General features: G+C 36.9%; 1 protein-coding gene and 1 long non-coding RNA gene across 9 annotated transcripts; one reads left to right on the top strand and one right to left on the bottom strand.

Annotated features, from left to right (window-relative positions):
- Nucleotides 1–30,409: 30,409 nt before the first annotated feature.
- Nucleotides 30,410–126,326, bottom strand: Csnk1g3 (casein kinase 1 gamma 3). 8 transcript variants are annotated; one of them, XM_090340085.1, is made up of 14 exons: nucleotides 126,247–126,326; nucleotides 94,128–94,553; nucleotides 87,667–87,707; nucleotides 82,664–82,733; nucleotides 68,376–68,524; nucleotides 66,261–66,495; nucleotides 53,976–54,061; nucleotides 53,772–53,856; nucleotides 51,904–52,052; nucleotides 50,130–50,225; nucleotides 45,151–45,246; nucleotides 37,907–38,013; nucleotides 37,403–37,426; nucleotides 30,410–30,809 (listed from the first exon to the last, which is right to left on the bottom strand). In XM_090340085.1, exons 2-14 carry the CDS (start codon nucleotides 94,303–94,305, stop codon nucleotides 30,755–30,757), a joined length of 1,371 nt encoding a protein of 456 aa, XP_090196211.1. In that variant the 5' UTR covers nucleotides 94,306–94,553; nucleotides 126,247–126,326; the 3' UTR covers nucleotides 30,410–30,754. The 8 variants fall into 8 exon arrangements, with proteins under 8 accessions (XP_090196211.1, XP_090196212.1, XP_090196213.1 ...); XM_090340086.1 differs by having other exon boundaries at nucleotides 51,904–52,049; XM_090340087.1 differs by lacking the exon at nucleotides 37,403–37,426.
- Nucleotides 126,327–126,674: 348 nt separating this feature from the next.
- On the top strand, nucleotides 126,675–133,568 carry LOC150057334 (uncharacterized). The gene is made up of 3 exons (XR_016536817.1): nucleotides 126,675–127,133; nucleotides 127,997–128,104; nucleotides 133,377–133,568. It is a non-coding gene; the product is annotated as an uncharacterized LOC150057334 (long non-coding RNA).
- The last annotated feature ends 10,611 nt before the right edge of the window (nucleotides 133,569–144,179 follow it).

The raw sequence follows: 144,179 nt of genomic DNA, 5'->3' as shown, positions 1-144,179 counted from the left end.
GTGTGTGTGTGTGTGTGTGTGTGTGTGTGTGTGTGTGTGTATGTTTGTACACATGCACGCATGTGCCTGTGCCAATTCTGGGTCTTGAACTCTGAACATGGTCACTACCCTGGAGCTTTTTTGCTCAAGGCTAATTCTCAACCATTTGAGCCACAGCTCTGCTTTGGGCCTTTGGGTGACTCATTGGAGATAAGAGTCTTAGGGATGTTCTCGCCTGAGCTGGCTTCAAATGACAATCCTCAGATCTCAGATCTCATCCATCTGCGAATCAAGGATTACAGGTGTGAGCCACTAATGCCTGGCCATACTTTTTAATTTTATGCTTTTCTGTACTGCTCATTATACATGTGTAATATATACAGATTTTTTTCAGATACTGAAATATCCTTTGTATCCCTGAAAAAAACTCTATGTGGCATATAACATAACATTTTATATATTATGCTATTATATTTAGTAATATATCATTTAAAGCTTTCATGTTCATATTTATGATGAATATCACTGTCATTTTCTATATATATATTGGTCAAATTTTGTTACTTGATAGCTTTTCATTTTATTCTGCTTTTATTTTCCACATTTGTGTTTGCTACATATATATCAAATAAATATGTTGGCTGATATTTGTAGATATATGTGTATGTATATATTGCAATGCATATATAGAAATACATATACTCATGAGCTCAAATGAAATACAGAAACCTTGCCTTACTTAACCTGTTTATTACCTAATTTTCTAAGGTACTTTATTTGTCTACATTTATTTAGAACCATGTCCCACTAAGAAACCATTTTGTGTTCCAATCATCAAGTGTATTCTAGAAAATTCAAGGAAAACCGAAAGAACTTACCCACACCTTTCTGACTGTTTTTTGTTCCTGTCTTTCTCTTTTTGTTTCTCCTTTCTTTTTTTCTTTTATTTTCTTCCTGATGTTCCAGGTTCCTTCTTTCTTTATTTCCTTCGAACTTGTCGTTATGATTCATAACTAAATGGGTTTAATTTCCTGTAGTTTCATCTAGCTTTGTAACCAAGGTTGTAGTAGCTTCAAAATGAATCAGCCTTCCTTCCTTCCTTCCTTTCTTCCTTCCTTCCTTCCTTCCTTCCTTCCTTTCATTTTTTTATTCTTACTTCCTGCTTGCTTGTTTGCATGCGTGCCTGCTTGCCTTTAGTCCAATAGTCTCCTTTCCTAGAGCTTATGCTCCTTTCCCAGGAGCAGACACCTTTTGCAGAGAGTTCATCATTAGGCCCATTTGGTGCAGACAGTAATTAGAACACTAGGCCCATTTGGTGCTGACAGAGAATTAATTGGCCTCCTCCTCTATTTACCTTGAAATGGCGTTCCACTAGGGCAGTTAAAACCACATAGGGTAATAGGACCCCTTAAAGGAACCTTCAGATTTGGCAGCTGCAGACCCCTTATCTACCACTTGGGTAGCAGCCATAAACCCTAGCTCCTACGTGACAGACATACCAGAGTCCCGTCCCCCTCACCTCTGCCCAGTCCCTCTACGTTATGAAGCTCAGCTCAGATATGACCAAGGTTTCTTCTCTCTTGTGAGAAGGGGCCTTGCCACTCCTTTACTGGCAATAAGCCTTTCTTTATTCTATGTGCCTGCATGGTTTTCTAGCAGGGCCTAACACTTGTTCCACCAAGCCTCTCTCTCTTCCTTTCTTTCTTCCTTCCTGTTCCAAGATAGAATCTTGGTACCTGATGCTTGTTTTGGTTCATTGACTGGAGCTCTACCAACTGGGTTGGCCTCCAACCCAACTTTCTTTTCTTTTCTTTTCTTTTCTTTTTTTTTTTTTTTGTTTCCAGTGCTGGGGCTTGAATTCTGGTCCTGGAAGCTATCTCTGATCTCCTTTTTCCCAATAGCTCCACTTCCTATTTCTATTTCTTAGCACAATCGAAATAATATAAACACCTCAGTACTCAACTTTTTGGTAAGATAGTCCTGTGAGGTATTGGGCCTGAGACTTTCCTGAGAAGAAAGGTCTTGAATAATATTGCTGCTTTAGTAAACATTTTTCCCTCCTCAAACTATTTTGGGGGAATTTTCAGAAATCACCCATTTTTATCTACTTTTTATTTTTTACTGTATTTGTGTATTTCCTTTCTTCCTTTTTTTGTCAGTTATGGGGCTCAAACTTGATGTAGGCACTGTCCTTAAGCTCTATCAGCTCAGAGCTAGCACAGCACCACTCCTGGTTTTCTACAGTTAATTGACGATAAGAGTCTCACAACTTTAATGACCAGGCTGGCTTTGAATTGTGAGCCTCAGCTCTCCTAGCCTTCTGAGTAACTAAGATTACAGGCGTGAACCACTAACACCAGGCTGTACTTATGTGTTTCTTACTTATTAGTACCATTTTTATTATCTTAAATCCTATGCTATCTGTACTTACTATTTTTTCTTATCTATTTTCTTCTCTTTCCTAGTCTGACTCAATCCATCTTGCTAGAGGTTTGTCTCTCTGAAGTGTTTTCAAGCCAGCTCTTGATTTTCTTTCCTACTGAATAACTTTAAACACAGAATAATAACGTTGATGTCCTCCAGACATTTTTATTAAAAAAGACATCTCCTAGAGCTATAACTTCAAATGTCATAAATCAAATTGATATGTTTGCATCAACATAGTATTCAAGAGCCAATGAAGCAATACTGTCCTCTCTTTAGCCCTCTTAAGCCTACTTGTATCCTAAATGATATTATGTTTATCATCCACAGTGATGACAGACAAAATACTTGTCAGAATTTGGGTATTGCTTGAGTATGCCCTCCAAAGTTCACATCCTAGAAGCTGGTCCTTCGTGTGGCAATGCTTAAACCTCAAAACACCTATGAGAGGTGTTAAGTTATTGTGAGACTATAGTTCACCCACAATAATGGGTAATAGTGAAAGAACCCTATGTGAATGTCTCTGGCTTTACAGATCACATTTCCTGTCTCCCTCTCTTCCACTACAATGCCAGTCATCCTATGGGGAAGCCACAGGCACACACCAGAAACTAAAGATGTGAGGCCACTGGTGGGTCACACCTGCAGTCTTAGCTGCTCAGGATGCTGAAATGTGAGGATTGCAGTTCAAAGCCAGTTCAAGAAGAAAAGTCCCAGAGATTCTTATCTCCAATTAACAAGCAAAAACTACAACAACAAAAGCCAGAAGTAGAGGGTGTGGCTCAAGCGACAAAATGGTGGCCTTGAGCACAAAAGCTAAGGGAAAGCACTTAGCTTTTACTGAGTTGGAGCCTCAGTACCCGATCACAGACCTTCAGCCTCCCAAATTCCCTTTCTTTCTCCAGGTCCTCTTGAGTTGAGGGGCTTGAACTCTGGGTGTGGGTGCTGTCCCGGCGATTTTCTGCTCAAGCCCAGCATTCTATCACTTTGAAGCACAGCTGTACTTTCAACTCTCTTCCTTTATATATTATCCAACTAAATGCTAAAAGTACTCAAAGTAGTAGTTTCCTATGCAAAATATATGTTGTTGGAATTATCAGATTATGACAAATATCGCTTACCCTTGTGTGAATCATGTTCCTTAAGGAAACAAAAATATTTCTCTACTTCCATTAACAAAATGTATTCCATGAGAGAAGGCCTTATCTTTAGGCGTTCAGATTTTTTTTCTCATTTTTATAAGAAAAGGAAAGCCAAAAGTGAACAATCTAATTTTTTAAATAAGAATAATGAAACTACACATAAGACCACAGGATTGTGTCTAAACTGATCAGAGAAATAGTTTAATTGCCTTCATTTCACAGTTGAGGAATTTGTGGCCTGGAGAATTCACAAATAAGAGATAATGTGATATGTATCAGAATTCTTTCCAGTCACTAATTGTGGCTTCAGAAAGGGTTGATTGTTTTTATTACCTTTTTGGAACAGGCAAGGAAAAAAAGCAAAATTTCCCCAGACTATAGACTTAGTAGGAAGAGAGGATGGAAAATAGGGAACAAAAAAAGGGCAAACAATTTAGAGAAACACCTTATACATCAACCTCACTGAGGGGCCCTTGAATATGAGAACATCAAGAACTGACATTCTTACGCATGCTATTTTTGTAAATCAAAGTCCAAGTAGTTTCCATTTATATTTTATTACTCACTATTAACACAACGGTATGCCAACTTTGAAGTTACATTTGCAATTTTAGAAAATGGGATATAAGAAAGACTGTAAATAGAAAATAGGCATCAACTAGTTAAGGTTTATTTATGCCAGTATTTCCTGTCTACCACATTTGTATTCTAGGAGGGAGCGGGGGAGGGGGGGGAGGAGGAGAAATTAAAGCAATTTAATTTTAACTCAGAGCCTAATCCTCACTGACCTTTAAACTCTGAAACTAGTGTTACTGCCCACATGCCAAAAGCAATTAAAGGATTTGATTTCTTATATGTAGCAAGCACTGAAACTTTTAATTGACACTGATGTATATTTGTAATAACTTCCATAGAAATTAAAAATCAATGCCAATTTCAAATCTCTGGGGTAACGTTTATTGAACACATTAAAATTGCACAGGGGTTCAACCTGTGCACTTGGCAACACAACACACAAAGCACACACAAAAATGTATCTGTCCTTGCACTTGGTTATTCTACATATATAAAGTGTATACACACACACACACACACACACACACACACACACACACACACACACACACATGCAAAGGCTTTTAGGCCACAGAGTTCACAAAGACCACTGAGCCAACTTGCTAGACCCCAATGTTGCTTCGGAATTTAAGATTTCCAAATTGTTATGGTAGCCCTTTACACGTTTCAACTTTCTCTTTGCTCCTCTTCATGAGAAACCACCAGCAAGTCTCCGTTTCCTTGTCTTTTCTGAGACCTTTTCGTTTTGTTGAAAAAATGAGACCCAGCGGAAGAAAATGGAGTGGAGCTTTTTCCACATTCAGACTAGATGCCTAAACCCAGATAACACCCAGCAAAAGGGAGCCCAGACAGAATCCAGATCCAGTAGCCATGGACTCTGTGCGTGAAAACACAGGCATTTGCCCACCTGCACTCTCAACACTGAGCAATTGCTGAAACTACTCCCCTGCCTTACAGTTGGCTTCTGTGTGCCTGAAGTTCATGTGTCTCTCCTCATCGGTGATGGGGGAGTGCCTGGCCCCAGAGGCACTCGACCCAATTTTAAAACACCAAGGAAATTGAAAATAAAGCACTCCAAAAAAGACAGCCAGGTCCCCCTTAGCCTCTTAGTACATTCACTTAAGCGTTTCCTTGCTAAACTGCTGGCTAGAATTTAACAAGACTCCACAGACAGCAAATACTACACACTGGAAGAGCTGTCAGACCTATTATTTCCTTTTCCTTTTCCACATTGATTTCATCTAAGACCGAACATATCAGCAATTATGCCTGTCAAATCTTGACTTAAACTTCCTATACCATTTTGAATAACTCCCTGTTGTCAGCAGGCCTTCTGGGGTGGGGTCCTCTTTATGAATTTCCCAATGGGTACTATCAGACCCAGTGGTTGACAGTGTTAATATTATTTAAAGGTTTGTTTTCTCAGAGGCCAAGCCACTCAGTACTCTTCACAATATGAAATATGAAAATGTGCTGCTGTTAAAGGAAATAACTAGAAGTGGATTATATACAAATAGAAATTCAGTTTGGGTGAAGGGAAAATTTGTGTAAAACTAACACGATTTCCTTTTTGAACTACGTATTTGTATATGCACATTTATACACACCCATACATGCCTATATTAGATATATCTATGTATACAAATAATAAGATACATGCAGATATAAAATTAGAAGAGTGGAGCACATGAGAAAGGGTATCAATGTATGTGAAGTAATGCACCTCCTATCTGGCAAATGTAACCCTTCTATTAATTACAATAAAAAATATATGAAAAAAACCCACTATATGCTTTTGTGTGTGTGTGTCTATGTGTGTTGGTCCTGAAGCTTAATATCAGAGCCTGACATTTTCATTTTTTTTGCTCATGACTATCACTCTACCATTTGAGCCATAGCTGTACCTCCTGGTTTTTGCTGGTTAGAGATAAGAGTCTCCCAGACTTTCCTGCCTTAGCTGGCTCCAGACCATGATCCTCAAATCTCAGCCTCCTGAGGAGTGGCTAAGATTACAGGCGTGATCCAGCAGCACCCAGGTCTGACTCATTATGCTTTTATTTACTTGGACTTTACTCGTGTTTTCTAAGGTTTGTAAAACAATCTTGCAATATTTTTGTTATAAAAATACTTTACAGACTAGCATGAGATGAGTTATAGAAGAGTACATATGGAACATAAATACTCTCACTTAGGCCCAGAATACTCAAGTATTCATAAATAGAAGGAAATATACAACTGGGAGTAAACATACACAATGCTTAGGAAAAGAGTTGAGCCTGTGAAAATAGCAGCAAATGAACTACCTCCCCCAGAATATTTATATATACTCATATATATATATATATATATATATGTGCAGAATCTATGTTACTCTCTTGTCATTTACGCAGCCAAGGTGGCCCCTCAGGGCCTCCTTTCCAGCCCTGACCTTGCTCTGACATACAGCTTCAAATGGTGGTGAATTTATAACATGGAGAATCTTCTCGACTAACATCTCAAAACACAAAAAGTCACCAGACGTGTCCAAATACCATAATTTTTTAAGAGAAATAAGGGCCAGGGGAGAAAAGGAGCTAGTTAAAAAGCAAACAACCTGACTCCCTTCTTTCAAGCTAAAAGCACTAAATCGTAGCTGCCTTGTAAATCTCCACCAATTTGGGCTCCATGTAAATCTCAGCTGGGAGATCTCTGGAGAGCCTGCCCTGAGAAAGTGGTTACCCGGATGTTTATAGAATCATTACAAACCAGTGCGTTTTTCTCTACGGGAAATGCCTCAGCTGTATTCCATTCTTTGGGGGAAATGAAGATTTAGTTCAAGAGGCAGTAATAGTTTTCTTATATTTAAAAAAAATCTTTAGATCATAATTATTGTCTCACAAAGAAACTGAAAAATGGGATTTTCTTTCCTTTTCTCTTTTCAGTAGATCAATGATTTTATGCAAGCAACAGCTCATGAATAAATCTCTTTTTAAGAATAGGAAATATGACACAAGTGTATTATTAAAATACATATTCAAATAACTAAGTCTATAGCTTTAAGGGCAAAACCACTGTGGTTAAGGATTCAGAACCAGAGTTGCATCCTCAATGACAAGTCTTTTTATTTTTTTTAATAATTGGGAAAGTGTGTTTTTTTAAATTAAAGTGAGATCTGTGGGATCACTTTTTTTCTGCAGATCTTTCAACTGTAACAAAATAATGCAACACTAATCTGTAAGACTTTTTCAGTAATAGATGTTTTTCCTCAGTAAATCAATGCAAAGGCTAATTGGGGTGGAAGGTGACTATCTCTCGTGGTTATAAATACATTTGAATTGCTATCAATCTTTTCCACCACCAATGTTAAACAAGACTGAACAACCTAGAGAAAAAAAAAAAAAAAAGTTGCATGTTAGCACATAGTAAATGCTGCCATCAAGTGGCCATTTGAGGAGTTACCCTAACAAAAAAATGAAGTCATAAACCAAAGATCTGTTACTCATGTACAGTGATATACATATATTTTCACAGTAATCAAATGTAATACATGGCCAGTTTCGTGTAGCATGTGGTCTTCATGTTAACATTGTGGCCCACTGAGGTTTAAAAAGTTAAAAATTACAACCACAATCTCATCCCTTTTGCTGTCCCTTGGTTATCTCATATTGTTACAGTATTTCACCTTGTTATCTGATATATTGTATATATGTGTTTTTTTGAAATCGGATAGGGAAGTGGGGAAAACAAGATGAGGGGTGGAGGTGGAGGGAGGGAAATGGGGACCAAGACATGAGAAAGGGTATCAATGTTTGTGAAGTAATGCACCTTCTATCTGGTGAATATAATGTAACCCTTCTATTAATTACAATAAAAATGTATGGAAAAAATACAACCACAAAAAACTAATACAGATGAGCAGTTGCATTGTTGTAGTATTGTTGACCTTGACCTTGACCTTGGCCTATTTAAAAGGTAAGTCATTCAGCTCTATTTTTTTTTTATTATTAAAAATAAATTACTGGGACCAGGAGTGTGGCTTAGTGGTAGAGTGCTTGCCTAGCATGCACGAAGCCCTGGGTTCAATTCCTTGGTACCACAGACACAGAAAAAGGCCAGGAGTGGTGCTATGGCTCAAGTGATAGAGCTCTATCCTTGAGAAAGCCCAGAGACAGTGCTCAGGCACTGAGTTAAAGCCCCAGAACTGGCAAACAAAAAAATAAATGAAAAAATAAACAAATAAATAACTTTCTATAATAGTCTTAGCACATTTAGTGTGTACTTAGCACTTAGTCTGAACACATTTTGTTTGAATAATTCTCATTGTTCATTCCTTAAAACCAATTTTAACCTAATTTTTCAGTCATAAGAAATGGTTTCCCTAGAAAATCCTGTGATGGAGAAAGGCCCGAGTTTCCTCCCTCCTTAAGATCCGCTCATATCTTTATGATTAACCAGACTAGTCGCTTTTTTTCCTTTCTCATAACAGAGCAGAAAAGAATAAGAGAATCATAAAAGTATGTAATTCTTTTCAAGAACAGATTTTTAAATGAAGAAGCAAAGGACTGAGTCTAATTTAGAATGTTTATTCTCAAAGACATTCTAAATGATGCAGGTCACGAAATTAGCTTCTCACTACCCAATGACCACTTTAATAGGCACAGTTTTGGAAGAAGGAACAGGTTCTAGAGTTTCCAGTGCTATAAAGTATTGGAGTAAACAGACCATTTATAATAAAAATCATGTAAGTGTTTTATTTCAAAACTCAGATTCTTAGACCTTCTCCTGTGTCTATTGAGTCAGAATTTCAAGGAGTTTGAACTGCTACAAAAATCATATGGGTTCCCCTTGCTGACCTTAGAGTTTTTTTTAATTACCTGGCTGTAGCAAATAAGTCTGAAATAAACTGAGTTTCTTCAGATTCCGATGAAGAATTCAGCCTTCCTGCCTGCCAGTCCAAACGTCACTATCTATCTTACATTATATAAATATTCCATTTTAGCCCCAAGAGTTTTTACATTGAGAACGCTTGCCTATATTTAGTAAAGGGCACTTTTTAAATTCTTTTTTTTTCATGGAAAAATATCTGTAATTTCAGAAGACTATACTATTTCCATTTTGGTATGAACTTTTCAAATTGACTTTTAGTTTTCAATTACTACACAAAAAGAGCATTCAGTTCTTTTTTTAATATGCATGATCAAGTATCAATAACAAAAGTTTTGACACGAAAATAAGTCTCCATCTTCTTTTCCATCCCCCACTTTTTAAATTCTTACTGACTTTAAAATTATAAGAAAAAATACACGGAGCTATGTCACTTTAAAAAGTGTATCACTAACAATTTCCTATTTTCAACACTATTAAAACTAATACTCGTCTGACTTCTTGTTAGAGGTAGCAATGTAGGATTTGTTCATTCCTGATGCTGCCTGATGATACTAGAGTTTGAACTCAGGTTCTTGCTGAACTTGCTTGGTCAGTGCTCTATCACTTGTGCCCTACCTGAAGCTTCAATTTTTGATAGTGGATGAGATTCTCACGGATATTTTTGCCCAGGCTGACTTCAAACCTTAATCTTCCAGATCTTAGTCTTCTGAGTAGCTTCCATTACAAGTGTGAGCTGCTAGGGTCCAGATTCTCAACAAGGTCAAGAAAGATAAATCGAAAGATGAATTGAAATGGGATAGGCTGGTGACCCAAACAAAGGCACACTAACTCTCCTGTTACTAGATTCCCAACCTTTTACAAGGTGATGGGGCCATCCCTTGAATGGAGACCAGTCCCAGACTGCTTTGAGCAACAGCATGATATAGAAGTAAAGCCAGATGTCTTTCTAGCCTCAACTATCAGCAGCCTGGCAGCCTCCTACTTCCTTCAACACTGAGACACAATGCTATGAAGACGTGGGTAAAGGTGCTATGGAGAGGGGTCCAGACACTACAGCTGTGTCCACCCATTGGAGCCATCCACTGACCACAGCCATGTCAATGAATCCAGGAGATGGCCACAAAACTGCCCAGTCAGCCATTAAAATTGAGCTAAGTAATTCGTTGTAGTTGACTTAAGCAAGGGTGTGGTGACTTAACGATAGCTCATTAATATGCTAAGATATAGTTATATCCCTAAACCACAAGGTATGAAGAAACAACCACCATGCTAAACCACAGCTATTGTTAAGTGCACAGAGAATGATCCGGCGTTGGCAGGCTTTCTCAGAGACAAGCTTTGGCAGGGCTTGAGTCAGGCTGGTTCAGCACTCTAGCTGGGAGACAAAAAAAGAAAAACCATCACCTTCACGGGGAGATGCTGACAACATTTAAGACAGAGGCAGCAGAGCCTATTTTATACCAGACTGGCAGAGGTTGCTAAGCTGAATAAGCAAGCATGAACATACAATCTTCTCAGGACTGTGGCCATGAAGAAATGAAGAGGAAGAAGCCTTAGCAGCGCATCAGTGACAAGCAAATCCACAAAGAAGCAAAGGAAAATCACTACCAAAAAAAAAAAAAGAAAGAAAAATGAAAAGAAATAGAGGGAGAAAATAAACATAAACTTGTGGTTTCCTATATATGTGCCAGAAAGACTTACTGCTAACTCAAAGTCAAATTATATTCCTAGAGTAGAAATACTAGTGAGAATGTGTTCAAACACTCTGGTCTAAACTCAAACTACTCACTTCCATCCCCTTAGCCCTCCATTATACTGTTTGTCATCCAATGAGGGCTTCAGCTGTACATTTAAAGTAAGAGATAACCACACACACAAAAAAGGTACCAAATTGAAATTGAAGCATGCTCAAAGAGAGTGGCAAAAGCCTAAAGGAAAGAATATGCCAACCTAGAAGAAGACAAAAAAGTCTACAAGCTGTAATACAACACAGGGCAAAGAGTTCACACACATGTTAGGCACCAAAAGTAGTATTCTTGATTCAATATTGGTGGCTCACGCCTGTAATCCTAACTATCTAGGAGGCTGAGGCCTGAGGATCAAAGTTCAAAACTAGCCCAACAGGGAAAGCCTGTGAGACTTTTAGCGACACTTAACTAATTACCAAAAAAAATAAAAAAATAAAAAAAAAAAACAGAAATGGAGCTGTGGTTCAAGTAGTAGCCTTGAGCACAAAACCCAGGCCCCGAGTTCAAGTCCAAGGATGAGCACAAAAACAAAATCATTAAATAAAAAGAACATTAAAAAATGATAGTTGGGGCTGGGAGTTTGGCCTAGTGGTTAAAGTGCTTGTCTAGCATGCACAAAGACCCGGGTTCGATTCCTTGGTACCACATACATACAAAAAAGCCGGAAGTGGTGCTGAGGCTCAAGTGGTAGAGCTCTAGCCATGAGAAAGTCCAAGGACAGTGCTCAGGCCCTGAGCTCAAGCCCAGGACTGGCAAAAAAAAAAAAGTGATAGTCACTCTGAAACAAGAATTTAGACAAGAAAGAATAGAACTCAAAGGGAATGATTAAAAAATAACAGTAATCAAAACTGGTATGCTAGAGTCAAAAATACATATTTAAGAAGAAAATCAAAATACCATATAAATGCATGCTACATTAGAGGCATTCAAAGAAAAAAAATAATAAATTACATCTGAAATTACAAAAACTATAAAAGGAGTTTGGCTTAGTGGTAGAGTGCTTATCTAGCATGCACAAAGATGTGGGTTCGATTTCTCGGTACCATGTACATAGAAAAAAGCCCGAAGTGATGCTGTGGCTCAGATGGTAGAGTTCTAGCCTTGAGAAAGTCCAAGGACAGTGCTCAGGCCCTGAGCTCAAGCCCAGAGAGAGAGAGAGAGAGGAAAATATTGTTAAAGTAGTAGAAAAAAATTACTGGGACCAAGGGAAGTCTAACATACATGTAACTGACATTACTAGATAAGAGTAAATATTCAAAGGTAAAAGTGTCCTAAAATAAAAGACTTGCAAATAAGTGAACAAACTGGGAAGACTGTGTGCCAGAAGTTGTGCACAACAACTAGCACACACCTTGAGAAACTCAGCGATTTACACACAGGATGGAAGACAAGACAATGAGCTCAGGCCTTCCCAAAACATTTTTTTAATGTCAATCAAGTCTGCAAGTAAAAAAAAATAGAAACAAAGAAGTTATGAGCCAAACAAGTTCTCATTTCAAATATAAAATAACTAGCTGCTATTAAAGATTACAGTAAGGATTCAGAGGGGAGAGGAAATATGTTGAGGTACTTCCTACACTGCCATAGAACTTTGAATCCCATTAAAGTGATTCAGAAGAGACATAAGGCAATCAGAAAGAGGGGGTGAATTTGATCAAAGTGCATTTATATATGCATGCAAATTCAACAAATGATACCAATAGTAAAACTAATGTATGCTAAGAAAAATAATTGAACAAACAGTCCATTAAGTTCTGATGCTGAGAACTATCATGTTATAAACTTAGAGCTGAATGGACATATAATTGTAAAGGCATTCCCTAATTATAAATAGAGCCAGGCACTGATGGGTATATTTCTATCACTCCAGCTTCTTACGAGGCTGAGGTCTAGAGGATCATGTTTCAAAGCCAGCCAAGGCAGAAAATCCAAGCTCAAAATGGGAGTGACAGCCAAGCATACAAAACCTTGAGTTCAAACTCCAGTACTGGATATGTGGGTGTCTATGTGTTATATGTGTGTGTTACATAACAAAACAAGTGTTAGAGGCCAGAACAATTTAGAAATAATAGTAGAATTCACTTCACGTGAAAGGAGGAAGTATGAAATAGGAAGGAAGGTGACGAGGAAGTATGTGTACCCTATCCCACCTTGCTTTAGTCTCCACAACACTGACTTCGAACTTTTATTTCTCTCTTCCTTTTTTTTTATTGTAAAAGTGATAGACAAAAGAGCTATAGTTATATAAGTCAGGTAGCAAATACATAACACTATCACCTCTTCTCTCATTTTCTCCCCGCTTCTGACTTCAGACTTTTGATGTACAGCAATATAAAATAATAAATCTGTTTTAAGCCACAAATGTCATAGTAATTTGGTTACAGCAGAATAAGAAATTAATGCATATCTCTTCCATATTCAAAGTACTTGAGAAATTACACTGAAATTTTTCTAATAGCTGGAGCAATAGTAGTTTACCTTTCCAATTCAGATTTTAAGAGTTCTACATTTCAGGTTACAAACAGAAGAAACCCGTCTAAAATCATCGTAATTGGAAATATGGGGCTGAGCACTGGTGGCTCATACCTGAAATCCTAGCTATTCAGGATGCTGTGATGTGAGGATCATAGTTTGAAGCCACCCTGGACAAGAAAATCTATGAGACTTTTATTTCCAATTAACAACCAAAAAGCCAAAAGTAGAGCTATGACAGAGTGGTAGTGTGCTAGCCTCTAGTAGAAAAAAAAAGCTAAGAGACAGCACCCAGACCCTAAGTTTAAGTCTCATTTCTGGGACATGCATGTACTTCCTTACACACACACACACACACACACACACACACACACACACACTCTACACATTTCAGGGATTTAAGTAAAGGATTTTAAAGACCTAATTTTTTCCCCAATTATTGTTAGCTCACCTTAGGTAAAGTCAAAATTACATAAATCTCTCCTCCTAAACTATCCCATAAAATCTTCACAGTTTACCTAAGAATAACACATACTAGTTATCTAGAAAAAGTACATACATCATTTTTTCACAACCTCCCTTATTGATAGTGTTTTTAGTCATTAATTTCATATTCAGGAAGGAAAGAGGTAACCATTTGTCATGGTGTTAACAGAAGTCACACATGTTTCTGTTGAATGAAGCACAAGACAATGCCTGTATTCACTCAACTGCAATGCTTTGCCCTCACTACCACATATTTTCTAACTATTACAATAAATCGAGACTATTTTCAACCCAGCAGTTCACCTAGAAGTCTCTTTTAGACAGGCTTGACCTTTATACTATGAATTTCATTTTGCTGCAAGCTCTTAGATTTGTATGACTGTTTAGCATGTATTCTCCAACGAAATCGTCTGTAACAATTCCTAACCCTATTTATTCACGCCAAGCATTCTGTTCAACTACTATCCTAAAATGCAGTACAGGTACCTGAGGGGGAAAATTCCTATTATTTCAGAACTGTGAAGATCAGACGAGTTGCATACAAAGGGAAATGAAGCAGTATGTGTTTTTAGGCTGTGGAGTATAATTGAAGTGCTTTCCTTGCTATTGATGGCAAACGAAGCCCTCTACTGTTTGTCATCTTACTCTTTCCCATTATTCTCTCCTGAGTCTCTTCCATGTCTTTTTAAATCAGCCAAGTTATTTCTAGTGCTCTACAACCTATACATATACAACATGAATAGCCATTGAGAAAGTAAGTTAAAAGCAGCAAGAAAGTTATAGTAATCATGTCACAAACTCCTTTAATCAAGTAATCTCATAGATAAATGAATTATCTGTACTCACACTATACTACATTTTCCCTCTACTCCTTTAAAAAGACAGATGATTCCACTGAGCCTAATTATTCAGTTTTTACTACGTTTATATAGGATGGGAGCTTGATCAGCCCTAGGGTCTTTGCTGTTGAATGGAGCCTTATAGTGTAGTGGCTAAATACTTCTGCTGTAGAGGCAGAAAGAATTTGGTTTGAATTCTCCCAATCATTTGCTGTTAGACAGCCTTCCTAACTTCCTTTGTTCTTCATTCAACAAGCAAATTGAGCAAATACTGTTATATTGCTATAAAATGAATCTAATGTGTTTAAAAGAAGCCAGACACATCATGATGCAGTGAAGAGTGGAAGGAGTTTTATAAAGCCAGTTTGGGCGCATATAATATCAACACACACACACACACACACACACACACACACACACACACACACACACACACCATTCTATAAGTAAAACAGAGAAAATGAGAGAAATGTATAATAAGTGTTGCTGAAAAAGGAAACAACATATGACTGATAGTAGATGTCACTAAGTGATGTGACAGAAGAGTGTTTTCAGACAGGCATAGTGGTTCACACATAAAGGAAACAAAGGCTCTTATCAGAGACAGAGATTGAGAGGATTGCAATTTGAGGCCAGGCAAAAAGGTAGCAAGACATCATCTTAACAAATAAACTGACCATGATGGCATGTGTCTGTGGGCCCAGATACCTGGGAAGCAAGTCAGAGGACTTCAGTCCAGGAGAGCCACAGGTAATAAACACAAGATGTAAAACATAACCTAAAGCTGGGGTGTAGCTAAAGTGGCAGAGCACTTTTCTGGTATAAAGTATAAATGCATGCTATGAAAATTTTAGCTTCCAGGGTGCACTTAAGCAATTCATAAGGTCCAGGAGGCAAAAGGATAATGTAAGTATCTTATTCCCAGCCATGTTATTTTTCACAAATAACAGAAAATTACACAAATTCTTAAACTGGAGAGTAGTCAGCAACAGTTAAAAAATAATAGCTAACAAAAACCCTGGTAAAAAATATATTGATCACTCAAATATAAAAGTTGAAAATTGAAGCAAAAGAATAACATATGAATGTTATAAAACTGTATTTTGAAAGACAATCTAATATTCAGAAGGAAAAAGGGGCAAAGAACATTCTATAGGAACATAAGGCAAATTATGACTGGATTGCTTAACGCTGAGAGAAGAAGAGAAAGCTTGATTTTAGCTTTTAAAAGATTTCCTTTTAGATTATAAAAGGAAAAGGATGCACAAATGCGTTAACCAGACTTTTGTCACTGTGAGAAACAACTCAAAGCAAGATTATCTTGATTCATGGGTTCAGTTTAGCATAGGGTTTTAACCCATGCTTATTTGGGGAGTCATCATGAGATAGATATGGTAAAGGGATTGTGTGGCACAAAGTCCTCATCACGGCAGGGTGCTGATGGCTCATCCCTATAATCTTTAATACTCACAAGGCTGAGATCTGAGGATCACAGTTCAAAGCCAGTCCAGGCAGGAAAGCATGTGAGACTCCTATCTCCAAGTAACCACTAAAAAGCCAGAAGTAGAGCTGTGATACAAGTGGTGACTCAACATGTAACTAAAGAGTACTAGCTGTGAGTACAAAGCTCTGGAACAGCACTCAGGCTCTGAATTGAAACCCCAGTACACACACACACACACACACACACACACACACACACACACACACAGAGTTGAGAAATATAGTTGAGAAAAACAGTATAATATTTCCTTTACTATGAGCAATACTACCCAACGATTGAATTGAAAGAATTAAGTCAATATATAACCATTCACAATAGAAATAGGTCAGATGCTGCTGCTGCTGCTGCTGCTGCTGCTGCTGCTCCTCCTCCTCCTCCTCCTCCTCCTTCTTCTTCATCATCTTCGCCAGTCCTGGGGCTTGAACTCAGAACCTGAGCATGGTCCGTGGGCTTTCCTCAATGCTAGTGGTCTGCCATTTGAGTCACAACACCACTTCCGGCTTTTTCTATGTATGTGGTACAGAGGAAACAAACCTGAGTCTTCATGCATGCTAGGCAAGCACTCTACCACTAGGCCAAACTCCCAGCCCCTCCAGATGCATTTCAACTGACAAATGGATCAAGAAAGTGGGGTATGTACATCATGGAACAGTATGCACCACAAAGAGAAATAAAATTTCACCGGGCGCAGTGACTCAGGCTTGAAATCCTAGCTATTCAGAAGGCTGAGATCTGAGGATCAAGGTTCAAAGTCAGCCCTGGCACAAAAGGACCTGAGACTCTTATCTCCAATTAACCTCTAGAAAAGAGGAAGTGGGGCTTGGCTCAAAGAGTAGGGCAGTGGCCTTAAGCTGAAGAGCTCAGGGACAGTGCCCAGGCCGAGTTCAAGTCCCATGACCCATAAGAGGGAGAGAGAGAGAGAGAGAAATAAAATTATGTCATTTGCAAGGAAATAGATGAATTTGGAACCCAATTTATTAAACTTAAGTAAGCCAGATTCTAACATGCCAAGTTTATATATTTTGTCTCATCTACATGTTAGATCTAAACTATAAACAAAAACATGGATATATAGGATCATATGTGTATTATATATGACTAATCTGTCTAAATCATGTGAGATACCATGGTGAAATCTTTTTGAACTTCCCATATTAGGAAATCTTCCAATATTAGGAAATCCAATATTAGGAAATCCAAAATCTTTTGAACTTCCAATATTAGGAAGTTAAAATATGTATGTCTCTGATATAGGTACAAATATAGAGGATGAAGGTATATGAATATAATCAAACTACTGTATTCTTGTGTAGAAAAATGGACCCGGGAAGCTTCGTGAGACTAGTTTGAGAAGTGAGAGGAGAGAGTGACAAAAGGGTTGATTATGACCATGATGCCTTAGCTGCGCGCCAGCGGCTAACACTTAAATCCTAGAGGCACACTACATGTATATAAAGCAAAAACAATACAGAAAATAAAGTCAATAAATAGAAGATAGGCAGAGAATCAGAAAGAATGACATCGCCCCATTTGTAAGGAAATGGAAAGACTTGGGAAAAAAATTATATTAAGTGAAGTAAGCCAGACTTAAAGGAACATAGGCTCAATGGTTGCCCTCATTTTTCATAATCAGTAGAAATCTTGGGCTCTCCTAGCAGAGATTTACAATAGAACAAAACCTAGAGACATAAGGCCATATAGAATGACTCTAAATGAAAGGACCTCCAGGATATGAAAACAAGAGCCATATAATGTGTGATTGTCGTTCTTAATGTATTATGTTATTTCTCATCTCTGGTGTTGTCCTTTGGTTATCTCATATTGTTACAGTATCTTACCTTGTTATCTGATATATTGTATATATGTTTATTTGAAATAGGATAGGGAAGGGGAGGAAACAAGATGAGGGGAGGGTGTGGGGGAGGGAAATGGGGACAAAAACATGAAAAAGGATATCAATGTTTGTGAAGTAATGCACCTTCTATCTGGCGATTATAACTACAATAAAAAAGATAGAAGATAGGCAGAGAGAAAGGTGATGATAGATAGATAGATAGATAGATAGATAGATAGATAGATAGATAGATAGATAGATGGATAGACAGACAGTGATTGAGTAGGGTAAGTTGGAGATACCTGAGCTCAAAGGTAGAAGAAACCTGTAAGTTTGCCTATTTAAAAGTTGTTTGGAGAGAGCAATATCATCCAAGGTAAAATCCTTAGAATACCAACTGAGAAATGTTCACTGATCTATATGTATACTCTTTTTGACCCCCAAAAGTATTGGTTCTAGGACCATCACACACATTTTATTCACTATTGATGCATTGTGAAAGCAAAACAGTTTAACAACATTAATACCAGGGAGCTGAAGTATATTTTGGGGAGAAAAGGGGAGGAGGCCAGGTAGAGGAGGGGCAGATGAATGGAAGAAGAAAGGGTGGACAAAAACAGTCATTATATTCAATTTACAATATAATAAAGTTGAACTACATAACAAGTATATAATTACATAGGACACTGTACTCATCTGAATTGTTGTGTTGAAATCCCTTTTTGTACAACTACTTAAAATATATATCACAAGAAAACAAAGCTAAGATTTTTGCCCCAGATGAGGAATTTTTTGTAAACAGAAACTTCCACTGGTGTCTAAAATACTAAGTAGACTCAAACATTGGCTGTGAAAACTTAAATTTGTTTTGTTACATGACAAAATTAAAATTTGAATGTTTTAACTGATAAGCATATAACGAAGGAATGTGAATTATTGCCATTCCTTTTCTTCGTTCAACTCAATAATTTTTCCATTTATAAAATCTAAAGTAATAAATTCAATGAGTTTTTACAGTTGACATTTGATTTGGAAAAATATAGCCTTTGTTTGCAAACCCTGTAATATAAATACATAGAAATGTAATTTAGTCTATATGTTATCTACAAAATGTTGAGTTGCATTCATATTATATGGGATATTGAGCTAAATACATTTTCACTCTATCAAAAACAATTTCCAGTGGTAATATGAAACACTCATGAAATGTTAGCTGGATGCAGAACACATCTTTGCAAAAATACCAAGGAGCCTTCAGAAGATCAACTGACAGGAAACATTTCTTATTTAAGTTTGTTTTTTTTTTTTCGTTTTGTTACTGCTGAGGCTTGAACTTAGGACCTCCACATTGTGCCATAGATTTTTTTTGAGCCACAGCTCTGTTTCTAATTTTTTAGTGATTAATTAGAGATTAGAGTGCCGCAGACTTTAACTCACCCAGCAGGCTTGGAACCATAATCCTCAGATTTCAGCCTTTTGATGATGTGTCTCCATCACGAGAAACAGAAGGCACATTTTGAGAGGCTGAATTAGAAGTCTTTCTTGGAAAGCTGGTGACTGCACATGGACTCTTGTCACAAACACCTGCAGTCCCTCAAGTACACTTACACATGAAGAGCAGGAGAGGAAAAAAAGAGCAGAAACCACCAACAAACCAGATCAACTCCAATGAGAGCTGAAGTGGAACACCACGGTGAGCAGAGGAGAGCCAGGACAGAGGAGACACAGCACACAAGGCATAGTGTGATGCTTCCTGAGCTGGTCAGGGCTAGGGGCAGGGTCACAGGGAGCTTGAGAGGTTCCAGCTCAAGATTAGCAAGTTCAGTAACCAATTGTCCAAGTCCCCGCCCCTGCTTCTAGGAAATCAGGCACACCCATTATCTGGGAGGTGGGACTTCCCCTTCCTCTACCATGAAGACAACATGGCCCAGTTAAACTCAATTTTTATCTACCATAGGTAGATCCAGCCACCCCATTTCACTGATTAGAATTACAGGCATTAGGAAATGGAACCCACCCAAAAGATATTTTTTTTTAAGTGGGTTCTTATTAAGTAGACCTAGAAAGATTTCCTTCTTTTTGCACATAGAATTCAATCATTTTATGTGACAACCCTTATACACTAGAGGAAAATTGAAGGTGATGGGTAGTGAATATTTAAACTATGTTTGAAATAATTATGCTTGTACTCCAACATTTTAAACAATCACTTTAAGATTCCTGGTAGTTCATCATCTTCTCCCAGATAAATAGCAACCTGTGTGCAGCCTTCTTGGGCTCAGGACAGATGAAACCCTATAGCCAACCAGAGAGACAGTTTGGTTGCTTCTGTCCACATCATCTCTACAGCACATAATCTGAGCCGTGCCTTCATCTCTCCACTCTCCCCCACCTTGGAATCTCAGCTCATCCTTCCCGGGATTTCCTTCCCTCCATGGCTTCCTTCCTTTCAGAAAGCAAATATAGTCCAGCTCCTCCTATCCTAAGAACATAAGCATGCACAAAATATCTATCTTGAAAATTTCCCCCATTCCATCATTCCTCTCTCAGACAAAAGTGTGTGTGTGTGTGTGTGTGTGTGTGTGTGTGTGTGTGTGTGTCTATTCATGTATGCTTGCACGCATGTGAGTCCTGGGATTTGAACTCAGGACCTGGAACCTTATCTTAGTTTTTCAGGGCTAATGCTGTACCACTTAAACCACACCTACACTTCCAGGTGTTTGATCATTCTCAAAGTAAGGAAACTGGGACTAAGTGGCCCATCTTCTCTTCGGGTGGAAGGGGCAGGGAAGTTCCACCCACAGGTGGATTCCTAGAGGTAGGGGCGGGGATTTGGATGATAGGTTATAGTACTGTCAGTCCTCTGCCCTGAATCCATGAGATTTTTGAGTTTCCTGTGACTCTGCACCTTAATCTTGACCCATTTTAGGCCTGGAGGAGCTCAGACATGGGGACACCATGCCTCGTGTCTCCTCTCTCCTGGCTCACCTCCAGTCACCATGATGTCTCACTTCAGCTTTCCAAATGAAGTTGATCTGGCTTGTTGGTATTGTTTCTCTACTCTTTCTTTTCTTTTCTCTTCCCATGCCTATCAGAGTGAAGTGTATTCAAGGGGATGCAGGTCTTCAGGACAGAAGACTCCCTGCAGTCACTGGCTCTCCAATAAAGACTCCCACTTCTACTTCTCAAAATATTGTGGCTTCTCTATTTCTCCTGAGTTCCCATGTAATAGTTCATAGGAGACAGACATTTTGACTGGGCTAGTTTTGAACCTCACTCCTCCAATCTCAGTCTCCTGAGTAGCTAACACGTGTGAGTCATCGGTGCACAGCTCAGCCAAACTTGTTTTTGTTTGTTTGGTCTGTCGGTTGTGGAACCTGAGCCCTGGGTGCTGTCCTAGTATACTGCCCTACCCCCTGAGCCATAGCACCACTTCTGGTTTTCTGGTGGTTAATTGGTGATAAGAGTCTCACAGACTTTAGTGCCCAGGCTGGCCTTGAACTGAGATCCTCAGATCTCAGCCTCCTGAGTAGGTAGGATTATATGCGTGAGCCACCGCACCTGGCTTCAGCCAAACTTGTTGAAAGGACAATCCAAATAATTCAAAATCTCTTTCATACCATTCCATTTACTTACAACATCACTTAAATTTTCATTGGAAAGTACTGAAAAACTCAAACTTTACTCATAATCACCTGATAAGAAAAAAACTAGGTTTAATAGACTTTCCTCCTCTCCATCTACCCATTTGTCTAGTAATCCTTTGAAAGCCCTGCCATATTTGCTTCCTCAGGGCTCGAGATGAGAAACTTTTGGGGAATGCTGAAACATAAAATCTTCTCTTTTTAGAGCTCATTTATATACCTTCCAATCAGGATTTTAAAAACAAACAAACAAACATGGTACTTGTTTTTACATATTTCATCTGCCTGCATATAAATTCATGCGAACTTTTACATGCCCTTATCTTTGAATCCATTAGAGAATAGACTAAATCAATGCCCTAAATGAAAATGGGAAAGTCAGAGAAGAATGGTATCATTGTTGATGGTCTTCGGTACGTAGGAACCAGGAGTCAACCAGATTGCATCATGAGTCAGTGCAGGCAGATTCTTAATCAGGCTATCATTACTCATTAGGTATGAGAGATTACCACTTATCAGTCAATTCTGTATTGTTATTCTTGTTGTTGTTGTGGTGGTGGTGGTGGTGGTAATGTTAGAATGTTTAATTAAAAAATGAGTGCCTCCTCATGGCCGGGAGTTTGGCCTAGTGGTACAGTGCTTGCCTAGCATGCACGAAGACCTGGGTTTGATTCCTCAGTACCACATACATAGAAAAAAGCCAGAAGTGGTGCTGTAGCTCAAGTGGTAGAGCCTTGAAAAAACCCAAGGACGGTGCTTAAGCCCTGAGCTCAAAGCTCAGGACTGGCAAAAAAAAAAAAAAAGAAAAAATATGCGTGCCTTCTAACATCTGTGCTATCTAGGAAAATGAACTCAAAAGTGGAATTCCAATTCTGGGATTAAAATTTTAATTTTTCCCTTTTCACAAAAAGGAAAAGGAAGTATTTAAAACAATATACACAATAATTATAAAATTGTCTGCAAACAAATAGATGAGAAACAATTAAAGCTTTAGGCTTTCAAGTTAGCTGGAGATTTTTAATGCAAAAGCACACAGAAAAATTGTAGCCAGTGTAATCCAGTGGTGGTGGCTCATACCTGAAATCCTAGCTCCTAAGGAGGCTAAGACTTTCAAAATAGCGTTTCAAAGACAGCCTGGACAGAAAATTAGTAGTAGAATGGCAACAATGAGCAAGCAAGATAAATGAAACTCCAAGTTCAAGCCTTGTAAGTCTCACAGATCTCTCTGCCTCAACGAGCTTCAACCCTCAATCTTCAGATCTCAACCTCCTTAGTAGCTAGATTATGAGAGTGAGCCACTGGCCCACAGTTTAAATTTCTCGTTTTTTTTCTTTATAAAGGAGGAGGGTAGATTATACAGCAACAGGCTGAAGAACACTGATAATCATATAAAATCATACATAATTTTTAAAAAGACAAATTATAAGTTTAGAAAAATGCGGATCTTTACAAATAAACATTACACCAGGAAGTCATGCCAAATCAAGTCTACTTGCATTTTGAAAATGAGATGAGAATGACAATGCAAAGAAATAGAACAGTTTGCCTGAATTTTTAGCAAAGCATCTGATAGTTAATGGTATCCAAGTGGTCAAAAAATTACCATACAATAAGAATATTCAATCATTGTCCAATAGAGTAGCACTGATTTCAGCACATGACAGTGGTTTAACAGAGAGGGCTTGCTTGGGTATTTTGTCATTTTTATCAAGGCATAAAATCAATCATTTTAAGCTCATGTATGTCCTTAAGGGAGGGAGGCAATATAACCAATGTGCAAGGAGATAATGTGCACGCACACACGTCAGTGCCTGGGTGCTGCCTGCCTGGCACTCTACTAGCTGAGTGACAACTCCGTTTTTGGCTTTTTTGGAAGCTGAAGTAAGAGTCTCATGGACTTTTCTACACTGGCCAGCTCTGGATCTTGGGTCCCTCAGTAGCTAGATTATAGATATGGGCTATCAGAGCCTGGCATTTCATGTATGGGTGTGTGAGTGCACACGCTATTCCTGGGGCTTGAACTTGCTGCCAGTGAGCTTTTGTGTTAAAGGCTAGTTCTCTACCACTTGAGCCATGCTCCATGTTTGGCTTTTTGCTGGTAAACTGTACATAGTCTCAGGTTTTCCTACCTAGGATGGCTTCAAATCCTGATCCTCAGTATCCAAGGTAGATAGAATTACAGGAGTGAGCCACAGGCACCAAGATAATATTTGTATTTAAATGGTTAGAAAAATCAAAACACTTTGAAGACAAATTTCAGTATCTATAAAAACAATTTTTTTTGGAACTCAGACATGCTACAAAAGCAAAGTGGACACTCATCACAGAGACGATATGTAGTGCTTGTATTGCTTTGTACTGCTCAGGAATGAGTGTAAATCAACACCAGCCCCAAGAGCCATACCTATTCTCATACAAACCTTTTTTTATTTTCTGCTAGTACATAGCCATCATGTAATCTTTGAGTGTGGCACCATTAAGGCACAGTGGAGTTGAATTTTTTTGTTATACAATTACATGGCAAAGCATTGCATTTATCATGGAGTATTTGAACTAAAATAATATTTCTACCATACTAGCATAAGCACTCATGACAATATTCTCAATTCACAATAAAGTAACAGAACAATTAAAGAACCCAAACTTCCCTTCCCAGCAGAATTTATTCACGTGCATGCGAGTACACACTCACACATACACATACTATAATAAAGGAACAATACAAGGAACTTTCTGTATGGCTCATTTGTTAGCTAAGCAAAGAAAGTTATCTGCTGATGGTGTATTTCAGTTAATTGTGTTAGACTCCAGAGGCCACAAAGTGTATCCAGAGAAATTCTGACTGTGAGCCTTTTAGCAGTAAGACATAAGAACACTATAGTGTAACCCTCAATTGGTTTAAAACAAGTCATACTTGCAGTGGTTTTCCTTCTCATTTTTGATTAATCAGTAGGGATTGCCAATGCAGCTAGGCATTACCTTGAAGAAGTCAATTGTGACTCAAGTCCAGCTCTTAAAAATACTCTGAGGGCCGGAAGTTTGGCCTACTGTAAGAGTTCTTGCCTAGCATGCACAAAGTCACAGGTTTCATTCCTTGGTACCATATATATAGAAAAAAGCTGGAAATGGTGCTGTGGCTTTAGTGGTAGAGCACTAGCCTTGAGAAAGCCTAAGGACAGTGTTCAGGCCCTGAGTTCAAGGTCCAGGACTGGCAAAAAAAATACTCTGAACAGAACAAAAATGAGTATTTCCAACAAAGCTCAGAAAACTCTCATCCAGTACAACCTGAAACAGAATCTCCTGAGATGTGTTGTAACTGATGGGGGTAGAAATAGATGTGGAAAAGGATTACCTGGATAAACTGACAAACCTTTTGAAAATGTCAGATCTTCCAACCTGATATACACTTCATTCACAGATGTTTTCTACAGAAAGTATGTGAATATATATTTATATATGTATGTATATACATACATATATAATATACATACACACATATATACATATACACACACATATATGTATGTATGTATATATATATAGATATATATATGTATATATATCTATATATATATATATATCTCCCAGTTCTGGGGCTTGAACTAAGGGCCTAAGCACTGTCCTTGGACTGTTTCAAGGCTAGAACTCTACTACTTGAGCCACTGTATCACTTCTGGCTTTTTTTCCTATGTATGTGGTACCAAGGTTTAACCAGGTCTTCAGGCATGCTAGGGAAGCACTCTACCACTAAGCCAAAGTCCTGGCTCTGAGTCATGTATTTTTTTTCTTTTTTTTGCCAGTCCTGGGCTTGGGCTCAGGGCCTGAGCACTGTCCTTGGACTTTCTCAAGGCGAGAGCTCTACCACTTGAGCCTCAGCACCACTTCCGGCTTTTTGCTATGTATGTGGGGTACTGAGGAATTGAACCCGGTTCTTCGTGCATGCTAGGCAAGCACTCTACCACTAGGCCAAACTGGCCCGAGTCATGTATTTTTGAACTAAAGAAGACTTAATTCAGCCAATATTACAAAAAGCTGACTACCCCGCCTTGCCCAACCATGTAACAATGTGATAACAGTGATGAGGTTTTATTGCAATCTTTGGTTTGGGGAGCACTAGGGTTTGAACTCAGGGCCTTATGCTTGCCAGACAGGTATGTGACTATTTGAGGAGCCACCCTAGTCCATTTTATTATTTTGATGAGGTTCAGGAAGTCTTGTGCTCCAGAAAGTCTATTGCTCCAGAGGTTCAGGATTTCAGATGTGTGCCATCATTCTTAGCTTGGTTTTGAGATTGTTCTTGAGATGTGGTCTTGCTGACTTTTTTGCCCAGGCTGGTTATGAACCATAATCTTCCCATCTCTGCCTGCTCCAAAACAGGGATTATGAACATGAATCATCATCCCCAGCTTTATAGTATTTTTACCTAAGGCTACCTTTTTTTTTTTTTTTTTTGTCAGTTGTGTGCCTTGAACCTGGGCATTGTCCCCGAGCCCTTCAGTTCAAGGCTAGTGCTCCACCAATTGAGCCACAGTACCATTTCTGGCCTTTTCTGTGTATGTGGTACAGAGGACCCGAACCCAGGGCTTCATGTATGCTAGGCAAGCACTCTACTACTGTGTCATGCTCCTGGTCCTAGCTTGAAATTTTCTTAAACACAAAGAATCCTTTTAAGAATTACTTAGAACACTGGAAAGTAGCTTTTGCTACAGACCTGAAAAAGGCAAATACCAAGAACAGAATGTAACAGAATTCAACAAGTATTTCTAAAAGAAGATGTGGTCAAGAGTGTTACAGGCAAGAGTTGAGAATAGTATTTCTTTGTATCTATTGGTGGGGAAAAGACATTTCCAAAGGTGAAGTAGAAAATACACACCACAGATCAACATTAACATGCAAATATTTGCAGCCAACTTCAAACCCCATTAAGTAGTAGTATCCCTGCAAAATAACTACATTCCTATCATTGATAGACTTCTACTGTATTCATGTTAATGGAAATATTAAAAATGATGTTCAAGGGGTACTATTTCTTCTTACATTTTATCAATAAAACATGTGGAAATTTGTTCACTTTCTAATTGCTTAAGTATATAAAAGCCTCTAATTTTGCTTGCTTTAGCCACAAAACCTGAAACAGCAAGAAAAGGGGAAATGGAGAACTTCTTGTCTCAACAATAAGCTGCTGATACATCTTGCCAGTCCTTTTTTTCTACTACGATCCACACATTTTTAGGAAGAAGTCTTGATTTCTTATGTGAATCTATTAGATCTAGGCAGAAAACTAGCTACCCTGAACATCAGTAAAGCTTTATCACACACAGCTATTTCCTCACAGAAAAATTAGGTTTTAATTCTAATCCAAATCGATCACCAAAACAGTGACAAATAAGATATTTATCACCTTTTTTTTAAAAACCTGTCTAGAACATTTTTCAGCAGTACTCATTCTTAAGTAACTTCTAATACTAAGAATGCTTTTAAGATTCTGAAAAACAGTAATGGGAAGTTAGAACAATCAGGTATGCATTTCTGCTAACCATTTTTGCCACATGGTAGTGTTTATGTTTATTTTACCTATTCAGTAGCTATTCACTCTCCTGGTATTAATATTCTCACATCCTTTTGGGTGACCTCTCTTCTGCTTCATTTCTCAGTCCGTGTGTCTTCTGAAGGTGGGCCCATAGCCCCCCTTTCCATAGTAACTGTTTTGGGATAGATATGTTATCCGCAGCAGAAATGTCTTCAGATCTAGTTGAAACCATTGCGGAAAAAATAACCCTTAGGTTCTATCTAGTTAGTTACTAAGGCAGCAGAGTAAAATCTCACATTACTGGTGGTCACTTCACCATCCCACCACATGGATAAAGAAAATAGTAGGCTAGGAAGCCAATCTCTAGTGATGGATCACACCCTGCAATCTCAGCCCAAATTAACAAGACTATACCACAACAAATAAGCTGAGTATGGTGGCATGTGCCTGTAATTCCTCCCTTCCTACCCAAAGCTGAGTATGGTGACATGTGCCTATCCTCCTCCTGCCCAAATATAAATAGGAAGATCATGGTTGGGTCCAATCCAGTTCAGATAAAATCAAGAGCTGGGGGATTGGGGGAGAGAAAGGGAAGCTAAAGCAAAATGAAGCAGGGAGTGTCTCAAGTGATAAGAGCACCTGCTTGGTAGACATGAAACTCAATTCAAATCCCAGTACTACTAACAAAGGGGAGGTGGAGAGAAAGCAAGCCAAGGGCCATGAAGACAGTCCTGTCCTAGAACCAGGATTAACCACATCTGAAGTGATGTACCACTGGACTTTGTAACTAAACAAAGCTCTGATTGCTTAAACTAGATTATGGTTCAATTACTTGAGGCAAAGGTTCTTAAGTAATGCAAATACATGATCACTGAGTATGCAACACCTGAATCTTCCCTCAGATTCTTCTAGGTAAGGCCTAATAGAGATTATGTGTTATATGTTAGTTCTCCTGCTTTGCCCATGGGGCTTAATGGAAACAGTATTTCCAGACTAAGTGACTGCTACCTTATCTAACAAAATTCTATTCATGCAACTGGTAAAAGCACTTAAAACACAATGACAGAAGTGTCACAATTTGTACTTCCCATTCGAACAATTTTAAATTTGTTCACTTAACACTGAAGTCATACTGCTCAATTTCTATGAGCCTAATACATAAGTTCACTTTCAAAAGGGAATACATTCTGCTTCCCTTCATTTATTAAAATACAGCTTCAGTTGTTCAACTAATTAATTCAGATAAATATAAAGCAAAAAAAGCTTAATCTTCTGGATCATGTGCTCCTTACAGCTATGCTCTGAGCAAGTACAACAAAAATAAAACAACAGAAGCATGTTCCTCCAGCTCTGCGGCTCACGTGTCACAGACAAAATGAAGTGCATTTTTAAAACTCCTGCTTGGAATCAGTGATGGGATTATTTTACTCATGATTAGAGGAAAGGGGGAAAAGCAAGTTTAAAAAAACTACCTTTATTTTTTATTTCTTTTTTCAGTTACATACTTTTAAACAGGGATGTGTTTCATTATTCAGACGCTCAGGCAAGGTTGACTTCATTAGTGTTGACAGAAAAGCATAAAAATGCAAAACATCGTTGGCATAGCTCGCACACACCTGCGCTGCCTCCCACTGAAGACATCCATGTTGCCAGAAGACTCCATCCGTGGCATTCAAATGGAGCACTTAAAAAAAGTATTGCTAAAAAGCAAATGTCTACACACTGGTCTTTGCAGCAAATAAGGGTATTCATACTTTTAAAATATTTAAGTCCATAATTGGATTAATATACACACCTTCTTATGTATAAGGGATTCAGATCATATAAACACTGTACAGTCCAAAAAACCCTATGGAGAATAAAACTAAATAGAGGCTTATGATAAGAAATACAGATAGCCCATGTATTTACAAATATCATAGACACACAAATTTGGTCAAATACTGTAAAGAAAGAAGTGGTTTCACATTATAATGGCCAAACATCCACCTATCTTGCTCAAAGCAAGCAAAAATAAAAGCTCAGTATGTAACTTCTGTAGTTTAAGACATTTTAACAAATATCTATACAAATAGAATGGAATTGTTGACCAAATGAGACAGCCAGTGTCTTCTAGGCTGGGCTTAGGTCTTCAAAATCAGGAAAAGATTAATCCTCGGACTCAGAGCAACAGTGACAATGTCCTGATTTGTGGTGTCATATGATGCTTACTAAATCAAAAACAACACAATGAGCTTTTGGCTAATAAGAAAAATAAATTACAAAGTACAATTAAATACCTGTAAAAGCAATAATGAAGTAAAAATGTGGATTTGTTTACATTGATGCACATTTTAAATGTTACCTTGAGACAATAAAAATAAATAAGCACACTGGAGGCACATACTTCAAGACAAAGAGGAGACTGCATGGGAGGAGTAAGTATCAACTGAACAGTAAAAAGGAGACCTGGCCAATGTAACTCTTTCCAGCCAGTCTTCTTGTTTTAACCCTTCCAGTCAAATGTCACAATAGACTTCCATCTTTGTGGCTTAAAACAAAGCAACTAAAGAAGTGTGGGAAGGGCTTCCTCTTACATACAACTGTTACTCTACACATACACGCACACACCACTGCAGGCACTTGGGAAGACCAGGGAGACGCGCACCTGAACCTCCTCTCCAAACACGGTTCGACCATGGAACTCTTGCTGAAAGCGGGGAAATTCCCCCAAATTAGAAAAGTTAATACCAGGGACTAGCGCACAGAGGGCGATCTAGTGAGCCACCCAGTTTTTATTGCTGGGAAGTGTTTCTGTTTTGTTTTGTTAATCAAAGGGCAAAACCCTTAACAGATACCACCACTCAGTTTTCTCCAGGAGGGTGAAGTATTGTCAGCAGGCTTCAAGCTCAACCAACTTCACATTTACTTCTTTTGCTTAGTGTATTTTTTTAAAATCCCAACTTCTCAAAATATCCATTCCTTGATACCCAGCATACACTATCATCTGGAAGCATAAAGTTATACTATATAAATATTTGGACTTAAAAGAAAAAAAAGACAAGTGCTTTTGCCACTTCGTAACACTGCACTTCACATAGTAGGGCAACAAAAGAGCTGGGACGTCCCACACTTCTTTGTGACTCCATCTGCCGGACTATTGCATGTTTTGCTCAGTACCTCTAGGAAGTGAGTGTACCGATTTCACAGAGGGAATGTTAAGAGGACTCATGAGTACAGTACCATCAGGAATACTGCAATCAATGCAGGTGACATAAAATAGAAACATCTCAAGGAATTTTAAAAATATTCAGCCAATTCTTGTTTTCTCTGCGACCCTGTCCATTGGGAAGGAAATTTCTGTTGGCATATGCTTCTGCACTAGGTACCTAATTGCTCGACAAGTAAGATTACACACGGCTTTCCTAATAAGCAGAAGAGCTTCTGGAAAACATCCTGTGGACATGAGCTCAGCAGTGTCACCTCACTGGTCCACTCCACTCACTGATAGACAAAGCACTCAGGTTTTGATCACACTTTAAAGCTTCCATAAAAGTTAAATTAGGCAAAAAAAAAAAATACGAATGCAAGACAACCACAAAATGAAGTATGAAAGTATGACATTTTTTGTTTCTGCGAGTCCTTGAAAATCTATGTGGTCACTCTAGAGATGATTTCAACCATGACAGCAGATGAACGTGTAAGCAATGCTCCGCTATCTGTGTCCACAGTCACTTGTGTCGCTGCAGGGTTTTCCTTTTCCTTCGTTTGAAAAAACAGCAGCACCTGGAAAGAGAGGGAAACAATGCTTTATTATACAAGCCCTAAAATTAACAATGGCTAAATCAATTGTATTAACTAAAGAGTCATAAAAAGCAACAGGCTAGTGCAAAAAAAAAAAAAAAAGTAAATATACCAGTGAAGCATGTCTATTAGTGAAACTATGACAGAGTTGTTACAATTATGTCTCCTCAACATGCCTTTTAGTTGTAGTGATGCATCCTAGGCAATGTGAACAGGAGCCAGCAAATTCAAAGGACTTTGCTCCAAAAGGGTGGGAACCTATGGCTCTGCTTCTCAACTGAGCCAACATAGGAGTTAGAATGCTCAGTAAGCTGGCAGGGCCTGCTTTCCTCATGTTCCCTTCCTCCCCACCTCCCTCCCCCAGGCAGTCTCTCCCTTCCCCTCTGATACAAGATTGCTGAAGCTATTGGAACAAAGGCAAGGGTGATTCTAAGGGTGGTGACCTCTGGGTCACCAGGAATCAGTTTGGAATCCAGAGACAAAAGGAACTAAGAAGAACATTTCCTGCCATATTTACCAAGTAGAAATGAACAATATCACATACACAAGACCAAAACTGCCACTTAAAAAGCTAAAACAATGTCAACCTTACTATGTACTCCCTTACGTGAACACACACTGAGTATTTCAAACAACATAATCAAGGTGACTTTATAATTCAGAACAATATGTGAAGACTAGAGAGAACCAGGTTCTCTCACAGTACATTTTCTTCCTACCATACTGCACACTCATGTGGAGGCTATTAAAACCCAAAAGGAAATAAGCATAGGTGATCAGCACTCATCCAGAGCAATATAAAGAAAAGTTACCTCTAATTCCTTTTATGTTTATTTTTTTTCCTTTTGATAGTACTAGGATTTGAACTCACGGATCTCTATTTGAAGACAAGTACTGTACTACTTGATCCATGCTCTGGTCTTGAATTTTCTTTTGGTACAGGCAAAAATGGCTAGCTATTCTCGAGTTTTCCACTGAAATCCAATGTGAGTGTGTTGGTATACATATTTTGTAATAAAAGCAAAATGTGGGGCCGAGAGTTTGGCCTAGTGGTAGAGTGCTTGCCCAGCATGCACGGAGACCCAGGTTCAATTCCTACATACATAGAGAAAGGCCGGAAGTGCTGCTGAGGCTCAAGTAGTAGAGCTCTAGCCTTGAGAAAGTCCATGGACAGTGCTTGCCCTGAGCTCAAGCCCAGGACTGGCAAAAGAAAAAAAAAAGCAGAATGCTCTTGGAATTCTTACTAACCCACATTCATTAAGGGGTATTAACAACATCTGCAAGATAATCATAATAAACACCTTGTAGTTTTAAGAGTCCTATTTTATACTATCTAGTTATCAATCTCTATTTTTTATTGTATTTTATTGTCAGGGTAATGTACAGAACGGTGCATTACATTTAATAAAAGTAATTTCACGTCATTAATTATGGTTTCTGCAGAGACCCACATCACACAACTACACCAAACAGTGCAATATGACCAGTCAATGAGATGCCAGTAGTGTGAATTTGTGCTGTCAGCTGATAAAGATTTAACCAGGAATATCTACAGTTATGAATGTTTACAAACCTTACCTCATATCACTGAGCAAACTACCAGAAAAAAGAAAAGAGTTATGCAGCCAAGGGCCTAGGCAAGTGCTAACCTAGGAAAGCAAGGCCCACCAGGCATCCGATCCTCCCTAGGCTTGGAAAAAATAAGTCAACAGCTTGTTAATCCTAGCTATCAAATCTTGCTCAAATCTGTTACATAAATTTTCTGTAAAGCAAAACATGATTTAAGTCAAAAAAGCTTTTTAAGAGATAAAAATCTTTTAACCAAAGACTTAAAAAAAAAAGTCAGAAAACATCCAGAGGGTAAAAAAGCTGATAAAGCATCAAAAACTGGTATTCAAAACAGACAGATTTTTTTTTTTTGCCACTCCTGGGCCTTGAACTCAGGGCCTGAGCACTGCCCTTTGGCTTTCTCAGGGCTAGAACTCTACCACTTGGGCCACAGCACTACTTCCGGCTTTTTTCTATGTATATGGTACTGAGGAATCAAACCTGGGTCTCTGTGCATGCTAAGCAAGCACTCCACCACTAGGCCAAACTTCTGGTCCCAAGAGATGGATTTTTAAACACTAACTTTAAGAATTAGATCATACTTAAATGGAAATGGATTAATTAACATAAAGTTCTTTAAATGGTGTGAACTGTTGCAAGATATGATGTCATTTTGAATTCCTAAAGTGCATCCCTTCAAAACTTTTTCTAAAATATTATTTTAAATTACATAAGCCTTTTGGAATAGGGAATTTAATGTCATAAGTTTTTGTTAGCAAACTCAAGTCCCAGTTTTTCATACTTCTCTTAGCTATTCACATGCCTTATGTATTTCCCAGTATCATTTTCAGTATGATCAAATACAGAAATCTATGCCAGGTATTTATTTCATACTAAATAAAATTTTAAGGTGAATTCTAATTGTAGAGCCCTTTAAGTTCAATCCTAATTTACCAAAAAAAAAAAAACCCCACAAAACCTCTTTTTCAAAAATAAATCTCACTAAGTAAAAATAGCCTTAGACTTCCAAAAGCAAAGCTAGATTGCTTCTAAAGAAACTACCACAAGATGGCAGCACTGTTTCATCTAACAGAAAATTCAGAAATGTTCTCAAAATACACCCTAAAAATGGGTATTTTAACCCTGGGTGATTCCTTTAAAGTCATTTCCAGTAAGATTTACACTCTTACTGATTAAGAATTAAGTCTCTGCTCAGTTGTCTCCGTCCCCATTGTACTGGACCTACATTAGTAAAGCAGGTGCTCTCCAATTGGGGCCACAAGGCCCTAGCCCTTTACTCCTTTGTTAGCTCTGAAATTCCTGCTCCTTCACGCCACAATTTAAGCTTTTCAAGGGCTTGCTCCCAGATACACCCCAACAAGGCAGTATCAACTTGATACTCATTTAATAAAGCTAGTGAATAAATTAATATTTTGGCTCCTAAAAATGATTCCTAAGAGTCAGAACATAGTAAAGATCTTAGGCATGTTCTAACTTAAGAGTTCTCTCTCGGGCACAAAGTTCTAGTGACTTTCAGAAAGTAAACATTTTTGTGCCTATCTCACACAGGTGTTTTGGAGAAAAATGACTTGCCTGGCATTCTTAACCAAGTCTGAACCTTAAGGTCAGAAAGCACTGCTCTTCTTACTGCGGTTCCTGGATGACTGTTCCTGTTTCTTCTTCTAATCACTCTCAGTCCTGGATGCTGCAGGACATGCACTGCAGACATAGGTGGGACCAGGACTTCAATGTATGGAAGTGCAGGGACATGTGTAAAAGCGGACAACAGAATTTCAGCACTAGGCACTACTGAGGTCAGGGGAAAAAATGACAGTGACTGTCAGTAACTACTATAAACAGCAAGCCCTCACAGTACCTCAGATGATGTGAACAAGTGGGGGTGGACTTGGGAGGACCAGCTTGGGAAAAATATTAGCAAGACATCCAGTAAAAAAGCCAGGCACAGGGGTTCAAGACTGGAATCCTAGATAGGCAGGGATGAGAGGAAGATCATGGTCCTGTCACCGCAAGCAAAAACAAGATCCTAACTAAAACAAAATGACACGAGTGCCTGATTAGCCAGGACAGGTCCTGAGTTCAACGACAGAGAGAAAAAGAAAGGAAAGAGTAGGCCAATCTCCCCAAACCAAATTAAGATGTGTACAAATTATCTTTCAATAATACCTAATCTTTTAACTCTTTGACAAAGACATTTTTCCCTTAAAATCAATGCCCGAAACATAACCTCATCTTTCAGTGTCTAGGTTTCAAGGAAGGGCTGATATCAGGGGCAGACCATCCACCTACCTTGTGCAAGCAGAAACCTAACAGGACTCATTCATACCCCAGCTTCTTCTTTCCTTCTATCCACATGCCCTTAGTCTCAGTCTAAATACTCACAAGATTTTTCACCCTCCTTTTCCCATGATATCTTGGTTCAGAAATTTTTGTCTTGTCCAAACAACTGTTGAAATTTTAGCAAAATTCCCAGCTTGCTGTTGTGATGTTTGCCTCTAATCCCAGCACTCAGGAGGCTGGTACAAGAGGGTTGTAAATTGAGGTAAACAGCTGAAATTTACACTAAAGTCTCTCTCTCCCCAAATCTGTCATCTGAACCGCCTGTTATACTGGTCCCATCAACCACTCTCTTTTGTCTAAGGCAAATGAGTCTAGATAGCTCTCTACTATGTTCTTTCAATCTACTTCTCAGTTTTGCCTTTACAGGGAGAAGAAGAAAAAAAAGAAGAGGAAGGACAGGAAGGCAGTGAAAGCATTTGTTTTTGTCATTATTAGCACATACCACACAGGCTTTGAGACTCATCTCCTTACTTCACCCATGCTCTTCTGTATACCTAAAATCCATTTATCCTCTCTCCTAAACAGCTTTAGTGGTGGGGTGTTAACTCAGTGGTGATCACTTGCCTGGCATATGTGAACTCCTAGGTTCAATGTTTAAAAGTTACATATTTTGCCACTGGTCTTGATGTCTGCACCTTTTGCCTTGTATGTAAGTGTGTCGGATTTGGGAGGGAGAGAGGAAGCACAGAAGACGAGGGACGAAGAGTGAACACATGTAGCAGTGATGTACACTAGATACTGTTGAAATCAACTATACAGTTTGTAGGGGAGGAGGGATGGGAAGGAAGAGGCGACACTGTTCAAAAAGAAATGGACTCAATACCTGACTTTCTGTACATCACCTTTACAACAAAAAAACTTTTAGAAAGTTATATTGCGTTTACACTAAAATCATTTCTAAAAAATTATCATTTGGGGCCAGGAGTTTGGCCTAATGGTGGAGTACTTGCCCAGCATGCACAAAGACAGACTTTAGTCCTCAGTACCACATACACAGAAAAAGCTGGAAGTGGTGCTGTGGCTCAAGTGATAAGTGTATTCACCTTGAGAAAGCTCAAGGCCAGTGCCCAGATCAGGCCCTGAGTTCAAGCCCCAAGACTGGCAAAAAAACAAAAACAAAAACAAAATACAACAACAAAAAAACCCCAACAACCTCCAAATTATCATTTTGTTCATCTTCATAATTGTAGAAACTACCAAATTTTAGAACACTAGGAACTAAATAAATGAATGCACTCAGTCTGTCACATTAACACACTTTTAAGAACAAATCACTAAAGAATACTGATGCAGAAACAATGGACATACTAAAGCCACTAGCACAACAATGTTCACTGCAGCACTATTTACCATAATGAAGGTATGGAACCAACCCAGATGCCCCTCAGTTGATTGGATCAAGAAGATGTGGTATTTATATACAATGGAATTCTATGCTGCCACCAGAAAGAATGACATCATCCTATTCATAGAGAAATGGAAAGACTTGGAAAAAATCTTTTTAAGTGAAGCCAGAGCCAAAGGAACATAGGCTCAATTGTTTCCCTCTTTTGTAATAATTAGTACACACCTAGGACTCTCCTAGCAGAGGATTACAATAGCACAAAACCTAGATATATAAAGCCATATAGGATGAGGCTAAATGAAAGGATCTCCAGGATATGGAAACAAGAGCTTTATCTTGTGTGATTGTTGTTCTTAATGTACTTTGTAATTTCTCTTTTTTGTTGCCCTTTTGTTAATCTCATATTGTTACAATATCTGACTTGTTACCTGGCATATTGTATATATACATTTATTGTTTATTTGAAATAGGAAAAGGAAGGGGGAAAACAAGATTATTGGGAGGGGTGAAGGGAAGGAAATGGGGACAAAACATGAGAAGAGGTATCAATGTGTGAGAAGTAATGCACCTACTATCTGGAAAATATAACTGTAACCCCTCTATACATTACAATAAAAAATATAAAAGGAATACTGATGCAAAATAAATGATCTAACCACAGATGAAAACTTAAGTCACACCCTTGAGTCACTTTCTGCTCACTACAACAAATAAAATGTTTCAAAATTTATCAATGTAACCATCTTACTTTGTTTATTCAAAGGCTGATTCAAAATGTTCCTGAAACTAAGACATAAAAACTAAAAGCCAGTGTAAGTATCATTTTCACAAGTAAAAATAAAAATAAAAAAAATGTTTGGTAATATCTGTTGTCAGGAACTACTTTTAAGAGTTTTTTCTCTATGGAGTTTATCATCAAGTGTGTCAACATTATATTTAATGACCATGATAACTGGTTAGTAATAAAATATAGTTTTAGTGGTAACATAGGGAAGAGAGCCTGTTATAAGTACTTCACAGTAATTACAAAGAGGAGAAAAGAAAATTTGCCTCTTTTTCTATTTAGAATAAAGAAAAGCACAAGCACAAGCAGGGTTCACATACCATCTACACAATGTTAAAGCAAAAAAGCTGCAGCAGGCAAAAGAGCTCCTCAAATACGTATCTTTTGCTCTCCCGAGCTACTGTTAATGATAGCAAATACTTTTATGTAACATTTACCAATTATGATTTCTATAGTCAGAGATTCATTTTTTTAACGTGCTAAGTATTTGAAATTATAACCAACGGAGCTATTTCTGCCTGCCTACACTTGAGAACTCACCACATGTTCAACACTTTCTGGCAGCTATACACATAAAAAAAAAATACAAGGAAAAAAAAGAGAGATCATCAGAAACAGCACACAATGAAACGATCACATTGTTTATCATAAATTATCCAAGCAGAATTAAGGTAATTTGTATTTTAAACCGAATAACAAACTATGCAGCATCCTATAAAACAGAATTATTTTTATACTTACAGGAAAAACAGTTATCAATAGTATGGTAACTACTTTCATGCAAAGTTCAAAGATCAAAAGCTAAAAATATGCTATTAATTTTAAATAAGAATTTGAAAAAACTTTTAAAATAACTATGATTGTTATTAAAATATTTATCACAATAGCATTTCAAAGAAAAAGATGAACATAAATATACCACTTGTTTTCTATTACCTATTTCCTGTGGGGGGGAATCATAAAATATTTAATGCAACCTCAAATTAATTTGAAACATGCAGAGAAAGAACAAAAAGCTCCCTGACAAACTAAACCAATACATACTTGGTTTCGTCCATCACTTCTACTTCAGTGGGGGCAGTGATGGGTGCGTTAGAACGTCCTGCTGTGGGATCATCTGTGTTTAACTCTCCATTTGTAGAACTTACAACCTATTAAAAAAAATCAATACTGATACATCATACAAATACATTAAACATATATACATATACACTGAGTAAAATATTTAAATTAGAAAATTAAGATGAGAAATAAAAAAACAATAAGTAGTTGTTTATAATTAAAATAAACCCAGCATTTTCCTTTGTGAGTATTCTGTGTTCCACTTCAGGTGTTGAAAGCTAACTTTTCCTGCACAGAGTCAATCAGTTTCTTCTGTGCACCATCTTCTTTGGTGCACTGACAGGTTAAGTTATTTCCCATGGAAACTTTAATATTGCTCTTTCCAATAAAAGTAACAATAACTTGTAAATTTTCCAAATCTCTTTGTTTGCCAATTCACTTATTAGCCTAGTTCTTCTTTAATTCTCTTATTTTCTTTATAAGTACTTCTCTAGAAAATAATTGATGAGTCTTCAAAAATGTGTTCTGTGAGTTGTGCTCAGCCCTCACTTTCTGAAACATTTCTGTATCTCTTTGATGTAAGGTGACTGACTACTGGGGCAATGAGTCTACACTTTAACTATTCTGCTCATCAGAAATGTGTCGGGTCTTTCTTTTGTTGCAGGATTTCACTCATTCATTTTGACAAATTATTTAGATTGCCTATTCTGTATCAGCTACAGCAAGGAATAAGACACAGCTCCCATTGTCATGAAACTTAGTGGAAGTATGAAGACACAATAAATAAATAAGACCCCTTTTCTTGCTTACGTAAATCTTAGGGGTCTTTAACTGAAAACTGGAAAATAGCAGTATCTATTTAACATGGTTTCTAAGAGTATGAAGGGAAATAGAATACACAGCGAATGGCTGGATTTAATAAGACATCCATATATGGTGGCCATCATTATCATTACAGTATCACCTGGAGTTACGGCTTCAACCCTCATCTCTAACAAGCCTAACAAGTCACAAGTCACTCAATCTCTTAGGCTGCACTGAATTTGGCACCATAAACACAGCATTTCGAAGGCCAAATTAATCATACCTCCATTTAAATCTATTATTCTTCCTATGATTCCCACAGAAAAAAATTTCAGCTACAGTCATCCTATCTTCTCAGAATTCATCAAGAATTTTCATTTTTTAACCTTTACCTAATCCCTTTATCAGAAAAAAATTTGTATAGAGGTATAGGCCTATCTTCTCTATATACAGTATGAACACCAAAATGGGCAAACTACTAGACTTAGCAATACTACTTATAGAGCCTCATATATTGCAAGAACTGAATTTAAAAGCTTTAAAGGAATTCATAATATGCCAGGCCCTGTTCTAGTTAATTGGAACACTATATGATATAAAACAGATGAGTACCCTTCTCTCATGACCTGACAGACTCCTCCTCAAAGAAAGAAATCAGTTATTACATCTGAGTTAATTCTTGAGTTATGGAAATTAAGTTAGAGGTATCCTATGTGAAATATACCCTAAGAAATAAATGCTAGATTTGGTTTTCTATCTACAAATGAAGACATACAAAAATACTTTGATCATTACTGGTGACAATGTAAGGAGAAGAATATTGTACCTAAGTCTGCCTCTGTTCCTACAACGCCTCTATCACTCTTCCTAAGTATTTCTCTTATTCTAAAAACATTTTAGAATAATTGTTTTTGAGTTCTGAAACATTACTTCATTCCTTATTCTTAATTTAAAACTTTAAAATCTCAGATTACCTGCCTTGAAAAGGAAAACAACAAAACTTAGTAAGATTTTCATACACATGAATTTGCCACCTTTAACTAACAGAGTGCCATGAACAGAGTTGACAAACAGTTCATTGAATCATCTCCATTACTTTCTTTCCCCAGTATAATTTTCACAGGTTTCCTTTTCTTTTTTGCATACACTCGCCCTGGGCAGCTGAAGGGATAAGTGACACCATCTCAGATTCCAAGCTGCTTCTCTAACATGTATGCCTTTACTTCAGGTATCCTAGTTCATACTCTAAAACCAAAGTATTTCAAATTCCAAAAACAGTTACTGTCTATCCGTGACACATTACCTAATTTATCATTACGGTGCTAGAAGCTTAAACTAGTCAACAAGACATATACACCATTTTTATAAGTCTTAGTCTGAAGAATTAATTTGAACTAGAAGACAAAAATTCCTGAAATATTAGAGTTCAAGATCATTTTTAATGAAAATTATATAGAAATGTCAGATGCTCTCAGACTTGACATTTCAAAAACTTGAAAATTCAGGTGTTTTTTAGGATTGTTATTTATTCTATTATTCTAAATCAATTTCTTGTCACACTGAAATTTTGAAAAGAAACTGAGCCTCTTATGTTAGAATGAGAGAGGGAGGGGCTACCAGCTGGGCACTGATGGCTCACACCTGTAATCCTAGCTACTCAGGAGGCTGAGATTTGGGGAATAAGGTTCAAAGTCAGCTGTGGCATGAAAGTCTGTGAGATGCCTCCATCCAATAAACCACTAGAAAACCGGAAAGTGGCACTGTGGCTCAAAGCTTTGAGCTGAAGAGCTCGGGGACAGTACCCAGGAACAGAGTTCAAGCCCCCACAAAAAACAACAAAAAAGGCTACCAAACTCTAGTTTCACTATCTGAGGTTCAAGGGCACACTTAGGGGTAACAGGTCATAGGTAAACATGGGGGAGATAAATAACAATCCACTTAAACGGTACCTACTGGATCTCATTCCAAATGTCACTTTGTATTACTGAGTACAGAGATAACATCTTACAAAGATAATAGAAGTTTTGTAGGGCTTTTAAAGCAAATATATTTTCTAAATAGACTTAATTCCTAAGAAATTACTTATACTACTATCTTCCAATATATACTCAACTCTTGGAATCATAATTACCAAATGCACAGTTGATACTCTGTGTTAACCAGCTAGATTTCCATCTACCCAGTAAGCATACTAGAAATACTAAGGCATTGTGTATTTTGTGTATTTTGTGGATCCAGTTTTTTCCAAAGGACATTTGAAAAAATAGTACAATATGTAGTTAAAAATATTTTCCAAAGAGCGTACCAGACCTGTACTAGGGTCTATATGTATTATTTGAAACTAACTTTCTTACATATTCTAAAAACTACAACTGGAGATCTAATATTCTTGATATTCCAAAAAAATGATCCTAAGGATTAGAGACATTCTCATGGACTTTGAAAAAAATGACAAACCAAATTAATTTTCAAGCTAATTTTCACTAGTAGAGCTATTAGAACGCTATTTTCTTTGATGATTAAAATGTTCAGAAATGTTACTGTAAAAACATTATAAAAGAGTATGAAACTAATAATAAGGATTTATCCCAGCAATTAATGGACAAAGAAATCTTGACCTAGACTACAGAATGTAATCTGCAAAGTATTAATATAATAAAGGCAAAAAGCTACAATTCTTGGGCAGGTATTAGAACTCCAAAAAGCTATAGAAGGAATATGTGATTCTAACGGTCACTCCATTTTGTTCCTTGTTAGTAGCTCTGTACCTTTAAAGATTTTTTTTCCCCCCCCCAGCCATGGGGCCTGGGTGCTGTCCCTGAACAATTCAGCTCAAGGCTAGCACTCTACCATTTTGAGTCACAGCATCACTTCCAGTTTTCTGGTGGCTAACTGGAGATAAGAATCTCACAGACTTTCATGTTGGGCTGGCTTTGAACCATGATCCTCAGATCTCAGCCTCCTGAGTAGCTAGGATTACAGGCATGAGTCACCAGCTCATGCTACTTTTAAGGATTTTATGGGGGTAATTGGTAATAATATTAAAAATGTTTTAGATAATTCTACATTTACAATTTCACTGTTGATACAGAAACTATCACTCCACTCTAATCATGTATGTGTTCTATGTGGGCAAGAAACTGTTTTCATAGCTGTTATTCATACCCTTCTGTGCTATACTGGCTCAAATATGAGAATTTTATTGCAACAAGTCATGTTATTCTTTCGTTTTTCTTAACAGGGACTGGTTACAAGTCTTTTTTTTTTTGGAGGGGGGATGTTCTGAGACTGGAACTAAAGCTCATTGGGTTTTGCTCAGTGGTTATAGCACTCTACCAACTCCAGCCTGTACATATATCTTTTAAATAGATACTATTGTTTTGTCCCCCAGGAGCTTAAACCTGTTTTAACACTAAAATTCAATCTACATAGTAGGTAACATGTCCTTTCATGTCTTCTACATTCAGATACCCCTCAGCTGAACAGGATGCCAAGTCTCCAGTAACACTGGGTCACGAAAGTTGTGCTACTGTAGCAGGCACAAGAATAGGACAAGTAGAGTTTACCAAATCTGCTGCTAGTATATTTTTTAATAGCTTATGTTAGTTATAGGGGTGTGTTCACTGTTGCACCTCTACACATTTATACTGCATTCTAATTATTTCCAACCCCTCTATCCTACCAGTATATGTTGGTTTTGGGGGATAGTGGTGGGGCTAGTTCTGGAGCTTGAACTCAGGGCCTGGATACTGTCCTTGAGCTTCTTTTGCTCAGGACTAGCACTCTATCACTAGAACCAATGCCACTTCCAGCTTTTTCTGCTCATGTGATATTGAGGAATCGAACTCAGGGCTTCATGCATGCTAGATAAGCACTTTACCACTAAGCCACACTCCTAGTCTTCCCAGTACATTTTTCAACCTAATTCTGGAGTTCTAATTTTTCAGGCAAGAAAGTGTCAAGGGTAACTGAGAACTTCCTTTACACTAGTCCCTTGTACTCAGCTGTTCTTTCTAATAACTTTTCTAATCTTCTCATTTCTCTGCATCTCACTACTTATCAATGTTCCTAAGCAGTGATCTAGCTGTGCCCAGACTCACTTCTTTTACTATCATCTCTAGCAAATGTGGTCTTTATTAAGCAAACACAAATCTAGTCAAGTAGTCCCCTACTTAATTCTCTTTATAATTACCCAGAATCTTCTGACTAAATTCCAAATATTCCATTTGTTATTAAACAAGACCTGTCTCCTGCAAAATCTGCCTCCCGACTACATCTCAGCCTCACCTCTGACACACAGATTAATTGAATTCAGTTTTTTCAATATATCTCTCTTCTCCACAACCTTATGCACACTCTTTTCTACCTTCTTCTCTTTTCCCTTTCAGTCCTCCCTGCTAACTCCCTTAGGTTCTTTTGGTCTTCATTTAGGTATTATTTTTTCCAAGAAATGTAGCCCTTCTAAACCCTAAAAGGTTAGGTGTGTCTATCTATAGTCCACTCGTATTCTAAGCTATCCCTACTGCCTACTCTCTAGTCTCATCTTTGGAAACCTCCAGAGAAAGATAGTACTTAGTACCTAGAAGAAATGTTTTCTGAGGCCTGTAATCTTAGCTACTCAGGATGATGAATCTGAGGGTCACAGTTCAAAGCCAGCCCGCGCATGAAAGTCTGTGAGACTCTTATCTCCAATAGCCACCAGAAAACTGGAAATAGCACTGTGGCTCAAGTGGTGAAGTGTTAGTTTTGAGTTGACGAGCTCAAAGACAAGAGCCCAAGCCGAGTTCAAGCCCCAAGGCAAATTAAAAAGAGTCTTCTGAATACTAAATGGTCAAGAAACTGAATCTGACAGACCTGTTTCTCAGCCATGTTTATTACCAGTGTCAGAGATGAACACATGAGATTCTCCAAGAGATTTTTTTTTTTTTGCCAGTCTTGGGGCTTGAACCCAGGGCCTGGGCACTATCCTTAGACACACTGTGCTCAAGGCTAGCGCCCTGCCCCTTGTGCCACAGCAACACTTCCAGCTTTTTCTGAATATGTAGTACTGAGAAATCCAACCCAGGGCTTCGTGCATGCTAGGCGAGCACTCTATCACTAGGCTATGCTCCTGGACCCTCTCCTAGAGATTTTTAAAAACACACAGATCAAGAATACATTAAAAATAAAATCTTCAGATATATGGGTATAATTCTCAGTCTCATGCTACTTTTAAGGATTTTATGGGGGTAATTGGTAATAATATTAGAATTTAAGGGAAGAATAAACTATAAAGCATAGACCTGATTAAGTATACATTAAGAAAACTTCAAAATTAATCAAATATAATGGGAAATTGTCAATTAGGAACGTACGTAGAAAAACAAACAAAAGATTCTAAAATGAAATAGATGGATATAACCTTAACTCAAATACTTCAAACCCGAATTTAGGTTATCATAAGTAGATATTTTAATAAGTTTAAGAAACTCACTGTACTCTTCCTAGTTCTATAATATACACAAATGATTGAAACAGAGAGTCTGAGAGGGCAGAATATAGTAGCTGTTCCTAAGTGTATATGAAAAATACAAACTAAAATTTAAAAATTGCTTTAAACTTGTGTGAAACTCATGACGGGAAACACTTAATAAATATTTATCATGGAAACTATTTATCCGACAATTTTCTAAAAGTAAAAACAAAAATGTTACTTTATAAAAATCAGGGCCAAAACAGGATCTGGTGGCTCATGCCTACAATCCTAGCTACTCAAGAAGCTAAGATATGAAGATCACATTTGGAAGCCAGCCAGGACAGGAAATGTCCAAGAGTCTTAACTACAGTTAGTGACAAAAAGTTGGAAATGGACCTGTAACTCAAATGGAAAAGCACTAACGTTGAACAAAATGGCTAAGTGATGGAGCCCAGACACTGAGTTGAAGCCTCAGTACCAGCACAAAATAAATAAACAAATCAGGATCATATTCATTTGATCAATTAATCAGAAAATATATTCTGAGTATTAAAGATGAAAATTTTAGATATATATGAATGAAATTTGAGAAAACAAAAGTCAATGCCTGGAAAAGGGTATAAAATTGTTCTATTACATACTGTATTAAAGATTTATCTTATTGAAAACCAAAGTTTTATCAATATTTAAAAAATCATAGTTCATTTTCCTAGTCTGAGTATGACTAAGTATTTTGGGTGCACATATTTGCAAAAATGAACAAAGGCAAAACTGCCATCTTCCTGGTGGTCTTTTAGACCATGTTAATTTTGTTCTGTGGTTAAATAACAAAAGAATAGTATTATGGACAGAATTCAGCAACAAGCTTTCCATAAGGATATAAAATCATGCCATGAGTTCAAAAAAAAAAAAGGGGGTTAGTGTATAAATTTGGGGAATAAGCACTCATGCAATAATCAGAAAATACCTGTACCGAGCCACCATGTCTGTCAGCTGCAAGGTGAGCTCTCAAATGGTGGGGACTGGCCTGCTGGGAGTCCCAAGCTGCCCTGTGGTCTGCCGACTGCCATTTATTTAATGCATGTGGCATGCATGGAAGAAGAAAAACCCAACATGTTAACATCTCATCCTCATAATGTAGAAAACAAACGTATAAAGGAAGTTAAAAATATCCTCACTATCCTAATAATAACTAATCATAGGTGCATTTATTTATTTATTTAGCCAGTCCTGGAGGCTTGAGCTCAGGTCCTTGGACTTTCTCAAGGCGCCCTGCTCTATCACTTGAGCCACAGCACCATTTCCAATTTTTTTTTATGCATGTGGTACTGAAGAATCAAACCCAGGGCTTTGTGAATGCTAGGCAAGCACTCTACCACTAGGCCAAACTCCTGGCCCAGGTGCATCTGCTTTTGCACACAAAATATGGAGAACTTTCCGAGCCACAAAATTTTAGAAGCAAAAGGGTCACCCTCTAAATTGATAGATGAGATTAACAAAGAATCAAGGAAGAACATTCTTATAGAAATCCTCATGTTTTCTTGTGAAGATCTGTATTTTTTATTAAAGAATTTATTAACATTGATTTTTACATCATATTTCAAATGATGTATTTAACAAACAGTATTCAAGAAGGGAATCTCTACATATAATCACTGGCACTTAGATTTTAGAACATAATTAAAATTAGGCTGATGGTTTATATGTCATAGATACATATTAATCTATGTAATAAAACATTATGTCTATAGAGTCATAAATTTTTATGTCTATGTAGTTGTGTTTATATTTCCAATACCATGTCCATAATATTGGGTATGCAAATATTGAGTCCTCGCTCTTGTACTGTTTGGATCTAATAGCCACATAGTAAGGATACCATGTGCCTTCTGTTCCTTTGGTCTTGACTTGTCTCACTAAACATGATTCGCTCTAGATTCAGCCACTTGGAGAACTTGGAGAAGTTTCTTGTTTAGTATTCTATTTCTGATTATAATAATAATAGGATAAAAGAGAAAAGGTTCTTTGAAAAATGAAGAGTATTATGTACATGACAAAAAAACTAAGTTTTTTTTAAAAGCAACAATCCTGCATTTGTGAATTTCTGCAGTCTTTATAAGATTTTTTTGAAAAATGTGGTTCAATTTGAAAAGCTCACTTTTATAAAAACATGCTGCATTTTTTTACTATTAGCAAATCTGTATAGCAATAAGCACAACCTAATAGAAACCAACTAGCAGAATTAAGAGTAGTTTGGTATTTTTTAAAGAATAGCTTCTAATAAGAGGTCAATTCTCATGTTTCAGGAAATGCGAGCAACACTAATAAAAAGAATAGAGAAAATTTCATATTTTAGTCCTTCCTTGTTTGGAGACCCAAACATTTTGAGATGGGAAATAGTATGCCCACATTATTAATGAAGGCACTCAACACTTCCCTATAGCTTCAGAGCTAACAAATACAGCAGGGATTCCAACTCTGAGCCTGCTACTCTGCCAATAATACTGACACAAGCTGCTTATAATAATGAATAATAGATTCTAAATTCTTCAGTACTCTGCTTTCTTTGTCAATCCAAGTTAAAGAATCTTGACACAAAGCACAAAGACTTAAAGGAACCAAAGCAGATGTACAACTACAGAAACTTTTGGGGGCAGAGATGTTAAATCTCAAGTAGAAGATATGAATACATGTTTTAGCATTAAAATGCATAATGTAAAATTGCATATTTCACATAAAGCATTACCATCAAAACAATTATGATAGCTCTTTCCATTAAGCTTCAAAATTCATAACCAGAATTGGCATATTTATAACTTATATTGAAATAAACCTGACAAAGTTAAACCTAAAAATGAAAATGGTGCCAAAATTGAGACAAATAACTGAGACAACAGGCAAGTTGTCTTTGAGGTTACAGAACTCTTTTTAAGAACATAGTTAAAAATAACATTTTATTTCTTCATATAAACAATTATATACATATAACATTTATATAAAATTGTATATAAACTTAATTACTGACTCAATAAAAACTTATCAATTATTTATTGAAGGACATTACAAATGTTTATCCCCTTGAAATAAGTGACTTTTCCCTTTAGAACTGACTCTCATAAAATTTAAATGTTCATTGATAGTCATTTAAGGAGAGATTTTCTAGATATTCAATTTTCTATAAAATTTCCATAAATTTTTCCTGTATTTTAAGGAACCAAATTCAGTACAATAAATCAATAAATAAAATAATTTTAAAGAGTTCACTGAAAATGTACATATATATCTATACATATACATATATATTCCCTAAAATAGTGTAAAAATATATTACTAGCTTCAGTAAGCCTACAACCTTATGAGGAAATAAAAATTATTGATCTACTAGCAGAGGATTACAATAGCACAAATAGCAGAGGATTACAAAAGTGCAAAACCTAGACACATAAGGTCATATAGGGTGATGGAAACAAGTGATTGTTGTTCTTAATGTACTATGTTATTTCTCTTCTCTTTTGTTGCCCTTTGGTTAATCTCATATTGTTTCTGTATCTGACTTTGTTACCTGGCATTTATTTGTTTATCTGAAATAGAAAGGGAAGGGAGGAAAACAAGATGATTGGGAGGGGATGGAGTGAGGGCAATGGGGACTGAAGCATGAGAAGGGGTATCAATGTGTGAGAAGTAATGCACCTACTATCTGGTGAATACAACTGTAACCTCTCTATACATTACAATAAAAAATAAATAAAAAAGAAACAACAAAATATAAACATTAACCCTCAATTTTTGAGCTCTTTCCTTCTGTATCACCTTATCAGAGTATTCAAACTACCAACTAACTATAACTTATATTAGAATTGATTTATATGAGAACTTTTATTTCACCCATTTTTAAAAAATTATTTTTAACTGGCTGATCTTAAAGCATAATACTGTTAAATATTTCCCAAAGTGTATCATCTTATTTGCTATATGGATTTTAATGAACAGTGTTCCTTCCTTTCATTTTCTTCTTGATGTTCAATTGAACTTTATGGGATAAAAGATAAAAGTAAAAAAGGACAAGACATTGTTCTACAAAAAAAAAAGCTATAACCAATTATTTCTAGATACTCAATTCAATTCAAGGAAGAAGTAAAACTTTTAAGGCAAAGACAGCTCCAATAAAGCTTTCTTTTACAAGAAAGGAAATGAAACTACTTCTCAAAAATTTCAACAGCTTTCCATTGCCTTTGCCAAAAAATATGAACTCTCAGTTGTCAACCGATATTCTGTAACTTGTCACTAATTTAATCTCTGTTTATGATTTAATAAACAAACTCGGGCCGGGAGTTTGGCCTAGTAGTAGAATGCTTGCCTAGCATGCACAAAGACCCAGGTTCAATTCCTTGGTACCACATACATAGAAAAAGCCAGAAGTGGGGCTGTGGTTCAAATGGCAGAGTGCTAGCTTTGAGGAAAAAGCCCACGGACAGTGCTCAGGCTTTAAGTTCAAGCCCCAGGACTGACAAAAAAAATAAATATAATCTGTTCACTATCCCCCAAATACCCATATGGCTTTTCTTTTCTTTCTTTCTTTTTTTTTTTTTTGTCAGGAGTTACAGTTACATTCATCAGGTAGTAGGTGCATTACTTCCCACACATTGATACCCCTTCTCATATTTTTGTCCCCATTTCTCTCCCTATTTGCCTTTCAAAAGGTGAGCACTCTTGCCAGGAACTGGTTGCTCATACCTGTAAACCTAGCTCCTCAGGAGGCTGAGGTCTGAGGAAAGAGATTCAAAGCGAGCCCAGGAAAAAAGTCCGGGAGAATTTTATCTCCAATTAACCACCAAAAAGCAGGAAGCAGTGCTATGTGGCTCAAGTGACAGAGTGCTATCCTTGATAGCTCAGAGACAGTTCTCAGGCCCTGAGTTCAAGCCTGAAAACCGGTACCAAAAAAAAGTATTGATTCATTCTTCACATGCACTTCAAAAGACACCTTTTCCTGATAACGTTTACCAGATCCACAAATACTTAACAATATCCTCCGTGCACTTTATTAATTCATCCCATGTGATATAGGTCATTCTTCTCAGAAATGTCGTTTCATGTGCATTTATTTGCATTAATAGTAACACCAGGTACAACAGATTTATTGAAAGATGACTATGTTTTAGAAATCAGCATATATTACTTACTATTCAGGAAACAAAAATAATTTTTTGATCTTTACTGGTTTTACTTTGGCATAAGACAATTTTTATGACTTTATTACCCCTATTTCTGATGATCTGACAACCACATTATATGCCTTGTTTGTAAGGAAAATGGAGGTGAATGGAAAAGGAATAGGCCAAATTCAATCCTCAACAGGTGAGGACTGTTTATTGAGTAACAGCGAAAGGCACAAACCTTCCTGTGGGATTGGAGGTTTGGGGATAGGCTTATATAGGGCTTAACAAGGAAACAAAAATAAAAAATGGGTTATGGTCCAGGAAACCAACCTTTTGTGATGTTAATTTACCACATCCATTAATGTCTGACTAAATACTAGTTTGTAAAAGCCATTTCTCACATATTCAACTGTCTTCCCTACTTCTACATCTAAAGAAATACATAGGAAATAGCTTTAAATAGCAAAGGCACATTCACTGAACTTCACAATAGTTGGATCAACTGCTATTGTAACTTACTCCAAGAGTATGCAAACATTTACATACTAATAGAATATCAAATGATGCTTTTAGTTTATAATAATTTATACTATTAAGAATTTATAATTAAATATTTAATGCTATTTTTAGCCTAATAATAACATTTAGGAAGAATAGGTCACCAGTTGAAAATACTACTTAAAATTTTTCAATGTGTATGTGCATTTGATCCCATGAGGGGGAACAAAAGAGAGGGCATATCAAAACTATATATATGAAATTTGTTTCCTAGGTAAAAAGGGCACCAAACCTGGTTTTTGGACTGCTGCGTCTTATCTCTGTGTGGGTGTGCCTCTCGGCTAGACGACAAAGCAGGATCCTGCTGAACTGCTCCCACTGGAGTAGGCTACAAGACAGGAACAATGGATAGTAATATATTCTACTTAAAAAAATCTTACTTAAAACCATTTTTCTCTAGTTGCTTAAAAAGACCAATGAAAAACATAAAAAGTTGTTAAATACATTATGGATCTGGGAAACAATACTATTCTCAAAATATATTATTAAAACCAACACAGAGAGAGACAGAGAAATCATTACTTTTTTTTTTTTTTTGCCAGTCCTGGGCTTGAGCTTAGGGCTTAAGCGCTGTCATTGGACTTTCTCAAGGCTAGAGTTCTACCACTTGGGCCTCAGCACCACTTCTAGTTTTTTTCTATGTATGTGGTACCAAGGAATTGAACCTGGGTCTTCGTGCATGCTAGGCAAAGCACTCTACCACTAGGCCAAATTCCAGGCCCAGAAATCATTACTTTTTGAAAGTGTTTTTAGGGTGGGGAGTTCAGCCTAGTGGCAGAGTGCTTGCCTAGAATGCACAAAGACCCAGGTAATTCCTCAGTACCACATACATAGAAAAAGCCGGAAGTGATGCTGTAACATAGTGGTGCTCAAGCCCTGAGTTCAAGCACCAGGACTGGCAAAAAAAAAAAAGTGTTTAACGCATTTAAACACTTTTTTAAAAAGTGTGGCTCATGCCTGTAACTCTAGCTACTGAGAAGGCCAAGATCTGAGGATCATGGCTCAATGCAAATCAAATATTTAAATATTTAAAATATTTTTATAACTATAAAAAGCCTTGGGCCGGGAGTTTGGCCTAGTAGTTAAAGTGCTTGCCTAGCATGCATGAAGACCCGGGTTCGATTTCTCGGTATCACATACATAGAAAAAAGCCGGAAGTGGTGCTGAGGCTCAAGTGGTAGAGCTCGAGCCTTGAAAAAACCCAAGGACAGTGCTCGGGCCCTGAGCTCAAGCCCAGAACTGGCAAAAAAAAAAAAAAAAAAAAGCCTTGTAAGACTCATTACATTTAGTTTACTTATCAAACTTTTGAATGTCTCTCATTTCCAAAGCTAATGAATAGAACCAGGTATTCTAATAAAACTATATATATATACACACACACACACACACACACACACACACACACACACACACACACACACACACACACATTTTGCTAATCTTGGGCCTTGAACTCAGGGCTTGGGCATTGTCCTTGAGCTTTCTTGAGGCTAGAGCTCCACCACTGAGTCACAGCACCATTTCTGGCCTTTTTCTACATATGTGGTACCAAGGAATCAAACCTGGGTCTTCATGGATGCTAGGCAAGCACTCTACCACTAGGCCAAACTCCTAGCCCAGAATTAAATAATTTTCAATAAAACACATATATCTAATATTTTGACTCAGAGAAGTTTATAAAATTCATGTTTTATTAAGCACTTATTAAGTATTTAAATCAATCGTGAGAATATCATACAAAAAGAGCATACTTGATCTTAAGAATCAAACAAGGATGAGCAGTTCAACAGAACTACTATTCTAAAAAAGAGAGTCAATGTAGAACTTTTATGAAACTCAAGCAATAATAGCTTAACACGAACTGAAGAGATCTCTCGAAATAGAAGGTGAATCCTTCAAAATACGTACACATACGATATACATACACATATACATATATATCGGGTATCAATTCGTTTCAACAAATACTATAAAAATCATCTTCTATTAAATGTCAGAGTACTTACCAACTGTTTACCAATCCAGTCATATTCATAATCAAACATATATCCTTTCCGATCAAACAAATCAGTAAAAAGTTTTCTTAGGTAATCATAGTCTGGCTTTTCAAAAAAATCTAGTCTTCTTACGTAACGAAGATATGTTGCCATTTCTTCTAGAAAGAAAATAAAAATTGTTCTGATTACACTTCTTTTAGAATAATAATTACTGTCTCAAAGCACACTGTGCTACAAAAACATGAAAAACACAAATTATTTCAATTTAAAATTTCAGAGTTCAATTACAACAGAATTTCCACTTTTAGGGGGAAAAAGGAGGAAAGAACAAATACAAAAAAAAAAAAAAAAGGTAAAGCTTAGTTTAACCACTATTTTTGCTGTTTACTAAGCAAAGACCAAAGTTTTTTTAAACCATTTTTTCCATTTTATTTTTTATTATCAAGGTAATGTATAGAGGGGGTTATAGTTATATTCGCCAGATAGTAAGTGTATTACTTCTCACACACTGATACCCCTTCTTATGTTTTTGTCCCCATATCTCTCACCCCCTCCCAATCATCTTGTTTTCCCCCCTTTCGTTTACTATTTCAAATAAACAAATAAATGTATATACGATATATCAGATAACAAAGATGGATACAGAAGTAACATAGTATATTAAGAACAACATCACTCACGATAAAGCTCGTTTCCATATCCTAGAGATCCTTTCATTTAGCCTCCTCCTATATGACCTTATGTATCCAGGTTTTGTGCTATTATAATCCTTTGCTAGGAGAGTCCTAGATGTATACTAATTCTTACAAATGAAGGAAACCATTGAGCCTATGTTCCTTTAGATTTGGCTTACTTCACTTAATATGTTTTTTTCCAAAGTCTTTCCATTTCCTTACAAATGGGGCGATGTCACTGCAAAGACTAAAGTTTTATAAAATTATTTTAAAAGATATCTTGGGACAGTACTACAGGTTGACTAGAGCTCAATGATGCATGATTATTTTATCACACCCGTGCATAAGTTTTTAGTACACTTCAATATTAGTGGGAATTGATTTATGTGATAATATTTGTACTAGTTTGTTGGATTTCCTTTAGAAGTGAGAAGTAATACACCTACTATCTGGCGAATATAAGTTGAAATACAAGCTGAAACTGTTTTCATAAATGTATACAGCTCTCTAACATAAAACTAATCTGAAATTAGTAACGTCAGGATGATTCTACTATACTTTAAAAATTATACTATACTTCGAACCTCTTCTTCTGAAGGTGATATTGACAGCCAAAGGGCTATAATAACAAACTCAATAGCTGGCATTCTTTAGCTTGTATTTCAACTTATTGAAAGTGTGTTATTGGTTTGGGGATGATAGCACATCCCTATAATCCCAGCTATACATGCAAGAGGCAGAGATGGGAGGAACATGGCTCAAGGCCAGTTCAGACAAAAATGTTAGTGAGACCTTATCTCAAAAAAAAAAAAAAGCCCACCATATTGTGCCTATAAATCCCACCTATAAGAGAGGTGCATACAGGTGGATCAGTGTCTAAGGATGGCTTTGTGAAAAACTGCAAACACTACCTGAAAAATAAAAGGACTGTGTGTGGGGAGGTACAATTTGTAGAGTACATGACTAGCAACTGCAAAGCCCCAGGTTCTAACCACAATGCTGTCAACACAAAAAGGTCATTGAAAAAGGCATTACTTCAGCTGGTACTAGGTTAACATTATTAAAGGATGAAATTTTCTTCTAATATCATCATGTTAAGCAATTACACATATTTTTAAAAGTCTTCACACTTTTAAAGTATAAAAATATTTATAAACAGAAGTAATAAATATCAGCAATTATTAGTTGGACATTATTCATTACCTGGAAAATTTTCACATAACACTTCTATTGGTGTTGCTCGTTTTGTATCTCCAATTTTCTGATACCTCTCTTTTAATGTATCAGCCTAAAACAGGAAAAACAAAATCCCTGAGAATATGGTAAGTCAAAAATAATTAGTTAGGATAGGTGATTTAAGTATATAAGATTTCATGAAATTAAATAAGGAAACATAAAAACAAATACCTTTAAGCCTTGCCATGGAAGGCTGCCTCTAAGAAAGTACATGAACATGTGACCTAAAGCTTCTAAATCATCTCTTCTACTTTGCTCTGAAATAGAAGATACAGAAATATCACTGTTCTCTACTGGTTAAAGTTAGAAAAATAAGAAAGCTGATTCTTTCATTATGTATAAAATTAATCTCCCAAAGTTCAATATGTAAACACAAAATATAGATCCCTTGCCTACAACTGAGAAAATTATGACTAAACTAAATCACAACTGCACTTTAACATATTATTGAGCATGAGTAAATGTGCTATTATAATAATTCAAATTCTACTACAGATTTTCTTATCTACTCATTTTTATATTCATGGAAATACAGGCTTAGGGAAAGAAGATTTCAGTGATTAATCAAAGCCCTAGTAGAACCGAGCTCCATTTTTAAAGATTCAGACTACAACATATTAAAACTCCCCAAAAGCATTTGAGTTTTAAATGCTTATTTAACTTTTTATTAAATGATCTATTCCATGAAGTTATACAAGCATAAAACAATCACATATCCTCCACTAACATTAAGAACTATAAAATCAGGCATGGTGGCACATGCCTGTAATCCTAGCTACTCAGTAAGCTGAGATCTGAGGATCATGTTTCAAAACCAGCCCCGTGGCGGCATTAAAGAACATGAGACTCTTATCTCTAACCATCAGAAAACCAAAAGTGGTGTTGGTGGATCAAGGGACAGGGTGGTAGCCTTGAGTTGAAGAGCTCAGAGACAATGCCTAGGCCCAGAGTTCAAGCCCCACAACTGGCCAAAAATAGAACTATTAGTGTTATATATATATTTCAAGCAACACTGATGGATGACACTCATCAAGACCTACTGTATTCATAAATTGCTTTGTTGAATGGCAACGCCTTTGTATTACTCGAAGATAATAAAACTTTCTTAAAGGCATATAGCAACACTGATAATCACTACACTTATCACCAAAAATTAAAACTAGAACAAATTGTTTCAAGTTACATATGTTTTGCCCACAAAATATTATATAGCACACAATTGACTGATTATCCCAAACTATGTAAAGTTCAAGGAAGATCCATATATATATATTTATTAATAAAATATTTCAATTTTCACCACTAAAGTTAAATTTAAATTTTTTTATCTTTTAAGTTACAATTCAGAAATTTTGAGTAGCAACAAAAGAGAAAAACAATAAGAGATGTTTCTATAAAAGATGCTTAGCCTGGTACACTGGCTCACACCTATAATCCTAGCGACTCAGGAGGTTGAGATCTGAGGATCGTAGTTCAAAGCCAGTCCAAGCACTAAAGTCCATGAGATTCTTATCTCCAATTAACCACCAGAAAATAGGAAGTGGGGTAGTGGCACAAGGGATAGGGTGGTATCCTTGAGTTAAAGAGCTCACGGTCAGAATGCCCAGGCCCAGAGTTCAAGCCATAACCGATCAAAAAAAAAAAGTTTAATCGAGGTGTTCTTTCCAGAAAAGGCAACTTCTCAAGGAAAGGATCGGACAGGGTGAAAGGGTCAGGAAATATTTTAAATCTTACCATGGACTCTCCTAACAGCCTGCCAGTTCAAAGATACATGTTTGTGTTCTTTATTAATATCCTTCCACAGGACTGCAAGTTGCTTATTACAAGCATGTATAGTGGTGACTACATAGAGCAGTCTTTATGGCTCCTGTGTTCTAGTGTTGCAAAACAATAAAAAGTCTTAGGGGACAAGGGAGTGGGGGACAAATCCTACTTCCAGTTGAAAATCAGAATTGTCTAAGCTTTGCAAAATCTGAAATCCTATTGCTGGTGACTGATTCCTTGGACATGAAACCAAACAGAGGCCTGGGCATCTTCAAAAGCTTAGTAGATAATATTGAAGTTTAACTACATTTGATAATCAGTAAAAATAGACTTCTTTTACTAAAGTGTAATTTATGTATAATTAAATACTCTCAGGTAAGATAAAATTTGGTACATTTTTGACATCGTCTCCACATGACTCCCATCACTATCAGGAAACCTCTCTCAATTCCAAACCACCTCGCTGTTAGCCTCCCTTTCCACCTACTAACCCTCCACACTCAGTCACGAAGACTTTTTTTTATACTTATACATGAAACAAAATCACAAAATACAGACTCATCTCAGGGTATGTTTTTATGATTCTCCCATGCTACTCCATGTGTTTACCTTTTACTGACGAATAGATGCATAGTAGGTTTATCTTCCTATTGAAAGATATAGTTTCCATTTTGGGGCTACTGAAGGGAAAGCACTTTGAATATTTTTATACAAGTCTTCCTATGAATATGCATTTTTATTTATCTTGGATATAAATATTCAGAAATTACATCATGTAATCATGTGCCAAATGTAAATTTATTTTTGTAAGAAATATCTTAAATATTTTCAAAAGGGTTTATGTGTGTCACATTTTGTATTCTCAGCAGCAATGCACAGCTATAGCGGCAGTTACTTTAAACCTGTTCCGATATCTAATATGATTGCTCTTTCAAACATTAGCTATGGGAATAGCTATGAAATGTAAGCTCATTATTTAATTTCGATTTCACTGGAGACTCATGTTTAAATGCATTTTATGCATGCATCTTATGCATGCATCTTTGTGAAATGTTTGTTCAAATACTTTACTCATTTTTTTGAATTGAGTACTTGTCAAAACTGGAGAAGTTCCTAATGTATTTTGAATACAAGTCATTTTCAGATACACATTTTGTAAATACTTTCTGTCTGACACCATAGCTTGTCTTTTACTTTTTTTTTTTAAATTTGGCCAGTGCTGGGGCTTGAACTCAGGGCCTGGACACTGTCCTTGGGCTTTTCCAAGGCTAGCCCTCTACCCTTGAGCCACATCACCACTTCTGGCTTTTTCTGTGTATGTGGTACTAAAGAATCGAACCCAGGGCTTCATGCACACTAGGCAAGCACTCAACAGGTAGGCCATGTTATCAGCTCATTTTCACTGCTTTCTACTTTTTTTTTAATTAAAACTGAGTTTTTATATCATATTTCAAATGTCATTTTCTACAAACAAACATTGAAGAAAAATCTCTATATGCAATCACTGGCACATAAATTTAAGAACACAAAGTTAAGCTGAATCTTTGTATGTCATAGATACATATTAATCTATCAATATATGAGTATAGAATATATATCCCATCACAGACCTATATGTCTATATAGATATATTTATACCTCCAAATTCATATTAATGACCTCGAATATCTGAGTATTGAGTCATTATTTGTTTTCTTAATGATATAGTTTAAAAAAATGTTTTTCATGATTTGATGAACTCCACTTTACAGAGAATGGTGGAGAATCTGATTCCTGAAAATTTACAAAAAGTTTTCCATTTTTTCTTCTGCTTTAAGTTTCAGAATTTTGGTTCTTACATTTAATTATATTTTACATTTGAAATAAATTTGTTTTTTGTTGTATTGGAGAGTAAAAGTTCCGATTTTTTTCAATATAGATATGCAGGTATTCTTATCATTTCTTTTATTATTTTTTTGTTTACATGGACAGGGTCAGATGACAGACTCTTAACAATTTGTCCCCTATATGAAAGAACAAGAGTTAAGCAGAATCCTTTTCTAGTCTATTCTAGAAGGGTGAACAATAACACATGCAGAATAGGCTACAGTAATTTTGGAAGAAAATACTGGAAACACTCACAGAACATTCTTTTGAAAAGTTGCTCTATCACTTACATGTTTTTTTTTTTTTTTCTTTACAGAGCAGGGGATCCAATACACATGCCAGACAAGTACTCTACCACTGAACTCCATCCCTACCCCTCACATTCATTCTTGATTGTGTGAAGAGCGAGGTATGGATGGTTCACAGAAGAAACTGAGATCCAAGGATTGAGTTTTGAAGCCAGCCAGGTTAGAAAAATCTGAGCAACTCTTATCTTCAATGAACCATCAAAAGCTGGAAGTAGAGCTGTAGCTCAAGTGGTAGAGTGCCAGCCTTGATCAACAATGCAGAGCATGTAGAGAGGTTCAGAGTTGAGGTCCTAGTACATCTCATCGTTTCTTGACAAAATTCTTTCCTCTTGCATAATGTGCATCCTTAGGAAATGCAAATAGATGCTTTTCCACCTACAATCTATTTCTAAACTCTTATCCTATGCTAACCCAAAATAAGTAAAAGAGAAAAAAAAAAACAGAAAATCAATAGAAAAATAGTAACAAAAGCTGGTTATCTGAAAAACATCAATAAAATTCTTAATCCTCTTAGTATGGTAAAAGGGGCAAATATTACCAATAACAGGAACAAATGAGCTATCAGAACAAATCCTATAGACAGTCAGAGAATGGACACAGGATATTATGAATAAATATTATATTAGCAAATTCAATAACTAAGACATACTAGAGAAATACTTTGGAAAGTATTAATAATCTAAACTGCCTGAAGAAAATAAAGTTGCCAGGCACCAGTTGGCTCACATGAACTAATCCTAACTACTGAGGAGGCTGAGATCTGAAGATCATGATTCAAAGACAGCCCTGGCAGGAAGGTCCACCCGATGTTTATCTCTAATTAAGCATTAAAAAAGTCAGAAGTGGAGTTATGACTCATGAGGTAGAGCACTAGCTCTGAGCACCTAAATAAATAAATAAATAACAATGTTAATAGCTCAACAGAAGAAATTTTATTTCTAACTTAAAGCCTTCCCAACTATAAGGACTAGATGCCATGACTAGCAAATTACATCAAACAATTAAGAAAAAAATACTAATTTTATCTACTCTTAAAAAGTCATTCCTATATTACAACCTTGTTACAAAAACCAAAATCAATACAAGTAGCAGAAATATAGCAAACAGCCCCCATAACAAAGTCCTGAATAAAGGAATATATTGTAACTAAGTAAAGTTCATACTTAGAATATACGGTTAGCTTAACATTCAGAGGCAAATCAATGTAAGTCATATGAATAGAATATTTTGAAACATGTAAATGACACGATCATCTTAAATACAAAAAACCATAGTAAAAAATGCAACATGCACTCCCATAAGAAAACTCTGCAAATAAGGAATTTAAGAACTTATTCTAACAAAGGACAGCTATTAAGACCTATAACAATTCTTAAATAGTGAAATATTAAGATTTAAAAAAAATAGCTCTACTCTCACACTTCTATTTAGTATAGTATTGTATGAACAGTTTTTTCAGCACAGAAATGTTATGAAAAAAAGACTAAAATATCCAAATAGGAGAGCAAAAGTAAAACTATTTTTCTTTGATTTTTATGAGCCAGAAATTTCAATATAATCTAAAAATGTCTATTAAGAACTAGTGAGTTTTAACACAGTTACAAGACACAAGATCAATATATAAAATCAAGCAGAACCTTTATTTTTGTTCGTTGTGGTGGTTTAACTCTGGGTCTGGGTGCTGTCCCTGAGCTCTTTAGCCACATAGTCACTTCCAGTTTTCTAGTGGTGAAATATACTGAGTTCTACAGTAAGACCCTTTAGAAGACAAACTCACAACAAAAGGCAATTCCTATTGTACTGCATCCAAGGAAAGGGGCCTTTAATTACCACACTGACAACTAAGAATAATCATAAGTTAATCTTACCCAGATGATTCTAACAGATATCTAACAGTGTCATTTTCATAACCAACACAACCTTTTAAAATTCAAGTCATAAACATAAACTACTAGTAAAATGAACCAGCTATTGAAATTTAATCCAAAGTATTATTTTCCCACATAATTCTTTTGTGTTTTTCACAACTGATGCATCTAGAAATAAATCTTGCCATACAGCAAGGAATAGAAGTCATAGAAAGGCTTTTTCAAGATTAACATTTCTTTTACATGAGAAAGATCTCTTAAAGGTTAAACAAGTTTTTATTTTAAACAAGTTTTTCAAATCCATTAAAAATTATATAAAGAATTTTTTGCTCCTTGAAAATATATGCATCGCATACAATTTGTAAAAATGAGTCTCAGGGAGGAGGTAATTGGAGAGGAAAGGGAAAAATATGAGGAGAGGGGGAAACACACATATATGTGTGAAAGTAGTATTATAAAACCCAGTATAAACAGTAAAAAGAAAGAAAAAGTAAGAGAAGGGAACATCAGGAGGGAGCTAAGGAAGAGGAATCTGATATTGTGACAGTTCAAAAAGGAACAAAACATATATCCATGAAACATTCTGAAACTAGACTCTTTATTTTTAAAAATAATGAAAACGAATATCGAAGAATGAATGAGTCAGGCTTTAAAAGTAACCATCAAAGAAGTCAAGTATCCAGGGCTGCACATCTGTAATCCTAGCACTTTAGAGGCACTTTCCAGGCCCAAGTGGACTACTTGGGGGAAGCTTGTTTCAAAGGTGAAAAAAAAAAAAAGAAAAAGAAAAAAGGGAGGGAGGGAGGGAGGGGAGGGAAAGAAGAAAGGGAGAGAGAGAAACTGCCAAGGAGCTAAATAGAAATAAGACTTCTGGAACACAGCACTTTCCTAATAGAACAACAAAATAGAAAGTAAAAGAATTGCTAAAGTTCAAGCAAAGCAAGGAAAATACATAAAAAGATCACACTGAAAAGTCGTAATTCCTTTTGTTCTCCTGACTCCTCAAAATGCTATACCCTCCAAACAAAATATCAGAAAATACTTTTATATTCTATATTCAAGACATCCAAAAAAGAAAGAAAGAAAGAAAGAAGGAAGGAAGGAAGGAAGGAAGGAAGGAAGGAAGGAAGGAAGGAAGGAAGGAAGGAAAGAGAAAGAAAGAAAGAAAGAAAGAAAGAAAGAAAGAAAGAAAGAAAGAAAGAAAGAAAGAAAGAAAGAAAGAAAAGTAAGTAAGTGGTGGACCCAAACTGTTGTTACTTTAGTTTACTCACTTGAAGGGACTGGTTGGGACTGTGATGAGTGGAGAATATTGGAAGGGGTGACATTGATCAAGATGTACTAAAAACTAGCATGTTAAAAATTGAAACAACTTCAAACAACTACTTAAAGATAATAAAAATACATTTTAAAATTAAAAATATTTCACATCTACTCCATCTTCATAAAAACTGGAAGAGCTTTTAAAAGTAAAGAAAAACTAAAGCTGTTGTTTGCTATACTTGCCAAGAAAGTACAAAGTTAATGCTATTTCCCTAGTCAGAGGGCTTTCCCTTCAACAAGGACAAAAACATACCACTCACTTTGCCATTTCTACAAATAGAATGCTGCTATGTTTACCATTGTTCAGATGAAGAACATTAGGCCATAGGAAGTTGTGACTTCATAGCACACAATAAAACAGTGGTGAACCTTTGTTAGCTTCAACAGTCTGCTAACAACTCCCATGAAATAAAAATTTCTCATAGACACAAGCAAATAAGGTGTGTCTGTTTTTAACAAGTATAGTCCTGACAATTGTGTCTAGCCTTTCATATTTTAAATCTACCAAGAAAGTTTGCTTCTGAAATACATTCACCCAAAATACTATCTGTTCAAACATGTTTTATCCTCTTAATAAAGTGTTTAAGACTTAACTTTTTTTTTTTTTAAGGCAAAATACATACTCCCAGGAGTATACACATTCCTATTGCTCTGGAAGTTCATTTTTTCTTTCTTTCTTGCCAGTCCTGGGCTTGAGGTCAGGGCCTGAGCACTGTCCTTGGACTTTCTCAAGACTAGATCTACCACGTGAGCTTCAGCACCACTTCTGGCTTTTTTCTATGTATGTGCTACCAAGGAATAGAACCCGGGTCTTCATGCATGCTAGGCAAGCACTTTAACCACTAGGCCAAACTCCAGGCCCTGAAAGTTCATTTTTTAACTCTAGTGAAATACCTGATGAGGTAGGACTGGTTCACTAATGGCACATTAGGTATCACCAGAGCTTCAAATGCTGCCATGGCAGAAAACAGACAGCAATGTGTTTACTGCTCAGAGGACACATCAGTGCTTTCACATGCTGCTACTCCAAGTTGAGTGAATTTACAGAGTTTTGAAATTACTGTAGTAACTTTAATTTAATTGCTCTACTGTTAACCAATGTATCTTGACATGAACAGAGTTTGATGAATCTCCTAGCTGTGGAAGCTTGGGTCGGTATTTCCTACTTACCTAGTCCTACACTTATATAAATCATACCTACACTTATATAAATCCTGGCAAGTTTACTTTAGGGTAGCTGATAGCTTTTCTCAGCTCCAGAAAATGTGGGTCCTCATACCCATCGTTCAGAATGAAATGCTGAAGGCCAAGCAGCTTTTGCAAGCAGAGTAAAATAACTTGGCAAGAACTTGGTGACTAAACACAAAGAACATAATTTGGAATCAATTTCCCTATAGAAAAGAATTAGTAAACCGGGCATCAGTAGCTTATGTCTATCATCCTAGCTACTCAGGAAGTTGAAATCTGAGGATCTCGGTTCAAACCAGCCCAGGCACAAAAGTCTGTGAGACTTTTATTTCAAATTAACCACCAGAAAACCAGAAGTGGCACTAGGACTCAATTAGTAGAGCTCAGGGACAGCACCCAGGCCCACAACCAAAAAAAAAAAAAAAAAAAAAGAGAGCAAGAAGGAAAGAATTAGTATCCGATACCATCACCATATTAACTCACATCTAACTTCTATAGTAATGGGATTCTCTGCCATTGGGCAAAGACATTACCTTGAGCATTTATCTCTCTTATTTTTTCAGCTCAGTTAAAATATTAAGAATCCTTGGGCCGGGAGTTTGGCCTAGTGGTAGAGTGCTTGCCTAGCATGCACGAGGACCCGGGTTCAATTCCTTGGTACCACATACTTAGAAAAAGCCAGAAGTGGTGTTGAGGCTCAAGTGGTAGAGTTCTAGCCTTGAGAAAAATCCAAGGACAGGGCTCAGGCCCTGAGCTTAAGCCCAAGACTGGCAAAAAAAAAAAAAGAGTCTCCAGCCCTTTGCCAGGAGTTTGGCCTAGTGGTTAAAGTGCTTGCCTAGCATGCACAAAGACCCGGGTTCGATTCCTTGGTACCACATATATAGAAAAAGCCGGAAGTGGTGCTGAGGCTCAAGTGGTAGAGCTCTAGCCTTGAGAAAGTCCAAGGACAGTGCTCAGGCCCTGAGCTCAAGCCTAGGACTGGCAGAAAAAAGAAAAAAGAAAAAAGAATCCTGAAGTTGACTTGTGTATCATCATCAGTTTGACTTTGACTTGACTTCGTCTTTCTTTACTGTCACAGTGGAATTACCTGATGATGTGAAATGGAGAGGCCTGCTGGCCATCACTGAGAATGCGTCACTGCTGGAGGGCTAGATACATGTGGAAATTTTCAGACGAAACACTAAATTCTTTATCCATGGTTCAGCATGTAGATCATGAAGCTGCCGTGTGTGTGTGTGTGTGTGTGTGTGTGTGTGTGTGTGTGTGTGTGTGTGTGTGTGTGTGTTTTATTCCAAAATTAAATGTAAATGGCTTAGATAACTTACTGTATAATTTCTCCATCTGGAAGATATATTGAGATGTGACTAGGGAAAGATATCTTTCCCCAGATTATGACAACCTGCTTCAATGTCTCACATGGGAGGGAAATATGGAAACTTATTATAATGATTGTTTTGGTTTTTATTTGCTTAACTTTGCCTATAATCATGTCACTCAGACACTTAAAGTAGGGATGTATCTTGCTAACTTGTACAGTTGAAAGCTAACAATTTAAATAGAACTTTCTACATCTTTCAAACATTCTCTTTTCTCCTAAAAAAATTAGCTTTATTATATTTTCCTTGAGCAATGGCTTTACTGTTTTTACACTGCAGTTTTGTCTTTCAAATAGCACATAGAAACTACCAGTATAAAATAGGTGCTAGTGGCTCAGGGGGGTGAGGAATGGGGACTGAGTGAGGTTTGAAGCCAGCCAGGCAGGCAAGTCTGTGAGACTCTTCAATTATCCACCAGAAAATTAGAAGAGGAGTTGTGCTCCAAGTGTTAGAGGATTAGCCTTGGGTGGAAAAGCTCAGGGACAGCATCTAGGACTTGAGTACAAGCCTCATGACTGAAGAGGAAAAAAAGAAAATGGAAAAAAAACTACCAGTATAAAACCATATGGATTTCCTAGTCTTTACCCAGTTTTGCTTCAGTATAAGCATTATCTTGACCTTGTTGCAGTACCCTGTAGTTCTTCAAATAGAAGTTTCATTGCTAAGCTTATGGTATGGGTGGTGCTGCAATATTTGAAATGTTTTCTTTTCTACTTCAGGATGTAAGGTACTAGGTCAAATGGAAGGAGTTGATGAAGCAAACAGTAAGAAAGACTGTATGTACTACTCAAACAGTTCTAAAGCTCTTTTTAGATAGCACCCAATCACCAGTGCACAAGCAAGTTTACAGTCACTTTTTGCAGTTATATCACATTCCTTCTATGAGAATCTTTAAGAGCATAACAATCATGAGTAAGAAAACCAAACAAAGGAACTAAAGGTCCCGTGTTCAAGTCCCGAAAACAGAGAGAGAGAGAGAGAGAGAGAGAGAGAGAGAGAGAGAGAGAGAGAGAGAGAGAGAGAGAGAGAAACAGTGTGTGTGTGTGTGTGTATGTGTGTGCATCTGCACACACATAAAACAAAAACAATCTGTAAGAATGCCAAAGGATTCTTTCATAATAGCAAAAAATTTATTAACTGAAATATCTGCCCACGTTAGAATCAATAAACCATTTGTGGCACTGCATATTATCAGACATCCTATTGAGCAGGAAGCTAGATGGATGATTCCAATCATTTGATAATCCTGAAGCTCTTTTCTTACTACCCTATGCTTCTAAAAATGAGTATTTGACTAGTGGTGGACAGAGTTCTAACCGTTGGCAAGAGAAGATACAAATATAAACAGGAAAAGACATATATACATTTGCAGGAGCACTACTTTGTAATGAGATTAAAATCAGATGTATCCGTATAAACTTAAAAACTTTTAATAGAAACATATTAATGTGTATATATGCATGTACCTGTATAGGTATATTTCTTTTTATATCAATATATACAGTACACATTTCCTACTTCTGGAGTCAGGATCTAGTTGCAATAGCAAATCATTGCAAGAACATACCAGCGGCCAAAACTTGGTTTTTAAATATTAACATTTTTCAATAAAAGGACCTATGATTTCTTGAAGAAAAGGTTGATATGGGGCTGGAATAGAGAAATAGCAAATTTGGAAGAACTTGCAATCCAAAATTTAAAAAATACTCAAAATAATTAGAACATGTCACATGGAACCCATTGGAATAAACAAGCAGTGACCAAATCTGAGATCTTTGAATATAAAACAAATAAAGATAGCAGTGCATTGAGCATAGTCTATACAACAACTGGGCGGTAAAGGAAAAGTGTATGGTTATGTGAGAACATCAAAATGTGTAAAGAATGACAAGAGAATCACTAAAAGAAAGTCCCTTAGTAGAATAGTCAGCAACAGACTATACCCTAAGCAAATGATCAATGAAGCTTCAAACTAATGCATCATGCAGCCTCTGGCATACTGCAATGAGCATATTCACTTTTGTATTTGTGCTGACCGTGCACCCCAAAGTGACTAAAACTGAGGAGGTTCTACAAAATAAGACTGTGCTCCTCAAAAATATTAAGGCCATGAACTATAAAGAAATGCTGAGGAACTCTTCCAGGAAAAGAGAGACTAAAGCTATACAACAAGCAAATAAATATGTGTGATCCTACCCTCAGACTCTAAAAAGTCTGTGAGGATGGTATTATCTTACATTTTTACAAGTAAGGAAGTTTCTTTTAAAAAAACTAAATAAATAAAGTTCATACAATTTGCCCACCAAACTCTTACAGCAAAGTATACTTATGCCAGATAGTAGCCAGTTCTACCTAGCTCACAGTACAATTACTAGGCAGGTTGCTAGTTCCTTGGCGAGCCATATGGACAGCTGTAATCTCAACCAAAAATCATCACATGCACTAAATTCAGTTAAAATTAGGCATTTTCCTATACCATTTAATAGAAATAATCCAATGTAGTCCTCTAACTGAATCACAGTTGATTATTCCAAGTTATTACTGGAAGAAAAAAAGATCCAGTGAACAGAACACCTGTCATTGGTTTATTTTTAGCAACTTACAGTATTAATACAAACTGAAGAAACCTCTAGATAGGTAGAAACCAAAACTATAATACAAGCTATTGTAGTGTACCAATGAATGAACCACAATTACAAACGTAAACTCAAACTGTCAGCATGGCTGCTGAATACAAACCTTTACCCTTATGAAACATACACGTACCTTTTCCTAAATGTGTGTTTATGCTCATGTATCTAGCTGTTCCTGTAAGGCTCTTGTGTTCTCTGTATGGTATATGTTTCTTTGTCTCAGGATCAATATACTCCTTTGCCAAACCAAAATCTATAATGTGAATAACTTGCTGAGTTTTGTTGCCCGGCCGTCCTATTAAGAAGTTCTCAGGTTTTACATCTCTGTAGATCAGGTTCTTTGAATGGACATACTCCATCCGAGAAATCTTGATTTAAGAAAAACAACAGAAATTTTATCTTAAGTTTGACTAACAAAAGAAATCACAATAAATACAAGGCAAATTTTTCACAATAAAAATATTTTAAAAATAAAAAACTGTTTCAACCCTTCATACGTGTATGTATGTATGTATGTATCCAATTCTCACTTAAAATGTATGCCTTTACATATAATTTCATGAGGTCACAGCAGTAACTTTATCAGTAAGTTTAATTTGATCAACATTTTCAAAGGATTGTAGCTCATGAAGTAAAAAACCTTTCAAGTGAAATATAAATACATTCAAAATTTCGTTATATTTTTACATCAATAGTCAAATAACTTTTCTAATTATATATATTTTTAAATCTAACAGCTTAATATGTTAAAAAAAATAGCTGACCCCTTTATGCAGTACATATTTTCTTTTATACAACTTCTTAATTTTGTCTTAGGTTAGACTAAACACTTCAAAATAGGACCTTAAAACTAGCAATTTTGGCATCTAACTCTAGTAATATAGGAGATATATATTACTTATTCACAAATTCTCAAACATCCAAGTATCACAAAGTAAAAGTATTACAAATAAGAATAAAGCCAGGCACTTGTAGCTAGTGTCTGTAAATCACTCAGGAGGATGAGATCTGAGGATCATGGTTCAAGCCAGCCTGGGCAGGAAAGTCCACAAGACTCATCTCATTTCCAAAAATCAGAATTAAGAGTTGTGCCTGAAGTGGTAGAGTGCTAGCCGTGAGCAGAAAAACTCAAGCATGTTCCAAGGATTAAGCCCCAGATATGGCACAAAAACAATCAAACGAACAAATAAAAAAAACCTGCTTCATCTACTGGAAATTATGGTTAACAATACAATAGAAACACAAAGTTATATACGTCCCTATAATTTTCTTATTAACAAATTTTGTTACATGTAATATTCCATAATTTATGCTTTAACTAATGATATATGCATTTTCTAAGTTATGAAATAATCTTTTAATATATGTTTAGTAGTTATGCATTATTTTAAGCTATTAATAATTTCACCAACTTGTCACTTTTGCATTCTTTGGCCCTTTTTTGAAATTTTATCTGTCCCTGTACAAAACACTTTAAGTGTCTGAATATTTTCATAAGAGGAATTCATAGAAGAGTAATTAATGGTTCAGTAAATAAAATCAGTCTTAAGACTTCTATAGCACAGTCAATTGGCATTTGTGTCAAAACTCTCCTAAAACTATTCTCTAGCTAGGCATGTTGTGTTCACCTATAATCCCAGCACTGGGATTACAATAAAACTAAGAGCTCAAGGCTAATCTTGGCTACCTAGCACGTTCGGCTAGCCTGGGCTACAAGTTCTAAAATAAATAAATCCTCTATATTGTTTTCTCATAGGTCCCTTGAAATTTAAAGATTTTTAAATTTGTTTCTATTTTGTAAAAACTGAACTACATAGCTTAAGGGTGGAGGATAAGGGTGAATGTGTGGGAAAATGAGGGAAGTGGTGACACTAGTCAAGATGCAGTGTACTTACAAACTGACCTAGAAGATTGTATACTCTTTATACAGCTACTTAAAAATCTTGTTTCTGAGGGTTTTCTTTTAAAGAAAAGTCATAGGAAAAAAAATCTCAAAATGAACAGTCTTTAAGAACCTTCAGTTCTTCAAGCAGTTCTAATACTAGTTTTCATACAAATACAATATATTTGACACATGATTAAGTTATGTGCATCTTATGATGCACATACAGACATCAGGAACATTTGTATTAGGCAGGTCAAAAGCTAAGCAGGATGTCATAAAACTTTAATAGAGCTGTTAACTTAAAACCTGTGGCCAATGAACCATGCAATTGTTTCAACCACTTCAAAAACATCAAAGTCTTACCAGCTGTATAGCTATCATGAGAACTGTTTTAAGAGAAAATGTTCTGTCACACAAGTCAAACAAGTCTTCCAAACTAGGTCCCAGCAGCTCCAGCACCATAGCATTATATTTACCACAAGGGCCAAAGTAGTAAACTTGAGGTATACCATCTAGGAAGGAAAAAAAGATCACTTAACAATTTCATCCTCAATATTTTCTCTCAAGAAAATAGCAACTACGTTTCAACTTGAACAGTTCAAAAACTATAACCATACTTTTGGGTTGTTTTTTTTTTAGACATGAAATAAACCTTCTATGAGAAATCTTGTCATCCCTATACCTTCTACTTGGTATTCACATTGCAGCCTGGTTTATACACCTCTATTGTAGCTGATTACTGAATCTGTAAATAACATCTTATTGTTTCTGTACCTCCTTATACATTAGAATTTTAGTCTTACTGTTTCCATGGTCTAGAAAAATATTTGGCATATAGAAAAAGATCTGTTTTTATGGAACAAACAGCTAGCTGTCTTTAATAACCCTGTGGTAGGTATGCTACTAAAGCCACCCTTAAAAATCCCCAGTAGGAAGTGACAATATGGCTCAAAGTGGTACAGAGCTAGCCTTGAGCTGAAGAGTTCAGGGACAGGCCTAGGCCCAGAGTTCAAGCCCCATGACCAACAATAACAAAAAAAGAATCCCCTATAAAATCCCCATTCTTAAATGTAGGCAAAATTCCTAGGATTTTATTCTTCTGTATGTCTCTAGCCACATATCCATATCCATATATATATCTATATTCGCAAGCATATACATATATATTTACACAGTTATCCATATCTATCTATGCATATATATATATACTTCTATTTACCAATACATATATGTATGCATGTATGTATGAGTGTGTAAGTAAGGTCCCTATCAGTAGACATAAGTCAGTCAAAAGGCAGATTGTGTGCTTTGGTGGATCTAGCCTAATCAGTCAAATCTTTTTTTAAAAAAATGTAGGCTCTACTTGACAGGAGCTGGTGGCTTATGCCTGTAATCTTGGCTACTCAGGAGGCTGAGATATGAGGATCGAGTTTCAAAACTAGCCTGGGCACAGAAGTCCATGAGACTCTTATCTCCAATTAACTACCAGAAAACCAGAAGTGGCGCTGTGGCTCAAGTAGCAGAGCTATATAGGCTTGAGCCCAAGAGCACAGGGACAGGGCCCAAGCCCTGAGGCCAAGCTTCAGGACCTCCCCCTCCCCCCCAAAAAGGTAGCTCAATAACAGAGCACTTGCCTAGTCTAGCAAATGCAAAGCTTTGAGTTCAAACCTTAGTATTGGAGGCAAAAAAAAGGGAGGGGGGCACCAAATATGCTTTCCTGTGGAGCCTTAGGCAAACCAGCATACTGTGAAGAAATCAAGTGCCAGGCTACAAGCTTCTAGGAACTGAAGGCCTCAACCCTGTAGCCACTACACACTGAATGGTAGGAAGTCAAGTGAGCATGAAGACAGTGCAGGAAGAACACTGGCTCATGCCTTGGTTTTGGCATGGTGAGCACTCAGCAGGGGACCAGCCTCCAGACCATCTCTGGACTCCTAAGCCAGGGATATTGTGAAATAAGACAGATTCTTGTTTTAAGATACTATATTAGTATAATTTCATTCAAACAGGGATATTGTGAAATAAGACAGATTCTTGTTTTAAGATACTATATTAGTATAATTTCATTATGCAGCCATACAAACTAGATGAACCCCAAATACAAATTTGAGCTCATCTGTACTTTATTTCCAGGCAACTAACATGTAATAAAGGAATAGTTCACCACCTGTTTACATATTGCTTATGAGGAAATAAGTTATTCCATCAAAAATATGTTTCACTTGTGGTTGGCTTTTTTTTTTTTCAGTAATTGTGAAAGAGAAATCAGGTGTGGTGATACCTACCTATAAATCCTAGGGAGGCTGAGGCAAGCAAATCTCAGGTTGCAGGCCAGGGAGAGCCAGTTAAAGTAGTTTTATTGATATGAATTCAAGGAAATGAAAGTGTAAGAGAGTGTGTGTGTGTGTGTGTGTGTGTGTGTTTTCCTGCTGTTAGTGGTGAGGATAGCATTGTCAGTTTTGCTTTTTGGTGTATTTTTTTTTCTTGGTTTTTTTTTTTTGTCTTGTCTATGTATAACTGAGAATAACAGAAGCTACAGAAATGGAGAAAAAAAGGCAAACACAGAAGTGGTTTTCAGTGGACACTATGATGAAAATAAACTATACAAGGTGTTGGTAGGGCTGGGAGGGAAAAACTGAAAGATAGAAAAGGAAGGAATATCACTGCCCAAAAAGAAATGTACTCATTAATGACTTACAAAACAGTAACTCCTTTCTGTACATATCATCTTAATAAAAAAAAAAAGAAGTGTGGCAGGGACTCTTTTTAAAGTATAATTTTTATTAGCTTTAAGTAGTTGTACAAAAGAGATGCCATTTAAGTTTATGAATACAAAACACCTTGATCAATGTCACCTTTTTCAATTTTCTCTCCTATCCCTCCCAATCCTATCCTTTCCCTCAATTTTCTTAATTATGTAGGATTTGCTTTGAATTTTATGACTATATTCTCCCCTTCATCTACCCCCTGCTGATCCAACCCCCTTTCAAGTACCTGTTTCCTGCTGTTTATTTTGTTGAACTGTGAGTGAGCCTTTCTAAGGAATCACACCATTTTAGTAGTCCCCTGAATCTCCCATATTTCACCTAATACATTGGAAATCTTTCCAAAACAAATCTTACCATTCTTTTTAAAAGAATTTTGGAAATTTCTTTCTGGTTGTTGATTGCGAAAGATTAAAAAAATTGAAATGTATGCCTACTGTAATCCGATATTCACCTGTTTAGCTGTGTGACCGGCTTGCCATTCATCACCCAACCTCTTCCATGGGCCTCAGTAGTAGTAATGTGGATATGACCAGTAACTGTTATTTGTGAATAGCAGTGAGGCAGCAGGGGCAGAGGGGAGGACAGGTAGTATAATAATAGCAGGGGAAAAGAAACAAGTTCATGTGGCATACATGAGCCTCCCTTCAGAAACAAGATTCTGATATGATTTCATATATATGGCAATATTGTCTACAATCAAACATACAAGCACATACACACACCTCAGCACATGTGCTTGTCCCATTTTTCCCTTAACACTCAATTACTTTGTTACTGTAAGCCATACCTACAGTGCCACTCTTATCATACATGTCCTATCTACCTGCTCACATGTATAAAAGCATAGAAAAACTTAACAATAGTGGGGCCAGGAGTTTGGCCTAGAGTTACCTAGCATGCACAAAGACCCGGGTTACATTCCTCACTACCACATATATAGGGGGGAAAAAAGCCAGAAGTGGTGCTGTGGCTCAAGTAGTGCCTTGAGAAAGCCCAAGAACAGTGCTCACACCCTGAGTTCAAGCCCCAGGACTGGCAAAAAAACAAAAAAACAATTAAGAATAGTGAATGAGACCGTATTAAGTTTATTTTCCACTCTGAAATCCTTTTAAAAAGTGTCATATGTATTAGGAGCCTGGAATTACAATTAAGTATTTTTTGTGTGTGCCAGTTTGAGGGCTTGGACACTGTCCTATAGCTTTTTCTTCTCAAGGCCGGGTTCTATCACTTGAGCCAAAGCTCCACTTCTGGCTTTTTTGTGGTTAGAGATATGAATCATAAACTTTTCTGCCTAGGCTTGGCTTCAAACCACAATCCTCAGATCTCCGCCTCCCTTAGCAGCTAGGATTACAGGTAACCAGACCACACCTGGCCACATTAAGCTCTTGGTCACAAGTATTTTTCAACAAATCTTAAATACTATGAGTTTTTTAAATTGTTTCTAAACTGCTACTCTTTTCCTTCAATAATACTGAAAGCTGTTTATTACTGTATTCTCAATTTAACCACTTCAAACCTCTAATATTTCATCTGTTGTGTGGTGCAAGGAAACTAGATCATCAGTTTGTAAAAACTATACATCAGATTTAAAAACAAGGGGACCAAGACATGAGAAACGGTATCAATGTTTGTGAAGTAATGCACCTTCTATCTAGTGAATAACGTAATGTAATCCTTCTAATAATTATAATAAAAATATATGAAAAAAACAGATTTTGAAGTTCTTTAATAAAAGGGCTGACAAAGGACTTCTCTGTCCTTCCCTATGACTATCTTCATTACTAATAAAACTGGAGAAATTAGCTCTGAATAAAATTGCAACAGATATTAGTTTACTTAATAACTGGATTTTTTCCAAGTTTCTAAAATGGAAAACTATTTAAGAAATTTCATTGTATGCACACACACACACACACACACACACACACTCATGTGTGCATATGTGTGTGTTTCAATGTTTTGTATATTATTTTGTGAGTTTTTCTTGTCGTTTATTCCCTCTCACCCCCAGTACTGGAGATTGAACCCAGGATCTCATACAAATCAGGGAAGTACACTACCACTACAGCCACATCCTAACCCTCATAAGTTAAGTTATATTTCTCTCCATAGATTCCTATCCTCTTCCTACTCCCCCCCTTTTTATGGTACTGGGGGCCAAATCCAGGACCTTACACATGCTGGTCAACTGTTCTACCACTGAGCTACATCTCAAGTCTTCATAGATCGTTTTAGTAACTACAAAAAGTAAATAAATAAGCCACACATCTGATAGAACCGTCAGCAAAATCTGGACTATAAGTCATCTAAATCTGATCAAGGATATCTACAAAAAACTTTAGGCTAACAGTATACTCGATGGTGAAAGCCTGAAGGCTTTCTAGTAATAACTAATAGGAAGACAAGAAAGTTCATTTTCATTTCTTCTATGCAAGTCTTTTAAGTAAAAATAATAGAAGCTATTATTTATTTTATAACTAGCTCTATAGTGGCCCCAAGAAAACAGACTGAACTAAAATAGCATTGCCTACACTAAGTTTCATAACTCAGAAAACTAAGCTCTTTATCTGACCTTTTAAGAACAGGGAATAACTACCAGAGATAACAAACTTCACATACAGACTAGCTTCAATCAGCTCAATAATGAAGTTCTTCTGCTTTCATCCACACAAAAGTGACTTAATGTAATCTGATGCTAACCACTGATATTTTCATTGTTCTGCTTCTCTGCCCTGTACTTTATAAGGAAAATAAGTAAACAAAGTTATTCTGTTTCTGCTTTTTTTCAGTGGATGAAACTAATCTCTCTGTTCAGCTTGTCCCAATACTTTTTCATAGAAAGAAATGTTACAGGACTCCTGAATCAAACATCAAGTCAAAAATTTATGTTTTTGTAACTGTGTCCTTTAACAAGTAAAACAAATGTATTCTCAAGAATGCACAACATGAAGTCAGCCTGGTACCTGTAATTCACACCTATACTCCTAGGTACTCAAGAATCTAAGATGTGAGAATCAAGGCTCCAAGCTAGCTCGAACAGATAAATTCATGAAACACCAATTAATCAGCAAAGCTGAGACTGGAGGTGTGGCTCAACTAGTAGAGCACCAGCCATTAGCAAAAAAGCTATGACAGCACTGCTAGCATCCTCCCCACCTCAGGTCCTTAGCCCCTCCCACTACATTTGTGGGGCAGCTTGAAGCCCCCAACTGCACAAACAGAAGGCCCCCAACCTACCTAAACTCCACCCTGCCCTACTCCTCCAGAATAGGTGGGAACTCCTTCCCTCCACCCACACCTAGCAGAGCACCTCCCACCACTAGTCCAGGTGTTACATCCATCTACCTGGATGGCCACGGGTGCTATATTTCTCCCTCTCCAGTGGGAAATATGCCCCCTCCCAATAAACCTCCTCCTAATTCTCCTTCTGTATGTGACTGTTACCGTATGGTCTCCTTACAAGCATAAGGCCTAGAGTTCAAGCCTTAGTACTAGCCCCCCTCCCCCTAAAAAAGCAGAAAGTCTACAATAACAAGAAAAACTCACAATGTTAGTTATAATAATAAAAATCCAAATATTGAAGAACTAATTAGAATTTTGTCAAATTTTCATCTGTCAATACAGACCTGACAATACTTCAAACTTTTCCGATGAAACTGTGTAATATTTATTATTACTGAATTTGGGTAGATAAGCATATCAACTTTTGAAATACAGACATAAACCAGTGCATCCAATTCTTTCTGTCCACACAGTTGCAAACTCATGCCTAGACAAAAGATCCATGCTAAATACAATAGATTCTAAGGGAAACAATCAGAATATTTAATATGGCCACTACTCTGCACTGTAAATGACCTTTAAGAAATTACTACTTTTCATGTTTGTTTTGTGCTAGTCCTCAGGGCTTGAACTCAGGGCCAAGGCACTGTTCCTGAGCTTCATTTGCACAAAGCTAGCATTCTATCACTCAAGCCACAGCTCTACTTCCATCATGTTTTGATAATATAGTATGAAAAAGCCAACCTTAATTGTGGAAGGATGACAAACTGAGGGTTAAAGTGTTGGTTAAGAGAAAAATTATCCTATTCCTTTTTTGTTTTTTTTTTTTTTTTGCCAGTCCCGGGGCTTGAACTCAGAGCCTGAGCACTGTCCTAGGGTTTTCTCAAGGCTAGTGCTCTTCCACTTGAGCCACAGCACCACTTCCAGCATTTCCTGTGTATGTGCTACCAAGGAATTGAACTCAGGTCTTTGTGCATGCTAGGCAAGCCCTCTACCACGAAGACAAACTCCTGGTCCCTGCCCTATTCTTTTCCAAGTAAATAAAGCATTCATACAAGGTTTCTAAGTTGTGTTGTTTCTTACAGTTGGAAAGAATTGTCAACTAATCATTTATCAAAGTCTGAAATAAACAAATTGGGTCATGTCAACTCTATGAAATGCAATAGTCTTTAGCTTTGGAGATGAAGATGGATAAATTATGACTATGTATCATACTGCTCATTTTCTTTTTGTTGTTACTTATAATTGCATATTGTTTTAAAAGTAATGCTTTTTGAGACAAATCATTTTGAGACAAGGCCTTATTGTGTCATTTAGGGTATCCCTGAACTGAAGACCTTCCTGCATTATCTATCAAATCCAGCTTGAAATATTGGGATGTTATTAAAAGCACATGAGTAGAAATGATGCGAAAAGGAAAAATATGAAAGCTAATGGAAATTACTGAAAACATAAGTAATTTCTACCTTTTATACATTTTAGAATTTTCCAAGCTTTTATGAATACATAATATTTTCCAATAGAGAAAAAATAAGTGTAATTAAAATTCTTCTAGAACTAGCTCTGTGGCTCACACCTGTAATTCTGGCTACTCAGGATGCTAAGCTATGAGAATCTTGGTTTATAGCCAGCCTGGGCAGCAGAGTTCTTGCCCCTCTTATCACTAATTAACCACCTAAAAGGTCCATTGATCTGTGGCTCAAGTGGTCGACTGCTAGCCTTGAACTTAAAAAAAAAAAAGTTCAGGGCTAGCTCCCAACCTGAATTAAAGCCCCAAGACAGGCAATTGCTCGGGCATACATACATACATGTGCACATGTATGCATGCACACACACACACACACACACACACACACACACACACACACATTTCTCTGACCAAAAGCAAAAACCTAAATGGAAAAAATACTTGGATCAAACTATAATTTTATTTCCTAAGAAATGTCCAGACAGTTTTATGTTAACACTGAGCAAACTAAATTGTTAAATTTTAGACAAGTTAGAACAGCAGAATCTGAGGAAATGAGTAGACACACACTCCAGCAATGTAAGTAAAACTACAAGCCATTTTTTTTGGGGGGGGGACTGTAAAAGGTAAGAGAGAAAAGAGGTTCAGTAAAAGGATTTGAAGAAAAAAATACTATGCCTACTGATCAATATGACCACTGAACTGTACAAGTGAATTCAATTCATGGACAAAAGTAAGCCTCTGCAATGCATTTCTTTTATAGAGAATTTTAACATATAAACTCCCAGTAAATACATTTCTAATTGCTACAAATTTATTTATATTTGAACTAATACATGGTCATCCACTATTCTTAGGAGAGAAACACAAAGGCACAATCAATGCCTTTTCATAGTTATATAGAATAATATACATAATGAAATGAACTCCAAGATATGAAAACAAGAGAATTCTTTAAGTTTTTAGTTTTTTGATGATTCTGCTTTCTTTATCTTATGTATAATGTATTCAAGTGTACATCTTCAGAAAGGTTGGGGAGAGGACACAGAACTTGAGAGGAAAAGGGTGAAAAGTACAGCAAAGTGTATTATGTGTACAGTAGCAATGAAGTAAGTTAATAAAAAAATTAAATTCTTTTAAATATATGCTAGTGAAAGGCTAGGAGTATGACTCAGCAAACAAAACCAAACATGAAAAATACATGTTATCGGGCTGGGAGTTCAGCCTAATGGTAGAGTGCTTGCCTAGCATGCACGAAGACCTGGGTTCAATTCCTCGGTACCACATACACAGAAAAAAAGCCAGAAATGGTGCTGTGGCTCAAGTGGTAAACCTCTAGCTTTGAAAAAACCCAAGGACAGTGCCCAAGCCCTAAGTTCAAGGCCCAGGACTGGCAAAACAAACCAAAACAAAAATACATGTTACCTATTTTGAAACATGCTATCGACTGGTGATCTAAGAAAGATAGTTATAAACTAATTTCCAACATCTAATCATCAGGTGCTTCCTGACATCTTGAATTTCTAGGTCTACTTTTCCCCCAAGAAAAATTTAACAATGAGTAGGAACGTAACAATCTTACTCCTCTCAGCAGAGGACTACAACAATTCAAAACCTAGATACATAAGGCTATATAGGATGAAGCTAAATGAAAGGATCTTCAGGATGTGGAAACAAGAGCTTTGTATTATGTGATTGTTGTTCTTCATGTGCTATGTTATTTCTCATCTCTTTTGATGCCCTTTTGGTAATCTCATATTATTATACCATCTGACTTTGTTACCTGGTGTATTGTATATGTTTGTTTATTTGAAATAGGAAAGGGAAATGGGGAAAATAAGATGATGGGAGTAAGTGGAGGTGGGAAATAGGGACAAAAATATGAGAGGAGGTGTCAATGTGTGAGAAGTGATGTACCCTTTGGCAAATGTAACTGTGACCACTCTATACATCACAATAAAAAAATGTGTATTTCAGAATCGTATTCAAGTGACAAAACAATATTAACTAATTTAAATAAATCACAAAACAATAATATACAGGAAGTCTTACATTATTTTATAATCTTTTGTTTCAGTGCCAGTCCTGGGGCTTGAACATAGGGCATTGGTGCTGAATCTAAGCTCTTTTGCTCAAGGCTAACGCTTTACCACTTGAGTCACAGCTCCAGTTCCGGCCTTTTTTTTTTTTTTTTTTTTTGGTGCTTAACTATAGTTTCATGGACTAGGCTAGTCTAGTCCTCATATGTCAGCCTCCTGAGTAGGTAGTATTACAGGCATGAGTCACTCACTGGTGCCCAGCTGGAAGTCATACTTGTAAAGACTGCTTGATACCAGAAGTAGAAGTATATGTTTATCTGAGGCTCATGTTTTGAAGCTAGCCTGGGCAAAATGTTAGTGATATCCCATCTCAACCAGTAAACTGCATACAGTGGTTCTTGCCTGTAATCTCAACTATGTGGAGGACTTGAGTAGAAGGGCAGAGGCCAGCCCCAGGCAGAACACAGAAGTTCCTATCTGAAAAGTAAGCACAACATTAAAAAGTTTGGAGAAATGACTTAAGTGGGAGAAAGACTGCCTAGTAAGCATCAGAGAATGAGTTCAAACCCCCATACTACAAACAAACAAACAAACAAACAAGAACGATTGCTTGGTACTTTCTTGCATGTCTTGAAATACTTGGGTTTTTTTACAAGTGGATATTAGTTAAGTAAGTGTATCATTAACAAAAATAATATCGTGATCCATTTCATAATTTTCCATTTTCTAGAGACTATGAACATATAGTATCATAGTGGACTGGTTGTTAAAGATATTTGAGAATCTGGTTATTTCTACCAATTTCTACCAAGAGATCCATTAAAGCCTTTTTTTTTTTTTTTTACAAAACATGTAAAACAAAGACCCTTTTCTTGCCTTGTCTGTCTTGGTAGTGAAAGTAAAGTTCATCCTGAGACCCTGAAGTTGTTTTAGCTGAATAATAAGTGTTTCATGGTAAGTGCTGACACGACAGGTGTTAAATTTCAGATTTGCAAGTAGTAGCAGTCTACAAATTAATCCCAAATAAAAAAAAAAATCAGGCCATCCCAATGGGGGAAAAAAACTGTACTTTCTGAGAGAATTCTATTTACACATTTAGAAATTATTCTAAAATTCAAGTAATGTTTAAAATTAGTATCATCTGCCAGTAAGTAAATGTCTAAACACTACAAATACTGAAAAGAAAAGAATTTAGTGCACCATTCTCTGTAGGCCTAAATAATTTGAGGGGGAGTAGAGTGACACGATTATTTTATCATTATAACCACTCATCTAAGGCATAAACCTACAACTCATTCTAAGAATGGCGATATTAGATTTTTAAACAAATTCATTATACCTAAGTTGTAAATGAGTATCAAAAAAACATGTCATTTCATGTGTATAATGCATCTAGGAAATTAATGAATTAATGAATCAGTATTTAAGTCTGTTATACAAATTAAATATTGGATTCATTCCATGAATTAAAGCCTCCCATTCTTTGGAAACTGATGGCTTGTGGAAAGCAGAACAATACAATTCAGAAAGCCATATAAAATTTCCTTGTTTACTATTTTGAAGAATTTAAAAATTCTCATCAATGATATTTTCTTCTATCTCTAGTTCAGTAAACCAGATATTAAACATATACCCAATCACAAAAAAAATAGTTACAGGGCTGGGAGTTTGGCCTAGTGGTTAAAGTGCTTGCCTAGCATGCATGAAGACCCGGGTTCGATTCCTTGGTACCACATACATAGAAAAAAGCCGGAGGTGGTGCTGAGGCTCAAGTGGTAGAGCTCTAGCCTTGAGAAAATCCAAGGACAGTGCTCAGGCCTTGAGCTCAAGCCCAGGACTGGCAAAAAAAAAAAAAAATAGTTACAAAACTGAGTTGTACAAAATTTTTAAATTTCATTATTCAGAAATGAAATAAACTCAAATTAATGTAACCGCTTTGCATATGAATGTATCACATTTTAAAACATAAAATGGCAGAAGTTTCAAATCTGGAGATTTTACATCATAATTTCATATCTAATGAAAGACAAGTTTATTTTCCTATTTAAGAAGTAATCATTTCCTACTGGCATGCAGGTCATGTGCCAAGGGAACATAAGGCCCATGCACACACATATATATATATATATACATACATGCACATGTATATAAACATATGTCAAGAAATGGATTTTTCACATCAAATGGTAGGTCTATGTTTCGTTTTTGGTGAAACTATCACACAGTTTTGCGTTGTGGCTGCACATTTTACAAATCCACCAGCAAGTTTAAGGCTCTAATTTCCCCACATCCACACTAACACATGTTATTTTCTATTTTTCAATTTGTTATATAAACAGCTATATTTATGATATTTGTAATTTTAAAACTATGAACAAGCAAGATGTTATTTAAATGAACCTTACTATGCTATACAAAAATTAAGGGTTTAAATTACTTGAAATGATTCATCCATGCTTAAGAAAATCTAAAAACATAATCATTTCTTGAATCAATTCCAAAATGAAATTGTTCTGAAGATACTAATTCTCCCCAAACAATGGAGTACTCTAGTTTTAATAGCTAGTCTCACATGGGTATTCAATGTTTTTAATACACAATTCATTTTTTAAAAGATCACAAAAATTACTAAAATTTCTGACTTCATTATGAAATACACAGAAAGATTACATTTGTTAGACTTTCAGAGTAATTGTGATGAGCTTCAGGGAATGTCATTCATATTCTGACCCATGTAAATGACACGGTAACACAAGAGATGGGGAAAGGCCGGAAGCACCTTACCTATATATCTATGACTCAATAAATATGGGAGTATCTGCACTGTCTTTCAAGTGCTAAAAGATGGGTGGCAGTATGTTTTATTTTCATGTTACTATCTCTAATATAATTTTTAAGGTAAAGCTTTTAAAAAGTTAAAATAGTAAAAGTACACTTTTGTAATTCTAATATAATGGCTTATTAAACCTTAAAACAATATATTCATTCTTTCTGAAGAATTCCATTATTTTAGTAGAGAGGGCTGTTGTTTTTAACTTATCTGCACTCAACCCCCTCTTTTTAACACTTCTTTCACAGTAGACAACCACTGCTTTCCATGTTCTGTCTCTGAAGTTCAGGTACCTCCTGGGGAAGTTCAAATGACTAACTTGGAGAAATCAAATAATTGTGATTAAGTCAAAGGAAAGCAAAGGGACAAACAGGAAACAGTAAGGTTCACCCTTAGAAATCTTCCTGGGCAATTCGTAAAAGAGACTAGCCTAGACTAGAATTTATGAATTATTTACTATCAAGGACCAACTAGAGAGTGACCTACATACACACACATACCAAGTAAAGCAGAGCAGAGACTCAAGATATTACTGAAAGTATCTGAAACTCTAGATATGTGAATATCCTATATTTTAGGTTCGTTGCTTTAATTTTTAGTAATTAGTCAATTCCTTCTCTTTCCCACTTAGCTTGTTTGATTAACACAACTGATATGCTTCACATCTAATTAATTTTATCTCCATAACCTAAAAAAATTGTCAATGACAATTTCTGTAACACAGTGGCCTTGCTAATATTTACATCTGGAGTGTCTCCCAAAGGTCCATTGTTAAAAGACTTGATCCCCATCTTCTTGCACTAGTGGGTAAGAGCTAGGATAAATCATTTATACCACAGAATGTGCTGCTAAAGTGGATACTGGATCCTGTCCTTTCCTGTGTCTCCCTTTATTTCCCAGATGCTATGAGGTGAACTGATTTCTTCCACCACCCATTTTTTCCATCATGTATTGCTTCACCATATACCCAACACAATGGGATCAAGCAGTTATGGATAGAAATCTCCAAAATCATGAGCCAAGTAAATCTTTCCTCCTTATAAACTGACTATCTTATATCTTTGCCACAGCAATGCAAAGTTACCTAACAAAGAAGGGTTTATATCATATTTAAAGATATATTGTAAGTTTTTAGTGATAAATGAATTAATATGAAATTGCAAATTTATTGTCACCACAATGATGACTCATTTGCAGAGTGTGCCTTAAGGGAGAAAATGTAAAATCTCTACTACATAAATGAACACAGAACTAGAACTAGAACACAGATATGATTACAACAAGATACCTGAATACATGGAAAGAGGTATAGCTTAAGTAGAATATCTGCCTACCAAGCTTGAGACCATGAATCCAAACCCTAATACTACCAAAAAAGGATACAGGATAAATTCCTATTTATTAAATCTGGATAAGCAAAAATCATACCTTATCGATATTATATGGGAAACTATACAAGTTACTAAAAAAAATATGGTGACTTAAAACATTTTTTTTGTTTCACAGTCTGGAGGCCAGAAGGCTGAAACCAAGTTTCAGTAAACTGACATCAAGGTAGTATTATAAGGCTACATTCCCTTTATGAGCAAGAAGAGGGAAACGCAGAAACCTCTTCCTGAGCCTATAAAATCAGGGAAGCATTGCTTGATTTACTGCAGCACTGCTGTTCCCATCTCTGCCTCATGGTCACAACGCCTTCCTCTTTTCTATGAATGGAATGCTCCTGTGCCTCATTCCTACAAGGATATTTGTGATTGCACTCCGGGCTGCCCAGAAAGAATTTTTTCTCCATCACACACATTTACCATATGTAACATTAACAAGTTCTAAAAATTAGCATGTAATTAGCTTCAATATGACTATTATCCAGACTATCACAATCTCTTCTTTCCAAGAAGATTAAGAGTATGGAAATTATGCGCATCTCAGATTCTTAAGCATTTTTTCATAATGGTCTCTATTAATACTAGTACCACCACAAAAGGCTACAAATGTAATTTTTCAAAAAACCATGGCCTTTAAGACTACAGTAAAAGGCCTGGGGATATAGTGATGGCTTATTGGTGTGAAGCCAAGAGTTCAACCCAGTAATACTAAAAAAACAGAAAAACATTTTTTGGAAAAGGCATACTAAGAAAATTTCTCATAAGTACAGTGATAACAAATCACTCTTCTTAACCAATTTGAAAATATTATTCCTTGAAACGAAAGATTATTGCCATGACAAGGTATTTAACTCGAAATTTAAGAACAGAAAGCTTTACCTCCAGATCCTAACTGCTTGTAGAATCTGTATTCCAGATGTAGCTGTGGGGCTCTGGATTTCATGGGTTCCTAGTCAAACAACAAACAAGCAAAAGCATTTAATTTACTAAAAATCGCTAAGCCTCAATTTCAAATGTTAAAATTTTTTGTATCAGCAATTTTGTATTAGAACAGTATATAATATTCAACTAGCCATCTTTGTCTTTCTAAGAATAGATCCAGGTACAAGTTTGTGCTAAAATGAAATAAATAAATAAATGAGACAATATGTCCGAACAGACAGAAGAGATAACAAAGTATCAGAAAACTTTAAGAGGATACAATAGAATTTTGAATAATAAGCACTATAATAACTTAATTAAAATTTCAGATTCCTAGCTGACCAATACAACAAAGAGACACTATGGAAAGTGAAAGGTAAACACAAAAGTGTGATAGAATGTTAAAGGAAAAAACAGAAAACAAGCACTGAACAATGTACTCAAAGGTAAAATACACATTATTTTTAGTCTCAGGAGGGAAGGAAAAAGAAGAATGAACACAAGTGATATCTGGAGAAATAATTACTAAGGATATTCTAGAACAGATTCAGGAAGAATGAGAACACCAAATGGAATAACTAAAAGAAAAAAAAACACACACCAAGATACATCATAATGAAATTACAATCAATTGATAAAGACTTCAGATGAGAAATAATTAGAGTGCTTGCCTAGCATGCACAAAGACCAGGATTCTATTGCTAGGTATCACATACATAGAAAAAACTGGAAGTGGTGCTGTGGCTCAAGTGGTATAACTCTAGCCTTGGGAAAGCTCAAGCCCCAGGACTGGCAAAGAAAGAAAAGAGAAGAGATGAGACGAGAGGAGAGGAGAGAGGAAAAAGAGGAGAGAAGAAAGGGAAAGGGAAAGGGAAAAGAGAAAGGGAAAGGGAAAAGGAAAGGAAAGGAAAGTGAGAAAGAGGGGACGGAGCGAGGGAGGAAGGAAGAAGAGAGAAGGGGATAAATAATTAAAAGCCCACTGGAAACTTAAATCCTAAGATTATTATAAGAGGAAATAAATAGCTTAGTTCTTGGGAGACAGGCTAGTTAAAAGCACACACTAAACCGAATTATTCTGAGCTTGAATCCGCAATCTTCTACTTAGCAGCTGTGAGATTTCTGGCAAGTTATTCAACTTTTCTATTTTTAGTGTCTTCATGTTAAAGGTAAAATCGAAATTTTGCCTTCATAATCCCTATGATTCTTATTAACTATCTACAAGTCTTAAGATAAAATCTGTCTAGTTGTATAACCGTAAGTGAAACTAAACATATAGCCCTAGAAAAAAATGAAGCTAGATCTATCTAAGTTTAGTCATCCAAAGTTGATTCCAGTATGTCACTAGTAATAAAATTGTATTATACCACCCTATGACAAAAGTCACCTTGCCATAAATTTTCCATGAACACCCGGCTATTACATCCATACAAACAACAAGATGTAAAGGTAATAGCCATGGTCAGTTTAATAAATTATCCTGAAACAAATGATCAATCCGAAACAGTAACATTAGATAAATGTATAAACTTAAGAAACAGAGCTGAAAGTATCACTGTAAGTTTCTCTTTCAATATTGTATAATCAAATAATGCTTTGTATGCTCCCAGTACCATATCAGATATGTTTGAAAGCAGTCACAATTTTTCACATTATTACTTTTATGAACAATTCTGATCAAAATTATATGTTAGTTGTTACAGTAAGAGGAAATAGATACAAGCTAAAAAAAAACTTTTAAAATGCAAATAGCAAATTAAGTACCAAAATGTAGAAACATTTTGTTATTCCAACATATTTCTGGATGAATTTGAAGAGAGTATAACTAGCTGCCATACATCAACTCCAAAATCCTAAAGACACAGTTCTAATAATATTGGTATTCCACAAAGTATACTGAATAATATAAGTTCTATATATAATGCTGACCACTGTACTATTAAAAAAGCAAATTAGAGCAAAGTAAGAATATCTTTTAAAAAAAGAGAGAGGAAAAAAATTAGAAGGAAAAATAATAAAACAAATAATAGGGATAATGAGAGCCGGGAGTTTGGCCTAGTGGTAGCGTGCTTGCCTAAGCATGCACCAAGACCTAGGTTTGATTCCTAGATACCACATACATAGAAAAAGCCACAAGTAATGGGCTCTAGCTTTGATAATGCTCAACCCCTGAGTTCAAGCCCCAGGACTGTGAAAACAGATAATAATAATAATAATAATAATAATAATAATAATAATAATAAATGGGGGCAGCTAAAGAAAAAAAACAGCTAAATCCTAGCTTAGGCACACTGGCACAAGCCTGTAATCCTGACTACTTGGGAAGCAGAAATGAGAAAGATCAAAGTTTGAAAACATGAAAGTTTGTGAGAATCCATGTCAATCAATGACTACACACAGTGTCATGTACCTATTATCCTAAGCTACAGAGGAGGCACAACAATGAACATAGTGGCCTTTGTCAAAAGGTCAAACAAGTAGGACTCCAGATCAAGCTGACCCTGATAAAACTCAAAATATACCTCAAAAATAACCAAGGAAGCCGGATGCTCGTGACTCATGCCTGTAATCCCAGCTACCCACCCAGGGGGCTGAGATCTGAGAATGGTGGTTCAAAACCAGCCTAGGCAGGAAAGTTTATAAGGTTCTTGTCCCCAATTATGCATCAGAAAAACTGAAGTAGAGCTGTGGCTCAAAGTGGTGAAGGGCTGCCACTTTTGAGCAGAAAAACTAAGGGACAAAGCCCAGGCCCTGACTTCAAAACCCATAACAATAAACAAACAAACAAACGAACAGTTGTCAGGCACCAGTGGCTCATGACTGAACTCACACCTACTCAGGAGGCTTGTAGTTCAAAGTCAACCCCAGGCAGAAAAGCTCATGAGATTCTTATCTCCAATTGTCTACCAAAAACCCAGAAGCAGAGCTGTGGCTCAAGTTGTAGAGTGCCAGCCTTTAGCAAAAATACTGATAGCACTCAGACTTTTGAGTTCAAGTCTTAGAAAGAAAAAAAGAAAAGAGAAAGGAAAAAAAAACATAAGGAGTGACTTGGTAGAGGACCTGCCTAGTAAGCCAGTCTCTGAGCTCAATCCAAGTATCACAAAAAAGTGGTATATGTGTATAAAGATTGGAAGATAATATAACAAATATTTACTAGGGCATCCTCAGTGAGGACAGGATAAACCAGTTCAAGCTCTGCAAAGATAGGACCTAAGAGTCAGCACTCAATGACTTAGACCTACAAAAAGGTCAGCCTAGAGCAGTAGCTCCTGCATTGACACAATGATTCATCTGTCTTAGCCTTTTAGATGAACACCCACGGACATGCAGGACATGTTCTGTGAGTGGAGCGGCTCTACCAATAACAGAGTATACAAGTGCTGCCATGCTTCCGTCTTGGCTCACAATCCCAACTCCAATGCCAAAAAAACATCGAGCTCAAGTCCACTATCTTAGAACATGGAACAAACAATGCCAAAAACTCAGCCACCACAGTTCCTGCCCTACCTTACAGATCTCCCCACTGCCAACCACATACACTCAATCTCCCCTTGTTCCTCTTTCACATGCATGACAAAAACACAATTGTAACTTGGTTTTCTATGCACCCTATAGAAATTACACTATTTATACAAATCTAGGCATTTTGAATTTGTAATAGTAAAATATTTCATTAAAATTAGAAATCAAACCTATCCTTAATATTTAAACCTCAGAGCTGTGTGATTCCCATGACTAACTAGTGTGAATCCAACTCTTAAGAAACAGTGACCCTGGGAACTGATGGCTCATGCCTATTATCCTAGCTATCGAGGAGGCTAAGATCTGAAGATTATAGTTGAAAGCCATCCAGGACTGAAAAAGTCACAATGAGTGTGGTATCTCCAAGTAACCCCTCAAAAACCAGAAATGGAGCTGTTGCTCAAATTGGTAGAGCACTAGCCTTAAGCAAAAGAGCTCAGGGACAGCACCCTGGCCCTTAGTTCAAGCTCTACAACTGCCCTAAAAAGGGAGAAAAAAAGTGACAACCTTAGCGACACACTGTTTATACCATAAGACCAGTATTAGACCTTGAAACCAGGATGAATCATCTATGCAAATGCTATGTCAGCCAGTTTTTCCTGATAGCACATATTATAACCTTACGGTGCATCTTTATTTCCAAGTAAAAATAAACTATTTGCTAAAGTCAAAGTCAATACATACACATAAAGATCCTTTTAAGTTTTCCTGTTTCCTCCCACCTGCCTCTTTTCCAAATACCTGCCTCTCATCTGTATCATTAATTGCACATCACCCTATTATCACAGGTTAAAAACATAAGGCTGGGAAAATGAAGCCATGCTAAACCTTGTAGAATCCAGGCTGACAAGTCAGTAGAAAAGTTGGGTCACAGGATATTTGCCTTACAGAAACAATTCCTAGGTCTGAATTCTTCCAAAAAAACTCTCTACTTATCCTGTACACACTTAGGATTTCAGAAAAAGCACATGTGCATTTGATTTCCCTCAATCCCACATCAAATATTTCTGAAAAAAGCCAAGTAATAGTTAAGTTTATGATTTTCTTAGACTAATACAAAAAAAATTTTAAATGTGTTTAAAGAATCCAAACTAATAAGACACATCTGCTGTCTAAACATTTGAATCAGAAAGAAAAATCCTGGAAATTTTTATCTAATTAAAACTGTAGCTAAATTAAAAATAGCACCCATATTCAAATATTCAGTTCTTTACTTATGCCAAGGTAAAAGAACAATTTTGGGGGCAAAGAAAAACACTACTATCTTACACATTATCATGAACTTGACAGAGGAATCATGATATTAAGGACTTCAGTAACAAAAATTCAGTTATACAATGTCATTTTTCCTTTTGGAATAAACATCCAAATTATAAATATGAAATTAAAATTAATGAAAATGTAAGTTAATAATTACTTAAGAGTGAGAAACATGAACTTACCAGTTTAATCGCCACATATTCATTTGTGTATAAATTTTTCCCTTGGAAAAAAAAGAAAAATATCAGATTCTGCTAATTATTTATAACTTAATTACATGAACTGTCCTGTTAAAAATACATAATACATTTAAGTGACACAAAGGTTTTTACTTCTATTAAACTAAATAAAATATTTAAATATTTTATCTAGGTTCAGAGTAAAAAGTGATACTAATAAATCTCACAAAAATAAAGATTCTGATTTTGTTGGAATATCACATACAATTTAGAAATGTATAGTTACTTAGGTGAACGTTAAATTTTAAAACTCCTAAATAAGATCAGAAACTTTAAATTCTTCTAACTACTATCTCATTTTAAATCCATTATTAAGGAAGATAGTTTTATTAGGGTTCATATTTAATCTAGTGAAAATATCAAATCTGTAAGAAAATATTTGGAGTATTTTTAAATGCAATGAAACAAAAAACATACTCCAAACAGCTCTAGAAAACTAAGTTAACAACTTTGGGAAAAAGCGTTATTAACACACTACCTTATGATCAAATTATTTCCATGAAATATTTAAACCCCTAAATGTTGAGAAGACTGTTTATATACAAAGAAAGGGTGAATGACAAATCAGGATAGAGACAACACCATTAATACTTCAAAAATTCAAAAGAAGCAATTTTTGTCAGTGTCTATAATCAAGAAAATTCCAGTGGGTATCTGTAACTTTAGGAGATTATTGTAGGAGATTTTGGAGGTGATTAGCATATAGAGACAGCTAATGTATATTTTTCAAGTATATTTAAAAGAATGGAATAAAACAAATATTACAAGGTGATTTCTGAATATCTACTATTTTCAATTAGCATAAGTTGATTTGGTCATGAAGAAAATAGAAAAATGACAGATTTTAGGGAGGAGGATATGGGGACTGTAATTTCTTTTAACTGTGAGAGGACCTAGCCTGAGTCACACTGGTTATTAAACACTAGTCCTTGACACAATACTTTTCTTCACAATACCCTTTAGCTTCCTTTCATACAATTGATAAATAGAAAAATTTCATTCACCTGAAACCTTTCTATAGCAATATTTATTCATATAAATACTACTTATCTGATTTATGTCTTTATGAATAAAAAGGAGTAAAATCCAAAAAGCCTATTTATGCTAACTAGCCCAGGTCTCATAAACTCAATATATTTGGCACAAAGATGGAACTCAAGAGAAATGACAAAAGTGATGATCACCAAGCTCATTGCAGATGCTCATTAAACCTATAGAAAATTTTAAGTATTACACAGTATTTTTTAGGCAATTAACTCATTCATAAAATAATTACATCACATTTTCAAGAATTCAGTATATATCAAAATTTACATGTACTAGTAAGTTTAAATAAATAAATAGTTACAATGCAGAGCGTAATCTTGGGGAACTGGTATCTAACAAAAGAACAGTTCTGATTTCAAGTTAAAAGATGAAAAATAGGCACTTCACAAGGCTGTCGCTTTTTTATAACTATTTTGCATATGGTGTTTATTTGTAAATAGGGAAAAATTCCCAACACAGGAAGTTTGCTATAGAACCAAAATATACCAATACTTTCAAAAGTTTTATTTTCACTGGCATTTATATGGTTGAACATCCACATTTTTTGGTGTCAGAAAAAAAGCACTAAATCTTAAAAAGATGGTATTTAAATAACAGATTTTTGTTAATACAAAGAGGTTAGAGTTATAAAAATGGATAAAGATCAAATAACGATACAAATGCATTTTTGTCACCTAGCATAACCGCAGTTCCAGTTTAAAACAATACTTATTGTATATTATTCTACACATGAATAAACAAATGATGCATAAAATATGTTTGTGTGGAACAGATGAATGAGGAGGGACTGTGGGTGTGAAAGTAATCCTATTCAAAAAGTCTGCAACAAAACCTGTGCTAGAAAACTGGTGTTGTAATTCAATTTCAAAGGAAATTACCAATACAGCCTTATGCCACACTGAACTTGAAAAGATGGTTTCATCAAAACTGTGGTACCAGGATAACAATTATCACAGAAACTTAAAAGACTGTACATATATATTTAAGAATATGTCTGTAGCACAGATAAACAATTAACCCATTAATATCCATTTTCCTCTTTGCATAATAGAAGGCCCAAGTTTGAAAATGGCTACAATTTCCCAACCTCATTGTGATTGTTCCACTATGTGATTGTTATGCCAAGTGATTGTTACGCCTATCAGTAAACAAGAGGTATGTCACCTCTCACTCCCAGGAATCCATGTGTGCATTCAAGGCTCCTTTTCTTCATCTGGATGACTGGCTGTAAGGAGAACCAACAAATACCTTGCACAAAGACTGGGAAGGCACATATGAAGGATGTGCAAGTACAATGATAATATGAGTGCTCTCTCTCTCTAGACTGTTACGTGACATGCTTGAAACCACTATATTTTGGGAATATTTCATGTTCTAGCTTTAGCTAGAAATAGTAAAAAAAATAAATTAAAAACATAAGAATAAAGAATTCACCTAATCTTTATATGTAGTTGATACATAAGGCCTACAGAATTCTCAAACACATTTAAATAAAGGAGCTATGAACTATGAAAATAGGAGGGAAAAGACAGGAAGGGATTTATAGAAACTTCTGTACAAAAACTATGTCACAAAGTTGTAGCATCTTATTTCAAATATGGTAATTCATAATAACATGTGAGAGGCTCAGGAAAACAGTTTACTATACTGACAAAGGGAGGCAAGCTGCATGCCACAGAAGGTCACAGGAAAAGCACCCAAATTAGGTTAGGTGGCAGAAGACAGGAGGCAAAAAGCTTAGGCCAAAGCTTTTATTGGAGTGTCCAAGGAAGGAAAGACTTGACTAGTCTCCACAGTTCCAGGGAGCTTTGTATTACAGGGACTATAGATAGTGAAATGGTATATGGCACCGCAGCCCACTAGATGATTAACACAGAACAAAGCCTCCAAAGCAGAAGAGCCAGATAGACCAGACAGGGCTTAGGCTTGTTGGACTGTTTGCATATCAAAAAAAGGCCTGCTCCCAGCTCAGACCCACTCTCAAATAATTACTATCTCTGAGAGATGTTTCTCCTTACCCAGAAAGGTTTTAAAAAGGAGTTCCCAAATACAGAGAAAAATTTAATATTATTCATCCAAAGATTTTGGCTAGCTCTAGTAATTTTCAGCATCTGTCAGAAACATTCCAAGGATTTCCCATTGATGTTTAATCTAAAAGTACACCCAGCAATTATGCAGAATGATTTATCAAAACACACATACCAAAACTATATCGATGTAACTTAAAATAAAAAATACAGATAAAATGCTTAATACTTACTTAAATGCATCAATTTTATTAAGTGCATTTTCTAATCTCAAGTCATTTTTTTAAAACTATTAAGAATTATTGCAACAGCTCTCTTTGGGGTATGAAGATATGTAGGATATTTTGAGTTGTATATAGGATTTCAACTAATATTAGGTATCCAAGAGATCTGAGTCACATTGCCCTACAATGTGATGGCAGATCTAAAGAACTATACAGCCCAAATTGCAATAGTAACTTTACTGAACATCACTTAAGTATAACATATATACCAACAAATGTTTATATAGAGTACATATTAGAATGGTTTGATGGCGCTTATCGAAATGAACTCCAAGAAATGGAAATAAGAGGGTCTTTATTGCACTGTCTGCAGTTTTTTTTTTTTTTCTTTCTTCTTTTCCTTTGGTTTATGACTTCTTTTCTTTGTTCCTCAGGACAAAAACTCAGGACCTGGGTGCTGTCCCTGAGCTTTTGCACTCAAGGCTAGCACTCTACCACTCTAAGCCACAGTGTCACTTCTGGTTTCTGGGGGTTAATAGAAGGTAAAAGTCTCATAGACTTTCCTGCCTAAGTTAGTTTTAAACCATGATCTTCAGATCTCAGCCCCATCAGTAGCTAGGATTATAGGTTTGAGCTACCAGCTCCCAGTTGGTTTATTCTCTTTTGTTTTTGTACCTGCGGTTGAATATTAGTTTATCTGATTTTTTGGGGGGGAGGGCAGTAAAGAAAAGGTGGGACAAGGGGTGAACCAACTCAGTAGTGATACTCACTAGACACTTGTTGGAAATTAACTATACCACGCAGGGGAGGGGGGGATGGAAGGAAAAACTGGGAGAAAAGGGGAGAGGGTAGCACTGTTCAAAAAGAAACATACTAATGACTTCTGTAACTACATAACATTTACAATGAAATTTAAATTAAAAAATACAATGGTTTGAAAGAAAGTATTTTAAAAATACAAAGCAACTTTCACAGCCTTACGAATTGTTCAGCCATCTATAGAAAGAATAATGCATCTTCTAAACAAAGAAATCATTTGGAGCCTTGACAAAAGTAGCAAAATGCTTTCTTTAGAAGTCTTTGAATGAGAAAGAATGAATTTAGTTGTATGTATGTATATATATATATGCAATATATATACTATATATAAATATGTATTACAAATATATATTCTAAACATATAAAACATATAGCTATTACATTTAAATAAATTTATATAAATATCAGACAGGTATATATAATATAATTTAGATTAGATTAGAGGTTACTAAGTAAAGTTACATTTTTTCTTTTGGTCAATCGTGGGACTTGAACTCAGCCTGAGTGTTGTCCCTGAGCTCTTCAGCTCAAGGCTACCACCCTACCACTGGAGCTACAGCCCCACTTTCCCTTTTCTAGTTATTAAGTAGAGATAACAATCTCACGTTCTTTAATGCCTGGGCTGGCTTTGAACCGTGATCCTCAGATCTCGGCCTCCTGAATAGCTAGGATTACTGGCATGAGCCACTATGCCAGCTTCATATAGTTTTTTAATACTGTCCTGATGGTTAACATAGTCCACCAGACTTGTTTAGTATGAATACAAACAAACACACACACATATAAAGTATTATGTGCGTATATATATGTATATATATATACATGTTTGTCTATGTGTATATATATATATATATGCACGTGGGTACACAGTTAAATATGTGAAACCAATTTCATACAGAAATGACCAAAATATAGGCAAATATATAGTGCTATTTTCCTAAATTATCAGGAAGTAGAAATAACTGCAATATGAAGTTGAAAAACCTGAGACCCTGAATGGCTAAATAAGTATGTTTTCTACACAGATTTTTTTTTTTTTTTTTTTTTGGCCAGTCCTGGGCTTAGAAAAAATATACAGATATTTTTCTCTAGTTACTTTTCTCTAGTTTACCGTCAGTGTTAAGTACTGGCTGGTCAGTTCCAAAGTTAGACAAAAAGTATATTACGGGCTAGGAGTTTGGCCTAGTGGTAGAGTGCTTGCCTAGCATGTACGAAGACCTGGGTTCGATTCCTCAGTACCACATATGTAGCAAAAAGCCAGAAGTGGTGCTGTGGCTCAAGTGGTAGAGCCCCAGGCTTGAGAAAATCCAGGGACAGTGCTCAGGCCCTGAGCCCAAGCCCAGGACTGGCAAAAAAAAAAAAAAAAGTAAAGTACCTGGTTTCTCTAAAAATTCCAAACAATCAGATTTAATATCTTTTAAAGAAAATGCAAAACATTTACCTTTAGAAATATTTGAGTTTCTATTAAATACAAAACTTTGCCAGCCACATCATGAGATAGCTATGTACAATGCATGTCATCTTTTATTAGCTTGCTTCATTCAAATCTTTAATGCACATTAGTAACAAAAAACTAATGAGACAAAAGAGTCACTACAAATTACTGTTTTTACAAGATAATGAGAATAAACATTTGAATTGATGAACTCAATTAGACTTGTTTTCGGCAGTAGAGCTGGACCTAAGAAAAGTTGTGGTGCTAATTTTTTTTAAATTTTCTTGTTCATTAATTCTGACTCCTGCATGAATATTACCACTCAAGCCCCTAACATATCTGGCTCCTCTTCAAAGGAGACAACTACAATTTTGCTATATAAGGTGGTAAAAGACTGAGATTTTTGTTCCTGAATCTGTCTTAAATTGAAGGTTATAACAATATAAATTTCGTTAATTTTGTGTGATTTCAGTATACTGACTTGAAGTCATATATATGGTTTAAAAGTTACTAATTGTCTTTAAAATATGAGAAAGGTACCTAAATATCATACCTGAAGAACAGTGCAAAAGGTCTCACTGGCAGAATTTTTTCAGCCTTCTAAACCTTTTCAAGCTTTCTTATTTTCTCATGCTACCAGTAACATTTATTGAACTGGTAATCTCTAGTAAGCAGACATTCCTATGCTAGGGAATCCCTCATAAATAAAAAACCATGTAAGAAATGCCTAACATCTATCTTCTTTAGAATTATCACAAAAATTAATGGATTAAATGACTATTTTTTCACTAAAAAATATCTCCCATTCAAAAACATGTTTCTCTTATAATGGAATAAACAAAATAGTCTTACCTAATCGTAATTCTCCAAAATTGCCACATCCAATTTTTTTTCCAACTCTAAAGTTAGGTCCAACCATTAAAACTCCAGATGATGAAGACCCAGTTCCTCGAGTACTGTGTCCGGATCGACCACTGGGTCGGGCCATTCTATCATCTGATTTGTCCTTGTCTTTCTTTTTATTATCCATATCAAGTTTGCGGTACTCCACTTTGAATTCTTTAATCAAGAGAAGCACGCTGAAATAGGGCACTGTGAGAATAAGTACATCCCTAGGTAACTATACCAGATGGGTTTTCTTAACATTCAAATTTCAGTTGGTAGTCAATGAACTGGAGCCTGTTCATCCCATTCGTAAAGCTGTTCTCAGTTGTCTTTTCAGCAAAACATGTCTTCAAATGTATCTTCTCTGTGATATGAGCTGATATGGATAGGGAACTGAAAAATCAAGAAAAAACGAAGTTAGATGACATATATGAACTTACACGATGAATCATTGTTATATATTGATACCCACTGAAATCTAACCACAGCAGAATCTTAAATTGACTTCTGCCATTTATTATACACTTCAATGCTAAAGAAATCACAAAAACAAAAGACAGGAAAAAATCAAGGATTATGTTTTTTTTAATAAAATAGTGCTAAAAGGCATTGTTTCACAAAACAGTATACACTCACTAACCTAGAACCTTTAAACCTAAAAATCATCTCAAATAAGAGATTCAGTAAGTAACAAGTTTTTTTTCTGTTTTAAAACAGAAAAGTGGAACATTTGGAAAATCAGAATGCCTTATTGGAAGTGTCTTCTCCATGCTCATATGCTTAATAATTTTCAGTCTTTTCAAATATATATTCTCCTTTAGTTTTCCTTTATGCAATTACTTATTATTATTTATATATGGAAAAGGAATACAAAACTGGTAATAAAATGAATTCCTGCTATCTCATTAGAAAAAACTTTCTTATAACATTTGAGCTTGACTTTTTACAAAAAAATGAAATTACACATGGATAACACTAAAAAGCATCAACTCTAACGAGTGGAAAAATTATTACATTTTTTTAAAATACAGATGAAAACATTAAAGAAAACATAGTAAACTCAAGGTTTTTTCCTTAGTTAAGAAAGTTTTGAGCTTAGTGTGGTGGCTCAAACCTGTAATCCCAGATCTCAGGTGGCTAAAGCAATCCAATTCTAAATTTAAGCCAGTCTAAACTATATTGCCAAATTTTATCTCAAAAGAAAAAATAAAAAGCTTTGACTTCAAAAATAAGAATAAAGTAATTTTTAAAAGCTAGGATCAATAATGGGTTTATTTGTAATTCTGAAATACAACTGAAATAAGTAATACTATCTAATTAATTTTCAGGAGCTCCCCAAGTATGTAATTAGTCCTAATACTCAATTTTTAGTACAATTGTACAATGCATACATGTAATATAATTAGACTAAAGGCACTCACCTCTATTATATTTCTTATCCCTTCCACCTCCCTTTTAAACAAGTTTTAATGAGCTCAATTATTCTATTTCACATACCCCACTGGCTCCATACCCCTCCAACTGGCTCTCCCTCTAAATACGTACCCTTTTACTCTCATGCTACAGTTGATGCCTCTTGTTTTATTTGCTATGTTCTTTATGTAAAACTCAATGAAATCTTTATTTCTTAGACATTCTCTCCTGATGATAACAACTACAAATAACGCTTGGCTGAAAATTTCCTTAAAAATAAACCAAGCCTGGCGCCGTGGCTCGCTCACACCTGTAATCATAGCTACTCAGGAGGCCGAGATCTGAGGATCAAGGTTCACAGACAGCCTGGGCACAAAAGAGCCAGAGACTCTTATCTCCAGTTAACTTCTAGAAAATGGGAAATGGGATTTGGCTCAAGGGTAGAGCGGTAGCCTTGAGCTGAAGAGCTCAGGGACAGCGCCCAGGCACAATTCAGGCTCCATGACCCACAAAAAATAACAATTAAAAAATAAACAAATAAAAAATAAGTCAGCAAATTGAAGAAATTCAGTAGTCTCCTTTAGAAAATTGAACTGAGGCACATAACTGCTAAAAACCACAAAAGTAATTTACCAATCATAAAAGAAAATAAGAGGGAAAACTACCCATGATTAAAGAGGAACCAAGTTCTTGACAAAAACAATGGAGGCCCTAAGAAAAATAAAAGGAAGTTTCCAAAGAAGTGAAAAGGGAAAGTAGACTTTCAACCCAGATTTCTACATACAATAAAATTTTTTAAATCAGTTGAGGGGCTGGGAAATATAGCTGAGTGGCAGGCACTTGTCGAGCATTCACACGGTTTTTGGTTCCATGTGCATCATCACAAAGAAACAGGGAAAAATAAAAACAACACAAGGGGAAGGAAAGCCATCAAAAGATGAAGAAAAGCTGAGAAACTAGTCACCAGAATATCTGAACAAGAAATTCTTAACTTGTTCTTCAACTTGAAACAAATTATATCAGAAAGAAATTCACAACTTTAAGAATAAAGAGGACTTGAAACTGGAAACACATAAGGTATTCATTTCCTATAAAGATAAAGTACTGCTTAAAGCATAATTAACTTTTTAGTGTTACCTATAAAAATTATAAAATATCCAACCTTGAGGAACAAAATCTCCCCTCAGTATTTACCAAGAAAGAACAAATGCTGTCCTATATAATTTAAGTCTCATAAATGAAACATGAGAGCATATTTGATCAAAACAAAATTAGGTATTAGTAACCATGATAATTAGAAAATTCCAAATGTTTGAAAATGAAACAAACTTTTAAGTAATTCATGAATTGAAAAAGCAATCACATGGGAAATGGAAATCAATTCCAACAGAATAATAACAAGATATTTACACTTTGTAGCTTACAGGCCAAAGCAATGCTTAGAGGGAATTAAAACTGTTATTAAATGATAATGCTGAAGGAAAAAAATTGTTAGTCAATGTTCTACAACTTCTTTATTTAAGAAGCTAAAAACAAGCAAGCAAGAAGCAATTTAGAGAAATACTTTAAATCAATGGACTTATAGGAAAACATAGGTATGGACGATTTGACCTCAGAACCCTATACTTGGGAAATATGCCACCAGATGTTTTTGTTCTAGTTATTAGTCAAATAGGACTAGGACCACAAACTTATGCCTGGGACAACCAGGACCACAATACTACTGATTATTCCATGAATCTGGAACAACAGTTGTACATAGTCACACCCACATACTGATTGGGTTGGGTTCTCTTAAACTTTTAGCCTTAGCTGGCCTTGAATCATGATCCTCCCAATATTAGTCTCCCCAGTACTTACGATTACACACACAAACCACACTACCTGGCTGAAAATACAGTCTTAATGACTGAAAAGTCTGGTTCTTTTTTTTCTTTTTAAATCTTACAAGCCATGATTTAAAGACTGGTTCTTTAAAAGAAAAAGAGAAAGAAAAAGAAAGAAAGAAAAGAAAAGGATAAATACAACTGGGAGCTCCTAGCAAAAATGATTAAATATACTACCAATAACAAAAATTAAAGGTATCAAAAAGAGCCTTCAAATTCTATTAAAACAATACAAGATTATTATTGCCATTAAATATGTAACTTAAATAGACAAATCAATATAAAATAGTTATGTACCTATTTTTAAAACTAAGTTATTTGAAGGATCAAGCTACTCTGGAAGGCAATAAGATCATGTTCTGAGGCCAGTCAAGGCAGTGGTTTTCAAGACATCACCTCAACCAATAACCAGGGGTAATAGCATGCCTGTCATCTCAGGCATGAGAGAAGCTGAGATCAGACAGATCATTGATCCAGGCCAACCCAGGCAGAAGTTACAAGACTGCATCCGAAGATAAAAATCCCAAGTATAATATGGAGCTGCTAGAGATAGTGGGAAGCATAAATAGAAGGATTGAGGTCCAATCTGGTCAATGTGGAAAGTAAATTTTATCTGAAACCTAACCAGAGCAAAACCAGCTAATACATGGTTAAAGTGTTAATACAAAACCTTGAGTTAAAACTACTGAGGGGGGGGGGAGGAGAAATCATTTACTATAAAGACTTTCCCATAAGAATGTTTCATTACTGAATTAAGACAATTATTTAGGAAAAAATATTTTGATAAAAAAAACTTTCAGAAATATGGAATAACCAGTTTGCTTTGTGAAATCAGTACAATGCTAATACAAATGCCTGATAAAAACAGTTCAAAGAAAATTAGACCAGTATTTTTCATAAGCATAGAACTTTTCTCATAAAATTTAAGTTAAATCATGATTTAAGCACTAGAAACATAAATTTGGCATTTTAAATCAATTCACCAAAAATATAAAACAGAAACTCATGATCTCAACATTTTCATTAATGTTTAAAATCTTTTATTAATCCAGAAAGATAGAAATTCTTAAGACTAATAAACAGAGAAAAATAGTTAATGTGATTGTAAATAATAAAACAATAAATTATTTTCCTCACAAAACTGGAAATGGGGGACACACTCAAGAACATTCACTATCAGATTTTGTATCTAACATTGTATTAAAGAACCATCCAGAAAAGAGACATAAAAACCAGAAACAAAAAAGTAAACCTGTTTTTATTCACAAATAACATGATCATATATACAGAAAACTTTCTATCAAAACTTTAGAAAAATGTCAGGAGAAAAAAAAATGAACCTACTAAAACTACAGCAATACTGGTCAATGTACAAGTTAAACTGTACCAAATGTACCAACAAACACATGTAAAGAAAAAACTTAGAATAGCATTAAAATTTCTTTTTAATCTCAACAAAATAAGCGTCACACTAGCTAGGTACACTGAAAACACGGAATGTTGCTAAGAAATCTAAAAGGAAGAAATACATGGTAACTAAATGTTGTTAAAATGTCTATACTCCCCAAATTGATCTACAGGATCAACACAATCCAAAACAGTATGACTGCAGAGCCTTTGCAAGCAGAATGTAGAATTAACAATCTCAGAAAAGTGAAGAGTTATGAGAACTACACTAGTCAAGACAAGGCAAAGCTGCCACAGAAACTGGCACACAGATAAATAAAACAGTGATCAGAAATAGTTCTATACATAGAATCCAACAAAAGCATCAGTTCAGTAATGATAAGAAAGAATTTAACAATGACAGAATAACCATAACCATTCTCTGTGTAAGAGAATTTTCATGTAAGCCATACATATGATTAATGATTTGAAATGGGTCACAAATCTGAATATAATATTCAAATCACAAAAAGAGAATCCCTAAATGATCTTACATAAGCAAAAGTTTCTCAGAAAATGAAGAAACACCAATCATAAAAGAAAAACAAAAATTGTACCAGTCTTGGGGCTTGAACACAGCGTCTAAGTGCTATTCCAGAGCGTTTCTGCTCAAGGCTAGCGCTCCACCACTTGAGTCACAGTTCCAATTTACTTTTTAGCAGTTAATTGAAGGTAAAAGAGACTCAGGGGGGCAAAAAGTTTCCTGCCAAGGCAGGCTTCAAGCCACAATCCTTAGATCTCAGCCTTAGATTACAAGTGTAAATCACCAGCAACGGGCAAAATGGGATTGTTTAATAACCAGTCTCACACAAAACTGAGAATTTGATCTCAAAATCTATTTTTTCCCACCATACCTTGACTATAAACTCATTTAAAATAACAGTGTTTTCAGTGAATGTGTCTGTTTCTTTTTTAAGTCCTCTATTTTTCTATTCCAAAGGGGGAATTTTTCACAAATTTTGGTATTTTAATAAACAGCTTTTTTAATCTATAACTGAAGCATCGAAAAACACATTCTATACAGAAAAAAAATTTAAACAGTCCAGGTAAAGTAAGAATCAATTTAGGATGCCCACAAGCTTTCCCTAAGATTACTCATAGGTAACTTCTCTAAAAAGTAAGTATATTTGAGTATGGTATACACATTCCCTTTTCTATAATACCTTGTATGCATGTAATTGTGCACAGAAACATTTGTAGGCTGTCTGGTTTACATAAGCGATCCCCACGTGCTGGGCTGTAATTCTAGCTGCTCAGGACAGGCTGAAATAGAAGAGGCTGAAATGGGAGGATTGAGATTCCAAGGAAGTGAAGTCCATGAAAACCTTACCTCCATATAACCACAAAAAGAAAGGAGGAAAAGGGGAAGGAGTTTAACCAACAGATTTATTTTATTACGATTCTGTACACTGAAAAACTGAGTACAGCTTAGCTGAGTTATCTGCTCAGGTTTGTACTATAGGTGTATTGTGTTGGTCACATTCTCATCTAAGAACACAAGTGAGAAAAATCCTCTTTCAATCTTCTTCAAACTGCGGGCAGAATGCCCATGTAAAACTCCCACTGTGTAAAATCTGTGTGAAAGTCAGCTGACTGTCAGATACAGGCAACCCTCAGTTTCGAGGATTGCCTACAGTTCTTGCATGTGGGCTTATCCAGCATGGGTGCTGACATCATTAAGACCTCAAGAAGAGTCTCTAGCAGAAACTCTAAAGTGATTGGGTTTTGTTTTGTTTTGTTTCCAGTTCTGGGGCTTGAACTCAGGGCCTGAGCTTTCTCAAGGCTAGAGCTCTACCACTTAAGCCACAGCACCACTTTCAGCTTTTTCTATGTATGTGGTACAGAGGAATCGAACCCAAATCTTCGTGGCCAAACCCCCGGGCCTGAGAATGAATTTTATACAAGGTTTTATTGCAAAACCTCTTCTCAAAACTAAGCCTCAAATTTTGTACCCTGTCCAGGTTGGAATCTTTGTTATCTGCTTCTAGACCTCTTTGATAGCTCTATGCCTTTGTAATAGAAAGGGCACAAGAGTAGATAAGAGAAGTCTTCTAAGTGCCAATTCAAATACTAACTAATTGGGAAACTCGGACAGAACAATCTGCCAAAATTTATCTTCATAATTATAAAATGGGAGCATTAAACTAGGACATCTTTATAAGTATTCTTACACTGGGCGTATTATAATTGAATATCATGTCTGATAAGTACACTTGTTGCAAATCATTGTAAGGATTGCTGAACCTACTACATTGCCTGAAACCTCAGACATATATAAATAAGTTAGTTAGTTTTTCTCTAAATGCTTCTAAGACTCCAAAAGCTTTATGAAGAAAAAGACAGCTAAGGCCAGGAGTTTGGCCTAGTGGTAGAGTGCTTGCCTAGCATGCACAAAGACCCAGGTTCGATTCCTCTGTACCACATACATAGTAAAAAAGTCAGAAGTGGTGCTGAGGCTCAAGTGGTAGAGTGTTAGCCTTGAGAAAGTCCAAGAACAGTGCTCAGGCCCTGAGCCCAAGCACAGGACTAGCAAAAGAAGAAGAAAGAAGAAAGAAGGAGGAAGGAGGAAGGAGGAAGGAGGAAGGAGGAAGGAGGAAGGAGGAAGGAAGAAGAAGAAGAAGAAGAAGAAGAAGAAGAAGAAGAAGAAGAAGAAGAAGAAGGTGATGACGACAGCTAAGCAAATAAAATAACAAAGGAAACCCAAGAAATTATTTACCCAGAAACATTAATCTAACCATTCAGGAATATGAATCAACAATTAAGTATCACTACATGTGTGAAAAAAACTGAAAAATATGGAAGAAACTGCACTCACATACAAAAACAAAATTAACTCTGGTAAAGTAGATCATCCAAACAACAGAAAAGATCTTTAGAAACAATGAAAGTCCAAACAATTAGCTCTTCAGGGACTTTGAGAAGAATAATATATATGCAAAATATGAAAAATGCTACTACCGTAAATGGAATAGTCAAAGACAAGTGGGGAGAACAATCTTAATATATAATGCAGAAATATAAAATAATTTTTAAAGAGAAATAGGAGCCAGATGCCATTGAACTCATACCTGAAATCCTAACTACTTTGGAAGCCGAGATCAGAAAAACCACAGTTCAAAACCACCCTGGGCAAAAGTTTGCAAGACACAATGTCAGCCAGTAAAACCCTGGGCAAAGTAGCATGCGCCTATCATCCCAATCTACTTGGGAGGCTGATGTTGAAAGGGTTGTAGCTCTAGGCCAGCTCACACAGGTCAAGGAGACTCCCTCTCTACCTCTATCAAGAAAAGCTAGACAGTGGCGCTGTGGCTCAAAGGGGTAGGGTGTGGTAGGTAACCTTGAGCTGAAGAGTTCAGGGACAGGGCCCGGGAGTTTGGCCTAGCGGTTAAAGTGCTTGCCTAGCATGCACAAGGACCCGGGTTCGATTCCTCGGTATCCCACATGCACAACCAAGCCGGAAGTGACAGAGACGAGACTGCAACAAGCGCGAGCAAGCGGAGCCCAACCGAGTGGTGGCCGGAGCGAGCCAAGCCAGAGCCAGCGGGGCCGGAGCGAGCGGGGCCAGAAAGAGAGAGAGAAGGGGGCCAAAAAAAAAAAAAGAGTTCAGGGACAATGCCCAGGCCCAGAGTTCAAATCCCATGACCAACAGAGGGGGGGGGGCAGGCAGAGGAAGAAAGAGGAGGGAGGGAGGGAAGGGGGAGGGAGGGAAAGAGAGGGGGGGGGCAGGCGGGCACCAGTCAGAAATCCCAGCAACAACAAAAAACCTAAAATAGGGGACTACAGTTCAGGCATTCCCAATTGGAAAGGGAAGCTATACACAAAGGAATGGCTCAGTGGAAAACCAGTCAAGGAAGTATGAGGCTCTGAGAACCTTCTATCTGGTAAATATAATGTAACCCTTTACAATAAAAACTATATGAAAAAAAAGAAACTAGAAACAATCCAACACCTCCAACTCCCAAATATCTAATCATAGATGTTAACAGGCAGGACAGAGAAAAGTAAGAGTTAGAAATCACCAAAAACCGTTCAGCTGAACTAAAGATACTTCAAATGCTCGGCATGGAAGAAAGTATCACTAGCATACTTCTAGCTACTACAATATTGTAAGCATAGATAAAATGATTTTCAACTTGGAGAAATTAAACCAAAATAATGCAAGAAAAAGCTAACAGCAAAGAATGTAAATGGTACCTACATTAACAACGTTAAAAGTATAGTACAGCTGGACATTGGTAGCTCATATCTGCATTGCTAACTACTCAGAAGGCTGAAATCTGCTAAGTGCTTCAGTCACCCCACAAAGGAAAATCCAAGAGATTTCTTACCTCAAATTAACCACAAACCATCAGAACAGCCACAAGTGAAGTTGTAACTCAAGTGGTAGAGTCCTAGACTTGAGCAAAATTTTCATGAACAGAACCTAGGCCCTAGGCCTTAGGACAAGCACAAGAAGAAAAAAAGAAAAAGTATACCATTATGCAGTTTGTTTGGCTATTAGTGGGGCACAGACAAAGTAAAAGGAAGTACAAGGATACACATGTCTGCATAGACCTTATCTGCTAGTATAAAGCTAACAGATAATATAAAAATTGATTCGAAGGAGAAATAGAGACAAAATAACATTAAAGTTAACAAACGAAAAGAATGAGAAAACCGAACCAAACATTTTGTTTAGAAAGGAGGGGTCGAGAGTGTGGCCTAGTGGTAGTGTGCTCCCCAAGCATGCATGAAGTCCTGAGTTCGATTCCCTGGAACCATATACACAGAAAAAGCTGGAAGTGGTACTGTGGCTCAAGTGGCAGAGTGCTAGCCTTGGGCAAAGAGTATCTAAGGACAGTACCCAGGCCCCAGGACTGACAAAAAAATTAGTTAAAAAAGCAAATAAGAATATGTGATCTAAACATTCCATAATTCTAGCCAGGTGCTGGTGGCTCACGACTGTACTCCTAGCTACTCAGGAGGCTGAGATCTGAGGATCTCAGTTCAAAGCCCGCCCAGGCATGAAAGTCTGTGAGATTCTTATCTCCAATTAGTCACCAGAAAAACAGAAGGGGCGCTGTGGCTCAAGTAGTGGAGCACTAGCCTTGAAGTGAAGAACTCAGACCCAGAGTTCAAAACCCACGACAAAAACAAATAAAGAAATAAATATTCCATAATTCTTAGCATATAACTGAAAGACTACAAAAATGTGACAGTACCAAAAAGAAAAGTCAGTTATATGGAACTATGAAAATGAACATCTGAGCATTTAAGAGAAATAATTGAAAGCAGATGTATCTACTGAAAATTTCAGTGTATAGGTATGCTCTGTTTGGATAAAAAAAAATAGAATCCAATAGTAAATATAAATATAAACAGAAAGTTCTTAACCTAAAATCCATAGTCTTTCCATGTCATAGTATTCAGAAACACGTATAACCAGTATACTGTTACTTTCACGCTAGATTGTTTCCCATATGCATCCTAAGAAACAGGGAGGGGATAGATCTCTTTGGTAAAGCACTACGTTCAATGCTCTGTACTCCAAAACTAACCACATAAATATGTACACATTTGTATATATACATGTCTATATGTAAATGTATGTGTATATATGTACTATATATGATGTGTACATAGGTATATACATACATGTACATATATGCACATGTTTATGTATACACATATAGAATACAAACATATGTGCACACGTACATATATATTAGAAACAATTCTAAAATCTATGCCCCATCTGTATTTTATTTATTTAAAATCTAACCTTGTTGAGATCAATAAAAAAATACTAGACCACCTAAAATAAGTACAATACAAAAAGCTTGAGAAAATATTTAAGTATGGAAATGAGGGGTAAAATGTTAGAAATCAAACTATGGTTTCATATACTATGGAGTGCAATACTCATTCAAAAAAATGTATTTCTACAAACAAAAAATCAGAAGTCAAACAAAAAAATCAGAAGTGTGATTAGCTACAAGATTCCAAGTTCTCATTTATATCTACTACTTGTTGAAAAGACCATTGACAAACCCTAACACTATACCTACAGATGCACCTAACACTACAAAAACTAAAATTGCTTGCTTTATGATGATTCTGGAGCCTCAATCTCTGTTGGCTTCTTCAGTCAAGGCTGGTTGAGCCAGGTGTCACACCTCCACTTCCAGCTTTGTGATGGTTAGAGAAAAGGGTTTCATGGACTTCACTGCTTGGGCTGGCTTCAAACTACAATCTTTAGTTCTTAGCCTACTGAGTAGCTATAATGTAGGTGGTAAGCCAACAGTACCTGGCTTTAGCACAGAAACTTTAAATTCAAAAGTTACAAAGAAAGTACCTGAAAATATAGATATAGAAATTAGACACTTATAGAAATAACTAGAGATGCATTTCACAGATACATACCTGCTTATAATTTTCCATAGTACAATTTAATAATTATTTATATTTCCTGAGGATATTAACGTTTATAAGACTTTAAAACCTTAGACCTTCTACTATTAAAAATAAACTATATAATTATGCAAATAGTAATAAATTAATTATAAACAGAGAAATCACAAAAAATGGTGCTTTTGAATATTCACAAGAAATAACCATTCACTTTGCTCTCACACAATTTCAATTTTGATATAGCAACATTCAATAAAGATAAAGAGTTCCTAAATTCCTAAATCTAGTCACATATAATCTGACTAAATAAGAACAAATGTAGGCCAAGACGGGGGGGGGGGGGGGGGGGGGGGGGGAGTTGGAGGTAATGGGGACCAAGACATGTGAAAGGGTATCAATATATGTGAATTAATGTACCTTCTACCTGGCAAATATCATGTAATCCTTTTATTAATTACAATAAAAAAATAAATTGTCAAAAAAAAGAACAAATGTAGGCCACAGGTATATTTCTAAGTTGATGATCACTAAATCTTTTTTTTTTTTTTTGCCAGTCCTGGGCTTGAGCTCAGGGCCTGAGCACTGTCCTTGGACTTTCTCAAGGCTAGAGCTCTACCACTTGAGCCTCAGCACCACTTCTGGCTTTTTTCTATGTATGTGGTACCGAGGAATCGAACCCGGGTCTTCATGCATGCTAGGCAAGCACTTTAACCACTCGGCCAAACTCCCGGCCCTCACTAAATCTTTAGAACAGAAAATCAGTTTTTCTAATCTGTAAGGTCCAATAATATAGGGCCTTTCAGGGCTATTTGATCTCCTGAGGGTTGCAACTAAAGAAAACAGAGAAAGCAGTCTAACAATGTATCACTACATGTTTTCACAAGAAAATACCAGGACCTAAGTGAAATTTTCAACTAAGCACAAGTAAGTAGTTCTAAAAGTATTTTAATGGTTAATATTTCACTTCCTTCCAAAACACAGCAGGAATGCATACAAAGTTGTTCCATATACCTGGAACGTTAAGCATTAAAAGTATCTATAAATTTTCATGTAACTTTTCACTTGCATTCTTTCCAAGTATAAAATTGCAATAAAGTTTTAAAAATCCAACTCTGTATGCAAATATTACTTGGCACGCACAGTGTTGATTCCCTCTTGTTTTTGTTAATTCAAGTTAACAGGCCCATATTTAGTGCAAAAAATGGCTTGGCTCGTTCAGTGTTTCAAATGCTTTATTCAGGCTCTGCAGAAGTTATATTTTAATACACATGTTCAGGCTTCTCTGAAATCTAAATGAGTAAGGATATTTATGATGAGATGGCTAGTCACTACTACATCACATGCTTCTGTTAGCAGCAAGTGTCCCAGTTACTGGCTTCTGCTCAACTGTGGTTGTCTAAGAAGAGAATAAATACTTAAAAGCTAAATCAATAACTGTAAATTTCTCTAATTATATGCCACAAAAATTTTTGTCTCAGAAAGTTTCAGTCACTATCATCTCATAATACTTCTACTTTGAACTTTATTTCAGTGACATCCCAAGATCCAGGACTATCCAGTTTTTAAACATAGCCATCTATCTCTATCAGTGTTTGCCAAACCATGAGGTGGGATCCATTACAGGAACATTAAGCCAATTTAATGGGCCTCATGTAGCCATTCCTTAGCTAACATAGTACACAGCAGAAAAGAAAAATGGAATTCACATATTAATAAAGGTAAAATGCAATTTTTATATAGGTTGCAGTAAAAATGTATTTTTATAGTTAAGGTTACAATATGACAAGGGTATTCAACATGGCGAAGAAAAAGACAATTATAAATGTGAAAGTATTAAAAGCTCAATTTCTTCAGCAAGGATAAATATTGTTTTAATTCTAGTCAAGTTACTTATCCAGACAGTTCTCCAGCAACTGAGTGCTTGACCTTCAGTGTGATGTTAAGTGGTATGGAGATCTTTAAGAAGTAAATCCTAGTCTGACATTAGTAGTTCAATCAGGCCATGCCCTTAGAATGGATTAAATTAGTTTTCACAACAGTGAGTTGTCACCAAAAAAATGAAAATCTGCCATTTGAAAATCTTGGCCTTCCTCTACCCTCTAGATTTCTGTCTCATTTTAAATAAAGCCAGCATCCTAAGCCTTTGTTACGAATACTTTTTCTCTATCACTCCTTTAAGAGTGACAGGAATAAAATATCAAGCAGAGGTCATGCAATTCTGTACTGCTGAAATATCCACCATATATGAGCAAGTCAATATCTTTAATCATAAGCTTGATTGCAACCCCCAATTACAGCAATGATACCTGTGAGAGATCAAAGAAAGTAACCTTGGGACTTTACTTCCATTCAAAAATAGTTGCCACATACTAGCACAGATCTAGGTACTAGAAATATAGTAATGAGCTTGTCCCAAAAAAGAGTTTCATCAGGCCACTTAATTATTTATCTACTTCTACGGCCTACAAATTTTCAAGTACACTTTTGATATTAAAAATTACTTGCTTCTATTCCTCAGGAAAAATCAGACACAGAATTGAATCACTGCTCCTAGGAAAAATACCTACTACCAACCTCTTTAGTCATAGGATTTTCATCAACACATCCATATACAACCTTGCTTCACATATCCATATGCTTTGGTTTAAAAACTCATTAAAAAAGCATTATACCTCTGCTTACTTGATACCTAAATTTTCTCCATAGGGCACATCACAGCCTTTTTTTTGGTACTCAAGACTACTACTGTCCAGTACTCTAGAACTAAGCTTCCAGGCCACTGAGGGAGGGAAAAGAAAAGAAAGAAGGGCTAAAATACCCTATGAAAAGCAAAACTATAAGTCAAAATCATTTCTTAGCTGGGAATACACATTGAGTGATTCAACATTGCATACACTCATGTCTATGACTGAGTCAAGACCAGGAGAATTGATGGTTTAGGTTACAAAAGTTTTAGCAACCAGCAAATATTCAAATACAGAATATTCAATAAGAATTAATTCATAAGCCATATAATGAATAATTGTTGTTCTTAAGGTACTATGTTATCTCTCATCTCTTTTGCTGTCCCTTGGTTATCTCATATTGTTACAGTATCTCACTTTGTTACCTGATATATCGGATATATTTGTATTTGGTTATTTGAAATTGAATAAGGAACGGGGGAAAACAAGATGAGGGGTTGGGGTGGGGGGAGGGAAATGGGGACCAAAACATGTAAAAGAGTATCAATGTATGGGAATTAATGCATCATCTATCTGGCAAATATCATGTAACCCTTCTATTAATTACAATAAAAAATATATGAGAAAAAAAGGAAAAAAAGAATTAATTCTGATGAGGATAATTGTCTCATTAAAAGTGAGGAACACACACACCATCCCTCGCCACTCACCCCTTTAAAAATGACAGGTGCAATGTAGTATATCTGTAAGACGAAATAGTTGAAAAGCTGAGATGGTGAGCAGTGGCTCATACCTGTAAACCTAGCTATTCAGGAGGCTGACATCCAAGGATCAAGGTTCAAATTCTGCCCAGACAAAAAAGGACCTGAGACCTTATCTCCAATTAACCTCTAGAAAACAAGTGGGACTTGGCTCAAGGGTAGGGTGGTAGACTTTTTTGTGTGTATGTGGTACCAAGGTATCAAATCCAGGGATTCATGCATATTAGGCAAGAGCTCTACCACCGGGCCACACTCCTGGCACCAGAATCAGCTAATTTTAAAGTGTAGCCAAGCACCATTGGCTCATACCTAATCAGGAAGTTGAGATCCGAGACTATCTCGGTTCGAAGCCATCCTAGGCAGAAGATTTTAAAAAGGAAAACAAATATAAAAATACGACAGAGAAGAAAAACTCTAAAACTTATCAATGAATTTATAGGTATCTCTTCTTATAGCACACTTTATTTTTTTTTTCCAGTCCTGGTACTTGAACTCAGGGCTTGAGCACTTGTCCTTGGGCTTTTTCCTCAAGACTAGAGCTCTATCATTTGAGCCACAGCACCACTTCCCACTTCTCTGTGTATGTGGTGCTGAGGAATGGAACCCAGGTCTTCATGCATGCTAGGCAAGCACTTTACCACTAGGCGAAACTCCCGGCCCCAATAGCACACTTTAAAATTAATGTTTAGCATGAGAACACTACATATCACTAGGAGAACGGGCCAGAAAATACTGAGGAAATTAACTTATAAAATCTGCTAGTTAAATAATCTAAAATAGCTGGGCATACTTGTAATCCTAGCTACTTAGGAAGCTGAGATCTGAGAATCACAGTTGAAGGCCAGCCAGGGCAAGAAAGTATGTGAGACTCATCTTCAATTTGCTGGAAGTAAAGCTATAGCCAAGCTTAACTCAAGTAGTAGGGTGCTACTCTTGAGCAAAAACGCTCAGGTAGTGCCTACACCATGAGTTCAAGCTGAAGGACTGGCACAAAAAAAAAATTTGAAATAAAAATGCCTTTAGATACGGGCCGGGAGTTTGGCCTAGAGTGCTTGCCTAGCATGCACAAAGACCCGGGTTCGATTCCTCGGTACCACATACATTGAAAAAAAGCTGGAGGTGGTGCTGAGGCTCAAGTGGTAGAGTGCTAAGCCTTGAGAAAGTCCAAGGACAGTGCTCAGGCCCTGAGCCCATGCCCAGGACTGGCAAAAAATAAAAAAAATAAATAAAAATACCTTTAGATATAAGGTGTACTTTTGCTTCTAGCCTTTTAATTTCGTTAACAGATTATTCCTTATAATGCTAGATAAATGTGAAAATACATTACAGCAAAGTCAGTGACTACATCACACAATTCTCATGACAAAGTTATAGTCCCTGTTTTTCAAGAGGATATATGTATGCACACTCACACATTATCAGCTCATCACAGATTAGACACAGAAATGCTTATCAATTATAAGCAATCAAGTTAACTACAAAATTCTAGAATGACCATATAGAGGAACACATAAAAGTAATGAGAAAGGAAAACTCTCCTAAGATTTCTTTCTGCCCAAACCAAAACACTCTTTCCCAAAAGGGTGACTACCTTAAATCAGAGACAGAGTTACTGATCCAAAGGTACCTTAAACTTCCATCAGTATGATGGAAAAAAAATACTTCAATCAGAGCACCAGGATTCAAAACCTAGTTTTTTTATGGAGATCATAGCTATAATACTTGATCAAACGAACAGTTCCACAGCATACTAGAGAATATACTCACTGAAAAATGGGCTCCCCTAAATCATTCCCTGACAGTTCCATGACAATGAAAATATCATATTCACAATTACGCTATTGCCATGATATTGCTGGTATTCAATCAAACAAACTAAAGTACTTCAATATAGTCATTTTCAATTTAGGAACTGCTTATTACTAGAACTCTTCTATATTGCAGTTTTAAGAAAGAATTTGGCAATTTCTTATCAAGCTAATCATACTTTTCATATGAGCCAATAATCTAAATTCAAGGAATTTACCCAAGAGAAATTAAAACTGACAGTCACAAAAAGCCTGAACAAAAATGTTTGTGCTAGCTTTATTCATTAACACCACAAACTGGAAACAAGTGCTTCAACAGCTGAATAGATAAACATGCAAGGGTTTAGTTATACACTATTGTACTCAACAGAAGAAAGAAATGAATATAGACTTCAATACAACAAAGTCCAGTATATAAATTCAGACTCAGAATGCTAATATTAAAAGGTTTTCTTCTTGAGGGACACTGTTTTGAGGAAGGAAAGAGAAAAAAAAAGAGATAAAGATTAGGCACTGAAGTAGGGTCAGGAACATCAAAGTATAAAGATTTTTTGATGAACTTTTAAAAACAAATTGAGGAAGTTCAAAGAAACTAAAATAGATGCATTATAACTACGCCCTCGCTTCTGTTACTTAAAAAAAAAAGAAAAAGAAAAAAGAAAGCTAACAAGGTAAGGGTGTCTTATACCTGTAATCATAGCTACTCAGAAGACTGAGATCTGAGGATCATGGTTCAAAGCCAGTCCAGGCAGAAAAGTCAGAGGGCTGAGATCTGAGATCACAAAAATAGCTCAATAGCTCAATAAACTACTGAAAAAAGCCAGAAATGGAGCCGTGGCACAAGAGATTGAGAGCTACCCTTGAGCAAAACAGCTCAAGAACTTCACTCAAGTTCTGAATTCAAGCCTCAAGGTTGGACCCCCCCCTAAAATTATATATATATATATAATATATATATAAGAAGATTGCCTACAAGTACTCTAGGCATGGAGTTATGATAATTCAAAGTAAAATTATGTAATCACAATGACTAAAGAAGGCATTTAATGAAGAATATGGCTATTCAAAGTCACTTGAAACATTTTCCACCTTATACTTCTTAATTACACCATGCTTCTGGGACACAGAGGGGGCCCAAATATACAGTGATAATAACTATAATAACTTAAGCAGAAAAACTTTAAGAAACAGTTAAAAGAACAAAATAAATAAAATGCCTATTGCTATGTTTAGAAGCAAAAAAAATCATTAGCATATTACTGAAACTACATCAGAGAAGCAAGATGACAAGTAGTTTTTAACCTAGTAGTTTCTACTCAAAAGTAGACACAAATTAATGCAGATCCATAGGTTGGTTCTCTTCCAAATTTCTTCCCATCAAACAAATTTTGGAATTGAGAAAATATTGGAATTTTTGACAAAACTGGTGGAAGTCTGAATATATACTTCCTGAAAGATGGGATGGGAACTGTGGGACAGTAACTATAGTTAAACATGTGTCATTACTCTAGTGAAGCCCATAAATACATAAAATAAAGATATTTCAGAACAGGCTTTTGTGAAAGAAAAAAAAGTCACTGTTAAAATGTGGTTTTTATGCTGGGCAGCAGTGGCTCACACCTGTAATACTAGCTATTCAGGAGGCTGACATCTGAGGACTGCAATTCAAAGCCAGCCCTGGTAGAAAAGTAGATGAGACTCTTTCCTGCAATATAACCACCAAAACAATCAGAAGTGGATTTATAGCTCAAGAGGTAGAGTACTAGCCATGAGCAAAAAAGCTCAGGGCCAGTACAGAGGTCCTAAATTCAAGCTGCAGGATAGGTACCAAAAGAAGAAGAAAAAAGTTTTAGGACATTTAGTTTAGCAAATTATTGATAAGAAGTTGCAGTCCTTGGAAAAGAAAAGTAATCTTTAGCAAAGGCTGCTCATATTATGAAGTTTTGGTGAACTAAAATGATTTAAAAAAAAAAAAAAAAAAAGAATCCCACAGAGCCGGGCAGGCACAGTGACTCAAACTATAATCCTAGCTACTGAGGAGGCTGAAATCTGAGGATCGCTGTTCAAAGCCAGCCAGGGGAACTAAAGCCTGTGAGATTCTTATCTCCAAGGGCTCAAGGAGTAGGTCAGTTGCTTTGAGCTGAAGACCTCAGAGACAGCATCCAGGCCCAGAGTTCAAGTCCCAAAAACAACAACAACAAAAATGAATTCCATAGGTGCACAAATCACAAATTTCTCTAATCTTACATATACTGTTTCTCTACCACAAATTATCTTAACAGATCAATTTCTAGACCTTATAACTTGCAGAAAAACTGCCAAATCCAAATTTTCTATCATGGAAAAAAATTACTAAACTGAATTGAGCATGTTAAACTAATTTAAAAAATAGCGTACTGAATGTCCTAAAGACACATGAACAAATGCTCGACATCTCTGGCCATAAAAGAAATGCAAATCAAAACAACTTTAAGATTCCACCTCACTCTAGTTAGAATGGCCAGGATCAAGAAATCTAATAACAGATGCTGGAGGGGATGTGGCCAGGAGGGATCACTACTACACTGTTGGTGGGAGTGCAAACTCGTTCAACCACTATGGAAAGCAGTATGGCAGTGCCTCAAAAGGCTAAACATAGAGCTCCCCTATGACCCAGCAATTCCACTACTTGGCATTTACCCAATCATCCAGAAACAAGGACACAAAAAGCCACTAGCACAATGATGTTCACTGCAGCACTATTTACCATAGCAAAGATATGGAACCAACCCAGATGTCCCTCAGTTGATGAGTGGATCAACAAGATGTGGTATTTATACACAATGGAATTCTATGCTGCTGTAGGAAAGAACAACATCGCCCCATTTGTAAGGAAATGGAAAAACTTAGAAAAATCATATTAAGTGAAGCAAGCCAGACTCAAAGGAACATAGACTCGATGATTTCTCTCATTTGTCATAATCAGTAGATTCCTTGGATTCTCTTAGCACAGATTTACAATAGAACAAAACCTAGATACATAAGGCCATATAGTATGATGCTAAAGGAAAGGCCCTCCAGGATATAGAAACAAAAGCCATATAATGAGTGACTGTTGTCCTTAATGTACTCTGTTATATCTCATCTACTTTGCTGTCTCTTGGTTATCTCATATTGTTACAGTATTTTACCTTGTTGTCTGATATATAGTGTATATGCTTATTTGGCTATTTGAAATAGGATAGGGAAGGGGGAAAACAAGATGAGGGGCAGGGGTGGGGGGAGGGAAATGGGGACAAAGACATGAGAAAGGGTATTAATGTTTGTGAAGTGATGCACCTTCTCTATCTGGTGAGTATAATGTAACCCTTCTATTAATAACAATTAAAAATATATGGAAAAAATAGCTTACTGGCCAAAAGTGTGGCCTACTGGTTGAGTGCTTGCCTTGCATGTATGAAGCCCTGGTTCAACTCTTCAGAACCACAAACACAGAAAAAGGCAGAATTGATGCTATGGCTCAAGTGGTAGAGCGCTAGCCTTGAGGAAAGTCTATGTCCAGTGCTCAGGCCTTGAATTCAAGCCCCATAACTGGCAAAAAAAAAAGAAAAAGAAAAAGGAAAAGAAAAGAAAGGCTTACTTTCATTTTGCCAAAGGAAAATGGATCCTTCCTGGGCATCCCTGGACCAGGAAATAGTACCAAATGAGTCACAAAAGGGACCTTGATTACCAATTACCAGATAAAATACTCTTATAAAATACTATTATCAGTTACTGACTGATGTGTATATATTTACAAACTATACACAATACAGTATCTATATGCAAAACAGACATTATGCTATAAACACATCACAGGACTGCATAAGATATTTGCACTGAGGTTTTCCTTCAGGGAAATATATAGACAGATTCTCATCAACAACAGTACCAAGTAAAATAAACCAAGAGTGTCGTTCTAAACAACCACTAAAATTTCTTCTGTTCCAATGTTACATGAAAAATAAAACCCTAGGGAAGTTACACATCTTGTAATCCCAGCAATTGAGAGGCTGAAGCAAAACAATGAGTACAAATTTATCCCACACTACACAGTAAAACCCTGTCTCAAAACACAAATAGAAAACCACAGCTCAATGACTTTGGAAGTATCATTAAATGTAACATAAGATGAATTAACTGTTCATTAACAACACTTTGTGCCTTCATATAATGCTTAGTATCTGTGAAAACATGTTTGTATTTTATAATTAAGTCTTAGTATTTCCCAGGAAGCCAAAATTGATAACGAGTTTTTCTTAATTCCCTTCCACAAACTTCCACAGCTTTAGAAATGCTCTAATAATGATGTGATGCTTAATAGAATTTACTAACGTGTAGCAAATATAGTAGCCTCTCTAAGCAAAAGTATAAATCCATGAGAAGTCACTTTTTAAACCACATCAACTGCCTAAACTTCCTATGCATTTCTTCTCTTTCATCTTCATACCTCCTCTCCAATTTAAAAAACACTGAAAATAAAAGGACTCCTTCCTTCCTTCCCATTTGGCCACTATCAGAGCTTGAACTCAGAGGCTTAAAGTCCAAGTTTTGCTTGAAATCAAAGCCTTGCACTTGGTCAGCTTGCTTGATCAACTGACACTCTACCACCTAGCACTTATCTCCAACCCAGCTTTTCCTGGTTATTTTAGGAATGGCTTCAACCCTCTACCCTCCAATCTCAACTGCCTGGGTAGTTATGATTACAGGTGTATCACCATCATCTGCCCAAAGAAGTCATTTTTTCAAAAAAGAGTTAAGAGATAGACAATGATTGGGTTTGGGCTTTTTTTCCTTGGGGTCGGGGGGGGAAGCATTGGTGTGGGCCTTGAACTCCAAGTCTGGGCACTGTTCCTGCACTCTTCTGCTCAACACTAGCACTCTATCCCTTTGAGCCACAGCTCTACTTTCAGTTTTTGAATGGTTAACTGGAGATGAGTCTACCTTGGCTGGTTTCAAACCTCTGTTCAAATCTCAGTCTCCTGAGTAGCCAGGATCATAGACATGAACCACCAGTGCCCAGCTAAATTGGTTACTTTTAACCTTATAGAAAACTACAATAACGTACAGAAATCCTAAATTGTATCAATGCCTTGTTCATATCCCAGACTGAACTATAAATTAAGTGGTAGGGTCCCCATACTTTTTCTTTCTTTTAAATCCCAAGGAAAAAAATTAATATTATCATTGGTAGATGCTGCATCCTCCAAGAACCTTTCTCTGTTCAAATCCATTAAGTGTTCGCTTTCCCAGCCCTATATCCAAGACTTCACAACTGTCTAAAATTGTCCACTTTTTGAATAGAACTAGAAATCATCATAGTAGATTTTTTAAAAAGCCAACACATGTTCTCTCTCTCATATGCCGAATCTGAACTTAAAAGAAAATTAATGAATGACACACCAGCATAAAACAGATTGTTTAGGGTAGGAATCTGTGGGATAGGGAAGGGAAAACAAAGATAGCAGGGTATGAATATGACTAAAGTACTTTATGTGTATGTATGAATAGACTGAACTACTTTATACATGAATGAATAAAGAACTTTATGTACATGTATGAAAATACAATGCTGAAACCTATTAAAACTTACTTCAAAAAGTCAGGGAGATAAGGAGGTAATAGGGTAAATTCGGTTAAAATATACAAAGTACAGGCATATATGTAAATAATCACAATGAAATTCCTTTGAATATAAAAAGAAAAATTATTTACCTTTACTCTCACACAGGAAAAAACATACTAATTTTATTGGAAGTTTTTAAACTAGGGAGTATGATCAAAACCCATTTTTACCTACCTGATAAGTCTCATTCCTAAATACTCAAGATTTTATTTCCAGCTGTCAATCTACATCCTTATTAGTAGGGCATATTAAGCAATCATACAACATGTATGTCTCAATTAATCAACTTTCAAGAGATTATCAGAAAATATTTACACAATGGTTTTAAGGAGGTGATTATATTTTGATACTTTATTAAAAAACATTTACAGAAACTGAATGACATGAAGGTATATATTAGGCACAATATGGCCTGACACCTATAACTGAAATTTAATGGCTGCAGCTCTAAAATGATAACAGGTTATCTGAAACTAGAATTTAAAAGACTTGTAGCTGCATTATTTGCACACCTATAAATAATGGACTTCCTTGAATTTCCACTCTACTTTCCACTGAATTACCTAACATATTTAGGTAAAATGTTAAAAAAGACTTGTAGCTATATATTTGCATGCCTATAACTAGAATTTAAACTAGAAAATAAACTAGAATCTAAAAGACTAGAATTTAAAAACTAGAATTTAAAAATTAGAATATAAACTAGAATTTAAAAGACTTGTAGCTGCATATTTGCCCACATATAAATAGTGGACTTCCTTGAATTCTCACTGTACTTACCACTGCCCCTTGAAAGTACAGTATTCAATGCCAGAAGAAGTATGTCACAGAAATAAAACATAAACATGACAGACTGGGTGTAAGAAAAAAAAAATTTTCACTTCCCTACTTACTAGAGGACATTCTGAATATAACTTTTACCTTATCACTTCATAATACATTATCTAATGTACTATCCAAGGGCAACCAAATAAATCTAAAAACTAAATAACAATAGTTTTTATGCACTACTTTTATAAAGGACACTTATGCCAGAAAGTATCATGTGGCCAATTTTAATTTAAAACATTAAATAATCTTAATGAATCCAACTTTTGAAATAAGAAAAATTGCAATGTATCAATATGTTCAAGATACTGTACAATAAAAACTGATTTTTACATTAAAATCTAAGTTGGCAGAAAACAATCTGTCACCAAGAATATTTTTTCTCTTCTCAAAATAAATTATCATTTTTCTGATGGTAGAGATAACACATAGGCAGAGTTCAAAACCCAAGGGGAAATACAAAAAGTACAAAAACAAAAATCAGCAAGGTGCAGTGGCTCACACCTGTAATCCTAGCTACTCAGGAGGCTGACATCTGAGGATGGAGGTTCAAAGCCAGTCTGGGCACAAAAGGACTCTTATCTCCAATTAACCACCAGAAAACTGGAAATGGCACCTGTGGCTCAAGGGGTAAGGCAATAACCTTAAGCTGAAGAGCTCAGGGACAGCGCTCAGGCCCAGAGTTCAAGTCCCACGAAGGACTAAATAAATAAGTAAGTAAATATCATGTCAAATCTCCCCTAGTTGTAAATAAGTGCCATGACTATATACATACATCTATGTGTATGCATAAATGCACAATAACGCAGACTGAGTTTGAGACTATTTAGTGTATGTGTTTCTGTGTGTTGATGATGTTGTTGACTGTTGGAGAGTAAGTACAATGTTTGCTTGTTTTACTTAAAAAAAAAAATCAGACCTCTGGCTACCTTCTTCCAAAGTACACCAACACAGTTATCTACATGAAAACTTGGATGACTGATTAATAGTCACACCCTATGATTCTGAGCAAATCTGCAATGTAGACAAGAGTATGTTTATTACCTCCCACTGTTCGGGCAGAAAGTGAACTACAATACTAATTAGGATAGGAGAACTCTACTCATGAAGTGTGTGACTACAACATTCTACTCAACCTTCCTCTGAATCATTTTGATTCTAAAATTCTGTGATTTCCCCATCCCTCCCTGTGCTACCATCCATTTCTGCTGTTTTTAAAGTAACTTAAAAACTACCCTTTCCTCCTATTTCACTGAGATTCTGCAATTCAAAGTCTGTTAATAAACTTACATTTCCTCAATGCATTTATTGTCCACTTATATATGGAACAAAGTAATCTAGTAAGATCAAACATGGGGGCAATCTTTGGCAAGGGGGGGTGACAGCAACTCAGAAAAACAAATTAAACAAGTTTATACAGGCAAACTTTTAATTTAAAATTAAAATAAGTGTGAGTTGTTACAAAAATATACAATCTTATTACTTGGGTAACCTGTTCTATAGATTACATTAGTCAATCAAAAAGCTAACAGTATTTTTAGCTCTAGAAAGTACTCAAACCTGAGCATATCTGAGCTTGCAATGCAGAAACAGCTTCTAATCTTTCCTCCATTATATCTGTACAACACTTTAAAGTTCAAAGTGCATTTGTATGCATTATTTATTTTCATTCTCAAAACAAGCAGATATAATGGTCACTATTGATTATCCCTCTAACGTCCACTTCTGTCACATTCTCTCTACTCCCAACATACTTAAAATATTTTCCTGTACCACAAAACTCAAGGAAATGCAATCCCATTACCATTTGCAGACAACAAGTCTTGATTAGAGAGATAACTCTATTTGCCATGTCACAACTGGTTAAAAATGTACAACCTAATTCTGGTCAATAAAATCCGAAGGGAAAAAGATGTTAATGCAAAAGGATAATGCAAAAGACCTCCTTGCTGATAACAAAAAAGAGGAGAAACAAAGAGAATGAGAGAAAGAAGGAGGTAGAAAGAAAGGTAAAAGCCCTATTTTTTCCTCTTACTAAAGCATAACTAGATGTTGTTATCAGCATGTGGATAGAGAACAGAGCAAGAAAGTCAGAGAGGCACAACAGAATTCTGCATTGTTAGTTCCCAGCCTACAACCAATTAATTTCCTATTTCAATGTTCCATTTCAGTTTATACTAGATTTCAGAGACATTGTAACGTAGTGAAATCCAAATAAACAATATATCCCATGTACCTTTTTCTCTTTTTTTCCCAACTTAGACCTCCTGTTTACAACTGAAAATTCTCCTTTCTACTTGACCTAAGACAGACCAAGTAAAGAGGTTAATTAACTGTTGTAATCCGTTAGACCAGCATGCTTTGCACCACACTCAATTGTTCCTGATATACATCAAGGGTGTGGCATTTTTCTCTTTCAAAGAATATTCTCCACTACCAATTCAACACCAACACAATCTACTTTGAGGAGAGGTTGAAAGTATAAGGTTCTTCTCTAATGGTGATGCTGTATTAAAGCTGAAAAGTATCACATGAAACCAGATCAGGAAACACATTGGGAACTATAAGGGAATGAAACTGATGTTCTACTACATAAATAATTCATGTAGAAATAAACCTCTGGTAGGTTAAGAAATGCCAGAAGCCATTTCTTTTTAAAAAGAAGATACTATTAAATAACTCTAAAAGAAGTATAAATTAGGAAAAATATTTTGGTAGTTACTTAAACATTATTAATCAACAACTCTTAAAGAAAAGTCATCTTTCAAAATCACCTAAAACATTTTATTACAACTAAAACAATACAAAGTATAAGATCCTTTCTTCAAGTACTGGTCTACTGATGGAAGTTCAATTTTTTTTTTCTTGCCAAAAACACAGTATCACCTGTGATTTCCAGTTTCTGTTTCTAAAATCTGCAAAGACATCACACAATATTTGAAAAGTAATCTTACTGTGGAATCTTCCTAGACTGTTTGGGGTATTCTGTCAATCATTTAAAAGTATTTCATCCTTACCTATTTCAACTGTAACTAATGTTCACAACTCTCCCAGTTAAAATCTAGCCAAATGGCTGCAACCAACGCCAACACCTTTTTGCCTTCAGTTTGCCAAATATTTCATTAAATTAGGTAACTACAGCATCAAGATATAACTACCACTAACAGTTCATTGGGTGGTAACACAAATGATTCTTGGTGACTATACATTACTTGAAATAGAAGTTCAACAGCAAACTAGAAAATAGCCTGTCACTCAGTGTAGCTGGGGTATCAGGCAGTTAATTCTACAGAGAAGAAAGTATTTTATTTCATGAGTGAATAAAGAGAGGTATTCTATAGTAATGAGCTCTTGCCTAGAGTGTTTGTGTTTGGATACTCTACCCACTAATCAACCCTCTAGCAATTTATACAAATCAGCAACTTGGAAAGTGAAAGGAACAGCACCATTCGTTGGCATTTGTTATGAACTTGGCATGTTATGAATTTTCTAATCCTGAAGAACACAATGGTGAAGTCTCAAACTCTCACTCTCTGGCATTCTGTGGGAAGCTGTCTCTTTCTGTCCCTGCTGCACACAAACCCAATCCTCTTTCTCTTTAGCTACCATCTAAAGAAAGTACTTGTCATAAACTTGAATATTACTTCAATTGTAGCATCACTACTATAGAGACAAAGGCACTTAAAACACTATCAAAATGAATCCCAAGAAATGGAAACACTTTTTTTGCTAGTTTTGATTTGTTTACTTTTTGTTTTGTTTGTTTACATGTCTTTGGGAGTGTAAGGGGAGGCACAGAAATGGAGAAACAAAGGGTCAACAAGTGCAGGAATGGTACTCACTGGATACTATGCTGAAAATGAACTTTACAATTTTGGGGTGGGAATGGAAGGGAAAAACTGAGAGATAGCAAGGAAAGGAGTAACACTGTCAAAAAGAAATGTACTCTTGGCCCGGAGTTTGGCCTAGTGGTTAAAGTGTTTGCCTAGCATGCATGAAGACCCGGGTTCGATTCCTCGGTACCACATACATAGAAAAAAACCGGAAGTGGTGCTGAGGCTCAAGTGGTAGAGCTCTAGCCTTGAGAAAGTCCAAGGACAATGCTCAGGCCCTGAGCTCAAGCCCAGGACTGGTAAAAAAAGAAATGTACTCTTTGCCTGACTTAACTAACACCTCTATGAATCACTTTTTTTAACTTTTTTTTTTTTTTGGATAATGTTTAGAGGGGTTACAGTCACATTCACCAGATAGTAGGTACATTACTGCTCCCACACTGATATCCCTTCTCATGTTTTTGTCCCCGTTCCCTTCCCACAGCCCCTCCCAATTATCTTGTTTTCCACCCTTCCCTTTCCTATTTCAAATAAACAAATAAACATATATACAATATACCAGGTAACAAAGAAATCACCTTTATAACAAAAAATATTTTTTGCTACTCCTGGGGCTTGAACTCAGGGCCTGAACACTGTCCTTGGGCTTTTTCCTCAAAGCCAGCGCTCTGCCACAAGAGCCACAGCACCACTTCCAGCTTTTTTTCTATGTATGTGGTACCGAGAAATCAAACCCCGGTCTTCATGAATATTAGGCAAGCATTCTACCACCAGGCCAAACTCCCAGCCCCCAAAAATCACTGAAAGTTTGTGTAAGCCTGATTCCAATGGCTCATTCCTATAATCTAACTACTCAGGAGGCAAAGATCTGAGGATTTAGACTATCAATGTGGGCAGGGGAAAAAAATCTGTGAGATTCTTATTTCCAATTAAATGGGGGAGGGAGGAAACAGGAAGCAGACCTATGGCTCAAGTGTTTGCGCACTAACTTCGAGCAAAATAGCGCAAGAACAGTGTCCAGACCCTGAATTCACACTCCAGAACAGGCACAAAAAAAAAAAAAAAAAAAAACGTAATAAAAAGAATATCATGGAATTTTACCTTATGCCACTGAAAGCTTTAAAAACATAGACATGACTTAGGCACAAATTAAATTTAATTGTAAGTAGATAATACATCATTAGTTGAAAAGGGGGGGTTGTCAAAAACAAAGTCTGCTTCATCTCCCAAATACATAAATGCATATATCTTCCCAAGACCCTAATTTTTTTTTTGCTTGTGTGTGTGTGGGTGTGTGTATGTGTGTGTGTGTGTGTGTGTAGTTGAGTTTGAATTCTGAGCCTCCAGCTTGTTAGGCAAGCAATCTACCACTTGAGCCATATCCTCAGCCTTTTGTGGACTGGTTACTTTTCAGATAAGATCTTGTTTTCTGCCTCCTATTTTGTGCTTCCTTTTCTCACTGGGATGACAGACAGGTGGGGGCCATCACACCCAGCCATTGCACTTCCCTCAATGCCAGAACACAGCCAGTGAGTGACATGCATACACCATCATCACCATCCCTGCTGTCCAACTTTCTCCCCACCAGCCATGATTACAGGGCAGGCATGAGCCACTTTGAGCAGCCCAAACACGTACAGTTTCTAAATAATCTTGAGAAGGAAACTGGAGGCAAGGGGGGAAGGGAATGTCCAAAGACAGTCTCTGTGGTGTTTCTAAAAGTTTTCTGTACTCACAAGTATCTCTCTCAGTTCATATTCTCTACAGAGTGCTCAGGCCCTCAAGAATCACTTTACATTCATAGATACACATTTGATTCCCTGGTATGGTTCAGTGTGACTTATTCTACAGAGAGACACAAAGATGATGCTCTGAAACAGCTAAGTTAGTAGGAACATACCTTTTGTACCTATAGAATCCGTGCAACTAAAATCAGATAGGACCAAAACACATTGTATTTTGAAAAACCAATATTCAAGCCTACTAACAGTGTCAAGTATGTTCGAAAAAGACGTAAGTGAAGAAGAAAGGTTAGGGATAAAATAAAACAATTGGTGGTTTATAACTAGAAAGTTCAAAAAAAGTGATTTAAGCATGGATTCTGCTACTCCTAAAATATAGCTTCAACAGGTTAGACTCTAGAAAATGACTTCCTGGTCTCAAAAAGGGGAATTGTACAATCTAAGGCAGAGCTGTTTTTTAACAGTTTCAATTATGCCCCTTGAACAAAACATTTAAAACAAATTTTAACGGACATCATTTTAAGGTTCCAAGTAACACAAATTCAGCTACTTTATGTAAAGTCATTGTGAATGTGAAGAGGAAAATTATTTGCAGAGCAGGGAACATTGAAACACTTTCCCTGTAACATGATTTTATCTGCATTCAGAAACTAGTGTTTGTAAACACTCATTAGATTAAGTTAAAGACTAAATTATTTTAGCATTATCTGATACTTTTTAAGTATCAGTCATTTTTAATGACTAAAAAAACTCATACATGCTTATCTAGAACTGTGATTTTTCATTTTATCATCTTATTATAGATAGTTGTTTTTTGTATAGATTTTTTTACAGATCATTTTATACAGAGTAAATCTCACCTTCAATTGCATCAGCAATAACATCTACTTACTCAGTGACCTGCATTTTACTTTGTTACTTCATAGTCAAGCATTTTCCCTGTTTAATTTGACATATTAAGAAGCCCTTGAAAATGAAGCCAATATTTTAGAATGAAGCCATTCTGAAAGAAAAAAAATGTTTAATGTGAACCAAAAAATATACCATAATGATGATCTGTTCTCAGCATGAAGAAATTACAAGAGGAACCAGAGGAGACACAGAAAGGTAACTGGAGAGCTTCCCATTTATTCCTGACTCATGGGTTTTACAGTCTGGATTATTTCATATAAAACCAATTGTCAGATTACCAGACACACCCATACTCAAATGCAAGTAAAAAAAAATACATAGATATAACTTCCCTCTAGTAGCTGACTACTTTGCTATAGTTTGTCTCCTTGAACTTTTCATCCCTGTTTACCTACCTAATATCAACAAAGAAGATAGACACTGAACCTACATACCTCAAACTGACTCATTTTTAAATAGAAGGGATCCTGGGCTTCCATGGCCTGATCTCCACCTACTTTCACAGCTTCCTCATCTACAAGGAACTCCTGGTTCAGCAGCCTTATGTCCAGCTCAACAGGTCCTGTAACTCCCAATCTCACATGCTTATGCTCGGGATGCTCCCTTTACCTAGTCCTCCATCTTCACTATTAATGTAAATGAAAAGCTTGTACTGGTGGCTCAAGCCTGTACCCCGACTATTCGGGAGGATGAGATTTGAGGATCGCTAAAGTCAGCCCTGTCAAAACTCTGTCCAATTAACCACCAAAAACCCTCAAGGGGAGCTGTGGGATTAAGTGGCAAAATGCCAGTCTTAAGCAAAGAGTTCAGAGATAGCATCCAGGCCCTGAGTTCAAGCCCCAGTACTGACACAAAAAAAATAAAAAATTAATTAAGGCCCATTGATTACTCCCTCCAGAATAATATCTTATCACATATGCTATGCTCCATGAATCTCTAATATAAATCCACAGAAATAACTGCAACAAGATTTCATTCATATTCTGACCACTTTTCCAGTATCATCAAACAGTGAAAGCCCAAGTCTCTTACATATATAAGACATGGGTTGGCTTATTAATAATTAGTAGTTGGTTAGTTTGCAAGTCTAATAATGAAAATGTCAATAATTACAAAGTACATTAATTTTTAATGACAGAATAAAGCAGTAAGCACAATAAATCATCAATAAAGATAATCATGTGTCAAGATCCTCCCATATAGGACTTTATCAACACTATCAACATTAAAATTAACCTTTGTGAGCTATGTAGTGGCAATGGCTTGAGGTAGGAAGATCAAGGGTTCAAAAGCAGCCTGGGCTATGCAGTGAATTCAAGGCCTACTTGGGCAACATGATGAGACCCTGTCCCACATAATGAAGCAAACTAAAAGAAACAACAAACATCCTGTCTTCTATTCCAACAGAACTCCTACCTGATGCATATCCAGAAATGCAAGCAAAACAACTGAATGCCAAAGCCACACAATGTATTTGATCATGCAGTTCTTCCAATGCTTATAAATATAATTCTCACCTTTTATCAAGGCTAACATATACAAAATAAGACAGCTTATTCCGGCTCAGTACACAAATGAAACAAAGTTTGGAAATAATTTTAAAACACGGTGTACGTACATCTCAAAGAAAAAGCTGCTGAGAATGTCACAAATCAGAGTTTACTTTTCATGGGAAATGGTATGTTAAACCAGGCTCAAATCGTTCTAATTGAAAATTATTCTTACATTCATTTGTGACTATTTTTCTTCCGTGATTTTTCTTCTATGTATTTGTTTATGGATAAAGTTAATCTTCAAGAGCCATACCTGATTAAAAATCTGAATTTTTATTTTTAAAAGTATCAAAACTGTGTTGGCTATCTCTTGTGTGCTCAAATGGCAACCATACAAGAATATAAAGTAAATTTAAGAAATAAATGACTTGTTTATCTTAATTTATATTTTAAAGGTAGGTTCTTAATTTTCTGGTCTTGTAGATGTGAGAAATCCAAGCAAGCGCTGACCCAACAGTTTAGCCTCACCAAAAGAACTACTTTGCTCAGGATCCACAGAAGCTGCCTCCTACCCAGACTTGTGCCCCTCTCATTAACTGCTTTCCTCCTTCCCAGAAACCTGGCGGGGTCGGGGGGAGACTGGGGCGACCGTGCCCAGGGCCTCCGTGCCCCCGGCCCAGGCGCACGCTCACCCCGCCACCACAGCCTCCCGGGAAGCCCTGTGGGGTCCGTGGGCCCGGGAGGCTGCCGGTGCCGTGGACCACGAACAACCCGGCGGCGGCACCGCAGCGCGGGTCGCGGCGATGCTGCCGCCCTGGACCACTCCTGCCCGGGTAAGTTTGGAGCGAAGTCTACAACTCCGCCAGGTGAATCGGCCACCCTCCCGCGCGCGCACCTGAGCGCCGCGGGCAAGTCTGCCCCCGACCTGGAGCGGGGCTCCGGACGCCCGCCCCGGGAGTCCAGGCGGGCGGGCGCCGGGGGCTGCGCTCCGCCCGGCCGCTCGTGAGCCAGGTCCCCGCGGTGCCCCGCTCGCCCGGGGCTCCCCTCGCGCCGCGCTACCGGAGCAACTTCTCCACCCGGCCGGGCCGCGGGGCTTCGCAGGCTCCGTGCTCCCAGCCGGCCCGGGCCCGCGCCGCCCGCCGCCCACCCAGCCCCGCCCGGGACGGCGGAGCGGCGGCCGCGCCGAGGCCGGGCCGGGCCGCGCCGGAGGGCGGGCGGGCGGCGACGCGGACGGAGGGCGCCTTACCTCAGAGGCTCGGCCGCCGACAGCAGGGCCGCGGTCCCGGCGTGCCGCGGCGGCTCCCCGCGTCCGTCCGTCCGTCCGTCAGCGGTGGCCGGGGCAGCGGCGGCAGCAGCACATCACACCGTTCGCGGCCGGAGGAGGAAAGCGGGGCCACGCCAGGAGTGAGCGGACGAGGCCGGGGGACGCAGCTGGGCTCGGACAGTGTCTCCGCACGTTTGCCAGCGCCTCCTACCACCGCTGCCGGCGGGAGATTTGCCGCCCGGGCCGCTGCAGTCGCCACCGAAGCAGCCGGCAATGAATGCACAGCGGAGCCTCGCTTATCCGGAGGTCAAACATCCTTCTGCCTCGAGCATCCGGATCGGCGCCGGACCCGGAAGTGAACACATGGAAAAAAAAAAAAAATACAAGAGGAAAGAGTCTCTCGAGCGGCGGCGGCCCCCGGGCTGCCCGCAGGAGCGGAAAGAGCCGAGCGGGGCCGAAGAGCACGGCGAGCTCGGATTGGTCGGCTCGCTGAGCCGAAGAGAGGCCCCGCGCTCATTGGCTGTCCGCGCTAGGACGAGAAGGCCACGCCCCCTCCCTGCCTTGGCGCGCGCTGTGCGTGAGTGGGCTGGGGAGCGGTTGTCGTGGCGAGCGTTTTCCTGGAGAGGCCGTGGGAGGAGAGCTTCGCCAGGTCTGAACTTGGAGATGCCTCCACGGATTGGGGGAAGCCAGAAACCTTGAGGGCGTCATTTGCCAAGCCAAGGAGCTGAGGCGTTCTTGAGGGACGCCAGAACAACCCATCAGGTGCCAGAGACTCTTAGGGCCAGGTCTAGGATGACATCACTGGATCAACCTTACACTGTAACCCAGCAAGGATTCAGAGGCCTAAAGACTGAACTGCGGCTCTGCAGGTGGGGTGAATGCCATTCCTACCCCTCGTAGTGGGGTTAGGTAGCTAAGGGAATTTCTCAGGTAGACCTCCTGGCCTTCTAACAAGCCAGACATGACTCATGTTTTTAAAGGTAAAGCACGAAGTGGATTCAAAGTCTTCTGACTGGACGTGTGCGGTTCACGCTGCCCCACAGAGAAAGAGCAAGAGACTATACTAAACACTGCTTTGCAGTCAAACCGTCTTTCTGTACTCGACTCAAGCTAGCTACTGAGTACACATCTGTAATCCCAGCTACTCAGGAAGCTGAAATTGGGTGGTGGTCGGTTGTAGGTCAAAATGGGCACCTGGAGCCTGACCAGGCCTCCAAACAAGAAGGAAAGGGATGGGAGAAGAAAACGGGGAACACGGTTGTAGACTCACGGTAAAGGCCCCTCAGTCGGGAGGCACTCCAGGATTTGAACCCTGGGTATAAACTTACGGGTTTGAACCCCCGAAAGAAAGAAAAGGGAAGAAGAGCAGTTGTGTGTCTGTCTGCACGCGTGCGTGTGCATGCTCACCAGTACTGGGACTTAAACTCAGAGCCTTTTCACTCAAAGCTGATGCTTTAGTACTTGATCCACAGCTCAAGCTTTTTGAGCTCAGGCGTTTGGCCTGGTAATTGCAGATAAAAGGCTCCTGGATTCCTCCCCAGGCTGATTTCAACTGAGATCCTCACACTCCGTCTCCTGAATTGCTAGGGTTACTGTCGAAAGCCACTGGAGCCCGGTTTAGCAGCTATTTTATGCATTCTCCGGTTTTGGAATGATTTGCCTATCAAATGACGTACCCTAAAGTCTGTGATCTATTACTACGCAATAAAGTTAATCCTATCTTTTTTTTCAGAAACGTGTGCCAAACAAAGCTTCACTGTCAATCCAAGCATTCTACCAAAAACTAAGAACTAGTGTGAATAACAACCTCTAAGTGTTGATAATTGCTTAGGGCTTTCAGGTATAAATATATTATTAACTCATTAAGTAGATATGGGTGGAAATATCTTTGTTTTTACCCTTTTATTAAGGATATTTTGGTACAATTTGGCTAGAAAGCCCTATAAAAAGTTGGAAAGGAGCAGGGAGTTTAGCTTAGAGGTAGAGTGCTTACCTAGTATGCACAAAGACCTGGGTTCAATTCCTCGGTACCACATACATAGAAAAAAAGCCAAAAATGGTGTTGTGGCTCAAGTGGTAAAGCTCTAACATTGAGAAAGCCCAAGGGCCAAAGTTCAAGGCCCAGGATTGGCCCAAAAAAAAAAAAAAGTTGGAAAGCTATTTTGATATTAGCTTGTAAAAAATTGACAATATGGAAACATAAAAGAATTAAAAGCCAAACTGCAGCCACCATAACTAAACCAGTATTTTATAACATAAAGTCTCATCAAAAGCAATCAGCTCATACTTTTCCATCTGCCACATTACAAATTATCATTGTCACTCCTAGCATTACTGCTCTTCAAACGATTTTATATTCAAATATTTATTTTATCATTATGATGGCATAAATCCATTTGTCCAAACCTATCCAATTTTTATAACAAGCTGGAAATATAAATTTGTCGTGTTTCTCTTTTGTCAAAGCTGTCACTTCATTTCCAATAAATGCTTTGTTATGTTTGATAATGGTATGTAAATTTTGTGAAACAAAACTGTGGCCATTTTCCCCTATGTGTAAGCACTGAGCTGGGGGGATGGAACATTTTGGGGCTTTTAGCAGGAAAGTATGAGACTAAGGTATTTACTTTCTAGGTTCTGGTAGCTACTTATGAGACTGATCTGAGGATCCCTATTCAAAACGAGCCAGAGGAAAAAAGTGTCCACAAAACTCTTATTTCCACTTAACCATCAAAAAAAAAACAGGGAGTAGAGCTGTGGTTCAAGTGGTAGAGCACCAGCCTTGAACAAAATATCCAAGTGAGTGTACAAGGCAGAGTTGAAGTACTGAAATGAAGGAAAAAGGAAGGGAATAAGGAAAACGGGTTAAAACTTTTCAAGCAGGAACAGATGAAACATTCATTTTCTTCTTCCAAATGTTTTAGTGGTAATAGAAAACTGCTCTAGTGACTTAATGATTGACACTGGCAAAGTAGCCTTAAGAATTACTGGACTACATTTACTTCCTTTTTCTCTGTATCACTCTTTAAATTAATATACCTGAGAGAGAAATGCAACTAAGAAAAAAAAAATAATGGTCAAGTAGAAAGAGAAAGGATGTCAAGTGAGACTTTGTAACAGTTGCCTGGGACTGAGAACAAAGAAACATTTTACTCACTTCTTCCTTAGTCCCTAGTCCTACTTGCCAAGTCCAGGGAGGGACAGGAAACATCCTGGGAGACTTCCAATCTTGGTGGAAGATACTGCTTTAGGAAGCTTTCAGAGTGTTATTATAAGTGGAGGGAAATAAAAGTCAAGACATACCCAGGAGGATAATTTTAAAAGATTTTGGCCTAGAAAAAGGTTCACATACACAAGAATCAGGAGAATTTTCTGAGCCTTTCTTACATTTTACAATAATGATCTCCAGAAATGCTGAACAAAATCCCACTTTTAGGACTTCTTTTCTCCATTCCTGCTGCCCCATGCTTTGAATGCGCTCCCCCTAACCCATAGGTTTTGTAATGGAACCCTAACTCCTCAGTGTAGCAGAGCTGGGAAGTAGGTACTAATGGGAGTGTGTTTGACTCATACAAGAACCAATATGAAAGGACTAAAACCTTTCTTCCATGAGTGAGTTCACTGGTGGGACTGGATGAGTTTCTCTGGCAGCATGTTCTAAAGCAAATCCACTCCTTGTGCTATCTGTGCCCCTTTTGCCCTACATTCTGCCATTCAAAACGTGACCAAAGGAGGTTCTTATGGGATTCAGCCACTTGATCTTAGATTTCCCAATCTCCTGAAATATGAGCTAAAATACATCTCTTTTTTGTGTGCCATTACTATATCTTGAACTCCCAGATTCACAGTCTCACTTGCTTACTGAGCTAACATTCTACCATTAGAGCCTAGCTTTCATTATGCACGTCAGTGAATAGCTGAAGATGAAATCTCCCTGACCTTTCTGTTTCTGCTAATTTTCCAAGTCTCAGCCTCCCAGTTAGTGCCAGGAATGAGCCACCTGCATTGGGTAACCATCACCCAGTTTCATGTATTCTGTTATGCCAATGACAAATGAACTGAAATAGACTGCCATAATGAAGTATTACTGAGAAATCTGTAATTTAAACAATATAAATTTATTCTCTCACATTTCTGAAGGCTGGAAGCCCAAGATCAGGCTTTCCAGTAAGGTTATAGGTGCTGGCAATAGCATTCCTCACAACTTTCAGGTCGGTACCTTTTCCCTTTGTCCTCGTGTAGCCTTTTCTCTTGTGGGCTTTTCTTCCTCCTCTTAATCCCATCCTGAAGAGTCCCCTTCCTGACCTTGACTATATTTAATTATCTCCCAAAGCTTCACCTCCGACAACCTTACATTAGGGATTAAGACTTCAACATACGAATTCTGAGACGACAAAATCCAGTCCATTGGACTCCTCAGAGCAATGAAAAAGTAAAACTATAAATAAGAGAGAAGATAAAGAATAGACTCAATAAGAAACAGTAACTTGTGGGCAATATAGAAAGCCTTAAAGATACATTTTGAAAGGAAAGAAGTTCAATCAGGAAAAATCTCTAAAGAGAAAAATCTATAAACACGACGAAAGTATAAAAGGATCTTACCAAAAACAATGGCTAAATTTCTTGCTAGGCAATTTAATTTTTGTTTCTTTGTTCCATTAGCAGACATGAATTTTGACAGCTTTTAAGCAAAATTGGCCATTGAAAGAATGTTTTATAAATGGAAGAGTTAGCTAATGCTGTTATTTTCTTAATGGACTTACAAATAGCACTGGGTAATATATGGATTTAATACGGTGAGATATTCTAATCATTAAATTCCTGTTTGTTTTTGCCTTGTCCTGTCTTTCATTTCTTATGATTCTATCTCCCTTGATCCACGTAAGGAACCATTCAAGGTGCATCATCAGTCCCAAACAGTAGGGATCCTTTAGAATTCTGGTTGAAGGTAGAGAGTACAGGAACAACCTCTGGCTTAGACCTCAAGCTCTGCCACTCACCTATATTCTTAATATTTACACAATGTATTGCTTGAACTTCTCTTTTGGAAATTATAACCCCTTTAAACCAATCCAGAGAAGGTGTGAGCTTAATTTGGAAAACTTCTAGTTCTATCCACTTCTGGTTCTGACTAGACTCTATTTACCTTGATGGAAATCTGTTTGGATGGATTACATCCAAACTATTGAACTTCTTCAACATGACCGGCTCAGAATGATTGGGATGAGTGCATTGGCTATATTCTGCTGCTGGTCAGAATGACACAGTGTCAAAGCTTGCTAAGACATGTCAAACTTCCTTGTGCCCTTTGGACAGTAAGGAGGGAAATTAACCTACTTGTCTATGTTACTATAACCTTTTTCATACTTGGTTGTTACTTCATCCTTGTCTTTACCAACTTGTGCTGCTGAATTTTTGACATGTCTTCATCTTTCTACCTGTTCCTATTGTAGTCTTGATTTTATAACTGATGAAATAAAAATTACAAGGTCAACAAAATTTAAAAATAATGTAAAAGAATACCCTAGAACTCTTCCATTTGGTTCTCTTTCTGTTTTTACTATAATTAAGATAATACCACTTTCAGTTTCTTTCCATACCACACAGACTAAGTAGTCTCTGATCCTCAGTTCATGTGTAAAATGTGTCAGTAGAACCTGTATCATATTTACATTAGGAAGATCTATGTGTCTGTGTGTATTGGGGTTTGAACTCAGGGTCTTGCTCTCTCCCTTGGTTTTGGTTTTGTTTTTTCTCAAGGTTAATGTTCCACCTCTTGAACTACACCTGTACTTTTGGCATTTTGATGTTAGTTGGAAATAAGAGTCTCAAGGACTTTTCTACCTGTGCTTGTTTCAAATTGTGATCCCCTAGAACTCAAACTCCTCAGTAGCTAGGATTACAGACATGAGCCACCACCACCCTCAGGTATCAGGAAGGGTAAATTGCGATGATGAATCTGTCATGTCAGTGTCTGTTATGTGGAGAGTTCTAAACCATTGGTGGTTATTAGATACAGTTTGCCCCCTAGGAATCTGTATTTTTCAATCCAACATGAATGGGAATTAAAAGTTGAAAATATTAAGTCCCAAGCTAAAACATAGAATTGAAATTATTTTCTTAGTCATGGTAAAAACATTATTTGGCTTTTCTTTAGGCAGTATTATTATTATTATTATTATTATTATTACTAATGATGGTAATAGGGTTTGAACTGAAAGCTTTCTGCTTGCTAGGCCAGTACTCTACCCCCTGAATCATGCTCCTAGCCTTTCATGGTCCAGCCAGCATCTGTTTACCATAATAATACTCAAAATTCCTTTAGACTTTCTCCATCTCAGTCTATTCACTGACTAGGAGCCCTGCCTGCCTTAGGTGTGGCATTATGTCGAGGAGGAACTATGGGCAACACATTGTCTCTTCTTTAAGTAGGATGTCTCGTGTAGTTTGACTCTGTGTCCAAGTGAACACTTGCCTGAATCTAGTTCAACTTGCTTTGCCTCTCTGGCTTCATTCTGATGTCATCTCTGTTGTCTTAAGACTCTCTGGATTCAGGCTTGTGTTCTCTTCACTAGCAAAGTCTGTCACACTCTGTCAAAGCTTTCTATTTCACTAGAGCTGCCTCTTGTCACCAGGCCGCCCTACCTCAGCTTCTTGCTAAACCTCTGCCAACTGCAGATCTAACCTTTGGACTGTCAGTTAATGCATTGTGTTCTACGAGCTTGGATGAACTAACCTAAGAACAAATTTAAACCACACACCAATAAGTATTGCTTTCTAAAACTGTTACTGTAGTATCTACTGGTTTGTGTGTATCAAGCTACATTTCTAATAATTAAAGTTAATATCCCCCCATCCCACTTTTATTTCTTTTGTATCAGTATTCGGGCTTAAGCTTCTGACCTGGGCACTGTCCCTTAGCTTTTTCTCTCAAGGATAGCTCTATAGCACTTAAGCCACAACTCCACTTGTGGCCTTTTGGTGATCAGATGAAATCTCACTCACTTTTCTGTCTAGACTAACTAAATCATAACCCTCAGATCTCAGCATATGCATAACTAGAATTACAGATGTAATCCACCAATCTCTGTTATCTATGTTCTTCTCACTAGGTTAATAAATACCAGCAAAGAAAGCTCCACTGGTGTCTTTACAGTGGAATGTTCTGTTATAAAGTTGAGCTGTACGAACAACAACCAGGCCTTGAGTTCAAGCCCTAGGACCATCAAGAGAAAAGAAAAAGAAGAAAAAGGTTCATAATGCTGAGAGAATTTAAAATGGCACAACTTTATTTATCCCCCGTGAGATATATAGTATGAACAAAAAAAAATGCAAAAACTTCTTTAGACTATGCATTACTCCTCTTGTTGATGATTGATTTGCTGAAATTACTGAGTGTGATTTAAGGCAAAACAAGCAGATGATTGTGTTATCTTACAATGCTATGAGTAAGGGCCTAATGGTGACACAAATGACATCAAAGAACACCTAACCAGCCTCCAGTGCTAGAAGTGAATTAGAAGAATCATCATGCACCAGCAGATATTGCTTAGCTCTGTGCACTGAAAAAGCCAGAAAGAACCACAACTGAGTTACGGTATCTGTGGCTCCCCACATTTCACACTCCAAATAGAAATACAATATTAGTTTACTTCCTCTTGCTGCTGAAGCAAATTTGCTTCAAACCTCAAGGATTCAAGAGAAATAAAAATATATTGTCTTCTAGGTCTAGAGATCAAAAGCCCAAAATGGTTTTGAACTAAAATTTATTCATTGGTTCAACCATGCTCCTTTCTTGTAGCCTCTAAGAAAGTCCTCATCTGTTTGCATCTTCCAGCTTCTAGAAGCTTCCAGAATTTTCTGTTTCTATCTTCAGCCAGTGTCGTGCCATTCCATCTTCATCTTCTGGCATTGTCATCATGTCTGCCCAGGCTTTCCCTCCCTGCCTTCCTCCTTTATTTATCAAGAGTGTTAATGATTACATTGAACCCACTAGGTGATACAGGTTAATCCCTTTCTCTCAAAATCATTAACATAATATAATTCACAGTCCCATTTTTTCAAGAGATCATTTATACACAGTTTCTGAATATTAAGGCCTGGATGATCTGAGAATGGGGGAATCACTATTGTACTCACAGGCTCCAAGTCAAATACAAGGATTTAAATTTTGAGAAGGAAGTAGAAAAATGAATCCCTGCTTCTGAGATAAGAATATTCAAATGTCACGGTCTGGACGCTTAATTTAATCACTATTGCCTAGGATAGGATGAAATAAAATAACATGATGAATGCCTAATGGAAGAGCGTCAAGTTTTTTCTAGATAACATCTCTTTTGTTATAGGTAAGTTATTTCCCCTTTTGTGGATTTGTAACATACTCGGTTTAATCAAAATGCATGCCCATACAGCTAATAACATATAACTAATTCCAACTGTCTATTTACATGTTTGTTTGTTTGTTTGTTTGTATCACTACTGGGGATTGAATTCAAGATCTAAGAGCTATCCCTTAGCTTTTTCACTCAAAGGAGGAATGAGCCACCAGCACCTGGCTTTACCTTCCAACTTTTGTTTGCTTAGCACTTTATGTTTATCGTTGAGGATTCAATGGGAAGATGCCTTGTTTGAAGTTTGATACCTTCTAACATGTCCTGATTAGGCTTAGCTTTGATAAAATAGAATCATCATGATGGATACACCTGCTTTAATTTACAAGAAAAATGTTCACACTGCATTTTTACATGCTAGGCGCCAATGACTTACATAATGCTAGCTCTTCGGAGGCTGAGATCTGAAGATCACAATTTGAAGGCAGCCTGCACAGAAGTCTATGGAAATCTACTTGGAATTGGTGCTGTGGCTTAAATGGTAGAGTGCCAGCCTTGAGATAAAAAGGTAAAGGACGATGCCCTGGCCCTGAGTTCAAGCACTGGGACCAGTGTGTGTGTATACAACCTGGTAAGTCTAGAGTGATGTGAAGGTGTATTATATTCAGAATATATTTAATAAAAGAGAGAGAGAGAGAGACAGAGACAGAGAGAGAGAGACAGAGAGAGAGAGAGACAGAGACAGAGAGAGACAGAGAGAGAGACAGACAGACAGAGAGAGAGACAGACAGACAGAGAGAGAGACAGAGAGAGAGAGAGAAAGTATAGCAGTTTTCTTTCCTAAAGCCAATGGTCTATTAGTCCACTAAATGAAGGTTATCTAATGTCAAGTGGAGTTCTGGGTGGAGTTCACCCATATTGAGGGTGAAAGCCCTGGGATTTTTCCTGATGACTTAGCATGCCTCATGTAGGCTGCCTTCCGAGGAAGAGTTGTAATTTTATTTTGGAAAGGGAGGTAGAAAGCTAGCATCTACTTCCTTATTCGATTTTTTGTGGTGCATGACACTTCAGCTCTGCGAACAGGCCCAGCATCAAACCCACTGCTTTGGAGAACATTAAAGAATAGATGTAAGAGAGCTAAAATCTTGGAAGTATATAAGATGCCAAGATTCTTATATGTATGTTGACTTTTCTCTTCAGAAACCTTTCTCCACTTAATAAAAAAACTTTGATAATATGAATATAACAACAGTCGGGCTAGGTAATAATGGCTCATGCCTCAGATCTGAAAATTGTTATTCAAAGCCAGCACAGGCAGTAAGATCCTTGAGACTCTTATCTCCAATTAGCCAGCAACAAGCTGAAAGTGATATTGGATATACATTTATTTGTTTACTTGAAATAGTAAAGGGAAGGGGGAAAACAAGATGATTGGGAGGGGGGAAGGGGAGGGAAATGGGACAAAAATATGAAAAGCGGTATCAATGTGTGAGAAGTAATGCACCTACTACCTGATGAATGTAACTGTAACCCCTCTATATATTATCCTGACAAATAAAATAAAATAATTTTTAAGCTGGAAGTGGAGCTATGGCTTAAGTGATAAGAGTACCAGCCTTAAGTAGAAAAAGCAAGAAATAGTGTTAGGGCCCTAAGAATGTGAAGGTGCCAATATAAAGCTACTTGTAACAACCAGGTACAAAATAAACGCAAGAAGCAATTTAAATATTTTCTGGATCTCAAGTCTAAGGAATCCATCTAAAGTGAAGTTTTTGTGGATTACTCAATCTACATACTTCACCAGAAAATATGTTTTAAAATGGCTTAGTGTAATGTCAACATTATTGTCCCACTAACATCTAATTTTTGCCCTTTTCTTGCCTCAACAATATTTTCCCTTCTTTCTGATCTACTCATTGTGGTCTCAGTAATACTGGTTTTTCATGTGTCTCTTGACTGTCTGTGAATAGATTATATGTTTTATACATTCTTTCATGTGGTATAAGGCTTTCACTGTATTGCTGGACTAGTATGAGCCAAGATCCAATTTGGGGTGTGGTAGCCATAAAAGGGTATCACTGTAAGTTGCTATCTATTCTAATTGTGTGAGTATATGATATACCTTTAGAAAATATATAGTTTATATATTATAATGTAGTTATATAGTAAATAGTAAATACAATATATAGTGTGTATAACATATTATGTCCCTGTGTATATAATATAACACATATGCAAGTAGCTGTTTTGTTGTGGAATGTACTTGTAATTGTTGAGGTTTTGTTTTTTTTTTTCCAGTCCTGGGGCTAGGACTCTGTGCCTTGGCACTGTCCTTGGGTTTTCTCAAGGCTATCACTCTACGACTTGAGTCATTGCACGCCTTCCAGCTTTTGTCTGTGTATGCAGTACCGAGGAATCGAACCCATGCATGCTAAGCGAACACTCTACCACTAGGCCATGCTCCTGACCCAGGGAATGTTGCCCATCAGCCCTGGCTTTCACCTCCAAGCACACCACACTCTTATACATGCAGGCTTGAATTCTGTGACATTGGCTCTGTTTGAAGCATTTGCAATCAAGTTCCTCCACATTAAGCGGTGTGATGGTTGATCTCCACTGCTGAGTTGATTGGATTGAGAAATACCTATGAAATTAGAAAAGCACACTTGTGAGAATATCTGTGTTGATGTTTCCACATTCCATCTGGAAAACTTTGACCTAATGAATTAGTTAATCCCTTCATGGATAAAAAAAATATGATGACATTATTCAGAGATGGTGAAAGATAGAAGGTGAAGCCTACCTAGAGATACTGGATCACCGGAAGCTTATTCTTGGAGGTTGTATCTTGCCCTAAATTTCCCTGTAATCCCTTTCTCTACTTCCTGTCCTCTATGAGGTGAACTATTCTCCATCACCAGCTCCTGCCACCACGATGGTCTCCCTCAGCGCAGATGCTGATCAATGGAATTGGCTATAATGAATGAAATCCTGTAAAACTATAGTCAAAATAAATCCTTTCTCTCTTGTTTTGGTCAGGTTCTTTAGTCACAACCACAAAAAAGTAACTAATATAAGCTTCAAAGACCTCTCATTTTCCTGCACATTTCTCAGAGTAAAATGTTGATGCTTTCTGGTAAAATATATGGATTTTTTTCTACCTTTGCTCCATCTCTTTTAACAAATTTTAGATTCCTCCCTCCATTACTTTGGAATCCATCCTAAAGAACTTCCCAACCATCTGATTGGCTTCTATGAATGGTTTAAAATCATTAGTGGAAACAAAGGCTGTCTCTACATTTGGAAAATTTGTCAGGTCTAAATGTTTAAAATTAAGTCTACTTGAATCCCATATATAGTACCTGAGCTAATTCTAAGATCACAAATTATCTACAGCTTTGGTCTCAAGATCATGCACTGGAAAAAAAGTACCAAAGATACACTTTTCCTGCCCTTCACCTTCAAAACACCACTCAGTTATCTAGAAGGAACTGATGTGAAGGATCATAGCTCTAACTTTCTAACAAAATAGAGGACTGGAGAAATAGTTTAAGTGGTAGAGCCCCAGCAGTAAGCAAGAAAGCTTGAGATTCTGAGTTCAAGCCCCGTGAGTCAGCACACACATGCACGCATGCACGCACCCACGCACGCACACCCACCCACAAATAAGCTGTTTCTGTATGTTAACATGGGTTCTGGAAAAAAATCTGGAAATTGGTTTTAGTCAAAATTACCTTTTCCTTTTACATTTTTTCAAGGCTGGTAGAATATGCCTTCCTATAATGTCTTGAAGATACAGCCCTTTTATTTTCCTTATCAATAAAATTATCCTTTGATAATGAGGTTACTATTTATTTTTATTTATTTATTTTTTGCCAGTCCTGGGCTTAAGCTCAGGGCCTGAGCACTGTCCTTGGATTTTCTCAAGGCTAGAGCTCTACCACTTGAGCCTCAGCACCACTTCCGGTTTTTTTGTGTGTATGTGGTACCGAGGAATTGAACCTGGGTCTTCATGCATGCTAGGCAAGCACTCTACCACTAGGCCAAACTCCTGGCCCTGAGGTTACTATTTTATTCTAATATGATTAGCTTTCAAGAGTTTGAAGTACATTTTGGAAAGATTAATGAGTACTACATAGACTGCTAAAAAGGCAAAATAGTAATAGATTTTTGTAATGCCTGTGAAATTTGTACTAATTGGAAAATATCTAATAGCATTTTTTTTTCTTGGTGCTGGTCCTCGGGCTTGAACTAAGAGCCTGGTATTGTTTCTGAGGTTTTTTTTTCTTCTCAAGGGTAGCATTCTACCTCTTGAGTCACTGTTCCACTTCTGGATTTTTAATGTTTAATTGGAGCTCAAAGTCTCACAGACTTTCTTGCCCAGGGTGGCTTCAAACTGCAATCTCCCAGATCTCAGCCTCTTGTACATCTAAGATTGCAATTGTGAGCCACGGCATTTCAAGCATATATTCTAAAAGGATTAGCAAATGTCCCTACCTCTATATTGAAGTATCCCTTTAGTTTATCTTTCACAAGCTGACAGTCCTTATATGGTTGCTGCTATAGCAATCTCTTCATAAAGAGATTGTATTGGGACATATCTACTACTTCAGTTTCATACATGTTTCTTTCTGAAAACGTATCTACTTTTCAAAGACTCTTTCAAAGGTATGGGGGCCTTCTGGAAAAGTTCCTGATAACTCAAAGCTATTTCAAATTTTTTAATTGTTTATGCGCATACTTCCTAGACTGCTTGTGGCTTGGAATTAATTCTATAGTATTCTTACACATTATTTCACTGTTGTTTTGGGATCCTTCTACTACCCTTGATTTATATAATACCAGATTTAAATCCTTAAATAAATTTCTGTAGATTAGAAATGAGTGAAGTCAGAGTCCCAGAACTAAGCCCAGATGAGAAAAATATTAGTATAGGTAATAAACATCATATTAACATATCATGCTATTGGACATATTGGCAGGCATTAATTTGTTGTAGTTGTCATCTGATTAGTTCTATATTTTTATCGTCTAGAGATAAGAAAGCACAAATTGACACTTTACATTGCCTCTTTTTTGCTCCCTTACAAGTCATGTTATCAAGGACAACAGGATAAAGCATCTTAAAAATAGTTACACAAAATTTCAATGTTCAAAACTGTGGTAAAGCTTATGAAAATGGGCTGAAAGGAGCCTTGGACAGATGACTGTTTTGTACATCTTGGAATGATCTCCATGCTGTACTGTGATCGGTCAAGGTAAAGGTGGCCCTCAGAACCTAACATCCCAGTGGGTGGCCTTATGACTTGGTTCAGCATAAGAGTAAGAAACAACGTAATAATTAGCTATGCAGTTTGTTTATTTTGGAGGTACTAGGGTTTGAACTCAGGGATTTACTCTCCTTAGTTTGCTTGTTTGGCTGGTACTCTACTACTTGAACTATGCCTCCTACCTTGCATTGTGCTGTTTGTTTTGGAAGCAGAATCTCAAGAACCTTTTCTCCTAGACTGATTTTAAACTACTATCCTCCAGATCTCAATCTGAGTAGCTAAATTACAGACATGAACCACTATGCCTTTCTTATCATTTATACTTAGACTTAAATTTATGTCTTTTCAAGGAAAACACAAAACTTGAACATAACAAGTTTTCCTTTTAAATTAAAAAAAAACAATTGAAAAGCAGGGCAACAGTGGCTCATGTCTATAATCGTAGCTACTTAGAAGGCCGAGATTCAAAGTCAGCCTGGGCAGGTAATCCACCAGACTCTTTTTGCCAATTAACCACCAGAAAACTGGAAGTGAAACGGCTCAAAGTGATAGAGACTTAGCCTTGAGCAGAACAGCTCAGGGACAGCACCTAGGCCTCAAGTTCAAGCCCCAGTAGGGACTAAAAAGAAAAATATCTTCCAATGAACCTTACTTACACCTGAAAAACACCTAAGAATGGCAATAGACTGACATTATAAATGTCACTCCATTTCTAAATACTATGTAAAATCTGTGTGAGAAGCATCCAGAAGCACTTTGGGAATGGGTAAATAAATTCTCTTGACCATGGAGGGTTCAGATGAGCCATGGAGCATTCGACTTAGCTAGAAAAATCCCCTGCTGGGCCAGGTGCCCATGGTTCATGACTATAACTCTAGCTTCTTTGAAGGCTGAGATCTAAGGACTGCAGTTCAAAGCCAGTCCAAGCAGGAAGTCTTGACTCTTACATCCATTTAACCAGCAAAATGTCAGAAGTGGTGCTGTGGCTCAAGTGGTAGAGCACTAATCTTCAGCAAAACAGCTCAGGACAGCACCCAGGTCTTTAGTATAAGCCTAGGACAAGCATAGAAGAAGAAGGAGGAGGAGCAAGAGAAGGGGTAGGAGAAAGAAAGAAGAATCTGTGGGTGGGTGATTCATGGATATGAACTGTATCAAATGAATTTTTCTGTCCATGTTTTCAGCTGCAGAAATGAAACTAGCAACATCCATATGGTTCCAAATAGCTTCTTGTAATTCTCCTAAATGTACCAATATTAAGTTTAAAAGTATAGAGTTCTATTTTTGGTCGAGTTTTGTTGCCACAATTTAAGATTTATACACAATTACCAGAATGATTACAGAGAAATCCCCTATTCACTATTCTGTCATGCAAATGATGATATTTTGCTAAATTATGACACTATGAACAGGCTATTAAAATTAAGCAGATCTACTCAGGAGACTGAGTTCTGAGGATTGAACAGCTGTAGAGGAAATGTCTGTGAGGTTTTTGTTGTTGCTGTTGTTTACCGGGTTTGAACTGGAGGCCTGGACACTGTCCTTGAGCTTTTTAGCTCAAGGCTAATGCTCTATCACTTTGAGCTGCAGAGCCACTTCTAGATTTCTGGTAGTTTATTGGAGATAAAAGTCTCCTGGACTTTCCTACCCAAGCTAGCTTTGAATCATGATGCTCAGATCTCAGCCTCTTGATTAGCTAGGATTACAGGCTTGTGCCACTAGCATCCAGCTCCGTGAGATTTTTATCTCTAAGTAATCACCACCAAGCAAGAAATGAAGCTGTGGCTCAATTGCTAGAGAACCAACCTTGGGAAACACACACACACACACACACACACACTTTTAAGGTATAGTGCCCAGGAGAAGGAAGGCAGGAAGGGAAGAAGGGAGGAATGTAGGGAAAGAAGGAAAGAAGGAAGGAAGGAAGGAAGGAAGGAAGGAAGGCAGGAAGGAAGGAAGGAAGGAAGGAAGGAAGTGAAAAAAGAAAAGAAGGAAGGGAGGGAGGGAAGGAGGGATGGATAAAAGGAAGGGAAAAAAGGAGGGAGGGAAAAAAGAAGGGAGAGAGGGAAGGAAGAAAAAAGAAAAAGAAATGAAATCCTCTAATTTTATTCAAATTCTCCTTTTGACACATTCATGTGTGGGATCAGTGCTAAGTTCTAAGCAATATTGCTACTTACACAGGTTCACATATGGACCACCAGCTCACATTGAACACCACAAAGGTAAACATCAAGGGATTCTTTGTGCTATGCTCTCTTTATTGTTATCTCTATGGATGGATGTATTTATTTATATTCACATATATAAGTACATTGTTATTATTAGGGTGTTGGTGTTATGCTTCCTTAAGGAAGTTAACTATCCAAAAGTACCTCTGAGGCCCTGGCTTCAACTTCTAAAATACATTTATATAAAAAGTTATATAAATGGGCCGGGAATTTGGCCTAGTGGTAGAGTGCTTCCCTAGCATGCACGAAGACTCGGGTTCAATTCCTCAGTACCACATATAGAAAAAAGCCAGAAATGGCGCTGTGGCTCCAGTGGTAGAGCTCTAGCCTTGAGAAAGCCCAAGAACAGTGCTCAGGTCCTGAGTTCAAGGCCCATGACTGGCAAAAAAAATTTATATAAATGAAATCACCCAATATTTAGTCTTTTACTGGCTAATTTTTTTCTCAGAATAATTTTCTGGCAACTCATCCAAGTTGTTGCATGTATCACAGTCTATTATTTTTCTTTTGCTAAATTGTATTCCTTACTATCTACTCACTAATTCTTTTAAGCATTCACCGACTGAGAGGTATCCAAGCTGATTATAGCTTCTGATTCACAACTACGGTTGCTATAGCCATTGCTAAACAGCTTCTGTGTAAATGCCAGTTTCCCATTTTCTGCAAGAGTAATTTCTGGATCATATCATAGGAGGATGTCTCATATTTTTCCTATTAGCATCAATGAGCATCATTTTGATGAAGATGTCTCATTTTTTTAAAGACATGGCTAAGCCATTTTCCAGAGTACATGACCTATTTTTCATTCCCATCAGCCATGAATGGATGATGACAATCTCTCCATATTCTCACCATCATTTGATGTTATTAGTTTTTTTAAATTTTAGCCATGCTCATTTAATCATTTCATTATTTACTATGAATTTTCATTTCTCCGAAAGCTAATACTTTTGAGCATATTTGCAAGTGTTTACCTTCATTAGTGAAGTGCTTTGCACAATCTTTGCTAATTATCTAACTAGATTATTTAAGACTTTTTTTTTACCATAGAGCTTCAATATTTCTTTATATATGATGCTTGAGGGAAAGGCAGATAGTGCTCAAATCCAGGGTTTTATTGTGTTAAGTGTTCTGCCACTGAACTATATTCCCAGAGGTTTTTTTTAATATAGTATTGATTCAAGTCTATGTCAGAAATCTGTTTTGTAAATATTTTCTCCTAGTATCTGCATTGTCTTCGTTTTGAGGACTTTATTTTTATTTTTTTGAGAGGGGTATATTAGAGGGCTAGGAAATCTGGGTCTGGGCACTGTGCCTGAGCTTTTTGTGCTCAGTGCTAGCCTTCTACCACATGAGTCATAGCTCCATTTCTAGAATATTGTGGTTAATTGTAGATAAGAGTCCTAGACTTGTCCTGCCTGAGCTGTCTTTGAACCACAATCCTCAGATCTCAGCCTCCTATGTCGTTAGCATTGCAGAAGTCAGCCACTGGGGCCCAGCTTTCTGCATTGTCTTCTTCATAGGCTCTTTCTCAGAGAAAAGTCTGTCTAGTGGAGTTAATCTGAACATTTTTTCTTGTGTGGACCATCCTTTGTCAACAGGTCTAAGAACTCTGCCTACTCAAGATCCCAAAGATTTTCTCATAGTTATTCTGGTTTCTTTAATGTTGCACAATTAAGTCTAATCCATTTAGAGTTAACTTTTTTTTTCTTACTACAGTGAGGTTCTATTTTCATATCAATTTGTTTATCCAACAATTACAGCACCTGTCATTCCTCCCTTGAACTGGTGTTACCTTTTTGTAAAAATTAATCGATCAGCTTTCTATGTCCCTATTTCTACATTGTGTTCCATTGATATGTCCAACAGTCTTCCAATATCATATTCTTGATTACTTCCTTAACATCAGGAAAGTAAGTCTTCCAAGTTTTAAAAGATATGCTGGGGGCCGGGAGTTTGGCCTAGTGGTAGAGTGCTTGCCTAGCATGCACAAAGACCCGGGTTCAATTCCTCGGTACCACATACATTGAAAAAAGCTGGAAGTGGTGCTGAGGCTCAAGAGGTAGAGTGCTAAGCCTTGAGAAAGTCCA

This window comes from Megascapheus bottae, chromosome 10 (assembly GCF_031878675.1).
Source record: "Megascapheus bottae isolate mThoBot1 chromosome 10, mThoBot2.hap1, whole genome shotgun sequence".
NCBI classification, from domain to species: domain Eukaryota; kingdom Metazoa; phylum Chordata; class Mammalia; order Rodentia; family Geomyidae; genus Megascapheus; species Megascapheus bottae.
The sequence above is the reverse complement of the archived record's forward strand: the minus strand, read 5'-3'. Positions and strand labels throughout refer to the sequence as shown.

Coding starts and splice junctions, on each gene's coding strand:
- Csnk1g3 (XM_090340085.1), bottom strand. CDS start 94,305: ATGGATAATAAAAAGAAAGACAAGGACAAATCAGATGATAGAATGGCC. Junction 82,734..87,666: donor AATATGTGGCGATTAAACTG/GTAAGTTCATGT, acceptor TTGTTTGACTAG/GAACCCATGAAATCCAGAGC. Junction 54,062..66,260: donor AAACACACATTTAGGAAAAG/GTACGTGTATGT, acceptor CTTCTATTTCAG/AGCAAAGTAGAAGAGATGAT.